Source organism: Salminus brasiliensis, chromosome 2 (assembly GCF_030463535.1).
Source record: "Salminus brasiliensis chromosome 2, fSalBra1.hap2, whole genome shotgun sequence".
In the NCBI taxonomy this organism is placed as follows: domain Eukaryota; kingdom Metazoa; phylum Chordata; class Actinopteri; order Characiformes; family Bryconidae; genus Salminus; species Salminus brasiliensis.
This window is the reverse complement of record NC_132879.1, coordinates 12,797,146-12,941,324: the sequence shown is the minus strand read 5'-3', so window position 1 is coordinate 12,941,324 and position 144,179 is coordinate 12,797,146. Positions and strand designations below refer to the sequence as shown.

Genomic DNA, 144,179 nt, shown 5'->3' with positions numbered 1-144,179 from the left:
TTATTCTATTGTTGTTTTTCCTGTTTTGCTTATTATTGTTCTATACCGTGTCGACCAGACGAGGATAGGTTTCCCTGTTTGAGTCTTGGTTCCTCGAGGTTTTTTCCTCTCGATCTGAAAGTTTTTCCTTGCCCCTGTTGCCTCTAACTTGCTCAGTAATCTCTGTAAAGCTACTTTGTGACATAATTTGTTGTGAAAAGTGCTATATAAATACATTTAAATTGAATTAAATTGAATTAAATTGAATAGTGGGGGCAGTGCACTGTGTGTTGCGAAAGAGTCCTGCTGTGACCATCATTGAACATTTCTGTGAATTCTGTCTGTTCAGCCCATAGGGGACAGCCTTCGCCCGATTCTCTGGGGCTCAAAACCCTGTCATCAATATGTGTTTTCTTCCTCCTCAGACTGCTGTCCAAAGATACTCCCCACTGCTGGCCAGGAGCCCTCCACAATGTTCTGACAAAATCTTCTGGCTATAAAAGACCATATGATTCTCGTCAAAGTGGCCATTTCTCCCACTTCCAACATGTCAACTACTAGAACTGACTCTTCAGTTACCATCTAACATTGAAATCCCACTAAAATAAAAATAAATACATGTAAAAACAAATAAACCGTAAATATTTTTCTCACAATCAAAAGCAATGATGTAATAATGCATGTTTAGGTTTACATAAAAATGAAAGTTGGAGACTAAGTATACACTCTCCCCAAGCTGTCTATGCTGCAGTAGACCTATTTCGCCACTAGGGTTCACTTTTCGTTACTTATTTGTGCATGCCTTATTCAGACCTTTTGACACAATCTGTAGGTGTTGCTCTCTGGTCATTACAGTCCATATTTGAACCTGTTTAACAACCTATTTAGTACCCAGCTGCTTTTCAAGAGAGAGTGCAGTTGGAATCCCAAAGTCTGATTTCGGCTGCTCCCCCTCTCTGAGTGGTGTCTGAGGCTGCTTTTTTCTCAGGCATTGTTTTATTCTGAGAATCAAAGCTGTCTGGGCGGAATAGACCCACTTTACCATCTTCAAAAGCAGCGTACATGCTCACATCAAAGCAAACTCTGCAGGAGAGCTCTCCCATCTATTAGCACAGCAAAGACAAAGCAAGGCATAATGTACGTGGCTGGGAACCGCCTATCAATCAGCGTAATCCTCATTGTTCACCAACAACAATGCAGAGTCCACTGATGCAGAGCAGACTTGGGGCTATTAAAGGATAGTTTAACATATAGTTTTGTTTTGCATGTTAACCAGGTTTATATTATGAACAAAGTATGTATTTCACTATAAGGTTATGGTATAAAATATACTTTTGATTAAAGGCCCCATATCCCATATTTTCTTTTTTTCTTTTGCTCTGAGCTCCAACATCTGAATAAAGACCTTAACTGAGTTCTTTACCAAAGGGCAATAATTCTATAAAAAGGGTGTTTCTACAGTAGATAGTGGCAATGGTTATTTTTTGGGTTAACTGACATAAAAAAACATTCTGTAGATGGTTCTATAAAGAACCTAGATCTATACACCAAACAAACAGTCATAATTCATTTTCACATAGCCATTTGTTCACATAAACCTTTGTTTATTAATCAGAATGGAACAGGCATATTACAAAGTAATTCTGGAAAGGGCTGCTGACAGATAGTCTTTCAGAATGAGAGTCAAAAGAGAGAGAGACTACTATTTTCTTTTGATAAATGAAATGTCAATTTCAAGGACAGTGTGACCTGCTTTTGGTGCCAAATATTGTATTTGCAGCCAAAGCAAGCATATCTTTTAGCAAATATATGAAAAAAATAGCCTAGTTCTCCAGAATATGGTGAGGTTTCGGCAATTACTTTTCTGTGGATGAAACAATACCTTGTGACAGAGTTTTATCAAGTGTTGGAAGTGCACCCCATGGTTTTGTGTTTATATGTAGCTGAAAGATAATCTCTCCATCATTTTAACAGACTTTAACAATCAGATCTAGAGTTTGACTATGTCTAATTTATATAGACATCAGTGTAAATGAATAGTTTGGTGAAATATTGAATGCACAATTCACACAATTTTTCCAATCACTCGGGGCAGACACACAGACTAGTCAGTGTGGTTTAGGGTGCAAAATGGCTTGCTGTAAGCTATAAAAATGAGAATGGTTTGTGTCATGGTATGGACATTGCAATTCGATGCACTTATGGTAGAGAAAACATTGTACGTTGCCATGCACAAAGCGTCCACATGGTAAACGAAGAATGATGAATGTAATGCGGAACCAGATTTCACAAGAGCGCATTCCACCTGGTAACCTTAGGCTGCAAGGCTATAGTTTGTATATGTATGCTATTGTGGGAATTGAAGTACATTTTAGGTAGGTCTGTTGTCTCTCCTGCCACCCTCTTCTCGTGCTCTCTTTCTCACTACCACATGTACATAACAGCTAACATACAGTATGCTCAGTTTTCTTTTCTCTACTCTCTCTATATCTCTCACTGTTCTGTTTGCAGTGAAATGACTGAAAATAAATTAAACCTTTTTACGTTTTCTTTGAATTCATGGAATCATGACGGATTGTATGAGCACGTGTATGTACGTTCTTAGACAGTTGTTGGTAGTCATGTGAGCGGAAACTCGTGGAACAAACAGCAACCTGTACAAGTGCAGATGAAAAGAAAGTTAGTCTTATGCCTTTCTCTCCTCCAAACTGTGGTGTGAACCGAACTGTGAGTTTTGTGTACTGATATTGTGGACCTAATAAAAATAAACAAAAGCCTGACAGTGTAGATGAATACTGGGGGAGGCCATTTTAGACAACAGGTGTTATGCTGAATTCTAACGCCCCTTCACATTCACATGTGTCACACTGGCATATGGACACTAGAACACTTCAAACAATGGAACTGTGCCTAAAGCCAAACACAGATCTGTAGTGTCCATATGGGTGTAGATGCACAATTGAGTCAGAATTCTGTCTGTTTTCTGAAGTGGCAACCCACAGCGTTCAGCTACACAGTGAAGTTCTAAATCACATCAGTAAGTCTGTATTCAGGATGTATGTGCATTGACACATTTGATTTTATATTTGATGTTTGCTGGGGTTTGTTAGCTACACTGGCCTGGTGGGTCCAGTTTAAAATAAATTAAGCAAATTTTGTCAATTTTGAAAACATGTTTTAGCTGATTGCACTGCAGTAAGGTCCAAACGTCTAAGACCACTAAGCATACATGATTTTTAATTTTAATTTTAAAACACTTTATGACAAAATTGTTTAGGATTCTACACTGCACTTCCCAACTACAATTGTTAATAAAATAACTTAATTACATACGGTCAGGCCCTCGTTATCGCGCCCTCCCCCCGATAAGGACTTCCACCTTGTTTCTGGTTAATTTGTGTTCGATTCATGTTCATGTGTTGCACCTGGGACTGGGAGCATTTAAGGAGCTTCCTGACTGTGACTTACTGCCGTGAATTGGTTCTCCACGTGTCGGTGGCATGTTCATGTTGGCTAGTGTTCTAATCTGGTTCTAATTATCTCCAAGTCTGGTTTTAGAGGCAAGCGCATTACGGCGCTTTCTACTCATGCTCCTTGGTGGCTCCAGCTCACGAGCCAACCACAGTAGTCAGTCAGCTGGTTCCCCAGCTACCCCTTTCGTTTGCTCAGAGCATGGCTCTAGTTTTCAGTTCTAGTCTCCCCTGCATCCCAAGCTAGGCTTGTGGGTTTCATTTGTCCCCTTCCCTCGTTTAGATCTAAGTTCATTCCTGCTCATCCCCTGTCACTCCCTGCTCCTCCCAGTCCCAGGTTTGTTGTGTTCACCATTTGGTTTGTCGCCTTCTGTTTGTGTTCTAGTTTTGACCATTAGTTTGCTGCACCTTGTTTTCTCTGCACCTTGTTTTGTAAGCCCTTTATGTTTAAATAAAACCTTGCTTAGTTCCATCTCTGAGAGTGCTCATCCCATCTTGTCTGGCCGCACACGCCACGACACATACATTTGGAATGATTTAAGCTGATAAATGAATGGATAGATAAAATACAAATATATTGCCATATTTTGATTTAGGGTAAATTGATGTAATTACACTAAGTAAACTGAGATGTTTCGGTGAAACATGGTGATCTGCAGGGTTCTCCTGGGACACTTTCAATCTCAAAACGTCTGAAGTACGTTTACCCTCATAAAGATGACTCCCATGTGAATCTGATCCGATCATTAGACGATTTTATGCTAACTAGTGCAACTTCAGTCCATGGCATCATTTACATTTACATTTACATTTATGGCATTTATCCAGAGCGACTTACAAAGTGCTTTGCTATTTACCCAAGAAAAACCTTAGCTAGTTAGAATAGACTAATAATTCAAAAGATACCTCTAAGCTTAGACATTACTAAACACAAGTCAATAAGGTGACCATAGTACTCTAATCGTCCAAGTACTCTCGGAAGAGGTGGGTCTTCAGTCTGCGCTTGAAGACAGCGAGCGACTCTGCCGTTCGGACACCCAGGGGAAGCTCGTTCCACCACTTTGGTGCCAGGACAGAAAAAAGTCTGGACGCTTGTCTTCCGCGGATTTTGAGGGATGGCGGGTCGAGCCGAGCCGTACTTGAAGCTCGAAGGGCTCTAGGTGCGGATCAGCTTTTGACCGATCAAAGAAATGGGGTAACACCACCAAATACAATGAAATTCTGAAATTCATGTTAAAATGTCTACACTAAGTATATAATTTGTAATGAAATTCTTGAATTAAACTCGAAAATTACAGCATTTTCACTCATGGTCTGATTTAGACCCCGCTGTACATCTGGACTGTTTAGCAAATTCAAGTTTTTTTTGCCATACCATTCCTCTAATATTAGGCCATATGGCTTTAACCAGCTACCATCAGACAGTCATTTATTTGTCTTGTCAGTCATTAAACAACCACAAGTAGCATCTCATACCACACCATGTGTATGACATCACCCTGAACTGCACTACTTCTTAGCCTGGCCCTCTGGTGCAGGTCTGAAGAGCATATTAAAGCTCTTAATGATAGCGACTGCCAAAGGGACATTTCCTTAATGAAGAAATGCCTCAGATGATCTATTTCCTCTTCTTTCCTTTGCAGAAACATCCCCTTAGTCACCATCTCCTCCAGTCCTGCAGTTCCCTGCGTCATCAGTAACCATGAGAGAGAGGGAAAAATGGGGCTTAATTTCTGCTGGCAGCCAGATCAGATTATGATGTGAAAAAACAGCTACAGTGATTTGCCCGTCTAATCAGTAACCTTATACTCCATTCTCTGCTCCAGACCCCCCCACCTCACCACCACAACCAATCACTGAGTAAATTCTGAATGAAAGCAACTGGTGAGCAGCTGAGGAAATGGATGTATTTGACTCAAATGAACTCCTGAGGGTAAGTAAACCAATTTCTGTTTTGAGATTTGTTGTGGTGTTTCCCTCCTGGTGGAATGATTTACGTCAATATCCAGTACATTTGAATAATGCACCACACACTACCCGTAGGCTGTGAACACTGATGGGAACTGAGGATCAAAACACAAAGGAGTTTGTTGCATTTTTTCAGTATTAGCCATGCGTGCTGTCCCTACAGCTGAGAAAGATTTGTTCAGCCTGCAAGAGATGTGACTATTGACTGCTTTCTAATAATGATCAGTGTCCTCTGTGGACAGACATGAGCAGGCAGTATCTAATTGAGGTGACAATAACAATGTGATTCACAGTCCCAGAGTTGCTTATCGTTCTTAAATGGCTTTCAGACCAGCTATTCCTTTTGTGCTCATATCAGAGTGCTGCCAGAACTGCCCTGCAGTGTTCTGTCAGTGAGAGCCTTTCAGGCCTTCATGAGAATCACCAAAACTGTACCTATTTTAGGTCTGGTGGAGGCGTGTCTGTTCATCAATATATGCTGCTTACTTATGGTTAAATTGCAGACTTCCCAGAACGTACATAGATCAAGTGCTCAACCCTGGTCATAATGATCTACACTCAAGACAAACTAAGTGATCTAAGTGACAGTTCTATTGAAGTTCTTTAAGTGTTATGCAGTGTCAGTATTATGCAAACTGTAGCAGGTTGGGCAGGATACAAATCCATTTTCACACTATTGCTCCTGGGTCAATATCTTACATTTTCTTGTATTGTTTTCTTGCATTGCTCAGTGTATACTGTTTGAATACACATTATTCTCGTGGAGGTTCTTTAGTACAAGACAGTTTAGACTTTCTGAAACAAAATACCAAACTGTCCCAGGGATAGCTCTTTTAGAAATACAACATGGTACTTAGCTGTGACACCTTAAGACTGAGGTAGCCTCCCCCTTTAACAACCCTAAGCTTATATCAGAGGCTGGATGATACCATGACAGCGACTCAAAACTCAAAACACCCCAAAACACCCACCCAACCACATCAGAACATCTCTTTGCAGCCAAAGCATTTCTCATTTCAGTCATTTTTAAAAACTCTATATAACAAATATTTTGGGACAATAGGGGGTTCTTTTGTTGGAGTAACTATCTCTACTGTCTCTACTGTGTTATTATCGGGGATCAGGTTGTTGGATATTCACCACCCCACCTCATTTGCAACTCCCCAGTTCTCCCCAAGAGTATTAGATGGAGCACCATCATTTCAGAGAACACAGCTCTACTGCTCCACAGCTCAACACTGGAGGGCTTTATACCCTTCTAGCCCACACCTGGCATTAGGCATGGTGACAATACATTCATGTTTATCTGCTATTCAGTCCTATTCTTTTGGCAATACTTCTCTACAGGGACTAGAGAAGCTGTGTGTGTGCATTTCCACATCCATGTCAAAAATGGGTACAACTTAAAGCAGCTGAATGCATTCATTAGAAAGGGTGTCCACAAACATTCTACTGTATCAAGCCTACTTTCTCACATCCTAAAATGTGACACTTTTGAAACACTGGACACCATCATGATTTACGATTTAACTAAACTCTGCAGGACTCCATGTTCTCCATGTCCATGCTACATTGTAACATTAGTGATGTCTAACACTGAACTAAGCATGTCATAACTTTTCATTCCACTGAAAAATGGAATATGAACTTAGTGAGGCTTCAGGGTATTTTTCTTTTTTGTCTTTTTCAGTTAGATTATAGAATACGTTTCTATACGTTTACAGGAGATACTAATCTTTCATTATACTTCTAGGTTGTATTTCATTATCGTTAATTGGCAGAAAGAAGAGACACATCCTCATTTGTACTAATCCATGTAATCAAAACCCTTAACTCCAGTAAGACAAGGACAGTTAACTGTTAACTAAGGTCGGATCTAAATCAGGAGATTAACCTTTACTCAAGAGAACCCACAAGGAAAATTCTGCAGTGGTTTATAGCTTTACATTACATTGTGCCTGCCAGGCTCCACCCCATCCCTTCTTGTTATGATCAACACATGTGACTAGTCTGTAGTCCTGCCTTTTAATTATTTTCTGCACCTGTGTCTTGTTTATCAGTCAGTCTGTGTGGTCCTTGTTTTGGCTTGTTGTTTTGTGTAGCATTGTTTGTTTGGCTTTTACTTGCAGATGCCTCCAGCTGTCACACCTGCGTCCTTCCCAAGGGAAAATTAGGCTAAATGTGTCTTTTCTGTGGTGATGTTCATTTCAAGTTATTTAGAACATTGAAGAGAAATAAAATGAATTAATTCCTCTATTCCTTTATTACCTTTAGTACTTTCTACTTTTTTTTTTATTTATCCCCTACCCTATTTATTGTTTAGTGTCATTTTCCTTTAGTTTAAGACTGTGTTCTGTGTTTCTTTGTTACTTGTCATGCGTGTTGCTCTCACCAAGACAAATTCCTTGTATGGGTAACATACTTGGTGAAATAAAGAGATTCTGATTCTGATTCTGATTCTCTGATCTGACATGTTTAGAAATGTCAAATCCTGAGTTTGGCACATAGCCTGGCATCTCCAGGCTCCAGTTTATACTGTATATTTGATGCAAAACTTACTCAGTTTCATATCTTGATATTACAGAATTACAGAACAGTATGTCTGTCCATAAAATAGAACAATTCATAGGTCTATGCTAATTTAGAGGCAGCTTTTTGATCTATTCTACTGCATCTAGCCTATTTTCTTACTTCCTAAAATGTAGTAAGAAAACACCTTTGAATCATTGGGCTAGAAAAGTCACCAGCGCACACTTTTCAGATAAAAATTAAAAAGTGCAAAACTGTCTTCATTTATTCAGTGTTTTGCCCATTTATGCACAACAATAAGACCAATTTAATCTTTATATGCAGAAGCAGAGATAAATTCACTGCCATAAATGTTTTTCAAACTGTTTAAAGACTACTGTTATGACAATACTGCAAGTCATAATTAACCGAGGGAGAAGACCCCCAGCCCGAACCAAAAACCTTTGACCATTTTAAAACTATAATGATGTAATGGGGCTTTAAATCATTTGCTAAATGTGACCTGGATTGAAGAGAAGGGCAGAGGAATCGAAGAGAGAAAAGGTGGAGAAAGGAACAGAAAGAACAAGCAATAATTGGGGAAATGGGACAGCTGAACCCTTTAAAATCTGATTTTGATTACTGATGAACTGAGCCTATTACAATGTTTGCTTTCATGACACCCCTAATACTCCCAATCAATACAGTGAACAAGAGAATCAGGCGGTTCTTTTTGCATGTTTTGATGGCAATGAATATCATCGCATACACTCTTGTGTCTGTTCACTTTCATGTGCATGCAGCGATGTGACTTCAGAATTTTTAGACGACTTCCTGGGTAGCATACCCTCCTGTATCCTCCGCTGGAAGCAGTTTCAGTGGGTATTTTATGTGGCTTCTTTCGTCTCCACCAGTAATTGGACAGGCGGCAAGATGGTGTCACAAATTCGGGTCACAGAGCAGAGGAGGAGGATCGCTAGGAAAAAGCAATAACTGTTTTGAATCAATTTAAAGCACCCATCATTGGAGTTAGGTTTATGTTCAGGATTATGATAGAGGAACAAATGCAGGATGCAGTAATAAAGTTGTCTCAGTTTAAAAATTAAAATTCTGATTTGTGGAACACCCCCAGACTTTGGTAAGAACTATACTTGTATACACTACAAGTCTTATTGTACACTAAGGTTTATTATTTTGTAACTACAAGGACTTCTGTGCAAACTGGTGGGGCGGTTCCTCTGTAATAGAACTTTTGGCCCCTCAGTGGGGCATTCACTGTGTAAGGGGTTAAATAAGGGAGCTATTCAGTGCAGATTGTCACCTTTAATTTGCGAGTATTTACATCTACACTAGGTGAACCGAATATACAGAATGATTCACAAGAGCACACAGACGCTGGGTAAATGAATTTCCCCTACTGGACTCCAGAGAATTTTATGTCTTGGACAATCTGGCTTGGTTTCATCATTTCAGATCAAGATGGAACATCTGAACTGATCTTTTAGCCATTCTATCACTTCTTCTGTTGAGTTTCCAATAAACTCTCTGTAGAGAATACTGAATGAGGTGATGAGTGAACTATCCCAAATTTTTCTTCCTCCATCCTAATTAAGTGAACACATTTTAATCTGCTCATTGTCAGTTGGGAAATTTGGAAACTGGGGTGAGGTTATTTCAAGAGTAAACTTTTAGGTTTTCTGCAAAAGCTCACACAGAAATGTGAGAAGGGCCAATTATGAGTAGCCTGTTTTGAGAATGATGGAGAAAATCAGATTTGCATTTTTTAGTTACTATTAATATATTTGATCTGTTGACATGCATTACATACTACGTTTAGTTTAGTTTTAAAATAGTAGCTACAAGGCTAACTTGGCTATTTGCTAATGGAAGCTTTTTGTTTAAAGTCAACTTAAAAAAAACAGACCTTTTAGAAAAAAAGAGAAAAAAAAGGGTTTAATAAAGTAAGTCTTGTGTTTACATCCAGTTTCCTCACAATAGCATGATGGGGGCATAGTTTGCCCTCAGGCCTCCTCCCTGGAAGTAATCAAATAGTGCACCTTTAACTTTAAACCAAAGAACTAAATCAGTCCCCAATAAATGTTTCTGTCATATTAGGAATGATTCCTGGGTGAATTACTGGGTAGATAACCTCTGGAAAAAGAAAACCGACTTTGCTAAGACACTGATTTTAACAGTAAGCTACAGGTTTATCACCTTTTGTATTTAATTAAACGTGCACTGGCAGTTTAATTAGCTTTTACACAAGCTCTTCAGCATTCAATGTCTATGTTGCCATTCACGTTTTCAAACATTATGATGCATAATAATTATATTGTGTGCATATAAAGCCCTGAAGCGTAAATATAAACAGATGCCATTATTAAAACACAGTACAATCAGAGGCCCAGAGTTGGATAAACTCTGGGCCTCAGTTTTACCTGTTTTAAAGAAGGAAATTAATTTAATCTATAATAATAATTATTATTAATATTATTGTTATAGCCACGTCTCTGCCCACAGATATTGCTAAATAACCTTGTCTGCTGAATGCCATTGATCAAATGGACTTTCCGCTCCTGTAGTATGTCTGAATATCCCCTGTCAGTTACAGCTATATTTTTTCTTGGCAAGGACGCACTGGACCTATTTCACAATGATAAGCCACCTGGTGCCACCCAGACATGCCAGTTTGGGCTGTAAACATCATGTATGCAAAGCTATTAGCACTCCAGTTGTGTCCATGCATCCTTTTCCTAATGCCAAATCATAAACTCCCTACTGAACACATGGAACACATTTACTTGCTGTGCAAGGCAGGGACCTTCATTTGGTCAAAATGGTCAAAAACATTATGAATTTATCATGGAAAACTTGGCTTTTTAAAGGAAAACTGAGAAACCCTGAGTCTGCTGTTAAACTACATAACTTTAGTTATGATTACTAATGTTATTTATTGAATAATATAAGAATTGTTTGATTTTATTGTACTGTTTAATGTTTACAACCTTTAGCTGCGGCAAAACCACTGTAATGACAGTATCTCTTAGTTTATTGTTCATTTAATGCACAGCGGAGGTGAATGGGAATTTGCACCTTATAATAAGGCCTAACCCTAGTTTCTTTTATACAAAACTGTAATACATTCATATTTAATTTATAGTATTGTAATATTGACATTTCCTTATGGATGAACTGTCCACTGCAACCACTCTCACACATTCAGGCTTTGTTTGCCATTACAGAGACTACTGATCAATATTCTGATATCAGTAGCCCTTTAGGATCATTATTCTGCATGAGTTCACAAAGGCTGCTGCTGCTCATGCTAGATTAAGACTCGATAGCTGTAACTTTGCAGTGTTTTTGAAGGGAAACATGAAAAATATGATTCCTTTTATTATTATTTAAACAAAACAATTGAGCAGTTATTCGGAAACCAGCTTTTCAGCATCATCTGAAAAACACAACAGTAGAAAGAAAACCATGCAAGATAATGTAAAGAGACTTGTTTGGACTAGTTCTGCTCATCATGAAATGTTCATACCATGTAAAGGACATGCACATGCAGTACATATATAATATATGCAGTTGTGCGCTGGTTCCCTGTGTTTGAAGTTATTGAATCTTCATGAATTGAAAGTGAGAATGACACTAGAATGAACTGTGTTGTTGGGTAGTTGAATAATTAGAGTTCAGTACAAGGAAATGACAGTGAATGTCAAACACTGTTGTGTCTTCTTTCAAAAGAAAATCTGGAGCAGAGCTGTATAACAGGTCCATTCCAAAACTGTTATGTAGCAGTCTTGACTCGTTATATTTACACTCCCAAAATGTACATACACCCAGCTAGTATAATGGTCTAACGTGATGTCATCTTCAGAAGAATGTGGTGGTGTTGATACTGGAGAGCCTCCAGACTCTGCTAGTTGTGGGATTGCTGGTTGCTGTGCTGAACAGACCTTGTGACTGCATCTTTTTCTGTGGCAGTGTCAGCAGAAGCAGAGCTCAAACATGGCAAGCATCAAGGCAAAAGCCAAGGGGATCAAACTGGAATCCATGCTAAGCTAAAAGCTAACACTAACCGATGTTGAGTTTCACAATCTTTGCTCTCCAATGTATGCTTCCTCAAACAAATGACTACCTGAACTGACAACTAAATATTCCTCAGACTTATTTTTGTGATGCTAATTGATGGGGACAAACCCAGGGAAGTGAGTGTGGGCAAGGCTAAAAGCTGACTGGCTACAATCTCTTTAGCTGGCAGTACAGTACATCACACTGAGAGGACCCAGCGAAAGAACAGCAACAGTATCTGGTAAGATTTGAGAATAATTACTGATTTCTTTTACAGTATTAAAACTGTGCTGCAATATGTGGCTTCTGAAAGCCAACATCCTGAACCACAAATACATACTATTTATGCATCAAACAACAACTTAAAATACTCAGTAAATGCATTATTTGGTGCCTTTAAGTTGAGATCAACACCTAAAAACTATTACAAATCTGAGTTTTGCTCTGACAGCTTCAATTTATTGTATTCTGTACTTGTGTCTGCATGTCTGCAGGTGTATATATATTCTGTTTCGACCTAGTGAGACGTTCTGACCTAGTGTGACAACTCTGAAGGGGCAACATCACTTTTTTTAAATCAAAAGTTCGTAAAAGTGTGAATCTCATTATCTAATAAATATGGTTGGTTGTTTCTTAAGTGACTAAGAAGTCAATTGCCTTTTTGTGATAAGTTTTTCTTAAATGTTAAATAATTTACTTTAATATGGAAATGTGTTTAAGGTTTTGTTTGTTTAATATTACGTTACATTTGAAACCATTTACTGTGGCAAATATGCAATAATGTACACAATAAGTGATATGCAATAAGTAACACACAAAGTGTGTTCTGTGCAAATGACAAATTTTTAAATCTTGATTGGTATTAAATAGTTAGTAAGATGATCTGCTTATCTCTGTGTAATGTATCTAAGCTGGAAATGTCCTACACTTTAAGGATAAAGATAAAAAAACATGGGTTGCCATAGAGCAATGGAATATAACAATGTTTAGTAACAGCAGACATGAGGGCTGTTTAGAAACCTGGATTTTAAGACTATAGAGTGTAGTGAAGCAAAGCAGAGAGGACACGCACACTCCCACAGCAGTATCTACTGAGGCAATGGAGAGATGGATTATCTCTGTGAGCACATTCCTCAGGCTTATTCATTCTGTGGAAGTGCTTCAGGTGGTGGGTCCAGTGATCAGTGATAAGGCCTTTACTTCTGATTCATTTCTATCGTGTCCTTGGGGTGGTATCGGGTGTAGGGGTATGCAGAAGTACTAACAGACTGTAGAAGTCCTAGGGGGGGTAATTGTAATGTGGTTGTGGGATGATTTTTGTTTTAGTAATTTATTCATTATATCAATATTTTTCTCAAATATTTAACATACTCTGGACTGGTGCAGTAGAGTAGGCATTCTGGAGCCCAGAGTGGCAATACCTACACCATTCTCCTAGTTAGAAGTCAATGTACCATCAAGATGATTTGGAAGATGTAATTTTATGCTTTAAAGGGAATAAATGTCAAATAATTGCCAGAAAATGTTTTGTATTATATTTGATACTTCAGAAAATGTATTGCTCACAGCAGTTCTTTTTTTTTAAAGAAACTACAATCAAGCTCTTTTTTAAACCCTTACTTCATAGTAGTAGCTTTTCAGCTTTTACTCAAGTCAGTTCTAACAAAGAAATCTGTATGTATTTTTTTGGTGCATGGAGTACACGGATAATCCTCCAGAAATATGATAATCCATCCCACAATCCCATCAAATTGCTCCCCCAAGGACATCTACAGTCTGTTAATTCTTCTGCTTATTCCCTACACTTTAAGGGCTAAAGTAAAATAAAGTAAAATGTCTACATAATGTTTCTTTAAGCGACATTACACTGTGCCTGATTTAATTGATGATTAATTTAATCACCTTAAATATTTTGTATTTATTTATTGTGGTATCCAGGAGTGGTCTGAGTGGACTCTATAGAGTGGTTACTTCTCTGGGAAGTGATGGGGGTATGCTTTAAAAAGGAAGTCTTAAATGTATGAATTAAGGAGTTCAGTGTTTAGGTCAGGACACTGGAACGAACCACTGAATACTTACTGTCTGAATACTTAACTGAAAGTTAAGTAGAGGAGAGTCATCTCCTAGAGTCTGTCTGATCTTGTAGCCATGTGGATCCATAAATTAGCTAGCTCTGTCAGTGTATTTACTAAGGGCATGAGGTACAAATCAGCAGAATCAAGAAGTGTGGACAGAAAAGGACAGTTCAGTAAACTGGATACAGATGCACACAAGCAAGTTTATGGTGAATATTGAGGCGGTGTATCTACTGGACTGAATTTAATACCCAAGTAATGTATAGGCTGTTCTTAACGTATTGCCTGTTTATTCCAGAGAAGGTGTTTGTATAGACACAGCATGAATGTGCGTATTGCTGGTCTTCTAGGATAACTGTTGATCAAATCCTTCTTTACTTGCACACGTTCCAAAATCTCTTGCAGTATTATTTTACGTTTTAATTGGATATATCTGCTGAAGGCCAATTAATTTTCCTAATGTGCACATCGGCCAGTTTGAAGTAATATCAAGGGGCTGTGTTAGTGTTCATTAGCCCAGCAGTTTCCTGCCCCTTGGGACCTCTGCATTATGCAATAGAATGTTGACTGTGGTCTAGACCACCTGAGTCAACTCATCAACTAATTACCAAACCCTTCATCAGCTAAATAAGGTATGTTGGAACACAATTACTGAGTGCAGGTCATGCTGAGAACCACTGTTCACCATTGCTGTTCATAATGAAGCAAAATAATCATCACATGTCCTACAACTAAAGAGATACCAATTAAAGAAATGACAAACATTCTAGTTTGTAAATTCAATTATTGAGAAAATGATCTTTAAAATATCTGCTGAAAAAAGCCTTGACTTCAGTAACGTGACACCCACAAAACACCTTAAACTCTGTGCTGTCTGGATTTGCTCTTTCTCTTTTCTTATATCTTTAAACACCATTTCTGTTGGGTTAATGTCTGGATACTGACTTGGCCATTTCCGAAATATTAATTTTTCTAGCTTTAACCATGTCCGTGTAGATTTGCCTAGGGTTGTTGTCTTGTAGCATGACCCACTTACACTATTAAGCATTAGTTCTCTTTATTCAGTTTTAGGGATTGAAAAATTATCACATTTGTCACCGTCACAAAATTCTTGTATTCTTTACAGGAGGAGGAAAACTTACTAACTTTCAATGGAAGTCAATAAAAAAACATTTATTCCAAGTCTATTGGTTATTTATTTATTTTATTTATTTTTTTCTGAAAATGAGACACAGTCTGAAGCACACCTGTTGGTTTAGACTATATCTAAGTGAAAAGCTGAACAAAAATAGAAATAAATTTTTTTGTGTTACCGCAACAATATATAATATGTAAAAATTAAACAAATACCCTTTTTTGCATCTACTTAGCTGAAAAGCATCAGGTTTACAGAGGGCTTTTGAACTTTTGAATCTTTTTTAACCGGCAATCAGTTTGTCTGGTGTGTTAAATATATATATGTATTTTATTTGAATGTTTGTTTGTTTGTTTCCGACTGTTTTACCTCAAACATGATCATTTGGAGCTTGTAAAACACAATCTATGTTTATTTGAACTTTTTTTATTTGAACTATTTGAAGATGACCGGTATATGACTAGTAACATTGTCTCAGAGCTACTGCTAAAACTACTGCTTCTGTTCAGCTGCACACCAAAATGCCTATAGTAGTGAATGTTTGCTGTGCTTGTATGTATAACTATATTTTTTGTTTTAATATCTAGACTTTCAAGTCTGTGCTCCCCTAAGAAAAGGCAGAACGTTGACCTGACAATACAAGCCTTTGTTAATCTTCCGTCTGAGATTAGCCAGAGCTCTATAAAGAGATTTACCAAAGAAGTACAAAGAATCCTGAGATGCCTCCAGGATCACTCCTTTCCACTGATATGAGCTGGCCATTCAGAGCTAACCCAAGGTTGACCTGAGCAGGCTGTTGAGTGGCAGCGCTGCCTGTAATGTCAATAGATTTCGGCTTATCCTATAGAGGATACTGACTCTTTGCTGAGGACAACGGCACTTATCTGAAGTGATGTGAGTCCAACTGCCTTGTAATCGAGGTTTGAAGTTGGAAAATAGCGGAAATGTAACTGGGGTAGTGTTACTGCATGGTTTATATGCAGTGGTCACCATATACAATTCATTCCTAGTCTTTCCAGTCTCGTATTGTGGGTAAAAGTCTTGTCTTTTTTAACATATATGGATGGACATTACATGGACATTACAACATATGGACATTGAGAGATGGAGGTAATATGACTAAATACACATAACTGAACAAATTACATAATGGGACTTACAGGTTGCTCCAGCCACAGTTGATGTCAACATACAGCATCTACCATCAGGAAGAGGCTACACATGCTTGATTTATATGGGAGGTATGCTGTAAAATATCCATCAGTACAAGACTAAAGCTTGCCTCCTAGACAAAGACCAGGACATCTGGAACAGTGTGCACTGGACAGATGGATTCAAAGTTGAATTATTTGGACACAGAGGAAATGTTTGGTGCAAACCAAACATGTCATTTGAGCCCTAGAACCTCATACCAACTGTTAAGCAAGAAGCTGGAAAGCTGGAAGGGGGGAGTTTGGGGCTGCTTTATTGTAGCAGGGCCTGGCAGTCTCTGCATCATAGAATCTACTATGAATTCTTCATTGTATCAGAGGAAGCTTGAGGAAAACATGAGACTATCTGTCTAAACACTGAAGCTGAAGCAGAGGTGAACCATGCAACATGATGATTACTAAAACATTACATTAAATCCACCAAGGAATGACTCAAAGGAAAGAACTGAGACTTGGAATGGCCTGGAACTCAAAGCGAGGATCTTAAACTTATTCCATGTATATGGGGTGATTTGAAATGAGCTTTGCATGCAAATAATACCTTAAACATCACAACTGAAACAGCATTTAGAGTAAAGGGTGTCCTTTTTTGTTATTTTTTCATCACAAATATATTTACTAATGATTTTAAAAGGCATTTCCTTAGTTGTGTGTATTTTGTTGCATTACATCCATCACTTAGTAGCATTCAAATGGAGATCAAATGTCTGTGTGTTTAATATGTTAAAAAAGACAAAGGTTTTAATTGGGTGTCCTGATCTAATGGGGACTGTAGAAGGGGCAAAAAGGTCAACACTTTTCTCTTAATGCTTAATTCAGGTTTGCTGCTGAAATTCTGTCCAGTCCCTGGGAGAGGGGAAAAAGTGGTCAGATATTAGAACGTGTAAGGCTATATTTGGGATAAGTCCCAATGATACCACAGAGCAGAGACCAAATTAATTTAGCTGTGTCCTTAGGCAAAGGCTGAAGTGTTCCATGAGGTTCTCTAAGGCTGATTTGGATGAATGTGGCTTCCATGTAGATTAACTAGATCGCTGATAACAGTTATTTTTTATTTGACTGCCACCATTTAGACATTATAGACTACAAAGAAACTCCCACCAGATCTGTCAGCTCACCCATTAGTGTGATAAGCTCGCTCAGATCAATTAAGAGCGTAGAGCTTGAAAAGATCTGTCACTGTCAACACTCAAGCACATGCGTCACTAAGGCCAAGAGTATTTTCCTTTCCCTTGACAAATCAGTCTCCTCCACTCCCTCCCTCCATCTCTCCCCTGATAGTGGAATAATTAAACACCGTGGCAACAGCCCGACCACCTTCCTGCCCATCATGCCTGTTTGTGCCATGGAAACCACCCATGGAGGACACAGCTGCATGCTGAGATTAGAGAAGAACATCAGGTGAAGAGTTGAACTGTTTCTCTGTGTGGTCATCGGATTCAGACTGCATCAGCACCGATATCTCCTGCAGTTCGTCTTGTTGTTTTGATGATGGTGCTGCAGTCTACGTCTTCTCCATGACTGTGGCTCAGTTTCAAAGTTTTTGAAGTAATTGTGCATGTTTTTATTGTTACTGATGTTACAATTTAAACAGTAGATAGATGCAGCTGCATCCTGTCAGCTGGACTACACACATTAGCTAAGTGAAGTTTGCTAGCTAGTATTAGGGTGACCATATATTGGTTTTTAATAAAGAGGACACTGGGGGTTAGGATGTTGTGGCCGGGGGTGCCTCAAGTAGGCCTATGTTGTAATACCATAGTGTGAAGAAAATAGTCATCTACATTCTTGGACCCTTTTCTGTCCTCTTGATCTATGCAACATTACATTACATTACATTATCTGCATTTATCTGACACTCTTATCCAGAGCAACTTACAAGGTAACTGGTATTACAGAATTGGGCCAATGTAGCGTTAGGAGTCTTGCCCAGGAACTCTTATTGGTGTAGCACAGCATAGTCACCCAGACTGGGAATCGAACCCCAGTCTCCCACATGGTGTGGTAGTTCAGTGGCAGGTAGTGGTGCTATCTGTTGCGCCACACCAAACACTAGAACCAGCTAGAGCTGTGTGTGACATTGCTCAGATTATTGATTTGGGCATTTCATTTTATGACTAGTTTGTGTATTTGGCTTCTGTTCTAAAACCTTGTCTTTGTGGTGTTTTAAACGTTTTCATTTTAATCTGGCAGTAGTTCTTTACACCGTGGTATAAGCTCACAATGAATGGACCAATAGAAATGCTCCAAAAGTACATGCAATTCAATCTTTTTACACTGACTTCCACTGAGAGTTAAAAAAGGTTTTTCCTTCACCTTTGAAGTTGCAAATTTAGAGATATCAGGTTTTTGCATTATTGACTATTTACATTGGTGTTTATGCATCTTTAGGCTGCAATTAGTCATTGCCTGTTGGGAGATTGGTGTGTTCTTCTTGAGTCATTGTGGATTTTCCTCTACCTCCAAAAATTGCTAAGTTGCCCTCCAGGTGTAAGTAAATGGGTGTGTGTGGTACCTTGCAATGTACTGGTGCCCTGTTCAGGTGGTATTCCTGCCTTCTGCTCAATGATTCCAGGTAGCTTTTGGACCCTGACTGGGAAAGGAAGAGGTGTAAAAGAAGATAAATGTATGTACCAAAAGTGGTTGGAATTGTATACTATCATTTTCCAGTGTCTTAGAAACAATCATTCCTGGCCAAAAAATACTGCATTGGACATGGTGATTCATTTCCTTCCCAGCAGTCAAGAACAGCTCACCTTTTAATCATTTTCCCCACAATTTTCACTCCAATAACTCAGCTACAGACTGCAGCAATTGACATTAACACTGGCTTCAGTACTGTAGGCTGAATGTGCCACAAATGTGCTGACGTCAAAATGGGCTGTTTTTCCAGAAGTTTCCAAAAATAAGGATGTAAATTGACATCTGTAATTAGTGTTGGAGTAGATGACTGTAATGGGATTACTTTACTTATTACGTCTAGAAAAAGTGATCTCACTGCTCAATACTTTACTCCTGCATCGCTTTCTAAAACCTACGTACATCTGTACCAGCTGGAAAATACCAGTGGAAATCCAGTCATCGTTTTGGGGCTTTATTTAGAAAGTAATGCCCAATCAGACAAAACATAATTTAAAAGGCTTGTACCTCTGCTTTGCTCTAAACACACAGCCATATCTGCTACATTATATGATGAATGAATTCATAAAACTGCTGGAAACAGTTCAAAGCAGCTGAACATCCAAATAAGATCCGAATAAGTAAAATGTAAAGCTACAGAGCTGTTCCTGAATGAGCATCAGGTGTGGTGAGGTTGAGCGTCTCTCTTCTTCAGCACAGATGTCTTTATCCATCAGTTTCATATTGGCGTTGGTCTGTATAGTTAAACAGATTGCTTGCCACGTTTACAACACTTCCTGCATTCACAATGCTCTAGTTGATAACTAGTCATTCTCTGCATTTACAGCAAACCATTGCGTAAGCTGGTCTGTCCCAACCCTCTGAGCTCCAAATATGCTTCTCTACTTGTCTCTTTAAAAATTGTACTTCACTTCCATGAAAAGCAACAGGAGATATCTTGCTTTTCTTGGAGATCTGTGTAGTTGGAAACAGTGTACCTGCCATCCTTTTGTTCATTTTCTTTTTATTCTGGTACTTTTACGTGCAGCTGTGGCAGGTGGACCGCACGCAGTGTTCCACATTGACGAGGCCGAGCTTCTGGACTGCTGTTCCGTTCGATTCTTTTAAAGCAACTGGGCAGCACTGTTCAACCTCCATTCGATACAGTGGGCCACTCTGACCGCACAAAGCCAGTATTTACCAACAGCTCGGCCCTCTATTCTTAGGCCTCCCATCAGGGAGCTTGTACCAATCACAGTAATGGAAAAGGATCCTCTGGAGACCGACTGTATGACATATTAGCTTTAATACATTTAGCCCCTTTGGGGGAGTACACTGAATTTCACACCTGAAGAGTTCACTCCAGTGCACAAAACACAGCTTTTTCAAATCTGGAAGCGTCCTGTGTAAATATGGAATCTGGAAACAACTGAAATTCAGTGATACATCAATCAATGTGCAGAGCACCACTGCCTACATAATGCAGAAGGTTTTTAGGTTTTAGGTTATGTTAAAAAAAAAATTTGGAAAAATTAGGCTCTTGCAAACCTAGGCGCTTCCATTAGTTCAAGGCGCTGCTACTGGTTTATATCCCAGGTCATGCTGCCTGCCATCAGCAGACGGAGTTTGAGAGAGGAAATTGGCTGTGCTCTCTGTGGGTGGGTAAATGGCTCTCTCTCCACATCACCTTAGTGTGATAGCCGATGCAACAGAGTTAGGTGCCCGGCGTTTCCCTCCAAGCACATTGCTTGCATGATAAGTGGGTTGGCAAAATTGAGTATAAATAAATAATCCATTAAAAGGCCTGTTCTTCTGCTCTACTCTGAACACACAGCTATATCTGCTGATATGATGAATGATGATATGATCATTTATAAAACTGATAGAAACAGTCCAAAACAGCTAAATGTCCAAATAAGACATCTCTCTTCTTCAGCACAGGGGTCTTTATCCACCAGTTTCATATTAGCATTGGTTTAGATGGTTACAAAGGTTGCTTGCCAAGTTTACAGCACTAAATAAATAATTACATCCATGTTATGGGTCAAATTGACCTACACAGTTTAAATACACAAAAAAGAGTCAAGTCTAAACTCGTAGACTTTCTTTTGTGATAGTTATTCATTCTCAGGAAATTCAGATGAGAGATGTATAAACCATATTAAACAACTATTTGATATGCATTTTCCTCACAATTTATTTAATTATTTTATTTAATTTTATGTTTTTTGTGAAAGTATGCTGTTGCAGTTGCTCTGATAATCCCCTCACATTGTCGATGCTCTCCACGTGATAAGCACAATGATAAGCACACAGAGTGTGTGCTTTCTGCAGATGCATTTCTCGCACTGGACACTTATGATGCTTATTTTACAATCTTGTTGAGAAGGGCAAACATGGCATCTTTTTATCATCTTGGCATCACCTGTGCCAGCTGGAATCACTGCTTGTTGATTGGCTGCAGGTGTGGACTGTTCTGAGTGTAGAGCTTCCAGCCTTTAGAACTTTACTAACAGTGGAACCCTAACAATAATTTGCAGAAAAAAGCAACTCCACCTTTACCTTGTGAAGTGAAGAACCTTTGAAGAATCTTTTTTGTTTAGCATATAAAAGTAAAAGTTATGACGGAAATGTTAAAGTTTTGATCTTGTCAAATCTGACATACTTAGACTACCCATTCCCATCACCCCTTTACCCCCTAAGATGCACACTCTTGCTGAGTTCCAGATGAGCTCTCCTGAGAAGCCTGAGGGAGGGCTTATTCCAGCGAGACAAAGTGATTGTGAAAAGGGCAGAATGAAAGCAGGTCTCCTCAGAAAGGATATCTGCAAACTCTCAAATACCAGCTCATGTATATATACACACAAACTAATATATATATATATATATATATATATATATATATATATATATATATATATTATGTGTATGTATACTTGAGCAGGAATTTAAAAGACCCCGAGGGTTCTTGTCACAGTGACTGACAACGTCAAGTAAATTTCAGGATGATAATATCAATTATAACAGCATGGATTATAACAGCAGCAGTTATACCAGCGTGAATTATTAGCATCATAATTATAGATTGTTTTAGTTCATTTCCTTCCTGCATTTGACTCAATCAGCAACATTTAAAAGCTCAGTTTGTTGTACTGTCAATAAAAAGCAACTTTTTATTATACTTATTATATTATAATACAGTGGTGGGTCTAGCTTGTCTGGTGCCCTGGGTGAGCCACTCATATTCACATAGGTTAACTACATATGTTTTGTCTACTAGCTTACATACATTGATACACTGAAGCCTTCCTGGGTGGCTGCTGATGTGACCCCTACCTAAATCCACCTCTGTTATTTTGTACAGTAAGCAGCCAACAGCCTATGCGGAGTCTGAAAGGATGCAACAAAAGCTTTTTGTATTCTGTCATGTAAGACACTCTCTCTAACTCTCTGTTTTTTTAATACTATTGATACACTGAGATGTGTTCATTGATTATTCTTACCCTCTACTATACCTTTAATTACTGTACCATCTGCCCATGCACTTTTTGTCAATTACTTTGCTGCGTCAACACAGCGAGTTGTCAATAGTCAATCAAATGTTCATGTGGAGTCATTGTGCTTTCAGTGACCTTACACCAATACTAACACTGGCTTAATAACACAAAGGAGCACTGTAGGATACAAAGTGATTGTTTGAATGATGAATTCTGTATCCTGAGCCAAACACTTGCAGATACTGCTATTAAGTAGATTTGTATTGATTGTACTAGGCCAATGAATATATACAGAATATATATGACATTATCAATTAGCATTATTTAATTTAGACGTGTAGACACCGCTACAAAGAATCCCACCAAATCCATCAGCAGCCCCATTAATGTGATCAGTTCTCTAATCAATTAACAGTGAACAGCTTGAAGATTACTGTCAAGACACAGGCTCTCTCTGTGAGTCTTTGTGTGTCTATTTGCCATTAAGGATTTTCGATGCCTTGTGGGGAGCAGCAAGCCTGGGGACATTTGGTTCCCCACAAACTCAGTGATGAGCCTGTATTTTATTTTATTTTATTAGAATTAAATTGACTCTCACACTGAGGGAAACTTCTTGTATAACCTGTACTTAACATCACTACCATGCTGATGTTCTATTCCATCCTATTATTTTATACATCCTGTTTTATTCTGTACTCTTCTATTCTGTTTAATACAATTATTTTCTATTCTATTCTTTACTGCTCCCTTCTGTTCGTTTCTTTTCTATTATATTCTTTACAATAATGTTCTGTTCTGTTGTTTTATTTTTTATTGTTTCACTTTATTTTATTTTGCTGTTCCATACAATTAAATTCATATCTACTCTATTCTCTATTCTATTCTCTATTCTATATAATAGTGTTTTATATAATTATATCCACTTTGTTCTTTTCTTTTCTATTCTATTTTGTTTGATACTGTTTCATTTTGTTCTATTCTGCACTGTTCCACTCTGTTATTTTTTTTTCTAACCTCTATTCTATTCTGTTTGTCACGGTTCCATACAATTCTATTTTATTCTCTCGCTACTGTTCTATACAGTTCCTTTATTTTCAGTTTCATACTTTCATGTAATACTATCCTATTATATTCTTTACTCTTCCACTCTGTTTTTTTGTTCTATTCTATTCTGTTTGATAATGTTTCATTCTGTTCTATAAGTTCCATTCTTTTCTTTTCTAACCTCTATTCTATTCTGTTTGTTACTGTTCCTAACATTCTATTCTTTTCTATTCTGTTTTTTTCTGTACCCACCATTCTATTCTATTCTATTCTATTCTATTATGTTTGTTACTGTTCCCTATAATTGTATTCTATTCTATTCTGTTTGTCACTGTTCCATACAATTCTATTCTACTCTATTCTACTCTATTCTATTATGTTTGTTACTGTTCCATACAATTCTGTTCTATTCTATTCTGTTTTTTACTGTTCCGTACTATGCTTTTATGCTTGTCTCTCTTCCTACAATTCTATTCTATCATGTTTGTAACTGTTCCTATAATTTTATTTTATCCTGTTCTGTTTGTTACTGTTCCATACAATTCTATTCTGTTCTGTTTAATGTTTCGTGCAGTCCTTCACTGTTCCACTCTTCTTTTTTGTTCTGTTCTTTTCATGTTTTATAATAATTGTGATTTTCTTTTGAGACCTCATCTTGAGAATGATGATGATGATGATGTCTGTTGGGATGATGAAGATGATGATGATGTCTGTGGGGATGATGGGAGACGAATGATGATTAATGAGCTCTAGTATGGTGATACTGCTGACTGATAAAACCTGGAGCATCAGAGACCCTGTTCTCCCCTCCCCTCTCCCATCTCTCTCTCTCTCTCTCTCTCTCTCTCTCTCTCTCCCGTGCGCGCTCCCATCGGGCACCTGCGGGACGCGCGCGCACCCGCTGAAGCAGAGAAGAGCGAGCAACCGCAGCAGCCGCGTGCATGTCCACGAGAAGCCGGGCATCCAGGTTCCAGAGAGGGGGGTCAGCGTCCGAGGGCGAAGATGAGCAGTGCTGGAAAGAGGAGAACGGCGGTGTGGATGCACATTACATGAAGAGCGGGAAAACTGCGGAAGACGCAGCGCGAGCCTACCGTTATAACATGTGAGTACCCATAGAGAGTCCTGACCCCCCCACAGACCCCTCAATACACACTTTAGGGGGCTTACGCACACTTTAGGGGGCTTCTGCACGCGAGGTGGAGCGTTTATGGGGAGTTTAATTATAGATGATGAACTGCTATGACTTTTAATAGACTCTGAACTGCCTCTGAACCTCACAGGATGACCAGTCTGACCAGCAGCTAATATTCAGCAGCTCTAGGTGGAGGATGGTGCCAGCATTGCTGGATGCAGTTGCATGATTTGTTCAGCATTTGTTTATGAAGGACATGGATGAATGTGAAGGTCTTGTTTGGATTAATTATTAAAAAGAACACCACTAATCTCCAGCCCTATACAAGGCACAGACCCTGTAGCGCCATCCAGTGGACATTCACTACATGCACTCTTGGCAAAATGGTTCTTTGTAGTACTGAGAATCGGTTCTTTTGGTTCTTCTTATTGTGGAAGACTTGTATAACCGTACTATGGACAATTATGTGTAAGTGGTTCTTCAAAAAACATTGACAGCAGGTTTCCATTATATTGAGGAACTATTTTAAACAGCCCAATGGTCGAGAGACCATATTGTATGTAGTCTAGAACCACAGACTGTAATGAAGAACCCTTAAAGAGCACCTTTTAAGTGTATTTCGATGTGTTTAGTGAAGTAAATACTTCTGACCTGCCTTGTCTGACCAGTTTAGGTAAGCACAGACATGACTTTTAGGCACAGTGCACATATTTTGCAAATGATTTAAGCAAGCTTTTTGAGAAGGCAATTTAGAAAAGCTTAATGTTAGCCTGCTTAGTCCATCCCACAACCACCTGGTTTTAACCATCTGGACAATAGTTTGAATTTATGCTGAAGAAGTTTGAGGCAGTCCGCCACCTTCTTCATTCCATCCACCTTGTGCAATGTACCAGTTCCACTGGAGCTAAACACAATGCTACCACCACCATTTTTTAAAGGTTGGTGCAGAGTTCTTGGGGTTGAATGTCTTAACTTCACTCCTCCAAATATACCACTGGTCATTGTGGATGAACTCTTTGTCTTGTCTGACCATAAAATATTTAATATTTTAATAGAAGGACTGTTCTGTGTTCTCATGGTTATCTGCAAACTTTAGTTGACCATGAAGGTGTTGTTAACATTGGCGCAGGGGCTTAACTTAACTAAGTTATCATACATTTAATTAAACCTGTTTCTGGTGAATGTTCTGTGAACTCTGTGGCTGCACACTGAGAGAGATGGAAGTGCCACTAACAAGGTCTAAGCTCACTATTGCTTACTGCCTGTGCCTTTTTTAATAAATAATTATAATGTGTAAAAGCCTCCACAGAAGATCAGCACAGTATGTCTTACTGAATTCTTTTAAGAGGTTTGCTGTAATTTCTCTCATCAGCAGATTAATTCAAGTTAGAAATTACATGATACCACTTCCTGTCCATTAATAGCAGCTCTTGAGCATATACTGAAGACTTGAGTATTAGTTAATCTCAATACTCAGGGATGTCAATAAGCCATTGTAGTGTATAAGTGTCCACAAGTTTCCTGAGAAGCCAATGGGTTTGTCCTCCTAACTTATATGCACAAAGTATTATTTATCCTTGTCTTGTTCAGGCTATTTTTGATTTTCCTCAAATACGTTAAGCAAATTCAGATTACTGTTATTTGAGTGTTCCACAACTGAGCAAATCAAATTGACAAAAACTGATTTATTATCACCTCAATCATGCTATCATTACCCTCTGATATGGTAATTTAGGCTATTAAAGTATCTAACACCGAGGGCCTTGTCTGAAAAATGATTAGGCTGTCTAAATATCCTACCTGCTGTTTTATTGCTGGGAGCATTTTCTCATTAGATTCAGAACAGCACTGATTCTAGCTTTTATGGCTCCCTGGGCGAACCACCTTTAGCAGCCCCGCCCCCTGCCGCCTTCCCCTCCGTTGCCTGGTGTCTAACTATCATCCTTCAGTCAAGGCTAGTGACGATTTCACTGATTGTGCAAATACTTTACAAAGTTACAGACGCAAAATTAAAATGATGTCACCCATCAACAACCTTGTCTCAGAGTAGCTCTTTCCAGTTATTTACTGGACTAACCAAAATAAAACTATTGAACTGGTAGAACAGATTGGCAATACTAATCAATATTATAATCAGTGTCAGATTTGTGCAGATGTCTTTAAATTCTTGTTGGGAGGGGGTGTGAGTGTGTTAAAAATGATCTGTCAGAACTGTTCATTACATTGAATAGCTAACACAATAATAACATTTTAAACCAAAGTCAGGCTTAATTTCTCTTGTCCATAGACTAATTATTTCTGAGTCTTATTGGATAGTTTTGCTGTCCTCTCTGGGTCCTCTCAGTGTCCAGCCTACACAGTGTGCGGTTAACTGGCTGAAGAATTAGTGATGTCTGGATATTGGATGATGGGATGTAAATATGAAGAGTCAAGAGTTTTGGGTTTAGTCCATTTTACAGCTCTGTTGGTTCTGCACAGTTTACCTTTTAGTCAAGAGACACTATGGAAACCACTAGGAAAACCACTTAATAAAGCTGTAACCAGGCAAAAAAACAAACAGTTTTTTGTCACAGTATTTTGTATACAGAACCTTATAGCCTTTACATAGCATTTTTTTTGCATTGTGATAAATTTAGTTATTGTGATACACAGTAAGATTTTATGAGTATAATGTTGATATTGTCAGTGTGTACAGAACACTGACTCACTGCATGTTTCAGTATAGAGAGTGTAATTAGTCCTGTTTAATTGGATAAAATTGGGAAAATATGGGAGAACCTGGGATAGATTTTTAAAATTTCCAGCTACTGGTGAGTTTTGTATGCATGATAAAAATATCATGCTTAATATTGTGTATCATTAAAAATGCTGATATAACATTTTAATAACATTTTGCCCAGCCCTACCTTGAAGAACCATTGTTTATAAAATGAGAAAAACAATGGTGTGTCCAACACAAGGTATTTACGTCTGTTGTCATCAGCTATGGAGCAGCAAAGCTAAAACAAGGCTGGCCGGCTGGCTGTTTCAGTAATATTGTTTACCTGTGAGCCTGTGTGTGATAAACATATGGGGGCATTGGAGACGCTGTAATACATCAAAACGACTGTTCGCATTAGTGCTACAGCTCACTTTCCTTCTGTAATGTGTGCGTGCTGTCCTGACAGAAATTGAAATAGATATTTGCGCAGACCGACATTATATTCTTCCTCTGTGAGTGGACATGTGGTCTGCATGATGATGGATTCCGCAGCAGAGATGTTTGTCTTCTGTGTGTTTGTGTTGAATGGATCATGAAGTGATGTGCAGCCAGATCTGGTCAAAAAAGCCACCTTCAGCTTCTCATGAGGAAACATAGTTGGGATTACAGTATGCAATAATTTAGCTGTAATAATGCTAGTAATAACAATAGGGATGTACTGGATCATGCAATTCACAGTTTGGAATGTTTTCGAGTCATCTTCAAAAAGGGAGGCAAATCTAACTTTGCCTTCCAGTAGGGATGCCCTGATACCATCCAGTGAATAAGGATCGGGGGCCAATCAAGGCATTTCTAATGGATTGTGGATCGGATTTTAAGGTTCCGATCCACTTCCGACCCTTGGATTTACTGTAGCAGAGTGCTGCCTGGTGTTCTCTAGACAACATTAATAAATATGATCCTTAGCTGCTGCAGAAGAACTTCTCTTTTTTCCCTAAATTTACCTAGACAGGGTTTTAATTTGTGGCATTAGCTAAACTAAACAGAGCCTTATTGTAACTGACAAGTGCAGCTTCTAATGCTAAATCTCTGTTCCACCTTAAATAGTGCTGCAGTTACATTGTGTACATTTCAACAACAGAACGTAACTGCTGCATTATTTAGGTGGTAATTAAGTTAGTTAATGTCAGAAGAGGAGCTTCCATAAAAAATTTGTCTATTTTCTGCAGCTTTTGTCCATGCTGCCAACACCACCCAGTAGTTTTAGTTGTGCAACAACAAAGATATTTTATTCCATTTGGTAAGATATAACTATTGTGGAAATGCTCTGTTCTACCAGTCAGAGAACCACACTAAGCTGTGAACGGTGCAGCTCCAGGGTTAAAAAACCTTGATCGAGACATCCCACGTCATGATATTAATAATGCACGCCAAATGTGAATTTCCTTTCTGTATTAAGCACCAAAGAATAATTCACAGCATGTCCTGTGCGGTGACTATGGCACATTCACACATAACAATGAACAATGACGATGCTGAACCAATATATATATAAATACTGTATGTCCAGAAGAACATTTTAACTTTATTTTAGGTGGTCCGGTAGATTTGTTAGATTTACTGTTGATCTGTTACATCAAGTAGACTTAATACATTACTTCCATTCAGCAAAACCTAACTAACTTTAGCCTCAACCCAAAACCTAAACCTAACCCTGGTACCAATTCTAACCCTAACCTCAACCCAAAACCTACTCCTAACCCTAACCTCAACCCAAAACGTAATCCTAACCCTCATCCTGGCCCTAATCATAACCCTAACTTCAATCCAAAACCTAATCCTAACCCCCATCCCAGCCCTAATGCTTACTGTAACCTCAACCTAAAACCTAAACCTGACCTTCATCCTGGCCCTAATCCCAATTTTATCCTTAATCCAAAACCAAATCTTAACCCTCATCCTGGCCCCAATCCTAACCTTAATTCCAACCCAAAACCTAATTCTAACCCTCATCCTGACTCTTATCCTAACCTTGACCTCAACTCAAAACCCAACTCTAACCATCACCTCAACCCAAACCCTAACCTTCAATTTCGTCCTGGCCCTAATACTAATCTTAACCTCAACCCAAAACCTAATCCTAAGCCTCAACCTGCTCCCTAAAGTTCAACCTAATCAAATTAGGCTCCAGTTCCAGACTAGTGTCAGCAGCAGGTCTATAAAAGCTGGTTGAGGGTATTAAGATGATCATTGATATCTCAGGTGAACATCAACAGATCTGAACTTGGACTCTCTAAAACATTTTAATGCATATTTATGCAGTTAAAATCTTTAATATCTTGTTGAAATTAATATTTTGCTAATGTCAATCACACACCACTCAAATACGCCTTTGTAGAACCTTTTGTAGAACTACTTTTTGTAACAAATATTGACAGCTTTAATGAGCCACAGCGATTGCCATCTCTTGTAGCAAGAGATTGGAGAAGTGTTTCTGTGCATAAGGACACAGACAGTCTTTTAGTTATTATAGTTGTGTCCCAGTGATGTGAATTAAATGGCAATTTCATCAAGAGAAAGGAAGCTGGGCCTTAACCCCTATCTAAGGCCTGAGAGTTGGTCTGATTATAGTTGTCATTGATTTTAGCAGGAAAGATTCCTAATAAAAGTTGATAAAAGTACTGTTTTGGATATTATTATTTTCTAATGTTAATATTGATTAAATGTATCAATATATGATTTAAAATAGACTAAGATCTTCTAACAAGGGCTAACAGTCAGTCTGATTCACAATCTTTTCCAGCCAGACATTATGAGCTACATCTCTTCAGCCTCTTGTTTTGGAGAGGATTTCTTGTTCATTTGCTTACTCCTCGCTCTGTGAGGGGAGAGGTTCTGCTTCAGAAAGTTCCTCACAGAAAGCTCATCTTTACTCCAAATGTGTTTTGAAATATCAACCATAATTTCAAATAAGAAGATTTGCTAAAATGCTTTACCCTCACCCAATTAAATTGGCCTCACTGTGATGATCATATTGAGCTATATTGAGACTGGTTCACTTAAGGAACAGACATAAGGAGCAATAATATAGGTCCTGTCGAGCATTGAAGATATTAGAATAAAGATCTGGCTCAGCGCCAAGTGCATCTCTCTGCTTAGCTGATGTAGTCTGGGGACTGAGGGTATAATTAAACACATGCCATTTTGCATTTGTTTACTCTTTCACCATCTCTGATCACTGGGGTAGGCAAAGGATAGATGGGTGTGCTGTGAGACATTCTGATATTCTGTATGAGCCTGGGAAAAACATTATTCATATTTTGAATATAAGAATATAAGAGTTTTCATGGTTATTGGAAGGCACCAAAGTAGGCTTTGAATAATGCAGGGTAATAAGGTAATACATTTGAAATGCATATGGAAATATAGGGATAACCAGGTTATCAGATGTCATTTAATAAACCGTTTATTTTGTCTTAGAATGAAAAAACAAACAATGCTGTTTTGTTTTTTTTTCGTAAAAGATGCCATAGCATCAGTAAAGTCTTACTGAATAGTGTAGCTAGTTCCTGATTGGTTCATCTGAGGTAGTCCAGTTTGTTTTTGGGGGAAGCAGATGATGGAGAGAAGTGATGGTAAAAAGCATCCAGCCATGATTTCTAAATTGTGTAAAATGTTCGGCTCTAGAAAAGTTACTTTTCTACACATTTTTAAATTTTATGCAAAAGTTTTTTTTACTTGTATTTTGTTTACAAAGTTAACAGAGTTCAAGTTTAGTGAGATTTACTGCTAAATAGATTATTAAGGCTATGTATTAGTGTTGGTAAACTATTGTTTATATTGTAATGTTCGTTTGCAAGCTCTTACACACAACCTTAAGAAGTCTTAAGTTGTAGCACTGTGACAGAGTCCCTCAACCACAACATCTTAATCCCAGTGGAAGTGTTACAGTGTTTGGGACTTAGAGACAGAGGCAGACGTACACACAGGTTTTTAATGAAGACAAAACTAAACCAAACAAACAGAACACAAAGAAATACAAACAAGGAAAGAAACCAGAGACTGGGAGTAATGCAAGAAAAAAAATACTGACCAGAACAGAACAAAACAAAACAGGCAGGTAAACACATGAACACATACCGACACAATCAAGACCAGACAAGGAAATGCTCAAACAAAGGGGTACTTATATAGAGAGACAATGAGGAACACCTGGGATTAACAAGGGGGCGTGGCTACAGAGGAGGCACAGGTGGGAACACTAAAGAACAGGAGGGGCTAGGACAGAAAAGACACAAACAGAGCCATTTGCTGGAGAGCACATGGTTACACAAAACAGAGGCAGGCAAGACAGAACAGGTGCAGGCATGACAGGAAAGCATTTTTTTTTTTTTTTACCAACATATGGTCAACCTAGCTGCTCTCCAGTATAAACAACACCATGCTCTCCCAAAGTTGCTGTTGCATTTAACCATTTCATCAAATAAATATGAGGAAAATATAAAGAGTCAAGGTTGTTTTAGGAGTATACAGTGTTCGAGGATCATGATTTGTCACCATGTGCCAAACTTTCAGTAATGGACTGTGCCACGGAAATTACAGTTTGACGTTCTTGGACCCTTTTATAGGCAAAGCTCATAGAATGGCATGAGTGCTGCTTTGTCATTTGCATGTGCTTTAATTGCATTTGTTTGCATTTCCTCTGTTTGTGGCTGTAGTTAATGTTGTTTAGTGGTGCAGTAATATGCTTGTCATAGTTTTATAGAATTTAATGCTGTCTCACTATAGATCATTTAAATGGTTGTGTTTCTGGACTCTGTGGTTGTTGGTTCACAAGTAAACATAAACAAAAATTCAGTTTAAACCACTACACTGATAGATGGCGCTACATTATCACTGTCAGTATATGGACACATGATGCATGTGATGTAGCTAGAAAACTGCAAATAAAAAATATACAGTTTATACAGTGGTCACCAACCATCATCTTGGGGATCTAGGTTTCTAAACCCCTTTAAAAGGGTCTTCGTGGTGTGTTATTAATAAGGGCAATGGTTCTGTAGAACCATGGAAACTCAAATAACTATGTGAATGCTAATGAATGCTTTGCAATGCAATGCTTTGCCTGATGTAAGTGTTCTTTATTTATATAGAAAACGTCCTGTAGGCAGGTTGGTTCTTTATAGAACTATTTAAAATGGTGCAGTGGAACCACAGGGTTTGACTATTGTTACGAGTCAAAGAACCATTTCAGTAGTACATTTTTCCTGGAATTGTACGCAATTGTGCCCACTGTACCTTGATGTACTGGATCAGGTATGTGATATCTTCCCTGACTCTCTGGTGGGCCAGTAGCTTAGATGTAGTAAGCCAGCAACCAGAGGGTTGTTGGTTCATGACCTGGTGAGGTAAACCAGCACCTAGAATGTTGTGGGTTCAAATCCTAAGAATTTGTTGAGGTGAGCCATTAATCATTCAATTTCAAAACTAAGGGTTGTGTGTTCAAGACCTTGTGAGGTGAGTCAGCAACCAGAAGGTGGTTGGGGTTCAATTACAAGACTTGGTGTGGTGAGTACACAGAAGCCTTTGTTGTTGGCCTTTAGTTTTAAGAATGTGCCCTGGTCAGATATGTGGGATTTTGGTGTAGTGAGCCAGCAAGCATAAGGTTGTTGGTTCAAAACCTTACACTTTCTGGTTATGTCCATTTTGACAAGGCCCAGAAGGCAGTACAGCATGACTAATTTTTGTTGTAAAATAGATCATAAAGTATCACTTCATGACATGCAGCTCGGTATATGGCCTAAATGGTGTGAGGTTCTGTGAAAGAATACGAAGGACTATGCATTTGTAGACTGCAGATCAGTGGTCACACACAAACTCACACCATTAGCACTTTTACCTATGAACTATGATTTCCTTCGAGCAATAGCATGTGTCTACAGTTCCTGTTGGGAAGCTATTTAAATGCACTTTACTTAGATTGTGCCATTACTACATGTTTTGCAGCAGTTTTACTAGAGGTGACTCCATCTATTATTGGCACTGAAGTGGATGTGATGAAGCATCAACCTGTAGTTTGACTGTGGCATCTGTTGTGTTTCATTAAAATGCTATTAAGGACAGAAGGTGTTTACAATGTCTGCAGGGTTCTGGCCCCGGTCTGCTGCTCATGTCCTGTCTCACACAGTTCTCCTGTGAGTTAATATCCCAAACCAAATATCCTGCTCAGGGGTGGCTACCTGTTGGTCTGGTGTCAAAGTGTAATATCATATTCAGCAACGGCAGCCAAGTCGACAGAGTCATTTCCACTTGGATGAGCTTGGATGGTCTGACGAGTTGTGTAGAATTGCTTATTGTTCGAGTGGCTTTTCTTTTAGAAGTGGACGAATCTGTACTCATAAGGTGTGATCTAGTGCTGTAAAATGCTTTCTTAATATTCGATTATTAAGCTTAAGGCTTATTATTAACTACTATGAAAGAATGTGATCCCACAGTTATGAGAGTGATGAATTGCATTGGGTTCTATTGCAGCTGGAGGTTAATGACCTGCTTCTTTTTCTTCTTCCAGGAAGACACTGGACACCTTCCCTGGACGGAGGATGACCCTGCAGCGGGAAAAAGGTCGCAGGCAGGCTGTCCGCGGTCCTGCCTTCATGTTTAACGCTCGCGGCAGCAGCCTGACTGCGGAAGAGGAGCGATTTCTAGATGCTGCAGAGTACGGCAACATCCCAGTGGTGCGCAAGATGCTGGAAGAGTCACAAACCCTCAACGTGAACTGTGTGGACTACATGGGCCAGAACGGACTGCAGCTTGCGGTGGGAAACGAGCACCTGGAGGTGACTGAGCTGCTCCTGCGGCGAGAGAACCTGGCGCGAGTGGGCGACGCCCTTCTGCTGGCCATCTCCAAGGGTTACATACGTATCGTAGAGGCCCTGCTGAGCCACCCGTCGCTGGCTGGTGGAGAGCGCCTCACCCGCAGTCCCTGTGAGCTGCAGGACGACGACTTCTACTCATACGACGAGGACGGCACACGCTTCTCCCCCGACATCACACCCATCATCCTGGCCGCCCACTGCCAGAAGTACGAGGTAGTGCACATGCTGCTGTTGAAGGGTGCGCGCATCGAGCGGCCACATGACTACTTCTGCAAGTGTGCCGACTGCACAGAGAAGCAGAGGAAAGACTCCTTCAGCCACTCCCGCTCCAGGATCAACGCTTACCGTGGCCTTGCCAGCCCTGCTTACCTCTCACTCTCCAGTGAAGACCCTGTTCTTACCGCTCTGGAGCTCAGCAATGAACTGGCAAAGCTGGCCAACATTGAGAAGGAGTTTAAGGTAGGATTGGCCTTGCTATTGGATTGCTATTGCTTCTTGCATGCTGGACACAATCAACCACCACTTTTAAGCAGAAGTTTAAGCAGAATCAAATGTACACATTTTCTCCTTACTTCAGGTGTAATGTCTTGGCTAATTTTGAAGGATATTTCTTAAGCCATATAGACTATAGTCTATTTGAGATCACTTCACAACTTCACATGATTTAAATTGGCACAGTTTTTCGAGGCCCAGAGAAAGTCTAAGCCTAGATTAAAACACCTACATAAACAGTTTACTACTACGACTATTATTTAGACTGCAACTTAGTACAAAACTAGGTTCAATCATTGTTCAGTAAACCTGCCCAATAATTTTTTTTTGCCATAAGATCAGTTTAGTATTGAATGTTGTGAATTTTATATTTGTTAAAACTAATTGTAATTGTAATATCATGACAATGCTTATTTCAGATAAGTGTGTGAAACAGTTTTCACAAGTTGGTGGGATCTAAGCGTCTGTTACTTTTTAAAAAGTTCTATTATGGCCAATTTCCCAGACCACATTAGGCCTGAGCCTAAACTAAACCTTTTACATAAAGAGTTAACTATGTAGACTGCACTTAAGTCCAAAACTAGACTTATTCAGTGCCCAAGAAACCTGCCATTTGTGTTTAATCCAAACTCGTGACAATGGGCTAAGGAGAAAATTGTGCATCTATAGCTGTCTACGCTCGCAGCATGCTTTTTTTCTTCTGAAGGCATGGTAGTGCAGTATTCATGTTCATGCATGGCAAGTTTGGTTTGAGGAATTTTGCAGATTCTTGCCTTATCCAAAGAGCCTCCTGTAGATTAATTGCCATTGCCAGAGATAGCAGATTGTCAGGAGACACCTATTAATCAAACTTCCACATAAATCAAGATCTCCCAGTGGGAAACTGATGAACTAGGACAGCGAGCTTTGGGGTTAGTAAGAGGAGAAGCAGAATCTCTGTCTTTCTTCGTAGCTCTCAGCAGCTGCAGTCGGCGACTGATACATTACAATTAGTCTTTTTCATAGTTTCTTTATTAACATAGCTCTAGACTATTTATACACCTTGAAGTTAATTCCTTATTTTCAGTTGAACTCTTATTCATCCATTTGTTTGTGTGTCTGTGTTGTGTTTTTTTGTGGGCCCTTGCTGGTGACAGGATAAAAAGAGGCATAAAAAAGAGACGACGCAGCACAATTGCTTCTCTCTGGTAAATATGTTTATAACTACCTAACATAATTCATTTAAGCAGAGTGTGTTTCAGCGCTTCATGGACTGGATGATCATATTGTGATGCTATAAGGTTTGGGAAAAGCAAAAAAGCAACTGTTGGCTCATGAACTGTTCCTAAATGCAGCTGCACTCTTAGAAATGAAGTGGTACAGGTGAGGGATCTTTGACCGGTGCCATAGAAGAACCACTTGTAGTTCTACAACAAGCCATGGGCCTCATTCACCAATACCCTGTTAAGAATTTTCTTTTGTTCTTGAGAAAGTTTGTAACAAAAAGTCTATGTCAGGATCATGATGTCTTTTAAAACCACAGAATTGTTCACAGCTCTGCTCTTGTGATGATGGCTCCAATTCTCCTCATAAAATGAACAAATCCCAAAAAGGAAAACATTGGTGAATGTCAGAATGAAATGAAAATGGGTTTTAAAAAGAAATTTCTTCTTATAAACAGTTGGTGAATAAGGGCTCTAAAAATGTGTAAGTGTAGAAAACCTGTTGTGGAGGAAAGCACAGTTTATCACCATTGCACAACATAATTCAACCTCTGCATTTAACCCCTCCATGACAGTGAACACACACTCACACAAGTGAATTTGGGGCAGTGAGCACAAATATGTGGAGTGGTGGGCCCCAAGCACCCCCACTACCTGCTGCTACTACCTTTGAAGCAGCTTCTTTAACAATTTAAAGATTCTTCACACTCACACTTCTATCTTACAAGCATGGTTCTTTATGTAACGAAACATAGTTCTTCAATGGGCTTTGTAGCATCTTTATTTTGCGTAGAGTGTAACTATCAGTCTGACAATGATTTGAAAGATTTAGAGGGGGGATTACGGTTTGATTTGCTTGGTCGGAGCGTATGAAACAATTCAAATGCTTATAACGTTACACTGTATTGTATTTTAAATCTTGCAATTGCAGTAGACCTTACATTATTTAAAAACTGTGATCTACAGTTCTCTGGACAGAAACAGAGACATTTTTTATATCTGTTCAAAGATTGTTCTGGATCATATGGAGACAGCACACCAGAGTAGACGTGTCCGAGAACCAGTGCTGACCTTTCTAGAAATGAGAAATGAAGGTCCTGCCTAATGATGTGTGTGAATTACTGCTTAGAATACTTACAGATTTGTCTATAGTAAACAAAACCCACTGCCAGATATACAGAAATATAATTTGAGCTTTGTTTAACATGTTTTTCATTTTGTTTTGGCCAATATTTTATATTTAAAAAGCCTAAGTCTGTGTGTGTGTGGGGGGGGGGGAACAAAGTAAAAGTACAATGTAAAGTTTATCAGATATGTCTCCAGCGTTACACACGTACACAGACAGGATTCTGTAGTATCATCTGCCATATGGACAGTGACGTTAGTCTTCCCATGCTGCAGTTGATCAGAAGAGGTGATAAGATCCTTGCTGAGAGCAATAAAGTTCAGCACAGCATGTGCTTGGCACAGGTACTCAGAAACAATGCATGCTGGGAGATTAGTGTGGTACCTGATCAGGTCTGGAAGGAGAAAAGAGCTGAGCTCACCTTTATTGCATTATAGAAACATTTGTTGGGAAAGTAAAAGTCAACTGTAAGCTCAAAGCCCGGGACCAGTAAAGGTTTAAGCATTGTGGGAGAACATCTTTATTAAGTGTCAAGACCCCAGGACCATGGAGAGTTCTTTCATTGTTAGCGTGCTGCCATGGAAGAACCAAAAGTGCACCAACAAACCACAATACATTTTCCTACAGCCCTAAATTCAAGCCAGTACAACTATACCAGTATATATTTTATAACAAAGATATTTTAGAAAATCTGAATTTATGTGTCATACTCAAAATGGAATAGACTTGCAATGAGGACAAAGCTGTTCATTTAATGAAACTAAGGCGTCTGCTGTTTTCCTGTCAGAGTTACATGTAGATTTTAACCTTAACATTAAATAAGACTGCATTTTTTCCAATTCATCTTCAATAGAATTACATATTAGTCTTTCCATTCATTGTTAATGTGAACTGTCTGCTGTTATTTGACCTGTTACATACATTTGCCTTCCACTCAGAAGCAGAGATTTGTGGTGTTTGTAAATGTTGTAAAATGTTTTTTGAATTTTGCTGCTCAGTAGGAATCTGCTGTGGGCAGAAACAGATCTGATTCAGCACCAAGTATTGTGGACAGCAACACTCGAAGCCCAGAGAGCAAACAAAGAAACACTAGGGGTGTCAGAACTAGGGCTGCCAGCATCAGGGCAACTAGCCAGAAATAGAAAACTGTCAGAAATAACTACCATATCTCCTAACTTATAAGACTGTTCTCGAAATACCATGCTAGCAGGGAGTGCAGTAGTTTATGAAATTGTGGCTCAGACACTGGATCTTTAGCTGCCTGTGGAAATCAAACCCTTTTACTAGCAACTAGGAACAAACTGCAAGTTTGACTGGTAACAATTTTTATATCTTCAAAATTAGTCACCTTACCAGGTTACGTTTCTGGTGATGTCACACATTCATCTGAGGTATTCTATTTCCCACCTCCACCCATTAGCTGACGTAACAGAATTGGCACTTCTTCTCTAAGTGTGTTGTCCATTTAGTAGGTTGTGTTATGAAATCACATAGTAATTTCACCTTCTGTAAAAACCATCCTTACCTTGCCCATGTGGTAGTCTTCACAACCATCCACCACCCTGTATCCTTCCCCTTTAACTGAGGGGGGGATGGCTTTCTACTACAAGCAGAAGCCACTTGAACTCCAGCCCAAGATTTGAGTTCTCTCTCCTCTCTTCAGTCTCTTCTCAAATCATCATATGCTGATGGCATGGTCTGAACAAGCACACGTTGCACTTTTTGGAAAGATGGTGCTTCATGTGACTGCATCAAAAGGCCAGAGGAAAGCACAGTCAGATTACAGTCTTTAGAAAGGTGGGAACCCGAGGAATTTGCTTACTAATATCAGTAGAGCTTGTAAGAGCAGGCACAACGAAAGTAAGTAGAAGTAGTAAAGAAAAACTGCTGATGTAAAACATTTGAAGCACCTGCAGAACTTTCCCATTGACTTCTATTATAGGTCTGCATGACTTGGTTCTGTCTGTGGTAACTGACTACATACTCCAGATGCTGTGGTTTGTTTTGGTTTGGTCATCCATAAAATTTCACCTGTTGATCTGTGTGTTCTCAGTATGGACGCAATGACATGTCTTTCATAAACATCGGGAAGCATCGGCTTAAACAAAGTGCTTAATGTTCCTGAGTGTTTGTGTTTCAGAGGAAAGAATCTCCAGAGTGGTTTTAATAGAAAACGTATGCTAATGCTAAACAGTATTTTTAGCTCCCTGCGCTGGCGCACACAAATGTGTTCCGAGGTGTTTCCCGGGGACGGATAAGACATTTAATTAGTGTTCCCCTGCTCCTCTCTGCAGATAGTGTTATCTCACTCTCTCACTGTATAATTACTATTTAGCGGCTGGTCTGGGCTGAGTCGGGCTGTTTTTGATGAGGTAAGAATGCAGAGGGCTGTCACTCGTTTCAAAAGCCTTTAAATGAGAAAGGCTCTGGAGGGCTCTCTTCATCCTGCAATGCTTAATTGAATTTGTCTCTTCACTCCGATTTGGACAACTCTGGAGGACAGGAGCAGAGCTGCGGTTTAGTCAGTGCTAACAGTAAAAGCCACCCACAGATCAGGACTTCTTCTGGGTGCTGTGTGTTAATTCTCCTTCACTCCATCATGAAGACTCTGCCCTGAGTCTCATTCAGGCCTGAGGCCCTGAATATACCCTCACTATCAGCATCCTACCCAAACAGCAGCCTTTCACTAGCTCTCTCTCCCTGTTTCTCTCTGTGTCTCCCGCTCTCTTTGTCTGTCCTTCTCTGTCTCAGCCTGTCACTCACTCACTGTCTTTCTCTGTCTGTCCATCTGTCTTCTCTTTCTCTGTGCCTGTGTGTCTGTCTCTCTTTCTTTCTCTCTCTCTCTCTTTGTCTTTGTCTCTCTCTGTCTGTCATTCACTTATTGTCTCTGTTTGTTTCGCTCTGTTTGTCCCTCTGTGTCTGCCCTTTCAGTCACTAACTGTCTCTGTATGTTTCTCTCTATCTATCTGTCTCTCTTTCTTTCTCTGTCTCTCTCTCTCTATATCTGTCTGTCTTTCGCTCTCTCTGTCCCTTTCTCTCTGTCTGTCCCTTTCTGTGGCTGTCTCTCTTCTCTCTCTCTGTGCCTCTGTATCTGTCTCTCTGTCTGTCTGTCTGTCGTTCTCCCTCTTACTGACTGTCTGTCTGCTCTGTCCTTCAGTCAGTTTAGCCTACAGTGATACACTGACACACTACAACCACATAGAGAGTGGCATTGGGTTTCTTATGCTGCTGTTGCTCTCTCTCTCTCTCTCTCTTTCTCCCTCTCTTTCTGCAGAATGACTACAGGAAGTTGTCGATGCAGTGTAAGGACTTTGTGGTGGGGGTGTTGGACCTGTGTAGAGACACAGAGGAGGTGGAGGCTATTCTGAATGGAGATGTATCAGCAGAGCTGGAAGAAGGTCAGCATCACCGCTCTCTGCTAAGCAGAGTCAAACTGGCCATCAAATACGAAGTCAAGAAGGCAAGTAGCTGACTGCTGTTAATTAACACCCTTCTCTTCTCATAACTCCACCTTCCCTGCTATACAACATGTGCAGTATGAGCTTCCCTTACACCTCCCTGTGCGGTTGCTGACAACTGACCAATCCATCCTCCGTCAGTAAATAGGTTCTTTTGTGTGTCTAGATTGAATGAGCTTCTCAAAATGTGGATAGCAATCCCATTTAACTGAGAAACGGAGGGTCTTTGATAGATTGTTATTATCTAGGGTGAACCTATTAAAATGATAAATAATTATGTAAGTAAAGGGTGGGGGTAAAATCAATTCTTAGCTGCATGTCTATGTGAATTCTATGTGATTCTAAATCAATGCATGTCAAACATTTTCAGTTTCACGTTCAGCTCGACCAGTGGCCTGTTTGGCCAGTTTGCATAATTTGTCTCTTTACATCCAGCTGCATAACATATTTAGGGGCAGCGTCAGCAAGCAAAAAACACTTATTAACACCATAGCATTAGGAATCAAATCACTAATCAAATCAGATGTATTTGCATAGCACCTTTTACAACTGATGTTGTAAAGCAGCTTTACAGAAATCCAGAAATTATACAAAAGATTAACAAAATAAAAAAAAAAAACCCAGTAAACAAGCCAAAGACAACAGTGTGCAGGAAAAACTCCCTCCAAGCTGGAGGAAGAAACCTTGGTCAAAACTACTTATAAATTATTGATATTATCTCACTGTACCACCACATAAGCCCATTCTACTGCTTAGTTGTGCTGATATAGTCAATAGTACTAATGGTCAGAATAATGAAAGTAATGAGGATGGTTAATGTGCCCATTTGTCATTCACAGTGCTCACTGTCTCTCATACAAATCCAAATTCCATCCAATCCAAAAGAGAAATCCAAAAAGACCAATACAGGTCAACACAAGGTAGACAAAGACATAATGCTTGGTATGTTAACAAACTGGATGGCCGTGTTTTGCAACAAGCCCTTGGGCGCATACTAATTAATATTGCTATCTAGTTTTTATAAGTAGTATAGATAAAATTTACAAGTTAAGTATACTTAATAATCCACAATGCACCAGTCAGTTTTCACTATTGTTTGATGGACTATATTGTCCCACAGTGCACTGGAAAAGCAGGAGCTTCTTTAAAAAATGTCTGACAATGATGCAGATGTGGTTATTACTGCTTTGTAGTTATTTGTAGATATGCTGCTCTGTTGCATTTTGCTCCCTTACTTTATATATGTATAGTAATTTATATTCTATTTTTATATACCACCCCCTTTTCCCTCATTTTGTGTATATATACATTCTATATATTTTGTTATTCACTAATGTGTCCTCCACATTTGACCCATCTGTGGTGAACACACACACACACACACACTAGTGAACTAGGGGCAGTGAGCACACACAGCGGTGGGCAGCCAAATCCAGTGCCCGGGGACCAGAGAGGATAAAGGGTCTTGCTCAAGGGCCCAGCAGTGGCAGCTTGCCGAGCCCGGGTATCAAACCCTTGATGACTGTCTCTAACCGCTGAGCCCCCACTGCCCCAATGTAGTTGCATGAGAGCAGGAAGCTGGGAAGCGAACTTCGAGTGGTCATTGTTGTTGCTAGCCAATGGAGTATATATTTTAGGCCACTGTCCAACAGGTTGACAACATTTGAGATCACTCTTAATTACATCCATGTGTCTCTTTAGAAACACAGCCTGAATAACATTGCTAAACATCCAGACTTATTCCAGCTCCACACTACAGTTTCTCATTAGGATGAAAGGGATTTTTGCCTGCATTCTGTAAAGCTTCTGTAACCTACCGTAGTAACAGTAGTTATAAAAGAACATGGGTGAAGTATAGACATGTCAACTGTGTCTGTGTAAACAGCTCTCTGTAAATGTCAGCAAAAGTTCTAGCTGAATTCAGAATGAAGAACACCCATCGGTCTGTAAATCATAACGTTAATGCATGTGTGTGCAGGAAATCCAGCTAATCTGCCGTGTTCACAGCTTTCATTTAATTACTGGACAGATGTTGTCTAACACAGTAGACACATGCACATACAGTTAGGCACCCACACCAACTTACACACATACAGGGTGAGGTTGGAGGAAGGGGTTAATCAAGCTAACAGCTTGAGCAGCTAAGTGCAATGAGCCAGACGTAAAGTGCAATTTCTAAATGAGCTTTGGAGAAGGGAGTGCCCCGGAGGAGCCCATAGGAGCCCGGCGACTGGGAGTGAAGAAATCAGCTTGCTACTTTATTGAGATTTAAGTGGTTGGCCATGTGTTGCAGTCATAAAGAGAGAAGTGTGGGCAGTAAATGTCTGACTTCACAATAATTCGTGTAGATTACGATTTGTTAGGACACCATTAAAAGCGCCATGACATCAAAAAAGTAGGACACCTTATGAAAATCTTTGTTTTTCTGAACGTATTTAAACATATTGGCAATTTGATCTTCACTTCAACAAAATTGAGAGTCAGAGGTAATATAACTAAACACATACAACTGAAGAAATTAATGACAATTTACAAAATCTTTAAATCAATCACAAATGCATTGAGTGGTAACAACAAGCGAGAAGCAAAGAGGTCCCAGAGATCTCTTTCTAAGGCCTTCAGACAGAAGATTGCAGATGCATAAGAGTCTGGGAAGGGATTTAAAAAGATCTCTAAACAATTAGACATCAACTGTTCCACTCCTCGGTAAATAAATTACAAGTGGAACAATTAGCAACATGGCCAGGTCAGGTCGTCCTAGCAAGTTCAGCCCAAGAGTAGACCTCAAATGCATAAAGGAGCCTCCAACATTCATCCAAGAAGTCATTCCTTTTGCTTTGTGGTTGTTGGTATTTGAAGATAGTTGCTATGTGATTTGTGTGGGTATGGTTGCTAAAGTGTTGCTTTTTGGAGTTTATATTTTACTTGGTTGCTAGGGTGTTAATATGTGGTTGCTATGGCATTTTACATTTTACATTTAAGTAACTGCATTACTTAAAATTGTGCAGCAATATTACATATGTCCAGATCCATCAGTATTAAAACCAAAAAACACAAACTATGTTTTCCTTACGTGTTATAACTAACTACATAACTACATAAGAGGTTTATAAAGCTGGATTGTTTACATGAACTGCTTGGGGATTGTTTCTAGAGAAATCAGAAAACACTGCAGCAGGCTTTGCAGTAGTGTTGGGGGAAGCTGTTTGCTGGTTGGCTTCTCCCTAGAGGAGTGTTACTCATCAGCAAAGAGCCAAAGCCCAAATACTGCTCTTCACACTCTGACGGATAACACATGGACTGGAACATCCAGCTCCCCCTTTTCACACAGCTTATTCACACACACACACATATACACACACACATACACAGTCATACAGTCATTACTCACGGAAAATCATGAAGGGAAACTCTGAAGGTAGTCTAATCTAATATGTATGTTGAAGTACTAGACTGTCCTGTTGTATGAAGGTAATCATTTCATATTAAATTCAATATGCATCAATTTGAATACACAAGTGCCAGGGAAAGCTTGGTATATCAGTTGTATTAATATTATGGAGAAATATTGATGAGCAGTGATGATATTTTTTTAGAACAATGATCAGCAGGACGCTGATTAAAGATGTATTCTTTTTATTAGTTTATTTTGTTTAAAAAGTGTGTCAATGGAGAACAGACACATACCTGTCAGCAATAAACTATTTAATGAAACAGTCAGACTATAAATTTCAAACATAGACTATAAATATTATATATAATACATATATAATATAATGAATTGGATGAATCATTTATATCATATATATATAAATATATAAATATATATATATTATTTATAGTTATATTCTTTGGAAAAATAGGCATTGTGTAACTTGTACACCACTTGCAAATGTTAGTTACACAAGAATTACATTACTCACAGGTACTATTATCAAATTGAGTGTGTACGTGTTTGTGTGTACAGTGCTATGTACACAAAGGCATGTCAGGGCATACAGCTATTTATTTTAGCTGTAAGCAACATTTTTTAAAACATTTTATAAAACAATAAAAAACACGACATTAAATACAAATAAACACCAAGTCAGTGGTCAGAATGTGCTGTTGGTCGGTTAAGTTGCTGAGATGTGGGTAGAAGAACACTGTTAAAAGATGGATTTGTGGAGTCCCACCAGCAGCTCACCTGATTTACTTTAATGAAGGACTGATTAATTAGGTTTAGATGTGAGCTGGAAACACTGGACTTCCTCAATTTCTAAAGAAGAGCTTTTGATAAGTTGAGACTAACACATTTGCTTAAAAGTGCAAGATATTATATATTCAGTTATTTATTCGTATGTTTTTGAAGTTAATTTAAAATGAATAAACTCTAACTGCTCAGATAACATAGCTTTACATGTCAAAGATGTATTATGAGTAGTGCTGTATCACACAGCTTCAGAACTTGTTCCAGCTGTGTGGGATTAGGATAAAACATCCACTACAGTTTTTACACTTTCACCCATTACTTACTTAACACCTGCCAGAGCGAGATTTAGCCGTCACTGTAATTTGCAGTCAAGTGTAACTAATGGCACTTGCCTGCTGGGAGTGAGGGGACAGTTTGAGTCATGATAGCTCTGACACAGTGGCCTGGACAATTCCCTGTGGTCCCATAGCCTTCTGCTCAGTGGCTGTAAAAAAAACAGTTTGTACAGAGGAGATTAAATCTCGGGTTGAAGATCGTAGTAACTTTTTGACACTACACTGTTAAATGAAGGCCAGGTTAGTCACCTGGTGGATTTTTTCTTTTGTGTATTAATGTAATGTGGTAATGACATGAATTGGAGACCATTTTTGGAGTAGGTTAATGAAATATTTAATGACATAATAAATAGGAGTTGAAATCTGTTGTGGCATAGTGTGAATATTATTTGCTACATAGAACTCTTTCAGCAAGAATCACAGCATTGTAGGTCAAACTAAATACCCTTTATCCTGCTCTGGTTATAAAGTAGTTATTCATAGATGTTCTACTCTCACCTGAATTCACATATTCTAGGATAATTAGACAGACTATTATGAAAGCACTGATGTATATCAAGCAGTGGGGTCTGCGTTATGTAGGGCAGAGTTTAACACCTGTTATTCCCATTTGACGCACACAATTAACCTACTACCTCAAATCAGAGCCATATGCGTTCCAGAGTCCTCTGAATAGGCAGTTTGCTTAGCCATGGCCCAGATATCCATCAGAGTGTACCGATACTCTCAGCTAACAATTTGATTTTCTGTATTGTTACATGAACTACTAATGAAACCAGAGCTGGGAGGCTGCACCTGGAAGTGTGTTGAATGATATTAAATGTGCTGGAGTGTTTTTAAGGTGGGAGTGTGTAATAAGTGCAGTTGACAAGCACAGTAGGCAAATGGTATTCAGGTTAATGGACCTGGCTGTAGGTCTTGGCTTGTGAGAGTACTTTTCCTGTAGCTGAAAAACCAAACAATCAGAGTTTTAGATATAGAAACAAAGAGAGAACATCATCCCTAAAAGAACTGCACTGGTTATCATTATAATTGAGGATGGAAGCAAGGAGAGTTTTGTCAAGATTCTTCGGATAAAGAGCCAAGAAAGAAAAAGAAAAAACCAGGTGTGCTGCAAAAATGTGTGATCAAATTGGTGTAATAAAAACCCATCATTGGCTGTTCTTCAACTGACCTTATTCCCCTTATTGAATCACAGACCTTTGTAATACCAGTTATAACTACTGGGTAGCAGTGTCATAAAAGGATATCGTTGTATGAAAGCCAAGAAAGAAACAGAAGTATGTTGGCGTGATGTGGCTCTTCAGAAGTTTACTTCAAGCTAAGCGAAGGAAGACAAATAAGGCTCAGCTATGATAGCTATAGAAAATTGCATGTTCTAAACCCGCTAACAATTATATTTTTTGTTGAATGGCAGAAACATGACACAAAAATGAGCCACAAAAGTGTCTAGCAGGGAGATTGGCGATGTGTTTTGCCATCAGATTTGGCATTTCTTTAAAGCCATTTACTCTTTACATAATAAGATATGAGCTATACGCCTCATTGTTTCTGCTATGGCTATCATAGCTGAGACTTATTGAAGAACACTGTGCATTGAATAGTTGTAGCTACAGTTATCTAATATGGGTGGACATATTTGCCCATGTTTTTGTCGACATAGAAAACCAGATTATGTTCGAATTTTATTGTTCATGTTCATGTCTAGAATTACTCTAACTGGGCAAGCAAACCGGCTGTTAACCTGCATATCCACTTCCTGAATGGGAAATTACTGAAAATTTACTAAATGAGGATCCAGGAACACAATTTTACCAATAAACAATTTTTTGCATTTTGTCCTTAACCCGGTCTCTGATTCTGTGATAGAATGAGCTGGTTTCTCATCCAAGAGCTCTCAGTCGAGACACCAAGCTCATTTTAAGGCATTGACCAGCAGTGGGTCAAGCACGCATCGAGCGTGCCAGTGCGGACACTGAGAACACACCCCAACCACCATTACCATCTTCTCTCTATTCCCCAGAGCCACAGTCTAATCCATCTGCTCAGAATCAGATCACGGCAGTTAATGGGATTAGCCCTACCGTTCTCTGTTTCTCTGACATACCCACTTAACATGCAAATGACCAGACATCCTTTCAGCCACTGTCTGCTGACCAAGCCAAACGCTTGAATGCACATGCGCTGCGTTCTTCTAGACCTTCTCCTGCCTTGGTGTTGTGTGTATGTAAACTCAGCAAGATATCATCTGCCGAGTTACTGCTGAGTGCACGACCGGGCCAACACATGTGAGATTATAAGGTGAAGCTTTCTTTGGTCTGCATCATTATGCTAATCGTTATTAACCCTTTTCACCTAATAGACCTCCAATTATGTACTTATAAATGTTGTTATGAATAAATCAGTGATAAGTGAATAAATCAGTCAAAAAAGTGTCTGAAAAAATGGTAATTATCTGGCAACAGGGGTTACTGTTTTTTTACAGCCCTTTTCTTTTTGTCAAAAAATAGAAAAGTACTGTCAGGTTTACATTAACTGTCATATGTGTTACAAAAATATTTTTTTTCATCCAAAAAGATTTATAAACATGAAAGCATTTACTTTTTTTCTTCAGATAAAGGTTAACCCTGCATTTACATCTGTGCTCTTCATAAATGTTTTTTGTATTTGGTCTTTAGTATCTTTAGTATCTTTAGTCACATTTTCTTGCAGTCATGTATGGTTGTGTGTATTTTATAATGATATATCAGCATAATAAAAGTAAATTTTTGTAAAATTACATCAATCATAGTAATCATCATAGTAATTTCTGGTACAGTTGCCATCTAAAATCTATTAACTAAATGATAATTAATGTATTCTATTAATACAGAAAAAATTGTAAAATCACATGACACATTTTAAAAAACAGTTAATTCTTGCATTATTAAAATGTCAAGGAAATTTTTTACAGGAAACATTTTTAAAATATTATTGAGGCAAACATTTTACAGTGCAGATAAGTATGAGTATGTGCAACAGTGATTGTGCAACAGCAATGCTGTACAAATACAGCAGGAATTAATTAGATGAGCAGATAATAAATGACAATAAATAAATAGTTTTACTTCATTTTGGTTTGGTTTGGTTTGGTTTGATATCCATCAATTCAACCAATTCAGCTAGACTGAATTGCTATACATAGAACAAGAACAACACAACCCCACATTTGTGTTCTTTATAATAAAGTGTTACCAGAATCTATGTGATTGGTCAGAGAGCTCACAGCACATAATATGTAATATTGTAAATAATTAATTATAGTATTATAGCAATTAACATACTTTAAAGGCTAAACGCTAAAGTGTTGAAATGTTGGCTAAATGGTGAAACCAGGAGCCTTGTTTTGATCACTGACAGCACTGAAAGAGAGTGAGGAGTTTATCAGCAGCTTTTCAATTTTGAAACACTGCATACAAAGATGTTCGGTTTGTTAAGTACTGTTCAGTACTGCATTGAAGTTGTTACACCTGTACAACAAAACACACAGCTAGTATTATAGTTATCAATATTCACCTGATAGCTGCCCTACATATAGTCATACTCTCATTATGCAGTTATGTAAAAAAATTGGGACACTCTATGAAAACCTCTTTAAACATATTTAAACATATAGAGATGTGATCTTCATGGGAACAGTACTGAGAGATGCAGGTAATAAAACCTAACATGTAAAACTAAAGAAAATTTAAAATGGCATTAGAAATGCCATTTTCCTGTGAGGAAACAAATAGAATACCCCCACATGTATTACTACTTAAAACTGTTACAATCAGGTGCAGCACATCAGCTGTGCTGTGCACACATGTATTAACAGCAAAACTCTCACTAATACCCACTTCTTCCCTATACAGTTTGTGGCCCATCCCAACTGCCAGCAGCAGCTGTTGACAATCTGGTATGAGAACCTGTCAGGCCTGCGGGAGCAGACCATCGCTGTGAAGTGTCTGGTGGTGTTGGTGGTAGCTCTAGGACTCCCCCTCCTAGCTGTGGGGTATTGGTTCGCTCCATGCAGCAAGGTAAGACATATGTGTCAAAGTAACACCCATTGGCTGCTTGCAGCTCTTAGCTTTTAGCAGAGTGCAAAGAGCTGTGGAGACCACTGCAAAGCTACATCTGAGCTTCAACTTTTAACAACAGTATCGGTTTAACTTTGTGTATCTCATTATTCAGACTTACTGTAGTCTCCGATCTCATCTGCATCAGGAAATGAGGAAATGATGATCTAAATAACATTATGTTGATGTAAATCCGCTACACCAATTATTGTTAGAGCAGCACTATAGATATACCCAATATTACAATGATCATCCTCCTCATTCAAGCAGCACTTAGACTCTTCTTTGCACCTGTTTTTTTTTTTTTACTACAGTTTACAGCTGTTCCCTGATCGCATTAACCTGTCGAATCTGTAGAGCTATAGCCCTCTCATTCAATAAGAGCTACAGAACAAACAGCAAACAGAACAATGATCCTCCATCTCTGCACAGACCCTATAAAATTCTGACTGATAGCTTAGTACAAATGGACACTATGAGCCAACAGCTAATGTTTTGTGAAAACGGCCGCACTTTTCCCACAGCTTTCTTACTTCATCTTTCTTCCTGCTGACCACAACTGCCCCTCCAAGTCAATTAGCATAAATAGCTTCAATACACAACGTCAGCAAGCATAGACGTGTAATTTATAAGTGTATGTATGTATTACTCAGTAACCATTTGGTTTATAGATCTGTTAAATTTGCACACACTACTGTCATTTAATGTAATTTACATTTTATGCAGACAGTATTATTTATATCCAGTGTTCCAAGTGAAGGAGTTATAACTCTTTATTACCCAGAGACTGTGGCAAGTAAAAAAAAATATGACTGAAGCAACCAACACCTTTGATTTTAAGGTTAGTCTCAAGATCAATATCAAAACAGGTCTTGGTCTTGATTGAGAGCTGACTTACCTTGTAACATGTGTCCTGGTTAATGATAGTTGGCAAGGCATAATTAGCGACACCCTTGATTGCTGGGACGATTATATCTGCTTGAGGCTAATTTAATATATAATTGGTTAAACATATGTAGGACACTGTCTACCACCTCTAGCTCAGGTCTATAGAGAGAATTCACCTGGAAAAATATTTTAAGGTTATTTTTTATGACCCTAAATGTTAGTATAATATAAGAACAAAAATTGTCCAAAGTTCCGTCCTTGGTCAGTGTTGGAGAATGTATGGTACTATGTCTGCCGGCCATTTCCATAATATTTTAAATGTCCTAAAATAATTCTTATTGGGTAAATGTGGTAAGAGTGATTAAATCACTCGATTTTAATATCAGTGTTATTTATTTGGGAAATGGATTTAAAAAATGGGTAATTAGCAAAGTTTGTTACAAATATTATTAGCAGCTAGTAAAAAAAACAGGAAATGGTTGAGCAAAGAACCTCCAACAAGTTCTGAATAGGTAGATATAGGTCAGAAAATTATATCATGAAACATCATGTTTTGTTTTGTTTTTTTCACTTTTTCACTCAAAAAGCTGTGAAAAATACTCAAACAACTGGAAATAATGAAGTAATAATGAAGTAATTTTTTTTTCGATTCCCCTTTTCTTCCTTTTACAACATACTTTGCTGTGCCTGAAATATTGTTTCCCTACTTCAAGACCAATGGAATCGGATTTTAGATAAAGGAGTGTTTCACCGCCTTATAACATCCAGGGCTTGTATAAACTTAAATGTTGGATTATGAAGTTCTGATGATTCCAAAGGACAATTATGGACAGAAACAAAAGCATAGAATGTAATCCAATTGCTTTTCAAATATTTACTCTTTATAATGTCAAGCATTTCACTTTCCTTAAGATGAGCCCTGCCTGTAGCCTTCTGATCTGCCCTGTTTTGTTTCATTATTGTTTATTGTTAAAATATATATTAAAAAGATTAGATCTGCCAGAGAACCTGTTAGTTACAATAAATGTTTTTTTTGTTTGTTTGTTTTTTTTACCAGGATTTGGAGGTTGAGAATTGAATATAATAATATATGCCAACATTCAACACAAACATTTTTGTATATTTGTGAAATATACATGTAAACTAGAAAAGTGAGAAGGGTTTCAAAACAATGCTTAAAAGAGCATGTCAATAAGATATGAATATAATAAGATATTAGCAATGTATTGTTCCTTACTTAGACAGTCTAACATTGCAGAGATTAACCAGCAGAGATCCTTTCATTTAGTATCTCTTTCAAGAAGTAGAAGCTTATAGAGAAATATAAATATGCAGGAAAAATGTAGAAGACCATTGAGGATCCAAGACGTGATATAAAACAAATGTAAGAAATAGTGTTAGAGTGGAGATGATTAGAGGCAAGACAGAGACCAGGGACTGGCCAATGAAGATTGAAAAACATACTGAGTATATTGTCAATGCTTAATGGACACTGATCAAGGCCATGTTTTAGTGTCTGTAATGCCCTGTTTAACTGGATGAAGTGTAGCACACTTTGAATAAAAATCACTGTACTAAGTATGGGAGAGTATTTGAATAGTAGTTTGGTGCTACTTATACATTTTGTCTGCAGTCATGTGTATCTGAAAATGTCTTTAAATATACTGATATATTTTACCATTTTGCCCACCCCTGTATATGTGCTAGGTACGTTACATTGCTATGTGCTAGGTATGTCGCGTACATTAATTAATTTCAAATGTTTAATAAATGAGTCTATTGATCTTGGTTTAACTCTGCATTTTGACTTTTGGAAGCCAGTTCTGTCCTCACTGATCAAATTGCTGAGATAAAAAAAACTCAAAAGCATGTATATCTGTGTTTTAGACTAAATTAGTTCAACTGGGCATCACTGAATATAATTGAGCAATTTAAATCAAGCTTGTTTTACACCAGAAGCCACACACCTTGGAATTATAGCACAGTAAAGGGTAGAAATCCTTCTGAGTTTTTTTGCACCAGCCAGTAGTTTACACCAGTTTGTTATGTGCTTTACTTTATGTAACTCTGCTCTCAGAAAAGGGTAATAAAAGATGCCTTGCTTTTGGCTGGTCTTGTGAAAAAGTCTTCCTTACCCCATGAGCATGACAAGACAAAATAGTCAAAATACTTTCAAGACTAAAACAGGACCAACACCAATCCTTTTAGGATTGATTAATGACGGTTGGCAAGGAATAATTAATACATCATTAGAACATTAGTCTCCTTTGCTGGGAATACTGGATCTGCCAGAGAACCTGTTAGTTATGCTGCAAATCTTCTAGACCACTTGACCAATTATCAGTTAGAGAAAGAAAGCTTTTTCCCCCCATGAATTTTCATTGAGTCTGCCCACTCCTCACCCTCAGCACACTTGTAGCTACACCCCTGTCCACAGTATTCACCTACTGTGAGATTCTACTGTTCCCAGAATGGCAGGTGAGCAAGCACTTCATATGTACTAATAAGACAAGGATGTTAACATCAGAGCAGGGAAGAGGAGAGGGGTGTGAGGGGGAACGCCTGCATGTGATGTTGAATAGCAGCAGATGGTCCATGCCAGCTCCTCTGGAAACTCTGTCACCAAAACTGCAGGGATGGCATATTAGACAAATGCTTATAACCATTCCTGTTTTGTCTCTAGCTCAATGGTGCGAGGATTGTGGATTGTAGTGCCAGATGCTCAGGAGTTTTATATTGAAACAAACAGAACATAAGAGTTGAAAAATGCAGCGTGATGTCATAAACCCTACATTAGATGAATTAGCCAAGACAATACGCACGTCTGAAATCTGCTGTGTTGGCACTTTCTTGTGAACAAGTGAAATGTTTCCAGACAAAACTCACTTCTTTTTTCACACGTAACTACATCATTAAATCAGTAGGAATTGTTTACAGTGGTGTTTATAGAAACCTGATATCTGAAGAGTGTAATGGCTCACAGGTTATTTCATTAAAGCAATAGCTCGCGAAAGGGAGTGTGTTATTGTGTCGTATTTCATCCCAGCCGTACTGTTATTTCACCACAACACACAACTTTGAGTGTTCTATTGCTTTAATACAACAGTTCGGAAATTAAATAAAAGTAAGTAATAGTAAGAAATAAAAAAATTTAGCTATAAATGTTGCATTTAATATTTGTAATAATATTATAGTAAATTATAGTTTAGGAAAAAGCAGCGTGTTGCTGTGTCACAGTAACGAACTCCACAGCCAGCAGTTCCTTCTACAACTCTATTTTCCACTCACTGTGTTTTTCTTTTCTGTTTGTTTGTTGTTATTTTGCATTCTTGTCTTAATTCTTTTAAGATTTATTTTAGGACATTTTTGTTTTCTTTAGCTGAAGACATTTCCGTTGCTTCTTGGTTCCTTATATGACTTATAGCAATGGTGTTCTGTGGAGTGATCTAGTGTTTGTAAAAAAAAAAGGTGTTTGAGAAGCATTGAGAAGCTAACCGAGCTGTTATTTCAGTTTGCTTGGCTGGATATAATCGTTGTGTGATCCTTATTACATTTCTATATAAAGAAATCTGACTCTCCACAATTAACCATTTTACACCAAGCTACTCTGAATGACAGCTCAGTGACTGAACTATGCAGCATTCTATTTTATTCTATTTAACATCGCTTTAAAAGCTGCCGTTAAAGAATGGATGAAATATCATTAAAGACCTGCAGCATGAGAGTAACAGCATGGTAGTGGTGAATGTTGGAGTAGTGATATTCTCTCATTTTAGTATAAGATAAAGACTACCTGAGTAAACACAACTAATAACAGGTTGCTCCATCCTTGGCAGTAACAACTGCAATCAAACTTGTGATAAGTCTTTTACATTGCTGTGAAGGAATTAATAACAAGTCATCCAGGTCTTGCAGAAGCAAAGCAGCCCCAGGCCATCGCACTACTACCAGCACCATGTTTGACTGCTGGTATCAGGTTCTTAAAGGTGCAAGTATTTGTCATTGTACTGTACATTTAACCCATCTGTGGTAGTGAACACACACACACACTAGTGAACTAGGGCCAGTGAGTACACACACACCCAGAGCGGTGGCAGGCAACTCCAGCGCCCGGGGAGCAGAGAGGGTAAAGGGCCTTGCTCAAGGGCCCAACAATGACAGCTTGCCGAGCCTGGAAATCGAACCGAACTCGATAGCCCGGCGCTCTAACCGCTGAGCCACCACTGCCCCAAAGTTGTGTTATATCAGAAATTGAGGGACCCATGTCTTCCAAAATGTTCCATCTTACTCATCAGTCCACAAAACATTATCTCAAATGTTTTGGGGGGGTCATCTAGATGTTTTTTTGGCAAATGTGAAACAAACATTTCTTTCAGTCAGCAGTGGTTTGTGCCTTGCAACCATGTTTGCCCAGTGTCTTTCTTATTGTGGAATTGTGTATATTGACCTTAACTGAGGCAAGTGGGGTCCACAGTTCCTTAGATGTTCATTTGGGTTCTGTAGTGAGCTGGATGAGCCGTTGCTCTCTTGGTGAGATTTTGGTAAGCCAGCCACTGCTGGAAAACTATAACACTGCACTCTCACTGTGGTTTGAGTCCCAGAGCCTTAGCAATGACTTTGTGAACCATTCCAGGTTTGATTGACTGTTTGTTTCAATAAATCTATATTTGAAACAGCACTTTAGAAAGTGGCAGCTGCTTTTTGAGTCTGCTTCTAGCCTGTTTCCCATTGCTGGAGAGGTTCTATTTAAGTGATGTTCAACAGGAATTCAACAGGTCTGGCAGTGATCATGCCTCAGTGGGCTAATGGAACTGAACCCAATCCTCAACTCATTTGGGTTAACTGGTTGATTGTTCGTAGCTAAGGAGGTATTTACTTTTTCACATGGATGATATACAGCAGATTTTTAATAAATCTTCATCTTCAATAAATCTAATGCTCTATATAAAAAGATATACATCTTATATTAAAATTAGTTGGATAATCTGAAACATGTAAATATGCAAACATAGAATAAATTGAAAATTCTTACACTAAGTTACTTACAATGCCTGCCACAACTGTACTACTGGCAGTTATGTGTAAAACATTAAATGTGTGAATATTTAATGGCTGCTGTCAGAACAAACTTGTATCTAACTGTGCTGTATGTCTGCTGTTTCTAGCTGGGGAAAGTCCTGCGCAGTCCCTTCATGAAGTTTGTGGCTCACGCTGCATCCTTCATCATCTTCCTTTGTCTGCTCGTCTTCAACGCGTCTGACCGCTTCGAGGGAATCACCACTCTGCCCAACGTCACGGTCACGGACCACCCGCTCCAGATCTTCAGGGTGAAGACCACTCGCTTCACATGGACTGAGATTCTCATCATGGTGTGGGTGGCAGGTAGGCCGCTGGGTACACTCTTGTTTTCTTCTCATGCCAAACAAGTTTGATATCATAGAGTTGCTTTATCTGCATAATCCTATCCCACACTCAACATGCATCATAGCTTTCAGTTAGTACCGCCATACCAGATTTCATTTCTAGACTGGATTTTGGAGGTGGTGTATTACATTTTAAAATTTCCATCCACTGTCTGAAGTACATAAAGAAGAGGTAGAGGGGGGCCTATTGACTGAAGTACTTAATGGACACAAAAGTGAGCACTGAAGAGATGCTCAAATACGCTGGAGAGCTATAAGAATAAACAGTGTAGATTATGGACGTCCCTGAGAGCTCCAAAAGCAGTACACTGTTAAAAAGCTTTTGGGGCTCTCAGGAACGTTAGAGCAAATGTCTGACGTTTCAGTCATTCAGGTCATTGATCTGTCTAACAGTATCTCAGTAAAGCAGCCAAACTTGAGTAGAGTCATGAAGATGTTTCGCCACAAAATACTAAGATCAAAAGTACATGCTAATTCTACTTAATATGGTTTCCTAAAATGCTGTAAATCATCTTATGATCTTACAATCAGTGCATCATGTTCATTGGTTAAAAAGTGCCCTAGAATCCTCAAGCGCTGTTGTCTCCTTGACCGAAAGCATATTCAGCATAACCCAAACTGAGTGATTAAACAGGCCAACTTACATTGAAGGTTGGTGAAATAACAGTACATTTGCACACATTCAGACTTTCAGCTTCAGCCTTTTGATGCTAAACGCAATCGCTATATCGGGAGAATATGGATGCAAGGCTAAAAAGGATATAAGTTAATGCTAGCCACCTGGGTGAACCACCGCTCAGAGAAGACCTGACTGGAAGAAGCACTGCTGCCGGTATCTGTACGAAGATCTGAGGAGCTGCAGGAAACCAGTGAAGTGAGCGGGTATCTGTGCTAGGCTAAAAGCTAACCCTAGCAGACTCTACTAAAATCTCTTCAACTGGCTAACAGTACATTGTGCTGACTGATCCCCTAAAGCACAACAACACTATCCAATGAATGCAATAATTACAAAAAATTGTTACAGTGCTAAAAACACAGCTATGGAAGGGGACGCAACACAATGCTATGTTATGCCATGCTTTGTAGCTACAGGGAGCCATTGAAGTGATGCAAATTAGCCAATAAAAAAAGAGCTCATCATTTTTATTCATCCATTAAAAGAAATGCTGCATGTTTTGCGTGTTTTTTGTGCTTTCAGATATTAACAGTGATCTTTGTGCTCCGAGATGAATCTGCCCTAACCAGAGCTGAACAAACGGCTATTTTAGGTTCCTCAGATGTTTTGAGAGCCTGATGCCTCAGTGCTTTGTGACTGGAAGTCATGTGATCTGAAGCGATGACGTGTTCATTCATCAACTGCGATTTCACAGCACTAAAACAGATATTAGATTGGAAAGCATTTCGCAGGCAAAGGCATTACAGAGTGACAACCTGACAAATTGGACTAGATTTTAAAGGCTTCTCCTTTGTGTTTCATGTTCAAAGGGGGTTAAATTGAATTCACTGAAGACACTAAAATCTTTGCAAATGAACTGCTGCTTTATTATGTATGAAGAGTAGACTAGTACCATAGTGGAGAGGCTGAAAACATATAAGCATATAAAAAAACAAAAACAGTAGGGGTAGAAATACTGCACAGGTCCTCCGTTTGCTTACTAAACAGTCCCATTATTTTTGTTTAAGATTCTGGTCCATGTTGGATTTGTCAGAAGCACTATCATGCTCTGAATCTCCCATTCTACCATATCCCAAAGGTGTTTTATTGGGTTGAGATTCTGAAGTCATCATCGTGTTCATGAAACCAGTTTGAGAGACTTTTGCTTTGTGGCATGGTGCATTATCATGCTGGAAGTAGCCCTTAGAAGATGGGTAAACTGTGTCCATGAAGGGATGAACATGGTCAGCAACAATACTCAAATAGGCTGTGCCATTCAAGCAAAGTCTCCTAGAGCCTGCACTATTGATACAAGGTAGGTGGAATCAATATATTTATGCTGGTGGTGCCCAATTCTGACCTTATCATCTGTGTGCCTCAGTAGAAATTGAGATTCATCAGATCAGGTCATGTTTCTTCAGCCACCTGCAGCCTCAGCTTTCTCATTGTGACTGACAGAAGTGTAACCTGATGCGGTCTTCAGCTGTTGTAGCCCATGCAACTAAAGGATGTGTTGTGCATTCTGAGAAACGTTTCTGTTCACCACAATTGTACAATTGAGTGGTTATCTGGTCTAGTTACTAGGGTCTTTCTGTCAACTCCAACCAGTCTGGCCATTCTCTGTTGAACTTTATTTTACTGTACATTTCAGGGCAAGGAAGTATGTTAGATCCTACATATCATTACAAAACCTCAACTCAGTTTGGGAAGGATACTAGAGGCATGTGCTGCAGTTCCCAGGATAATAGAAGTCATGTAAAATCATAGTGAGGACATCCCTACAGAAGCCCTGTAGTGCACTTGAAAGAGTCTCAGCATTTTATAAGATCCTATTCACTTACCAGTGGTCAGTCTCTTATTACTCTGTTCAATGTACTGTGACAAAGGAGTGCCCTCATGATATCTAGAAGGTTCTGCACAGTGTTGCAATGGTCAGCCATTACAGAACCCATCAGTTCATGCGACCTTACTGGTCAGAGTCCTGATTAACTCCATGTTCAGTAAGGCTGTGGTTGGCTCGCCCTTGTGCAGTTTGCGAACAAATGGGCTTTTTTCTATTATACGTATGTTGTGGCCCTGAAAGAGGTGAGCGGCTCTCTGCTCTATCATTGAAACGGTTACCTTGGCAGTCAGCCAACAGGCCCTTGGTATGTAATAAAAATCAAGCCACAAATAATTTAAGCGTGGTTCTCTCATGTATTAAATATATGAGAATAACAATACAATAGCCTGCAAATTAGATTAGATAAGATACTGTGTTCACAGATTTTCTTGCAATAAGTTAAATTAAATTTTAGCTTTGCAATAGCAAAACATTTTAATGTATTATTACACCTCTAATTAAACAATAAAAATCACAACCACAAAAAAGTTACAATAATTAATTGGAAAACAAATGTTAAGAGATGGAGATAATATAAATAAGCAAATAAAACCAAATAAATGTTGTTTTTTGTTCATTTAATCAAATCATAACATTTAATTAACAAAAATGTTGGTTTTGGTTAAAGCTCCCTCACATTTATGACTCCTTAAAATGTCTAACATTAGAATCAGGTGCAGCTGATTAGAACATGGTTCGAGAGGGTTCTGGAGGAGTCTGTCTTATTTATACCTCAGACATTTAGTTTGTTTTGCTCGTGATTGTTGAAGTGAGTGGTGAAGATCACCATGCTCAGATCCAAAGAGCTCTCTGAGGCCTTCAGAAAGAAAGTTGTAGAGTCTGAGAAGGCATTTAAAAAGATCCTATAACAACTGGGACACAACAACTCGTTCCACTGTCTGCTAAATAATTTACTAAATTACATAAGTAGGAAACGTTTAGACCCCAAAATGCAAAAAAAAGTCTCCAAAAATCCTAAATAATGCAAGACTTGGCAGCATCACACAGAACATGTTTAATATGTTGGCAGCTGATTTCAGTTCATTTGCACTATCACTGTTGTACACCATTATACATACAGTATTTGATCTGCTAGAAATATCTTGAACTGCACTTACAAACAAATAAAATTATGGTTTAATTATGAAATACAAAGTGTCTCTGTCACAAAAAACAGCTGGTTTTCACTTTTTAAAAATTATTTAAATTGGTGTAGTTGTTCTTTACACTATGTAATAAAGAATGGACCAATAGAAAAGCTAATAAACCTTTACTTCTACTCAAAGTTAAGATGGTTTCTTTCTTCTCTTGTAAAATTGCCATTTTAGAGATACAAGGTTTTGGGTGACAGTGGTGAAATATAGTTGTATTTATGGGAAATGAAAATGACTGAGTTCAGATAATACTGAGTATCCTAAGCTGTAAAATTCTGTTCAGACCTGCCCTACCTTGCATCATTCATCTTGTTGTCCTTTAGATTGAACATCATCATGTGGGTTTCTTCAGCATTAATCACAGCAATGATTTACAGCCACAGTCTGCCTGAGGAAGACATCAGGAGTGCACCCATGCATACCAGTCTCACTCAGGACTGCATGAAGGGCATAACCCAGTAAATTCAGCTCAAGAACAAGCGCATCGATTTTGTGTTATCTGCTCACTCCACAGAGAGGGACAGCATCAGCGATGAGAGTGAGATAGATGGAATAAAACAGTGAAACAGAACTCTCGAACTGTTGCACTTTATTTAAGTGGTGAGGAGTGAGTGTAGTAGACCACTGAGAGTAAAACTCCATGGTTTTCCTCCTGCTTCTGCAGGCATGATGTGGTCGGAGTGCAAAGAACTGTGGACGGAGGGACCCAGGGAGTACATCCTGCAGCTGTGGAACGTCCTGGATTTCGGCATGCTCTCCATCTTCATTGCGGCGTTTACCGCCCGTTTCCTCGCCTTCCTGCAGGCCATGAAGGCTCAGGAGTATGTGGATGAAAAAATCCACGCAGCCGATCTGTCTCTGGTCACACTGCCCCCCGACATCAAGTACTTTACGTACGGTGAGTGTGTGTGTGTGTGTGTGTGTGTGTGTGAGCCTTCATGCTCCACTACCCATGCTTCAAAGGGTGTTCACTTCCAACTCACACTCCTCAGTTCTGAGGAGGACACAAATTGCATTTCTTGCACTTTGGACAGTTTCTGCTCACAGCTTGCCAACCCCTTAAACACTGGGCTTACGATTCAGCAACTACTATAAATTAATCAGTAGCTGCTGTACATTATTTAGTAACTACAATAAATTATTCAGTAACTGAAAATGATTCAGTAATTACTCTGAATTATTCAGTAATTAATTATTCTGTAATTAATTCAGTAACTACAATTATTCAGTAACTACTATAACTGAGAATGATCCAATAATTATTAACTTATTCAGTAGATTTACTAGTAGCTTGCTAGAAATTACTGTAGCTTATTCAGTAGCTACTAATTATAATTTAGTACTTAACTTACATAAAACTGTCTATGAAAAATGTTGTTTACTGCAAGCATGCCATCTTCTTGAAAAATAATGTCTTTCAAAAAAACGTCAAATGTAATTTAAGAGCCAGGTTTGCAGCCCTAACTGACACTAGCAATGCGCTTCTCCTTAATTTTCTCTGTAATCGATGTGACTGAATGAAGAATTGCCCCATGCTGTCTTCTATTAGCTGAGGCGTGGATACATCAGAGTACATCCCATCAGAAGTTCAGCTGGTGAACCTTTAAACGTAATTTTCACATATTGACATGTGCTGGTGTCTGTCAGTGCTTTGTTCTCATTGAAATCATTGGAAAGAAGTGCCAGGTTTCGACAGAAATGTCCTTTAATGTGGCTTGAGGCCTGTTGGAAGAAGCTCTTAGACCAGAAACTTGTTCACTGCAAATATGTGAATGCTAACGCGTGACTCTCTCTAGCAAGGGATACATTGCTTCTGTCGGTACCTCAGCTGATCTCAGAGGGGTTGTAAAGAATTAAAGCAACATTATGTAACAATTTCATTTTAAAATAACATCTTCAGAATTAGGTTGATGCTCCACTGACTGTACCAGGGACAATGGCACCTCTGTCCACTCCAGTTGAGTAGCGCTGTGTAACTCAGGTCATATTTGTGTAAAATCCTGTAATATTACTCTATGGCCTAAGTACACATGATTCACTTATCTGTGTATATTCTTTAGCTTGTCAACAAATGTACAGATGCAAATACACAGCTGTCCATGGGTGGGTGGGGGGTTGCTAACTAACACTGGAATGATAATATTGTGCCACTCTCTTCCTCCAGCAAGAGATAAATGGCTTCCTTCAGACCCTCAGCTTATCTCCGAGGGGTTATACGCCATTGCTGTGGTCCTGAGCTTCTCTCGCATCGCCTACATCCTCCCAGCCAACGAAAGCTTCGGCCCGCTGCAGATTTCCCTGGGACGCACCGTTAAGGACATCTTCAAGTTCATGGTGCTCTTCATCATGGTCTTCCTGGCGTTCATGATTGGCATGTTCATCCTCTACTCCTATTATCTGGGGGCCAAGGTTAACCCCGCCTTCACCACGTGAGTGACAGGGGCTGAGCAATCAATCAGTCTTTCAATCAGTCTCAAACCTACACTTTTTTTTCTAATGCATGAAAAAACTGTGCCACTTGGTGTGGAGAGGGCATTAAGTACAGGATGAGGGCAGGAAAGTGTGAAGCATGGCATGCAAAGGCAATTAAGTCACACTAGAGCAGGGAAGCTTTGGGATAGGCTGTTAATTTGAACCCAGGGAAGTCAGGCACAGAGTGCAGTATAGGTTCTGTAAGCTCAACTCCAGCATCTACTTCCACACTGATTCAGATGGAACCAAGAGAGGCAGCGCTAAGCATGAGGCACTGAGCTAAGGAGCTAATTTCACACTGTAAATCCAAATTAAACTGATGAAGCAACTGATTACAGTGCACTTTTTAAAGTTAACTTAACTTTAATGAATCAAAAGGTGTAACAAAAATATCAATTTTTTACTACTGTAGTAAAATAATACATTTCTTTTTTATTTGAGGCTTAAAAACAATAAATGAGCTGCAGCTAAATATGATAGAATATTGTGTAAGAAAAGGCTTTTTGAAAATCGAGCGCTGAGCCCTTGAAGTTATGATCTCCTCACACTTGGTGAGCAGGCAGTTAAGGCTCAGTCACACTGGGTTTTTGTGGATTTTCCCAGGTGAAATTCTGTGATGGGAATTTTATGTACACGACTTTCGGGCAAATAAATTTCACCTACAAACCTTTGCACCGAGTTAAACTTTGGTGATCTTTGACATGCGAATTCGCATTCCAACCAATATTACTGCTGCTCTGGCTGTGTACTGCATACTGTACTGTCGCTGCTCTGTCTGAGCCAACATAGAGGAAGCCCTGATTGTTGCAGATTCAAAACATGACATTTTCATGCAGATAACAAAATACAGCAGCAGCATTGCACACAGTCAGTATGAAGGTGGGATTAGATGGTGATTATCTTTCCGTTAGGGTTTTTAGTAGTTTTGGTAGCACATTAGCGGATTCATGAAACTGAACCAAAATGGAGTACTGTTTACACTCACAGGCACACCCATTTTGGGAGACAACATGAAATGCAAAAAGCCAGTGCGGATGGATCTAGAGATGCAAAATTACACTCCAAAAAAACACAGTTCTGCGTAAACCTACCAGTAAGCTACCAGTAAACCAACTGTTTAAGGCGCAGTTGCCTGTTTGACAAGAGACAGGAGAGAATAGGAAGGCCTGTTTCCTATAGAATGAGCCCTAACTTGCAGATGTGAAAAAACAGTAAACTAATTGAGGGGAGGGAGTTTTAAAAGTTAAAGAACCACTTTTGTTTGACTAAAGAACCATTTTTGAAAAGTGTTTACATATTTTAATGGGTTCTTCCTAGGAGCTCTAGTTTAGGAGAAATTATTTATGCTTTAAAAGTTTTCTGCAAAGATTTTTCACATTCACAACTCATTATCAAAATCTAAAGAATATTTTTTTAGGAAACCAGGAGTGTTTCCTTTATGGGCTAGAAGCTTTTTTCAGTACCTTTATTAATAAGAGCATCTACCAAGTTAAAGGTTTGCATTATGTGTAAACTCTTTAAACTTTGAAATAGGTTATTTACATCCACACGTCTCAACATCTTTTCAAGCACCAAGGCTTTTTATTTTCACAAATGTATATTTCAGAAGCAAACAGTATCTTAATTTAGAAATTATATCTTATCTTATAGCATCTCATTTTAGGTCATTTCAAATCCTGAACTACTCAATCAAGGATGATCAATTGATCAATTGTTATATCTGTAACCAAGCAAGTGAGCTTCACATAAACACACTGAAGAAACTTAAACGTAAGCTATGATTTATGATGACCATTATAAAAATGTGGCCACTGGTAATTAACTGCTCAGTTCAGTCGGATAAACTACCAAACTGTGCAGGATTCCAGCCATCCTGGACCAGCGTTCACTACCACTGAAGAGTGGTCTCTGACCTTTGTTATTTATGTCATTACTGTCAGGCAAAATCTTGTATATCCATAATGACAACTTTACAGGAGAAGAAAAGAATGTTTAACTTTTAATGAAAGTTTTTTAGAGCATTTTCTCCAAAAATGGAGATACAAGGTTTTTTCTTTAACAGCTGTTATTTCATTCAGCTGGATTGTAAACCTGTTCCTCCAATTCTTTCTGATTTTCTTTCTCTTTTCGTTGTCCTCCATATGTCTCTGCAGCGTTGAGGAGAGTTTCAAGACTCTCTTTTGGTCCATATTCGGCCTGTCCGAAGTCTCCTCCGTGGTGCTAAAGTATGACCACAAGTTTATTGAGAACATTGGCTATGTTCTGTATGGGATCTATAACGTTACCATGGTCGTGGTTCTTCTCAACATGCTCATTGCTATGATCAACAGCTCCTACCAGGAGATAGAGGTGAGTCAACTTAAAGCTGACTGTTGAACGTTGATAGGGGTGTAACTATCTGTGTATTTGTACCGAACTGTTGCAGAACAGATGTTGTAGTTCGCTGCACATGGTCGTATGGAGAACACCCTCTTCGCGTAGACTGTAGATTGATGAAGGCTGTGCAGAACCAAGTGTCACAATTGCAAGTTCATAGTACATAGTATTACAGTCAGCTTAAATGTTGGGTATATAGCGTTTTATGTCAAGCTCATGTCAAGTTAGCATGAAGTTTGTGAATTCCTTAAGCTGTAAGCTGTTAGCAACTTACCAACATGCCATGCTAAGCTTATCTCAAGCTAATGCTGAACTTGTATTGAGCCATAATGTCCAGACAAAATGTGGTTTGAACTTTTTCCCTTTTTTATCCCAATTGGTACTGCAAGTGAACCTTCCCATTCGTAACTCTTCCTAGTACTAGCAATGCTTCCAACACTAGGAGGGTAAAGACTTAAAACATGTCTCTTCTGATACATGTGAAGCCAGTCACCGCCTCTTTCACCGCCTCACACCGTAACACCATTACCTGCCAATGAGCTGTCACACCACTCGATTCCTGGTCTGGGTGACTAGGATGTGCTGCACAAATAAGAGTCCTTGGGCAAGACTCCTAACATCACACTGGCCCACCTGTGTAATGTGAGTAATCCTGTAAATTGCTCTGGATTAGAGCAGCTCCACCGCACCAGCAAACAGACGCCTGTGCCGGCCAACATTGCTTTAAAACTAATAAGAGAAAGTGTCACCTACCCACTCAGAGAGAGCACAGCTAATGGTTCGGGATTTGAACTCACCATTAAACCATGACTTCTGTGTAACAGTTATGCCTCTTAAGGTTGTGTCAAGCCTACACCTGTAGAACAACCCAGGAATTTCCATTTTGATCGCTGAAAGCCATGGCAGTAAATTGTAAAAGAGCAAAAAAAAAAAGTTAAATGTTCACCCAATTAAAGAGGCGAGTAGACTGCGATCAGTTAGTGAGCGGTAAATGGAAGTTATGTAATTTATTGTTTTAACAGTTCTGTTATATGATTGTTAGAAAGGTGTGGGAGTTACCTTCATTTTGAACATCTCTTATCTCTCTGTTGTTGGTTCAGGGAGACTCTCAGGGAGACTCGATTCAATTAGCTCTAATCTCCGTTCATCATCAGTTAGGGTTGAGTAGACATCACTGTGTATTCCATAAATAGATAAATAATCCTCAAATATTATGCATATGCAGATTATCCTCTGTGTTAATCCTACACATAATCAGAGAAAGCTAGAGAGAAACGGGAGGAAGAGAGACCGGGATGAAGGATAGAAACCAGTACCTGTGTGAGACTATTAAAGACATTGGATTTCTACACTACTGTAATCTGACAGAGATTAATGGGCCTCACGTTTATTTGATGACAGCAACAGTTTGGGTTCAGAGGGCAAAACAGGAAGCTTCATTTATTGGTTAGTTGTCAGTTCAGATTAGTGCAATTATGGAAATGATGGCTTAGCTGTAAGACCTGGACAAGTTGTATCAGACATTAAACTTACAGAACATCCTGTAAGCAAAACAGCATGAGGAAGAACCAAGAAGGCTCAGATGAACTAAGCATTTTGTGCCAGGTTTTGCTCACAGCTATGAAGCACACAGGAATAACAGAATAGGAATCTGCAGTAGCATGACCGTTCTGGTTTAATAAGTTCTGTTTTTCAGGATGACGCGGATGTGGAGTGGAAGTTTGCCCGCTCTAAACTCTGGCTGTCATATTTTGATAACGGTAAAACGCTGCCGCCTCCCTTCAGCATCGTGCCCAGCCCAAAATCCTTCATCCACTGCATCAGCAAACTCATCAGCCTGCTGCGCTGCCGCCGCCGCCGACTCAACAAAGACGTGGAGCTCGGCATGGACAACTCCAAGTCTAGAGTACGTTCCTGAGCGTGAGAGAGAGAGAGTGAGAGAGAGAGAGACTGTGTTTGAATAATGCATAAATCCTGTTACTTTCCTCATCTGTGCAGTGCTTCTCTGTGTTCTGGACGGACACTGAGGTCCATAGTCAGAAAGAGTTCCAGTTCTTTGTCTCTGTCTGTCTCTCTCTATCTCTCTTCTTTCTCTTCTTATTCTCGCTCTCTCTGTCTCTTCTGTCTATTCTCTCTCCCTCTGTTTTTTTCTTTCTCTATCTTTTCTCTTCTTTTGCAGTTTCTCTCTCATCCTCTCTATCAGTTCTCTCCTTTCTCTCTCTCACTTCTCTTTTCATCTTCCTCTATTACTCTCTTTCTCTCTCTATTTCTCTCTTGTTTGTCTCCCTGTGTCTTTCATTTTTCTTGTCTTTCTATTGCTTCTCTCTTTTCTCTCATATCTCTCTTTCTCTCATTTCTCTCATTTCTCTCCTATCTCTTTTTCTCTCTTTCTCTCATTTCTCTCCTATCTCTATTTCTCTCACTTCTCTCATATCTCTCTTTCTCTCATTTCTCTCATATTTCTCTTTCTCTCATTTCTCTCCTATCTCTTTTTCTCTCTTTCTCTCATTTCTCTCCTATCTCTCTTTCTCTCACTTCTCTCATATCTCTCTTTCTCTCATTTCTCTCATATTTCTCTTTCTCTCATTTCTCTCATTTTTCTCTTTCTCTCATTTCTCTCCTATCTCTCTTTCTCTCATTTCTCTCATATCTCTCTTTCTCTCATTTCTCATTTTTCTCATATCTCTCTTTCTCTAATTCCTTTTCTATCTCTCTTTCTCTCATTTCTCTTCTATCTCTCTTTGTCTCATATCTCTCTCATTTCTCTCATATCTTTCTTTCTCTCATTTCTCTTCTTTCCCTTTTTTCTTTCACTCGCTCACTCTCTCTTATTTGTATGTCTGTTTTCTTTTTTTGCTCTTTCTCATTTCCTCTTTTGTTCCTCTTCCTCTCCTCTTTATCTATTTCTCGCTCTCTCATTTCTGTTTCTCTTTTCTCTCTCTCACTTTCTCTTTCTCTCTCTTTTCTCTTGTTTCCACCCCCCTCTATTTCTTTCTCTTTTTCGTTTTTCTGTATAGCATTTGTCTCTCCCTCATTTCTTTTTTCTCTTTGCCTCTTTTTCCTCTCATGAATCTTATCTTCTCTCTTATCTTTCTCCATTTCTCCTTCTCTACATCATTCACCTCTTTATATTTCTCTACATGTTTCCCCTCTCTCCCTCTCTCTCTATCTCTCTCCTTCCAGCTCTACCTATAATTGACTAAGTTGAAAAGTCAGCATTTCTAACTGCCTGGTAAAGTCTGGCTTGTCTGTGCATCTCTTTGTGTGAAAGTGTGTGTCTTTCAGTGATACAGAGCAGCTCTTTATCTCTCCAGTCGAGCCACATCAGCTCTCCATCCTATATCACAAAGTATCAGTGTTCCCCCAAGGACAGTATGTTGTTAACATTGGATAGAGACGAGACATATGGCTCTGCTCTCACTTAGCCTGCAGTGGGAATCAATGCTGCTGAGCAGTGAGCTGAGGTGAACAGGGGCAATCCCTGCTCATTATTGGGCCAGGGATCATTTATCCCTTAATAAAACATCAAGGAGACGTCGGCAGAATGCAGTGCATAAACCGTGTTACCAGGACATGTGTGCATATGTGAGTGTGGTGAGATCTTTGCTCTTTTGTACATTTCTAATTGAATCTAATTCAATTCAGAACTGACGGATCTTCTCCTCTAGGCTGTAAGTGAAATGCTGACAAGTCTAAGAGGGTTTGTCTCGCCTCGGCGGCTGCCTGTGCTTCTAGTCAGTGTTCATATTCAGCTTGAATTAATTGCGATTTCCCTTAATTTTTTGTACAACTTCATGGTTAAAACACCTGCTTGTGTCAGCAGTCAGGGGCTGGTTTGAACTCCAGTAAGGGAACTTCATAAATAAAAGGCCTACAGGACTTTAATTCATGTACCAGGCGAGGGGGAGAAGGAGTCTCAGAATGTGTTTACGCAACAAGGAGAAGGTTAAAGGTGTGTTTTACAGCTTTCAGTGGTCCAGTGTGCCACCTACTGGCTGAACAGTGCTCCTGCTCATCCAGCATTGGGGACAAACCATCCCGCTGCAGTAACAGCTTTCACACTGCTGTGAGGAGGATCTGATTGCTTTCAGACCCTCACAAGAGCATTAGTGAGGTCAGATCAGTTCTGATGTTGGATGATTAGTTCTAGCACTCCACCTCTCTTGCCAAATGTATTGTTTGGATCTCCATCGCTCCTGAGAACACAGTATTCTTCTCTAGCTGATGCTTGGCATTGGCATCGATCCCTAGCTCATATGTGGCTTCTACAGACTGTCACATTGGGTTAGCAGGGCTTTTGTATGGAGATTATGCGAGCTGTGTTTCAGTGTTTCAGCATTAGAATTGGCTACATTGGCTACATATGGTGTATGTTTATGTTTGTGTGAAAGTGGCCTATCCATGGTCCATCCCTGCAGTTTTGTAGTTTTATACATATCGTTGCTGTCCAATGAAAAGCATGTGTCTCCAACATGGCTCCAACGTGACTTTATATGAGAAGGTGACATTGATCTCACCTTTGAATGGAAGTCAATGTAAAAAAAGAGTTTCTAAGTAATCCAGAACTTCTTACACAGTGTACATGGCAGCTACAAGGTTCAAACGATGGAGAACACTATAAAATGACAAAAATGGAGGTGCATGCTTTTCACTGGACAGCAGCGATATGCACTCACTATCCACCATATTAAAATCACAAATTGACCTTGTGGTTCCGCTTACTAGCCACTTTATTAGAAATAAACTACTTTATAGGTCCACTGTGTGTAATCATGTGAAAAAATAGGACACCTTAATAAATATTTAGTTCCGTAAAACACTTTACTTGGATGGTCCATTGTAGATGCTGAATGTAAACGATTGTCTGTTGAACGTAACCCTACATCTAACCTTAACCCCTACCTTAGCCTTACACTTTTAGGGCTGGGTATAATGTTAGATTTAAGGTTTAGATTAAGGGCAGTGGTGGCTCAGCGGTTAGAGCGATAACAGGGTTGTGGGTTCGATTCCCAGGCTTGCAAGCTGCCACTGTTGGGCCCTTGAGCAAGGCCCTTTACCCTCTCTGCTCCCTGGGCACTGGAGTTGGCTGCCCACCGCTCTGGGTGTGTGTGTGTACTCACTGCCTCTAGTTCACTAGTGTGTGTGTTCACTACCACAGATGGGTTAAATGCGGACGACACATTTCGCTGTACAGTGACAAATACGTGCAGCTTTACCTTTAAGTTTAGGGTTAGGGTTTGGCTTTAGGGTAAGGTTGGGGTTAGGTGCAGGATTACAATTAATAGACAGTCATTTACATTCAGCTTGGAGTTCAGTTGTGTTTAATACGTATTCTGTTGAAAGTAAGGTGAGTATCTACGAGGCATCTATAATGAACCATCCAAGTGAAGGGATACCTTTTAATTCTTATTACAAAATATGGACTTATCAAATTTGATCTTTCAAATAAAATCTATAGATAGGTGGTGTAATTGCTTTCCCTTTACAACCCCCCCTTGGCTGAAATAACCTCAATTATTCTCTGTGCCCTTCTACAAGTCCCTGACATTGACTGGAAGAAAGTTTTCGTGTAGGTGTTCGTTGGTAGCCATGTCTTTTCCTGTGCATCTCCAATGAAAATCAAGCTTGTTTGATCTCTTTCTCTTTCATTTTAGGGTTGTACAGAATACAGAATTTCAGTTTCTAACCATAGGGACACTACTGTTGACCAGACATGATTTGGGTGGTGGTCCATTCTCAGAATAGCATTGTCAATAATTGAGCAGTGTATGTGGTGGTGAGACTGTGTGTATCAGGGCCAGTGTGTGAACCCTCACTCAAAAATATTTAGACTAGAAATGGCTGTAGGGGTTACAGTTAAAGGGCTGCAGTGTAACTGTACACCAGCCAGGTGGCGCAACAAGGTAAAGGTTTCTAATAAAGCAATGTACTGCTTGTGCACCTTCATTATATACAGTGCTGTTAAAAAGTATATGTTCCTACCCAGTTTTTCCTGTTTTTGCACATTTGTCACACTGAAATGTTTTAGATTAGCTAACTAATTTTAATATAAGACAACACACATAAACACACAATGCAGCTGTTAAATGATTTAAATTATTTTAATACATTCAGTTTATTCAAAGTGTTAAAGATTTATTAATAACTTACTGTATATCACCTATATGAAAAGTATTTGTTCCTCTAAACCTAATAACTGGCTGTGCCACCCTAAGCAGTAACAAACTGTGAAGGAAGCATATTCTTCCTTTGCTACATGGGAGAATGTTCAAGCATGAACTGCCTATTTTAGGTCGTGTCAAATTCTTTCAGTGGTATTCAAGTAAGAACTTTGACTTAGCCATTCCAGAACCATTATTTATAATAATATTGTTTGTTTTGAGCCATTCGAAGGTGGACTTGCTTGTGTGCTTTGGATCATTGTCCTGCTGCAGAACCCAGCTGAAATTAAGTTGAACCCAACTGCCTTAGGTTATGACCTGATGATCTGACATACTCCTTTGAGATTTTGTGGGTCATCTAGATGTTTTTTTGGCAAATGCAAGATGAGACTTTGTGGTTGTTTGGTTCAGCAGTGGTTTCTCCCACGCATGCCATGTTCTTATTGTAGAATGGTATACATTGACTATAACGGAGGCAAGGGGGGGCTGCAGATCTTTAGATGTTCACTTGGGTTCTTTTGAGAACTCCTGGATGAGTCTTTGATGCGCTTTTGGTGACATTTTGGTAGGCCGACCACTCCTAGGAAGCTTCCCCACTGTTCCATGTTTTCTACATTTGTGGATAATGGCTCCCACTGTGGGTCACTGAAGTCCCAGAGTCTTAGCGTGGTTGTGTAACCCTTTCTAGACTGCTAGACTGTAATCTCTTTAGAATGTGGTTTTCGATACCTTCTAGCCTGCTTACCATTGCTGAACAGGTTATGGCTTATGAAATTAAACCCTAGTTGCTATGGGTGCAATTATTTTGTACTGATGGGGAATATACAGAAGATTTTGAATAAATCTTTATCTTCATTTATCTGCATTCTGTGTTTACTCATATTGTGTTTACATTATATTAAAATTAGGTGGATTATCTGGCACATTTAAATGTGACAAACATGCAAAAATGGAAGGAAATGGGAAGGGGAAAAAAACTCTTATGCACTGATTTACTGTAAACCAGCTCACACCTTGACTCACCGCTGACCAGGATTTGGCTGTGTCTGACTGACTGTGTGTGTTTTTGTGTGTGTCTCACTGCTTACAGCTGAACCTCTTCACACAGTCCAATATGCGCATGACTGAGTCTCACAGCTTCAGCAGCATCCTCAACCAGCCCACACGCTACCAGGCAAGACCACTGCTCTCCCATTCACTCCTCCACTTTCTCGCTGCCTGTCCTTCCTCTGCCCTCTCTCTATTTTCTCCATCCTTTACAGTTTTCCTCTCTCCCTGCCACTCTCCCCCTCCTCAGCCTAATTCCTGAAAGTCCCCAGGTAGCAGATACGAGAGATTTGAGCATGTATCTGCTGCTTTAATCTCCTGCTGATCAATCTCCATTTATCTCTCCACAGCAAATCATGAAGCGGCTCATTAAGCGCTACGTCCTGAAAGCACAAGTGGACAAAGAGAATGATGAAGTCAATGAAGGTAAAGAAGTGATTCAGAAACAGATTCTGTTCACCTTCAGACCTTCAGAGAGTACAGAGCTGGAGGTGAACAGAACACAGCTCTCAGTGTTTCAGCAGAAATGAGGACGAGTTAATTAAAAAAATGTAAATATGATCGTTGGCATGTAATATCTGTGCACGTGTGTGTATATACATCGATAAGAACAAAACCCCCTGCTAAATATTGAGTATGTCCCCCTTGTGCTGCCAAAACAGCTCTGACTCAACTAGGCATGGACTCTCAAAATCTCTGAAGGTATCCTTATCCTGTAAGTTGTGAGGTGGGGCCTCCATGGATCACATTAATGAGCCTTAGGTGCCCACTGGTCACTGCATGACCTGGGAACACCTCACAAAATCTACCTGATGCTCTAAATTTGGAGATGCTCTGACCCATCACAATTTGTCTCTTGTCAAAGTGTCTCAGATTCTTATGCTTGTCTATTCTTCCTGCTTCCAACATATCACCTTCAAGAACTGACTGTTCCCTTGCTGTCTAATGTGTAGATCCAAGCTGAAATAATCACTTCAGCTGTCAGTGGTTTTAATGTTATGGCTGATTGTGGGTGTGTGCAATTCTGTGTGTAGGTGTGAGTATGTGATTGTGGGTGTGTTTCACCTATGTGTGTGTGTGTGTGTGTGTGTGTGTGTGTGCGTATGTGATTGTAAGCACGTTTCCTGTTTCATGTGTGTGTGTGTGTGTGTGTGTGTGTGTGTTCATGAACAGGTGAGCTGAAGGAGATAAAGCAGGATATCTCCAGTCTGCGTTACGAGCTGTTGGAGGAGAAGTCTCAGGCCACAGAGGAGCTCTCGATGCTCATCCAGAAACTCAGCGAAAAAGTCAACCTGGGTCCCGTCCATGCTCCATGAACTGACCCTGTTTCTCACACACACACTCACACAGATACATACACCTTGAGCGGCTCTTCACCATTAGCCTGGACCCGCAATTCAATGTTGTTTATTTCTCTACACTTGTACATGGTTAGGGTGGCAAAGTTTAACTTGCTCATCTGACAGCTGAGACTCCCAGCTGAACTTTCCTCTGCTCAGGAACATTGACTCCATCTAAGCCCTGCCCTTGTCTCACTGATGACAGCCCCGACCACATGTAAACCTCTTGGCAGTCAGTCTTGGCTCTCTCCACTTGTTGCAAATGGAAAGCAAATGCAGCTTCTGCTGCTCCAACGAGTCAAGGCGACCAATCAGGATGACGCTGCTGAATTACACCACCACATACACACTGTCTCACAATGGCAATTGACATTTACAACGTTATTGTTTAAATTGATGTTATGCGTCACATATTGTCATCAAATTACTTTGCCTGAAGCTTCTGAAAGCATCTATCTGGGGCAGGACTGGGATTTAATACTGAGTTCAAGTTCTTTATTCAAACAGGATAAAAGCAGTTCCCTTTGATGATCATTTACTGGTCTATTATGAAGAATCCACAAAGCAAGAGCAAGCGAGCTGAATCCCTTGACCCCTAGGTCATTTATTCAGCTGTTCATCTTAAGCATTAGAATTCAGTAATTGCTACACATTATTGGTTTGTGAGATAAGTCCCAGAGCACTCTGGTTCTCCCATCTCAATCAACATGCTCTACATAATGCCTGTAGACTAAAGAGCCATGGGACTTGTGGATAGACTGCTGAATCACCCACTAGTCACAGACATGATGTTCCGAATTTGAGATGAGCATGTTATTTCCCTGAACCAATAAATGACACAGCAGATGTAAACAGTGTGTAAATTCTGGAAAAGGTGGTAGGTTTATAATATACAAAGCTATATTTGTACTAATATTAATAATATATACTGGGTCATGCAACAGACTTTGGTCACATCTGCTGTAACTGTGAATAGGTAAGCAAGTAGACGATGGCCTGTTATCCAAAATACATCAAGTTGAAGATGACACTTTTTTAATATTTTAAGGAAGATTACTTTATGATTGTAATCTTTTACAGTTTTAAAATAGCAAAAATGAAAAAGGTCTGAAGCAAAAGTTTGGGCACTCTGCATGGTCAGTACTTAGTAACACTCTTTTTGTCACATTTGGGGGGTTTCTACTCTTTCTTTCCTGAACGCATTCTAGTTTTACCAGACAGAAATTGTAACAGTTTGATAGCTCGCAATAGCTGTAAGTTAAAGTCTTTAGTGTGGGCCCCATCACTAGCCCAGGTCTTGTAATTTCTTGAGAATTCATTGTGGATTTGAGGTGTAAATAGGATCATTACCATGCGGTTGAAGCAACCTCTGTTGATCTACAGCTTTTTTACTGACAGTGGGATGATTGCTTCCCGAATTTGATGGTATTTAAATCTCCCGTCTACCAGTAAAAGTATGGCTACAGTGATGCCATTGGCTGCAACACAAGCCCAAAGCATTATTGATCCACCCCCATGCTTAACAGTTGGAGAAGAGTTCTTTACATTAAATTTTTATATCACAGGTAAAACGTTTTTTAACTTTTTCAGTTCATAGAACTTCAGAATGCACCAGGTTATAGAGCTCAAGTCTCTTGGCGTGCCCAAGCATTTTTTGGTGCTCTGTTTCACCTTTAACTTTATGCCTTTGGGAGAACCATTCACACTCATTTAATCATTGCCATCTATTGTGTATATATATTGCTGAGTAATCAAGTAATTAAAGTAATCAAGTACAAAAACCTGATATGGAATGCACACTACTACACTGTAAACAATGATTGTAACACACAAGGATTTGTGGAAGTGCAAGTCATATAATGGGAGTCACGTAGAGTCCACCTAGAACAAGAAAACTCCCTCCAGCTACTGTGTGCTCTGGCCTGGAAGCGTCTTTTACAGATCTATGCTGTATATACACTGAAGAATGTGAAGTGAAGCCTGATTTCATTCAGAGTCATTAGAATGAATGAATGATTCAAACTGTGTGATAGGTAAAGAAAAAAATGGCTCTTTGAGTTCTCTGCTTATTTATCAAATATATTGATTTATTTGTGACTTGTGTGTTGTGTTGCATACCGTTGTCACCATGTATAACAGTGTAGAGTTATTTCACACATAGAAGGGATAGGTATAGGTACAGAAGACCACTAATGTGCTACCATTTTAGCCAAATAAAATCAAGCAGGGACTGGGTATCAAAATCCCATACAATATAACACTTTTATGGTACTACACAAATTTCTTTGATACTGGAATTTGAAATTTCTTTGGTATTTGAAAATCCATGTCATTTAGTACCAAATTTAAATACCTTCTTAGCATCTGTGAACCATTAAGCTTGTTCTAAAATCTAGACTGCCAGACTCCATATGGTCCGGCGACCTGAGGATCGCTGGTTTGAATCCCGGGTCATGCTGCCTGCCGTCAGCAGCCGTAGCCTGAGAGAGCACAATTGGCCTTGCTCTCTCTTTCTTCCCCCATCACGCCAGCATGATGCTACCTGGCACAGGTCTGTTAGCCAAGTGGCTGGGAACCCAGCACTGTCCTCCAGCTGAGTTGGTTGCTCAGATGACACTTCATCTGTGGCTAAAAAAGGCGAATGTGTCAGAAGCGGCATGTGTTAGTTCTCACTCTAATTGGGTAAAATCTAGGCTATTGTGCCAGGTCTAAAAAGCAGTCCAGATGGAAACACATCTTGTAACTACAGAATAAATTAGGGGGCTAAACGTCTGTAGGCTAAATGGACAGATACAAATGTGCTGGATTTTTTCAGTGTTGTCATTTCCAGCTCTCACCCACTAGCTAGATCACCATATCACAATGCAACCAGTGTGAGAGAAGGCTAGTACAGTACATACAGACTTCCTCCAAGATATGTAAAGCTAGCTAATCAAATCTCTTGAAACTGCAGCTAAAGGCCTCATTATACTTTTTGCATAAAGAGTGAACATTTACATTCACAGCATTTATCTAAAGTTCTTGTCCAGAGAGGCTTCCAGATGAAACAGGTAGGAGAATGTAGAGCAAAAAGTCTTGCCCAAGGACTTTTTGGTATTAAAAGTAATATTCAAGTCTATTACAATAGTTTATGCTGCTTTCATTGGAGTACCTGTCTCTATTGTCCAAGAAAGGCTTTCTACTAGACTTTGGACACATTCCCAACTCTGCAACTCATCCCAGAAGTATTGGATGTGGCACCATCAATCACTTCCACCGCTCCACAGTTTAATGCTAGGGGCTTTATACCCCTCTGGCCCACACTTTAAAAGTGTGTATTATAGTGGTTGGTGTAGTGTGGTGGGCAGCATCACTGTCCTTTCATTGGTAGACTAGGAATTGACCATACTACACCTTGGGCAAGACCTATAACTCTACATTCTCCTACCTGTGTAAAATAATTCACTATCGTCTTCTCCTTTGTCTTCAGCACATCTACCTCCAGCCACCCAGAGTTCGCAAAATATTGGATAGGGTGACTGAATATGGGTTTAGCAAGGTTTATAGTTGCTTATCTAGACAATAGTTATTCTGCATACAACAACAGCCATCAAGCACTTTAAAAACTCATTTTAAAGTCAAAACTGCAAAACTGATTGTGAAATTTACAGTAGCATACCCAGGGGTGTCGAACAGTGGGGAGGAGGGGTGAGGTAAGGACGAAGGGCATGTGACTGACAGGGGCTCTAAAAATGTATTAATTAAATATTTTTTGGGGCAACACCCCTGAGCATACCACATCGCAGCGTAATACATGGCTATTGTAATTCTATATATATATATATATATATATATATATATATATATATATATATATATATATATATATATATATGAATTCCAATAAAAGGCTACACCAACCACCAGTGTCAATTCTGAATGCTTGAATGATGACCACCATTAAATGCTAAAAGTACCTACAGTGCTTCAAACCTAACCCAGACCTGTAAATATTCAGTGGGTATTCAGTATTTCCCAAAACCAATAGCAACGTTCTTCTGTAACTGTATCCAAAAGGATATTTTACACCAGTATCATGGCCTGTAACCTACTTACTGGAGCTTGATGTATTAAAGGTGTGTTAGACTCTATAGTGTGATAGGACCTATAGACCTGTCAGTGCCTGTATGAGCAAGGCAGGAAAAACCAGTTTACGTAATCAGACAAATCTTTTCCAGAACAAAATGTCAAGTCCTGATGACAGTGCATAAAAGAGTTTAAGATGACCACTGTGAGGAACTGCTTAAAAACCACTGCAAAGAACTGCGCAATTCCCTGCCTTTCTCAACACTAGTTCCTCTTAAACATAAACTGATGGTAGAAGATTGAGTAATGTTAATCTTGTGTCAATCCACTGTGGATTTTTTCCTTTCAGCTTAGGGAGACTTGTGGTAGTTGCTCAGTGTGAAAAGGCACCAAAATAAGAGGAAGCAAACCACTCATGTTTTCCAGCACAGTTTGTTGGTTCCTCTGCTTGAACCAGGTGTGCTTGCGGAGCCAACCCAAAGCATCCTCGAATTACGCCACCAGGGGGTCCCCAAGAGAACCAAGATATCATGATAAAAAACACATAACATTTAAAAATAACATTAAATATTAAAATGAAATGGTATTACACAGGTAAAAGCGATTGTATATATATTTATTTTCATAGTTGGCACACCAATACTAGGTAATGAATTTCTGCTGCTGTTTCTGCAGCGTGTTGCACAAAATCGCTTTCCCTATGACATGATAAAGCATCTGGTGCTGAGGTAGTGGCATGGGGGGCCCTAAATGAATCTGCTTAGGGCCCCATAAAGGCTTGGGCCGGCCCTGTGTGCTTGTCCTGGAAAAGTGCAAAATAGAGCAGGACTTCAGCTCCAGCTCTCTGGGAGCGGAATTGCCCACCCCTGGTCTAAATAAGCTGCTTCCCAAATGCTCTTCACTACTGTCCTCCTGAAGTGGTTGGGTTTTTCTTCTCCACACATTTTCCAACACAGGCCCACCAGCAATGGGGCTTAAGTCTGGCGATAGTGTTCTTCATCTTATCACCTGAAGTTCTTCACTCTTCAACCCGCTCAATCACTTGACCAGCGTGGCCTCTTCCATTGTCTTTTTGGTAGATTTATGATGTATGTACATCTGAGCAAAGTTGACAAGTGCCTATATTCATGTATGTGTTGCTGCTGTCAAGATCCTTGTGCATTATTTTCCATGTTACATACTTTTATGAACCAATGAAACATCTCCAGTACGCAGGAATTCCCTGGATTTCTTCATTGATTACTAATAAGATGTGTTCTGATCATTATCTTACATACAATAGACAAACACAATCTAACTAAACTTATAACATAAAAAACACAGACAGTTGCACATTGAGTAAACATCCACAGTGCAGGCTAGAAAAGTGAACCTTTTTGATAATGATTTCTCCAATAGCTAATTGGCAAACAGTGTTTCAATGGGAGATGTTAGATTGAGAGTGTGGGTTTACCAAATCCTTGGTTAGACAAAATGTCGACAAATGCAGAAAATTCTGGACAGCCTCCTGTTAGGATCACATCAAGAGTAAACGCACATAGATTGTGAGGTTCACTTGCATGTTCAAGTGTGACTTTGGGTTTTTACTCTAAGCAGCATAGCACGCATACCTCCCTTATCCCCTCTTGTGAGAGATAAGCAGTAGTATTCACGCCTGTGTCTAGACCAGCCTCACAGCTACATCACATCTCATGTTTGAGAAGAACAGCAAGAGGTCAAGGACTAAACAACCAGCAAAAATCAAAACTAGGATAAACCTTTAAGGACTAACACAGCTCAACATGCTTAGATTTGCCACAGCTTCCCGGAAAGATCTGTGTACTTAAACAATTGCTGGCATTTCCTGTATAACCGCTACAGACGCTGGCAGGCCTATAGTGCACATATGTCTTGATGGTCTTGATAAGCCGAATCACTCAGCACTTGCATGATTCACTACTGATTTGTTTAGGTTTTTTGAAGGCTTATTTCATCATGTACTACCTAGCCTGTAATGAGGAATTTATCTATAGGGTGAGGCTGGCATATCCTCTTTTGGAAAGGCCTCCCCTAGGTTATGTTGCTATGCCAGCCATTGCTAAACCCATCTGAACTGGAGAGGAGATGTGGAATGTTATCACAAGGCATGTGAATATGCACCAAACTGAAATTAATAAAGGATAATTTCACAAATAATTTCACATAATTCAAAGAATGAAACTAGCCCCTATTAGCTTGACATTAGCAAAAAAAAAGTAAAAGGTTCATATTTAAATTAGAGAACACTAAACACACACACACACACAAACATGCTCTTTCTCATAACTCCAGAAAAAAGGGGTTTCCTGGAATGAGCTTACATTAAAGAAAGTCTATGCCGAGTCACTACACTTGCCTGAAGCCTAGGATAAGGTCATGTATTTGTACTGCACTTGTGACTGCTTCATGCAGTGTGTCTGTTGGCTCAAATAACTCCAAAAAAGAGACTTGTGTGTGTGTGTGTGTGTGTGTGTGTGTGTGTGGTTGTGTGTGTGTGTGTGTGTGTGTGTGTGTGTGTGTGTGTGTGTGTGTGTGTGTGTGTGTACTTTTGGGAATTGTGCTTTAAGGTCTCACTCAGCTGGGACAAAGATGCTCAATAACAAGCTCCATGGAGAGCTGATGTGAGCTATGTTGCTCTGTGGCACAAGAACAAGCCTGGATCTAGATCAGGCTTCATACAAAGGTATGTAGCCTTACAGTGTGCAACAGATGTTTACCACACCTTAACTGTATGGATTTAGTTTAAATGTTATTGTCAATATTTATAAAAAGTAGATTAAAATATTTGACTACAAATCACAAATATTAGGACTTCATTTAAACAGAATTGAGAGGTGGAGGTAATATAACTAAATACGTCATATAAATACGTCATATAACTAAATACGTCAATTATAAGAAATTTTGTTTTTATGTGAGGAAAAAATACATTAAACCTACAAAAACACTAGAAAAAATGTCTCATCTGTTTAAATGTTTAAAATTAGAATCAGGTGCAGCACATAAGCTGCAGATGATTAGAACATGGTTAGAGAGAATTCTGGAGGAGCCTGTCATATTTAAAGCTCAGACATTTAGTTTGGTTTGTTCTTGATAGTTGGAGTGAGTGGTGGAATCACCATGGCAGGATCCAAAGAGCTCTCAGAGGCCTTCAGTATGAAGAACAATCAGAAATCAGCCACCATCCACAATATAATGTATAAATGTAGAACAATTCTCAACACCTGTCATCATGGCCAGGTCAGGCTGTCCCAACAAGTTCAGGCCAGGAGCAGAACCGAAAGAAGACTCCAACAATCCTAAAATGTAATAACGGGACCAATAGGTAGCTTTTGCCACAGTTGATGTCAAAGTGCAGCATCTACCATCACAAAGAGACCACACAATTTTTTTAATGGGAGTTGCACAGCTCAGACATTGTTTTAATGAACAATCTAATGTAATTATGATGCTTTGTAAAAGTACTTATTGTCCATCCTGAGGAAAAGGATCCCCACAACATGATGCTGCCATCCCCAAGTTTTCACTGTAGGTGTGTTGGTTGAGGAACACCAGCGTTAGGTTTGTGCTACGGATAGTGTTTTAGTTTTGACCAAAAGGTTTTGGTATCTTCTTGTTTGATGTTTGGCAGACAATCGGCTGATAGTCGGATGATATACCGTCGGCATAACGCAAAAATAATGTGCATCTCCTTCTTTTGCAGTTATGCTTTACTCATACTTTACGACAGGCTCTGTTGTAAACACTTGGCAGATGAGGAATGGGGTGGAACTGTTTTTGAATGTTCTTGGGCACCATTGGTTCATAATTACATTCTGAAAATTGATAGTAACCAGAACTGGTTTTGGCACATGGAAAGTACACCATGCCCCTTGATAACACCTTAATCATACATCCATCTAAACCGAGAACAGTCAGTCTGAATATTGTACTTTTTGTCAACTGATTCTTATTGAAACAATGCATGTGCAAGACCCAGAAAACAGGATCTATTGTTTTGGGTAATGTGGGCTTGCCTAGTCTTGTGAACAAACTGGTGAACTTTTACTTCAGGACAATTCAGAGTCCAATAAAACGACTGTGCTGCAGTCTGTGCGGTCTCACTTAACCCTTTCCAAATGTATACAAACTCTAACCGATCTTTATCAAAATGGCTTACTCATAATATTATTACTATTATTATCATCTTAAGTGTACTTGTTGAGGAACATGGCATCACCAAGCACAAAGCCAAGCATCAGATGGAAAGCACACTGCCACTGGACTCTTTGGAGTGACGAATCACGCTTCTCTGCCTGGCCTGTCTGATGGATGGGTCTGGGTTTGGCGAATGCCAGGACAACATTACCTACCTGACAGGTGGGGGTTACTTGCTTAAGGCCACTTCAGTCATGTCCTGTCAGTTCAGGGGATCACATGGCTGTTTGTCTAACCTTCAGGACACAGTGGGTCTTCGGGAGGTAGGAGGAAACCAGAGTAGCAGGAGGAAATCCACAGGGAGAACACCAAACTTTTCACAAACAGAGGAATAAACCCCCTGGAGCAATGCAACACACACACACCACACACCTGTGGCGCCACTGTGCCATCCTGTTTTTGTTTGTTTGTTTTAATATAAGATTCCATCTATGAAAACTAATCTGCAAAAACAGACCATTAATTTACGGAATATCCAATCATTCACCCTACAGCAGCTTAGCGCCGGCCTTTCACAATAAACTTAACCACCTTATTTTCCTTTAAACAATGATGGGGGCCATCTTTGTTAACTTTGTGTTAGATCATGGTGCTACTTGCTCAGTTAGGAGGAGAATTCCACTTAAACAACACACGGTTATAAACACCGCCCTGCGTCTATGGTTTAAAATATGCACCCAAACATCCATATGCCCGCTCCTACCAATTTGTGGAGAGGATGCCACCACTAGAACATCCTTACCCAGAGAAATGCAGCATCAGGTGCTTGTGAGGCTCTTAGCTAGCTAGATTAGCTCAAAGGCAAAGTTTTACCCGATAGTCTCACAAGCACCCTACGCATCCGTTTACGAGCGCTTCATAACCGAGTTAACCCTCCACAAAATGATAGGAGTAGATGTATGGATGTTTGGGTGGGTGTTTTAACTTTAGCACCTTCAGTCATAGGCCTTCTTCTTATTGGGATATGGTGCCCCACAACACTCTGCTCTAGAGAATGCTCTAAACAGCTCTGAATAACATTAAATAGCCTGGGAATGTTGGAATGTTGAGTTAGCATAGCTAGCTTTATGACCAGTGTCCACATAGCGTGACCATAAACCATTTGATATGATATGATACCAGGAAATTCATAGACAAAGGCAAAAGAAACAAACTCTTGAAAGAGGGCATGACGTAATGAGGTGGATAAGGAACTGATTCAGCTGCTTTTGGAAAGTGAAACAATGCAGATCTGCTGATCAGAACAAATGGCCGTTTGTGGACCTCAGTTGAAAAGTAAAACACAAAAGAATTATAGGATATTGTCTCTTTAAACCCCTTTAAAAAGAAGTCCAAATAGGTGGGAGTGGAGGGAATTAAATGACAATTGGACAATAAAAAAATTCAAGATTTCCAGGGAAGGCAGGACCAGACCGCTTATCTGTAGATTCGGAGCTGAGTAATGATGAAACTAAACACTTGACTACTATATTGCATTACTGTTTATTTGAGGATCTCAGCCAGTGTTATATAGCACTCCAGTATTATCTGATGTTATAAAACATTAATAAAACAATATACTACACAATTACATCTGGGGAAAGTGCTTGAGCAGCAATCCAAAGCAATAAACGTTTATGGAAAACAAGCAATTTTGATTGATGTGTATCATTATGTGGGGTTCATAGTTGGGAAATATTCCTTTAAGGTAGAAATTCTTTGTAAATTAAGGATTTTGATGTAATGTGTAAACATGAATTAATCTCTACAGTCTATTTGGGGAAACTAAGCGGAAAACTAGCCTTAATGACAATGCAGTATTTTTATATACTACTTAGGGTTGTAATGTGTGGATTGGGACGCAGTATCAGAAACCCAACAGAGAAATCCCAGTCATTCAGAGTATATATATATATATATATATATATATATATATATATATATATATATATATAGCTGTGTAACATGTGGGTCAGATGTTGTTGCCAGAAGTGCTCCTGGATTTGGCCATATTGCCATACATGCTAGCTGGGTAATACAGTTATATTACTTTCGAAAAAAGTTCCTATGCAATGCAAAATCTGTCCTCAGTGAGCAATTCCCAATGCAAAGCATCAACTAAGAAAACTCCAGCAGGTTAGACCCCCTGTGTTCCCCACATGTGCTACACCCTTGCAGCATAAGGGCCCAGTTTGGCAGTAAGGCCACCACAGGATTATGTGAACATAGTATTATGTAGCGTATAGTAACGTGCCTTTATTGTACAGTACAAATCATATATCCCAGCCACAGTCACAGCACAGGGTCAGCCATGCTACAGAACGTCTGGAACAGAGAGGTTAAGGGACTGGCTCAAGGGCCCAACAGTGGCAGCTTAGTACACCTGGGTATTAAACCCACAACCCTGAGACCAATGATCTAGTCCTCTATCCACTGAGCCATCGCTGTCCTACTGTTTACATAGAAATCCTAGGACAGGGTAGGGGACAACGGCAGCCCTGCCTAATTGCTGTGGTTAATAATGTAATAGTAGGTAATAGCCTTCAGGTTATGTAGCTGACCCACATAAGAAGGCCTACCCTATTGCTCGAGCCTTCTAGTAGTGTGTCTACAGCTGTGAGATCGTCATGTTAAAATGATCTGATGCTGTCTTTGGCTTACTAAACTCTTGAGTGGGTGAAGTGGAGTGGAACAGGATATGGGGACTCCATAGACTCCATCTGACAGTGTGCAGGTAGCAGCTGCTGCTGTGTTTGCTGTGCAGGGCAGGGGCGGTTGTGTTGTTCCTACAGGAAGCCAGTTACCCGTGTCAACTCCACCACACACACACACACACACACACACACAGACACAGACAAGCCGAACCGCCATGACTCAGCAAGAAGCAGTAGGCGGTCACAAGCTATAAAAGGAGCTTCGCAGGCCATCTCCTGTGCTTCGACTCAAGACCCCAACGCGAACGTCGCTTCAGTCATCCAGCCTGAAACTCCCAGACAAGTGAGTAGCTCTCAATGCATTCTGCTTTCGCAGCTGTAGCACTGCTAACGTTACGTGCATGGGTTCAAATTTGCATTATGCATGAATAGAGAAACTATTTAGACAAATTAAGCAGCCGTTTATGTCTTTGCATGATAATGCGGGACTGAAATTTGCTTGCTCTTCGAAGTTCCCGGTCCACCTTAAATGCTACAGTAGAGTTACATTCAGAGCTTCGAACGGGCGCTACGTTAGAACTGCTGGAGCGGCTGCAGCATTTAAGGTCGAACGGAAAGTTGGCATAAGCGACCAACTTTAGCTTCGTGCATCCGCTCTGGACCAGCTAGAAATATCTTTTTATCGACGGTGCATGACGTCTCCTCGTTTAATAATGCTATCTAAGATCCTGTTGTTGTCCACAAGTGCACACTTGCCAAGTTCAAGGAAGTTCAAGGAAGCTAAGCAGCATGAAAGAAAGGGGAGGGAAGTGCCCTGGCTTGAAGCCAGGTTGCATAACATGAGATTTGTGCTGAAAGACACAGGTCAGTCTGAAGTAGAGTAAGCTGGAAGTTGCTTTACTATGCAAGGTCCAGCCGTGTATCTCCAAAAACATCAACTTTACAGGAGAAGGGGAAAAAAAACAGTGTAAAAATTTGGAGCATTTCTATTTGTGCATTCACCATTAAATACAATGCAAAGATCAACTGCCATATCCAAATTATGTGAAAAACTGCAAAAATGTAGATGCAAGGTTTTTGCAGGACCAGGACAAGATACACTGACCTTCATTATAAGTCAGTTAAGACACAAATTACAAAGTGGGTTCCATGTATGATTGATTAGGGTTCTTTGACTTGTGAACCCTTCAACCAGGCAAATACCTGTTTGAGCAATCAGGTGAGATGCCATGGTTCTGCATATTCAGCTGTGATCTACATTGTCAGGAAGTGAGAAACATGCATGCGGTTGGGTTTATGTAAGACGTGGGCATGAAAGGAATAGAATACTTTGGGCGGATGTATGTATGCCTGCAGATCTATCTGACCTGTGTTCCTTTCTCTTTCTCGTCCACTGCAGTGGCCCCCTACACCATCACTTACTTCGCTGTGAGAGGTATGTGAGACTCCTAATCTCCACCACAATCATGTGACTAAGCCCTGACCCTCTGGGCTTTATGAACAAAAGTTCTTAAGTGTTGTGTCTGTCGTCTGCCTTAGTGGTGGTGATGGTAAATATGACGCTGTAGTGGTTGGTGTAGCATAGTGGGTTCACCGTGGCAGGCTAGGGTTTGATTCTCTGGGCAAGCAAACCACACTATACCAGTAATACCAGAGTCCTTGGGCAAGATCCCAGAACTCTACATTCTCCTACCTGTGTACCATGATTCAAATATAAGCCACTCTGAGAGCTTCGGCCAAACACTGTGAGTGTAAATGCTATAAAGTAGTTAGACTTAGACTGCACCATACATATCATGCAGGGAACATGCACCAGATTATATGCTGGAGAGACTGGAAAGACAGAACTGGACTAGGAATTGGTCCTGTTCCAAAGCAAACTGACCAGTTTACTGTCTAAATAAAGGAGAGCCTTACATCACTTAACTATCCCGGACATATCTGGCATTGTCTTTTCCTACATTCTTTACAGTTCACCAACCAGGCCTCAGTTTTGAAACTGTGACCTATTTAAGGGACAAAGGTTAGCTCTGAGTTTTATGAGCCACATACGTGTGACTGAGGAACACTCATTCATACAAATCTGCAGATTCACAGCCCATGACTTCCATATTCAAAACCAAAACCACATTTCTGCATCACTCATATGCACTAATAGGTTATGAATATGCCCGTAGTCATAGATTGACAGATAGAAAAATAATGTGGAATGCCAGATTAACTTTTTTATAGATAATATTAACTATTAATTGATTAAAACTATTAATTAAAAATGAAACGTGTGGGTTTAATGAGCACGTGAGACACACTAGCAATTATCCAGTACTCTCTAAAAACATTGTAATGTACCGGTAATGTTCTCTTAACCCTTTACTGTGACTTTTATGTCTTTAATTTTAAAATCGTGAGACTGATGATGAAAATATGCCTAATATTGTCAGATATATGTAAAAAAAAAAAAAAGGAAAAACAGTGAACATGCATAACGTGGAAAGTTACAATTTCTTCTTTATAACGATTAGAATGTATTATGAAATAAATCTTATTATTATTATTATTATTATTATTAATAAGGAAATATATATGTATATAAAACTATTCAAATATTGTTGTTATGTGGACACAACATCTGAACACTGGGAGTAAATGGCTAAACTGCCACTGGACACCATGAGCACTGATATTGTTTTACATTTCAAGTTGACAGATTTGTAAATATAATTATTTGTCAAACATTTCTTCTAAGAACATTATTCATATTTGGCTGTCATGACCTTAATCGTTTATGTCTGGATGATATGTGGCTGTGTTTTTAGCAGTGTATTGTTTATGTTGCAGATTAGGCAATAAAACCATAAGGCAACAGCAACAGAAGTATCCAAATATCTTTCATATTGAATTTGATTACAGATGTTTTGGGTTTTTTTTTTGTTTTTTTTGTAATTAGCAGTATTTATGTACATATTTATTTAATAGGAAAATTAGTGTATTTCAGAATTCATGCAGTAAAGGATTAATACCTGTTAAAAAGAACGTGAACATTGAAAGTAAGAGGCAATTGCAACTCCAATCTGCCGGCATCATAATCATCATAAATTGGCTTATCTTCAGATCTTTAGTGACTCTGATTTATAATATACATCAAGGTTTAGCTAAACTATGTATGTCATGAAATGAGGGCTTCTGCGCTCAGGTAGTGCGTTATATGTCTAAAGCTGGTACTCTTCAATATTTAGTCCTCTAGGTGTAGAAGCTACAGCTTCATGATGCATGTATTTCACTACATGGGGACCTCCACACAGTAATGACCTTTTGACCTGGTGTCATGTGCTGTGATAGGGCGATGTGGTGCAACACGGATCATGCTGTCTGACCAGGGACAGGAGTGGAAGGAGATTGTGGTGTCCTTCGAGGACTGGATGAAGGGAGACCTGAAGAAAACTTGCGTGAGTGCATCACATAAGACTTCTGTTGATTTCAGATTATGGAGCTCTGATTTCTCTGACATTGCAGTATTCCAAATTCTAAACTCCTAAATTAATCTGCGGGTGGGCATGGCCTTAAATGCAGTGATCAGGGTTAATTTTTTGCACTCTTTGTCCCTTTTAAAAACCGGTTTGGTCTGAAACGAAATGCATCAGATTTTGTAGAACTGTAGGAATTTGTTAACTGGATGGTGACCATGGTGGTTCCTCCGGCCGAGCAGGTGCGCCTGTCTTCATAGATGTTATTCCATTGGTTGACACCAGTGACAAGTACTTACCAACAAGTTATCAAATATTTCTTATTTCAAGGCAAAACCTAATGCATACTTTAAGAGGTGGGTAATACTACAGTATTTCATCACATTGTGATACATTTTGTTAACGTGATGCGCTATGTTTTTTTGTCTAAGAACATAAATAGTCCTGTTTAATTGGTTGTAGTCCGTCAAATTTTAAATATTAATCCCTATACTATGTATGGGATAAATTTGCACTACTCTCATTTTCTGCATATCAAAATGGTGCAAAAAATAAAAATGCAGTGATATTTTTATCATATTGCCCAATTCTACTATACAGTGTATATACACAGTAGAAATTTCCAATTTTGGAAACCCCCAGTTATAAGAATTGTAATCAGTGCTGAATTGGACAGTCATATAAAAATGTAGTCAACTCTATAAGGCACTTTTGATTTGTGCACTAAAGCCTGAACCGAAAACTTTTCTCTGCTGTGTTTGTAGGTCTTTGGTCAGTTGCCCAAGTTCGAGGATGGTGACCTGGCCTTGTTTCAGTCGAATGCCATTTTGAGACATTTGGGCCGCAAACATGGTAATTATGTCATCACAGTGGAATCGCATCTGCATCAGTGTCAGAGTAGAAGTACATCCGTCATACGTTTGAGCACCCCAGGCAGAATACGTGTATTGTTGATTTTCTAAGCATTTTCTAAAAATAAGGGAACAGTCTCTATCCAGAAAACCCTTCTACACAGTTTAATAATCTACTTACTTTTCACCTGCTTATTGCACAACACTGGACTCTCCTGCACATCTGCACTTTATACTCAACATCATACCACATCCTCATTCTTCTTGCAACAGATTGCATAACATTTAAAGTACACATTAAAACTGTGCACTTTTGATTCTCAATCTCTTTCTATTCATTTCTGACACACAATGCATGCACAGCGTGTCTAGTCCCTGTAGAGGTGTATTGCCAATAGAATAGGACTCTCTGGAGCAGATAAACATGAGCCTATTGGCACCATGCCTAATGCAAGGCATTAAGCTGTGGTGCAGTGTTCTCTGGAATGATGTTGCTCCATCCAATACTTTTGGGGTGAGGTGGGGTGGTGATCATCCAACATCCAGACCTCACTAATGCTCTTGTTGCTGAATGCAATCAAATCCTTAAAGCAGTGCTCCAACATTTAGTAGAAAGTCTTCCCTGGACAAAAGCATTTTCTTCCTGGAAGAAACAATAAATGAGTAGGTGTCTCAATACTTTTAGAACATTATATATGAGTCGGTTAATAGCGTTGTACTGTGCTTGTGTCTTAAAATGGGCTGTTTTTCACTTCTGTTTGCAGGTGCCTATGGGAAGAACGACAAGGAAGCTGCCCAAATTGACATGTTTGCTGATGGAGTGGAAGATCTTCGCCTTAAATACATGAAACTGATCTATCAGGAATATGTAAGTCGAGTGTTTAGTCTCAAGCCTTACTTATAGTGTGCGTGTGTAATATATATATATATATATATATATATATATATATATATATATATATATATATATATTAATTATGTATGTATGTATACATATGATTAAAAGACTGAAAAAAGTCTGTGAGATGACTTCAGGTACCAGTAGTTGGATACAGAATATTAGCAGTTCTGCAGAAGCCTTGACAGTGATGGCTGCTAACACGTCCTTAAATATCCTTTATAGAGGTTTTGCAGGTATTTCTCTAATGTTTGACTAGTGCTTACTGACCCGATAGTCACCACAATCCTTAAAGTTAAGCTCCACAGCTCCAGCCTGAGAGTGGACAAAAACCAGTCAGTCTGAGTTAACCAAAAACACAGAGCATGTGCCTTTTAGCACGGTTACAGTTAACTGGCCTCAAGACACATCCTGCTGTATTTTTCTTTTTTTTTTTTTGCCATTTTCTGAAATTATATAATCTAGTTTTAGATCACCTGTAAAGAACTAGACCAATAAATGTGTGGATTTGAATACCAGCAGTAGCCTTCAGTTCTAACTACAATGTTGTGTTTCATTGGTTTTGTTCTTTAGGAAACTGGTAAGGAGGCATACATCAAAGACCTGCCAAACCACCTGTGCAGGTTTGAAGCTGTTCTGGCCAAGAACAAAAGTGGCTTCCTTGTTGGAGACTCGGTACGTTAAGGATAATGGTTAAAGTAGGTTAAAGGAGCCCAGATCTAAAACAGATTTGTTCATTTGAGGAAGTGTGAACATCAGAAAACCTGATTTGTACCAGACAAATAAGATGGAGAAGATAGAAAAGAGAGAGGTTGTATGTTGATGTGGCGACACCAGTGCCTGTGAATCACCCACACAGGTTATTCTAAATGTAAGCACAGGGTGTTCTGCCACAGTCTATTGAAACTGAAAGCCCTGTTAGTCCACACCACACACACACACACACCAAAATCATCGTCATTCTTCTTCACAGCAGGTAAACTAAAGAAACAACTAGACTACTATCAAATATAACAAAGCAGAAGAATCTGGGCATTTATTTGGATTTGGGAGGCTTTAGCCTGTTACAGCCTTTAGAACGACCCAGTGGAGTTTTTGTTAAATTTTTACATAACACTGCAAAAATTATGTGCTTTTATAATCTGACAGGCTAGCCAATATCCTAACCCTTTAAAGTCAAGTGTGTCATGAGTTTTAAACCCTCTGCACAGTCAGTGGGATAATTATAATAATTATATAAAATTCATTTAATAATAGTTGGATAAGAAAATAAAATCTGGTGGATTATCCATTCATTGCATTCACCAGAATAATGCATTCAGATTTCTAAGTTACCTGAAATTCTAATGCCAACTCTGAGCATAAGGGATTAAATAATTTTGTGAAATTGATGTTTTAGCAAACTGTTGTGAGCAGGAAATTCAAAATATGACACAAAAGTGCTTTGTTTTTTGTTACAAGTTCACCCCAGTACACTCCAGAATTGATCAGGCTTTTGAACTAATACATCAGCCATGAGCTAACTTGCATACAGATGATACAGTATGATACATTGCATTACAACACCATTCTGAAACTAAACTGAGTTTATTTACCAAGGACTTGTCTCTCTGTCCACAGGTCTCCTTTGCAGACTACAGCCTCTTTGAGGTCATGCTGAACCACCTGGTGCTGAGCCCCACTTGCCTAGACTCCTTCCCTGCCCTTAAGAGCTTTGTGGAGAAGTTCTCTGCTCGTCCCAAGATCAAGGCTTTCCTTGACTCCGATGACTACAAGAAACTGCCCATTAACGGCAACGGCAAGCAGTGATTCTGCTGGGGCTAAAGGGATGCGCACAAATCCGCTCTGAAGCCATTAAACCTAACCGTCCCTCAAATATGACTCTAATACTGATTAGTGAAGCATTACACTGTGTACTTTTTTTAACACTGTTTGATACTCTTTTTGACTAAGATGTACTTATGTATTGAAAAATAAAAGGTGGAAAAAAGACGTGTGTTTGTTAAGCATTTGGACTGTAGACCAACTGCCAGGTCTTGTCAAATGGAAATCACACTAGATGATCGATGAAAAACAAGCAGTTCTTTTTTTGCACTGCTGGCTAGGTGCATTTATGATTACATGAATTCTAGGAATAACCTTTAGAGTAACAGTTTTCCTTCCTTACCTGATTTAAGTAAATTTATATATTCAGTAATGCTCAAAACATTCATATTAGACTTACTAAATAGAATGTACTGTATAATGAAGTGCATATATTCCATCCGTTAGAAACTCCGCATTGAGCTGCATGGCTTGGAAAGACAAAAAATGTGGGAAATATTTGAGCATTCATAAGAATGACACCAAAACAAAGCTCTTGTTTTTCACATAAGCTAACTTTCTGAGAGATAGTACCCTTACCCTGTCAGTGGAGTTTCTGTGTCTCTCTGTTGATCGCAATGGTTTAAATATGTGATATCATCGCTCCACTATAATGACCTAAACACCTAGTTTCTGTTCCGAAGTCATGACTTGGATCAGTTATAACAGAACGTCCAGTGCTTCAGAACAACTGGTGCTGCTGTTTTCTAAAAACACATTTATGATTGTGTGCAGTATAGGAGTAACATTGAGTGTTCATTTCCTACTGACATTGTTACATTTTCTCAGTGTTAACCGAGCTAGCTAGTAATCTTTGGGATAATGATTAATCTTGCAATGATCTAAATTTGTGGTAATGTCACTGTACTATAATGATGGGAACTTGAGCAAGTGGAAATTTACTGTTCAGCATTGCAGTATGAAATTTCTCAAAGAGAGGGGGCACTATCAGCCCACAAGCTGCTTTTGTTTGCATTCTTTAAATGCCATGATGATCGGTTATCGTGGTTGTGCTGGTGGTCAGACTAGTGGGTGTCAACTGGTCTGACGCAGGAAGAGGGGACCGCAGTGGTCAGTCTTTCAGCAGGTCGGGCTGGATGAGTGGGCGACCATTTACTCAGAGAAGGTAAAGACACAGAGTTAGATCTGAATGGATTGTTTTAAGAGAGCAGAGAATGTTGAGCAGAATCAGAGATTATCTGACGACTCCGGCAGGTCTGACTATAACAGCCTAAAAAGCGAGAGCCAGAAGGTAACACAGACACAGGAGCACCCTGAAACGCTAGCATCCATCTGCTCCACCATCCACAAAGCTGAGTGATTATGTGCAAGCAGCGAGACGACTGCTCCAGCATCTCAGTGTACTACAATTCTCTGTGTCCGCGAACCCCTGGACCTACAACCTTTATCTAAGGGGAAACATTAATTACCAAAAGCTAAACTAAACTAAAGAGTTTTTAGCCTAGATTTAAAGATTGAGACTGTGTCTGAGTCCCGAACATTATCTGAAAGGTTATTCCAGAGTTGGGGTGGGTGGGCTTTATAAGAAAAGGCTCTACCCCCTGCTGAGGTTTACTAGCTTTTCTGCATCATGTAGAGATCTGAAAATGAGCCAAGTCTTACATTAAGTCATTTAAGTTTATTTAAGTTTTCTTTTTATGGTAGATTTGGATATTTATATGTCTACCTCCTGGAGAGTGTTGTTCACTTGGTTGGCTGTTGTGAAGGGGTTTCTCTTCACCATTGAAATTATTCTGCAACCATCCACCACTGTTGTCTTCTGTAGGGCATCCAGGTCTTTTTGCATTGATGGGTTCACCAGTGCTTTCTTTCTTTCTCAGGATGTACTAAACTGTAGATTTTGCCTCTCCTAATATTGTAGCAATTTCTCGGATGTATTTTTTTTTCAATCTTCGCAGCTTTAGAATGGCTTGTTCTACCTACATGGAGAACTCCTTTGACTGCATGTTTTCTTTACATCAAAATCTTACAAATGCAAGCACCATACCTCAAATCAACTCCAGGCCTTTTATCTGCTTAATTGTGAATTACATAACGAAGGGATTGCCCACACCTGCCCATGAAATAGCCTTTGAGTCAATTGTCCAATTACATTTGGCCCCTTTAAAAACAGGGTGGCACATGTTAAGGAACTGAAACTCTTAAACCCTTCATCCAATTTTAATGTGGATATTCTCAAATGAAAGCTGAAAGTCTGGACTTTATGTCGATGTCGATACAGTGAGTCCAAGAAGTATTTGATCCCTTGCTGATTTTCTTTGTTTGCCCACTAATAAAGACACTATCCTTCTGCACTTTTAATGGTAGATATATTCTAACATGGAGAGACAGAATATCAAGACAAAAATCCAGAATATAATTTTAAAGAATATATTTTAATTAATTTGTATTTCAATGAGGAAAATAAGTATTTGATCCCTCTTGCCAAACACACTCAATACTTAGTGGCAAAGCCTTTGTTTGCAAGCACAGCGGTGAGACGTTTGTTGTAGTTAACCACAAGTTTAGCACACACACCAGGGGGAATTTTGGCCCACTCTTCTTTGCAGATCCTCTCTAAATCATGAAGGTTGGTGGGCTGTCGCTTGGCAACTCTGACCTTCAGCTCCCTCCATAGATTTTCGATCGGATTGAGGTCTGGCGACTGGCTGGGCCACTCCATGACCTTAATGTGATTTTTCTTGAGCCAATCCTTTGTTGCCTTTGCTGTATGTTTAGGGTCGTTATCATGTTGGAAGACCCAACCACGGCCCATTTTCAGATCCCTGGCAGAGGGGAGGAGGTTGTCCCTCAGGATTGTGCGGTACATGGCTCCATCCATCTTCCCAGTGATGCGGTGAAGTAGCCCTGTACCCTTGGCAGAGAAACACCCCCAAAACATTATGCTTCCACCTCCATGCTTGACGGTGGGCACAGTGTTCTTGGGGTCATAGGCAGCATTTTTCTTCCTCCACACATGGCGGGTGGAGTTGAGGCCAAAAAGTTCAATTTTGGTCTCGTCTGACCACAAAACCTTCTCCCAATAACTTGGTTCATCTTTCAAATGATCATTGGCATACTTGAGGCGCGCCTCCACATGTGCTCTCTCCAGCAGGGGTACCTTTCGGGCACTGCAGGATGTGAATCCATTGTTGCGCAAAGTGTTGCCAATTGTTTCCTTGCAAACTGTGGTCCCAGCTGCCTTCAGGTCATTTGCTAACTCCTGCCGAGTGGTTGCAGGACGATTTCTGACTGTTCTCAGCATCATTGCCACCCCACGAGGCGAAATCTTCTTTGGAGCACCGGGCCGAGGTCTGTTGATTGTCATGTTATACTCTTTAAACTTTCTGATAATTGCACCAATAGTTGTTACTTTCACATCCAACACCTTACTAATCCTTTTGTAGCCCATTCCAGCTTTGTGAAGGTCAACAATTCTGACTCTGAGGTCCTGTGACAGCTCTTTGGTTTTACCCATGTTGGAGACTTGAAATCTGTGTGATCTGTCTGATTCTGTGGACAGGTGTTTTTCACACAAGTGATTAGTGAGAACAGGTGGCTTCAGGTCAGGTAACAAGTTGATTGGGAGTGTCTAACTGGTCTGTAAAAGCCAGAACTGCTAATGAATACTAAGGGATCAAATACTTATTTCACTCCATGAAATACAAATCAATTAATATATATTCCTTAGATTTATTTTCTGGATTTTCTTTTTAATATTCTGTCTCTCCATGTAAGAATACATCTACCATTAAAAGTATAGAATGATCATGTCTTTATTAGTGGGCCAACGAAGAAAATCAGCAAGGGATAAAATACTTCTTGGACTCACTGTATATACCTGAATATGTTTCAGTAAACAGGTAAAAAAACAAAATTTGTGTCAGTGTCCAAATATATGTGGACCTAACTGTATGTTCTAAATCAGCAACACCAGGTGACGGCCATGTTTGGAGAGTTGGATTTGTTGTCTAATGTTTTCTATTTTATTATTAAAATAGTCCATAAAAATATTACTGGTTAAAGAAGCTGGAATCTGGGGTTGAATATCTGCCTTTTAGTAAGTTTAGGGATTGTAAAAGACCCTGTATACACCGGGTCACTAGAGCATCCGAATTTTATCCAAACATAGCCAAACACATAAAAGTGTAAATGCAGCCACTTTTGCCCCATTCATGCACACTGAACTTCGATTAGTGTGGGTTTATATACCAAAGGACCATCTTCCAAACTCATTTGATCATTTTGAATTAAAGTTTTTGTTACTTTCTGCTTTTTACTACTTTTGCTATTTTATGTACCACACACACAGTTTAGTCACTTACTTTCTTGTTTTTCGCTGCATTTCTTAATTCACCCATGCAAACTATTGATTTTGTTCCATTCCCCCCCCCCCCCCCCTTTCTTAACTGATTTAAGTAAATAATTTTACAGGTAAAGTCAGTCATATTTAGTAATGCTTAAAACATTCATATTAGACATACTAAATTAAATCATTCATTAAAATTCAAATAACTGAATACATACATATGAATTGCACTTATTTCTCAGTGATCCACTTTGTTCCCCCTGTTTTTGAAGAGTCTGTTACAGACTGTTACAAAAATCAGTATTGGGTTGTCTTGTCATTACTAGGAAAGACTGAAAATGTGGGAACTATTTTAAGATTTTAAGATAACATAAGCTAGCTAAGAGACAGTAATCCTACCATGTCAATGGAGTTTCTGTATCTGTCCGCTGACCACTCAATGTCTGTGTTGACCTGGTTGACCTCAGTGGTTCGGCAGCTTTATAAGAGTGGCGCAGCGATGCCCTCAGAGCAGCATTTCTTTATACAAGCACAACACCTGTAAATCAATCTAGTACAGAGTCAGCAGTTACAGCATTTCAAACAAATATTATACTTGGCCTGACTCTTTTTAATAGTTTAAGTTGTTTAACTTGATCATTATTTCAAAGTAAAAGTCTGTGCATTTAAAAACTGTTCAGGCCTTAGGCACACTGTAACTGTCAGTTACAGTCAGTGTGGTGCTGACCATATCGAACCAGTGGGCTTGCTATCTGGCTTGGCATTTGTGCATGTGGTGTGTTCACACAAAATGAACTGGAAACGTATCAATGACAACAAATTACCCTGCAAATGTGATCAATTTATTTGATTCTCTCTCGCTCTCTGTCACTAGAGTGGCCCCCTTCACAATCACTTTGTTGTAAGAAGTGTGTGAGAACCTAATCTCCACCACATTCATATGACTGGTGTCATATGCTCTGACCCTCTGGGTATTATGGACAAAAACTGAGCTGCTTAAGTGCTGATAGTAAATGTGATGCCATAGAGTGGTTGAATAAGCCTGGGCATGCATAGTAAATGTATAGCCCAAAACATTCACCAAATACACTTTGGAAAATTGCCACTGTAAGAGCCAGAGCTGGACTAGAACCAGCATGCAAGGGTTTGATTCTGTTCCAAAACAAACCGACCAATTCAGCGTCTAAATAAAAGACAGCTTCACAACACTTGACTGCTCCTGACATATCCAGCATTTTCCTGTCCAACATTCATCACAGTTGACCAGTCAAGCCGAAAACTGAAACTGTGACCTAAATTAGCAACAAAGGTCCGCTATGAGTTGAAGGGGCCACATTAAAAGATTCACAGACCATGTCTGGCATGCTTTGCTCTTTTGATCTCCTTGTACAGGACATGTTTAGATCCGGGGGGGCTGTGAGGGCCATGGAAGAACCTTCAGCTTTTGTGGATTTTGAGGGGTGTTCAGGATCATTTTTTCATCTTTTGCTTTTTCACAAATGATGTTTGCAGTATTGGCTAGTATTTAACTGAATCCATTCTTCCCTCTACCAGTGAAACAGTGCCTGTGCCACTGGCTGCAAAACAAGCCAAAGTATGACTGATCCAATAGTTAAAGCAAAGATATGTAGCAATTTCTACCCAAAAATAGCTGCAAAATCATGTTAATTCTCCACTGACTTGTAATGGTGTCGCTGATGTTGCTACTCTGGGCTCGGCCTGTTGTCAACTATGTATCTATATATATTTGGAGTAGCAGCCAGAATAACACTCGCGAGAACTGTGTAACTGTGCGCAAGTCATATTTGTATAAAATCCTGTAAAATTATTCTACTGCTTCCATCTTTCAGCTCATTCAGACAAATGTGTCCATTGGTGGTGGAGGTTTCCTGACTATAGAGGGAGCCCAGGAGCAGAAATGCCCATTCTTCATAGTTTTGCTTTAACAACTGGAAGTGTGTTCTTTTTTTTAATGAATGTCTAAACCCTTTTTTCTCTCCAAACATACCTTTGCTTATTCCAGACACAATGTTCTATTTTAACTTCATTAAGCAAATGGACTTGTTCCCATGTTCCTCTAAATGCTGAAATGTTTAAATGTGGAAACAGATTTTTTTTACTGTAGTAATATTTTAATACAGTAACCCTACTTTCACTCGGGGCTGAGTCTCTCTGGATACAAGTTTGTATAATTATTCATTTAGGTCCTTTCATACTTTGTTTCATCAACTCAAACGCAGATCCAGTGTAAATAGCATCAGTAACTAGAACGTGACAAGACCCTGTCTAGGCTTTAGTGATTCAATGACTAAATATTCCCTATCCAGTACCTTCCTCATTTCATACACAGCTGAGAAACAGCCTGTAATTGCCTGTAAAATCGGAGACCTCAGGTACATTTAACGAGTGGAGTTCGTTAGACAAATCACTTGTGTTTTGGATATGTATTTGCCATCTTCATCATTATCAGAGTGACTCATCAAGAGTGTCAGATGTGTCATCACTAATCCCATCAATAATTATCATCATCATCATCATCATCATCTTTATTATTATCTGACATTCAGAGCTTTCTACACAGCATTAACAGTCTGAAACCCTGGTTTGCTGTTGTCTATGTAATTTGCTACAACCTCATCCATTTTCACTTTTATTAGATATAGAGGATTATGATAACGTCCAAAAGTGGAGTTTTCTCTGGACTCTTAAAATAAATTAGTTGCACAAGAAGGAAAAATGAAAAGAAACCGACTCTTTGCTGACACCTGCTGCTTCACCTGACTGTAGTGGACGCTCGTTCACCCAGGGGTCTAAAGCATCAAGTTAGATCTGCTTCTAACAAAGAAAGATGGGAGCAACATAATCTGCTTGAGATAAAGGTTTTATTGCCTTAACACTCAAAAGTCCCACACACATTCCTCAAACACCTCGCCTCTCTGAGGCCGTTTCAGATCACAGTGAAAAGTGGGTTATGGAAACCCAGCAGTCATACACACTCCCAGATCATCATCGCTCCTGTGTGTGAAGCAAAAAAGGAAACCAGTCTACGGTCCTGGCCACAGTGAGGCTGCATGTAAAGTGACCACTGAGGTCGACCTTCATTTAGTGTGAAGGTAAAGGATTTAAAGCAAATACTTGTGCTTACTTTGGAATTGCCACTTTCTCTAAACATATGTAATCATGTAATATCTGCTGATTGGGTCAGTCTACAGCAGAGATCTTCAAATCTGGACCTTCAATCCAGTTACCAGTCCTGGATTTTGTAATCGCTGGTAGATAGTAGATGGTAGATACACTTGTTGACCAGTTAGTCAATTAAATACTTATGATTGGACCTTGAATCCAGTTTCTGGATTTTCTAATCACAAGTAGTTGATTGACTGACCAGTAGTTCATGTGACGTATTGGATGACAAAATATATAATATTTTGTAGTAATATTTATAGTAATATTTACCAGCGATTACAAAATCCAGGACTGGAAAGCAGATTCAAGGTTTAGATTTACAGTCCCCTGGTCTACACTGGAAAAGAAAATACATTTTAGAAGAGTTCAGAAACTGCAGGGCAAAACAAAACATTTCCTATAAAAAGTGTTCCAGGTAAAGCCACTGTACAGCTGAAATTCTAGGGCTGTGATGCAAAATGACAGATCGCAAAAATAAGCTTTAACAGAATCTCAAGGGTACTTGCGTTTTTTTTTATTCCACATTTTTAATGAATCCATCAAAAGATTCAATTTTTGGTGTGAAATCAGAGCCAACCAGAACAAGGCACACAGGCAAATGACATAAATACACACATTACATGTATTCTGCTATAAAGCATTTGGCACACAATGATTAAATGCCTTCGAGCATTTCACGTGCTCATCGAGTTGTCCATAGTTTAGGGCAACTCATTTTCTGGACATCATGAAGAGAGAGGTTGCCCATCTGACAACCGTCTGCAATCCACAGGTATTAAAAACGACTGTAAAAGTGTTCCATTAAGAAAAACAGGACTACACTTTTCATAATCGGTCCAGAACTAGGTTTGTTTAAAACTTCTGCCATTTGTGTTCAAGCATGTGGAGAACTGAGACACAACCACCAATAAGAAATTAAATAATGAACTTAAATGCGATTATTAACTGTTCAACATAAAGCTTTTTCTTATCTAGTCACAGACAAATGTGACTTCGGGACAGAAATGGGAAAATAATATTGCAATAATAATGATAATAATGACAAGAAATGCGGAGGTCACTTAACTAACACTGTCGGGATGAATAAAATGGCTATGGTGAACGAAACGCAGAGAAAAACACTTCAGCGTCACGTCAGGAATTCTTATGGCAAGTGGGAACAGCAGCTTGGATAAAGACGTAGGTTATGGGATGATTCGAGCATTAGCGGCAAGTACACTTCGTAGCAATCATCTCCTCATATTCCTTGTAGGCAATGGATCCATCGTTCTCAATGGTCAGAACACTTAAGGGGTCGTATTCTGAAGGAACGCATGAAGGCCTGGGGATGGAGGAGTCCAGCTTTTCATAAATAATGTTCTGTACCATGGTGTGCACGGGCGAGCCGTAGATATAGCCCACCACCCTGGGGCAGATCCCCTTGCAGTACCTGGGGTTGTACTTGTGGGGAGCTATGATCCAGTGGTCCAGCTTGAGCTGGCTGAAGCTCACCCTGAAGTCGTACAGGTCGCATTCATCCGTAGGGAATTCGTAGCTGGGCATGTTGGTATCTGTGCTTGGTTTGGGCTCCTGAGTGCTGTTCAGAGTGCTCCTACGATCCCTCCACGTGTGCTGCGCCAATCCGGAATGGTGACCTTGCTGGAGGGGCTTTGCATCCCAGTGGTTTGTTCTGATGCTCCCGAACCTGCTATGCGCAGAGCTCCTGTGATGGGCCACCTCACTGGTGTCATTGAGGTAGAGGAGAAGAGATGGAGCCACGTGTGAAAGCTCTAGGGAGCTTCTGCCAGATCGCCCATGGAGCTCATCCTCCAGACAGGTGAGGTTGAGGAGCAGGTGGAGGTCCTTCTTGCGGCCCCGGATAAGAGGCTGGAGGAAAGGGGTCACGTCCACCTCCGCCCACTTGCGCCGGCCTGCTCTCTCAGCGCGGACGTGGAAGCTGACTGGCGTGGTCGAGCGGGAGGAGCCGTGGGAGTGTAGGCAGATGCGGTCGTCCGAGGGCACGTGCTCCTTCACATGCAGGTAGCAGATGGAGGCGAGGGAGGCTGCAAGGTTGTGGTTGACGGAGTAGAGCAGCACCGACTTGAGCAAGTGCTCCTGGGCTCTGACGCGGTCCAGGCTGTAGGAAATGTCCTGCATGAAATATTCTGCGAGAAATAAGACAATGTTGAGAGACAAGGTTCTTCTCCTGCCTAAATGTAAGGAGTTGAAAAAACAGCCCATATCCTAAAGCCTTCGACAAGTAACATGGGCTCACAGTAGGCCAGGAACATCCAATGATGAAGATAACGAATCAATGGCACTCTCTGGGGTTTTACACCCCGTTTACTCCTGATCACTTCATGTGACCAGTATCTGGATCGTATCCTGATAAGATTTTAGCCACATGCATTTACACTGGGCAGTCTAATGCGCCTCTGGTTAGTCAGACTGAAATAATAATAATAATAAGCAAATTTGCTCATGCAACAACTAATTTAATAATTTATCTCCTTAGCCTCTTCCTGTGCTGTGTTAAAGGTGGTTGCTTGTGAAACTCCAGATTCACAATTTTACATGCAGTCATCCTCCAGGCTTATCTTCCTCACAGACTGGAATCACATGCCCAGCGAAGTACCACATGGGGGGGTGTTTCAAATGCACAGGGAAGGGCTCTGGTTGTGGAATGCGCTTCCACTGCTATAACATGTGTCTCAAATGTGTCTCTGACCACCTCCAGAACTCTTGGGGGTGTTTACATTTGCTTTTTTATATGGCTTGGCCTTATTTCCAGATATAATAATGATGACACATGAAGTGACCAGGTGTCCACAGGGTCTCAGACACCACCCCAGCCTAAAACTAGCATTTAATGTGTGTTTTCTCAAGTTTCACGTAGTACGCTGTAATGCAGCGTTGCGTCCCTCAGACTTATTTGACTGACAGAATGTCCTGTTCATTTTGCAATTTAGTCCATCAATATTTTCTCACTTAAAGCATTTCACATTATGTTACAGTTATTAGGAATCCTCAATAAGGGGAAGATTTAATATTGGACTTCGTAGCAATAACATTAGCTATGTGGAGCAGTGGAGCAGTTGGGGATGAGGCGGGGTCATGATCATCAAACATCCTGACCTCACTAACGCTTGTCCTCACAGCAATGCTCCAAAATCTTGTAGAAAGCCCTCCCTGGACAGTGGAGACAGTTACTCCAACAAAAGCAGGACAAACTATTTTAATAGCCTTGATTTTGGAAGAAACAATGTATGAGCAGGTGTCCCAATACTTTTGTCTACATAGTGTGTGTTTACAAGTGATGAAATTTCATTTGGGCCAGAGCTGTATTTTAGAGGTTGTTCTATGAGCACGGGTACCAGTAGGGATGCCAGGAGGGGTATCTCCCACCCCTACAGTCCTATGCTGGTCACAGTGGTTTACCAGCTTGATGATGCTGGTCATTCTGGTCATCCACCATAGTCTAGCTTGGTCATATAGTCACTATCATGCAAAAAACTCACATCTCCAAAACGTCATTTCAGTGCATTTCATTTCTATTGGTCCATTCATCAAGACATTTTGACACAGTGTTAGGAATAACTGCCTGCCCTGCCCCCCTGCCCCCCCTCACCTCTGCTGTGACCCAGGCACTCCTGCCTCGGGGTGATGAGGCGCACGGTGTTGTACAGGTGGTCCGTCTCGTGGCTCCTCTCGGGTCTGGAGGACAGCTTGTAGAGTTTTTTCATGAAGCGGACATATCTGGAGTCCGGTCTGGTTCGTGGAACTGCCGCCCCCCACGGCTCCTGCTCGGACAGGGCTTTCAGCAGGGGGCTCAAAATGTTACCGTGATGAGCCAAGCTGTCCGGCTGCACACCATCAGTGAGGAAGGCCAAGCCTGACCCCACGACCACCGAGAGCACCACCGCCACCAGCAGCAGCCCTGCGATACAGCGATAAAGCAACACACTGAGCCGAGCCATCGTGGAGAAACACAGCTCACTTTAACAGCTCCTGGACCAACAGCGCAGCCTCCAGCCCCTCAACAGCACTTCCGCCGCCTTTACCCACACCTGTGTGCAATCATGTCGAGCCGTGACGTTAGTTTGGGGGCAGAAGGGTGAATTTAGTGGACATTTAAAAAATATATCTATGATTATTAATTCGTCACTGTGTGGAAAGGAAGGCCTTACCTGCCAAGACGAAGAGGAGAGGGGGGACGTAGCCTCTGTAGTTTACCCTGCTCTGCAGACATGACTCAAAATACCGTCGAATTAAAGACTTATTAGCATCTACAAAATATGAATATATGTTACATTAATTACTTATTTCCTCTCATTTTTTAAATTTAGCATCTACAAAATATGAATATATGTTACATTAATTACTTATTTCCTCTCATTTTTTAAATTTAGCATCTACAAAATATGACTATATGTTACATTAATTACTTATTTCCTCTCATTTTTTAAATTTAGCATCTACAAAATATGACTATATGTTACATTAATTACTTATTTCCTCTCATTTTTTAAATTTAGCATCTACAAAATATGACTATATGTTACATTAATTACTTATTTCCTCTCATTTTTTAAATTTAGCATCTACAAAATATGACTATATTTTGAATGAATAATTTATTTTCTCTACATTTTAATTTACCATATAGAAATAATCACTATCTGTTAAAATAATGATTTATTTTCTTTACATTTTAATTTAGCATATAGAAATATGACTATATGTTACATTAATTACTTAATTTCTCTACATTTTTATTTAGCATCTACAAAATATGACTATATGTTATATTAATTACTTATTTCCTCTCATTTTTTATTTAGCATGCACAAAATATGACTATATTTTGAATGAATAATTTATTTTCTCTACATTTTAATTTACCATATATAAATAATCACTATCTGTTAAAATAATGATTTATTCTCTTTACATTTTAATTTAGCATATATAAATAATCACTATATGTTACATTAATTACTTAATTTCTCTACATTTTTATTTAGCATCTACAAAATATGACTATATGTTACATTCATGATTTATTTTCTCCACATTTTAATTTAGCATCTAGAAATAATGACTTCTAATTCTGACTAGCATGTTAAAATAGAAATGTTGAAAGATATATATGTCAAAATAATTATTATTTCTCTAAATTCTGATTTAAAATCTAGAAATCATTTAATACATTTTTCTACATTCTGAAAGCATCTAGAAAATAAGATTATATTTCTAATTAATGAATTTTTCAATTTTCAAATTAGCATCTACAAATAATGCCTATGTTGAAATTAATATTAATAATTCTGACTTCACTTAGCATCCAGAAATAAAGACCATATGTTAATAAAAAAATGACAAATTTTCTCTAAAATCCCATTTAGCATCTAGAAATTCCCTGCTGAAAAATCCAGCTCAAGACCAGCTTGTACTGGTAGCTGGTTTATAGATGGTTTAAGCTGGTCATCAAGTGAAAAAACATGCTCCACGCTGGTAAGATAGCTGATTAACCAGCTGGTGACCAGCGTAGTGTATGTTGCATTTGATTTCGGTCATGCATGCTTATGCTGGTCACAGTGGTTTACCAGCTTGATGATGCTGGTCATTCTGGTCATCCACCATAGTCTAGCTTGGTCAGGTTGATCATGCTTGTAGACCAGCTAAACCATCACAAACTCATACTCATGGTCAACCCGCCTAACCAACTTGACCAGCTTGAGCTTTTTAACCAGCAGAATGACTTATTTTCTCCAAATTATGACTTAGCATCTACAACTGATACACCAGATTGATGACGTCTCTTAATTCTCACTTAGCAATTCTCACTTATTTTTATCCACATTCTGACTTAGCTTTAAAAAATAATAACTACATGTAAAATTAATGAATTATTTTCTCTAACATTTGACTTAGCATCTGGAAAATAGACTATGTTAAAATAATGACTTTTCTCTATATTCGGATTCAGCATATAGACATAATAGATATATAACGGTAATAAATAATAATAAAATAATAAATAATATATGTTGAATTATTGACTTATTGTCTCTACGTTCTGACTTTGCCTCTTAAGCTGTCTGACCAGATTAGCCCCTGACTAGCAAAGGGTATGAGCTTTATGGTTTAGCAGGTTTAGCAACAGAACCCATCTGACCACACTGGTCCAACAGTATTAGTATAGGCCAGTTTGACCAGACTACCCAACCAGTAGGACCAGCTTGGTAAACCATTACATTTAAATGAAAACTAGTCAGAGAGTTAAACTAGTCAACCAGTTTCACCAGCTTGCTTACCAGCACATTTTCCAGGGATGACCAGCTTTTCAACCCTCTTGACCATCAAGGATAACTCAGACCATTTGAAACTTGAGCTGGATTTTATGTATATGTCAAAATAATGACTTATTTTCTCAAGTTTGACTTCTTGAAATAAACACTTGCCAAATTATCACAAATTAAGACAGTTATAGAAAAGTTATATTGGTCTTGGTGTATTGTTACTGGTACAACTCAGAGAAGAACCAGTGGTGGTTTGTGCCATCTCTGCCATTAATGAAGTTTACTCACTATACTCGCTATGTCTCAACCAAGTGGTTTCGCTAATGTAGGCTTATTGGTTAGTTAAAAATAAAAGGGTCCAGTATAGACCTTAGGGGCGCTGTATATTACTGTAAATGCAATAATTAAAAAAAAGCAATGGCCTTATTCAACTTCAGACTAGCCATGTGGTTAGATGCCTATTTTCAGCTTTAACCATTATGTTCATGCAGACTTCACTGAGCTGGGTTAAATGAAGCGCAAGTGATGTTTCTGTTGTCTGTTTGAACCCACGTGCACACCATCTCTCTGTTTAAAGGACACCAGTCAGAGAGAGGCTGAAGCCCCTGAGAGTCAAGGGCACGTACACCAGGACACGCCACTGCACACAAGCCTCGGGGGGGGGGGTGCTGCACTGTGAAATTAGAGCTGCATCACTGACTGCAATGGCACAGGCACTGCAATGCTTACCATGCATTTATGAGCAGTACACTAAATCCTCTGTCTGCTATGTGGGATTTATGTGATATGTGATGGGATGTGTAACCTACTCATCTACTCATGGACATCAATAAAACCACAGAAATACCACAGAAATTACAGATCAGAACAATTTCCCAGATAAAGGAGCGGAAACAAGTGTGTCTGTGAGAAATTAACTCAAGACAACACTTCCTTTCACACTTAAAGAGCACTTCTTCTAGGGCTCTTCGGTAAGGACAACAGGTACACACATAAGGAAACCATATGGATGCTTAACAGGTTCTCTGCAGTAAAAAAACAAACAAAAAAAAAACATCAACTTTGTGAGAGGACTTGGCCCAATGACCCGAGGGCTCTTACAGATGGGGAACCAGTTCTATCCCTTGTCTTTTACCTGGTAGGTGGTGGTGTTACTCACTACACTACACCAGCTGCTGGTTCACTGTGATGAAACTGAGATGTCTTTAAAGTGGGTTTGATAGGACGCAGGGGTCATGATTATCTAACACAAATATAGCCAGCCATTATATTTACTATAGAAAATACCCAGTAAGCTACACTGCAGGTGTCTACTGCATGTATGTGAAATATTGATGATGGTAAAATGCCAGTAAATCTTTAAGTTATCTTTGGGACCATTCTACCATCAATGAATTTTCATATCACATTTTCAATATCAAAAACCTTTTATCTCCATGTTTGCTGTTTTTCACTTTTTGATGCAGTTTCCCAATTTCATGATGAACAGACCAATAGAAATACTCCACAAATGACTTGGAAGTCAATGTAAAAAGACTATAATCAATTGAAAGTTAATCAGGGTTTTCCCTTTACTTGTAAAATTCCACAAGGAAACCATATGGATGCTCTCAACTTTGTGAGAGGACTTGGCCCAATGACCCAAGGGCTTTTATAGACGGGAAACCAGTTCTATCCCTTGTCTTTTACCTGGTAGGTGGTGGTGTTACTCACTACACTACACCAGCTGCTACAGCTGCAAGATTACAAAGTTACGATGGTCAGTTATTGCTTTCTCTGCTACATTAACTATTATTTCTAGGGTCATTTGCTCTGGTCAAGGCATTTTCCCCTTGGTTTGTTTTTGCACAGGGAAAAATTCAAGTGCACCAAAAAGCCTCACAACAAACCACATGAGAACATTCTCTCCATTTATTGGCCACACCTGACGGAGGAGGAGAGTAAATACAGGAAGAAGGTCCTGGGTTTTGGAATGGTGCATATTTCTGTTGAATATGGACTTTAACATGGAGCAATGTCAGAGATGGCATATGTTCACAGCTGTAGTAAATATTCCCTTTAGCTCAAACTTCAGGTCTGACCTGCACCATAGTTGGGTTTGTTTGGGACCGGACCAAGACCACCTCCTCTCAAGTGCAGTTGTTTTGCTCTGCATCCGAGAGTGTGTACTGTATTCACATCTGCCCAAATGAATCCCACCATGGGTGAAAATGAACCTGAGAACAGACTACAAAGCTCGAGCTGAGAAATCCTGCTCATGTCCAGCTATTGCTGGTATCTGCTTCAGCTGGATTTAGCTGGTTGAGGTGGTTGAAAGGCTGGTCATTGGCCATTTGATTCTGGTGATGCTGGTCATGCTGTCAACCAGCTTGGTGATGCTGGTCATACTGGTGGTCAAGCTTGGTCAGGTTAATCATGCCTGTAGACCATCTTAACAATTAAACTCAAACGAAACATACCTTATACTGGTCAGGAGCCAAGGTGGTCAACCAGCTTAACCAGTTTTGTTTTTTTCTATAGAGACATTTAAAGAACCATTTTAAAATAGGTATTAATTTTGATCCCAGGGTTGTGAGTTCAATGCCCAAATCTGCTGAACTGCCACCGTTAGGCTGTTGAGCTGGGTCTTCATCCCACTGTGGTCCAGGGGTGCTGTAGCATGGCTGGACCTGCACTCTGACCTCAGTTTTCTAAACTGGAAACCACAACAGCAAGCAGGACTCCAGGACAAGAATTGAGTACCACCGTTTGCTGAGCTTCCTGGTCCAGGGGCTCTGTAACGTGCCTGACACTGCACTCTGAGGCCCGGCTTTCTGAACTGGGATATGAATATGATATAGTCAATAAAACTAATGAACTAATTAACAAGCTCGTCCTGAGGTGAACTGAGCAAACCGTCCTACAGCATGCAGCTGTCCTACAGCAGTCCTCCCGCACCAGGATTGAGTAGATTAGAAGGGGCCTTCTATCCATGTCACCATCAAGACATGTCTGGTGTCTGAAGAGGTTTGCTTCTTTCATTTTGGAGCTACAAGGTGAACTGAATGAACGTGACCTCTACATCCAAATGCTATTACATTCAGCATTGCATCTCCTTGCTGGTTGACCGGGCTTGGGCTTGATTATGTGCCTAAGATTTGCGGCAACGACACAATGGCTATTAAATAATCAGCATCGGCACAGAATGTATAAATATAATAAAACGCCAGTAAATTCAAGGTCAACATTCCGACTGCCCACGCAGAGCAGACCAACGATGCCCTTTTATTCTCACACACAGTCACTCAGTGTTTCTCAGGACACACACTCATACACACACAATCAGATATGGTAGGATTCAGCAAGTAGTCATTCACAGGGAACAGAAAAACATTGTTTCTACTGCACATGAGCTACAGCCAATCCTGTACTAGCAGCAGAACAGCAGAAGTGCTTTTATTAACTCTAATATTAGAATCTCATATTATAATCTAACAGACTTGTGCTTGTCTAACAATAATAATTATAGCTTATAAACAATGAGCAATAACTGCTGGTTCACTTTCAGGGGAACTCAAATTCCTACATTTCTGCAGAATTCAGTCGCTGTCAGTGTGGTCTGGAGCGAAATGGTTCACTGTGACGAAACGGAGATTTCTTTAAAGTGGGTTTGATAGGACACAGGGGTCATGATTATCTAACACAAATATAGCCAGCCATTATATTTACTATAGAAAATACCCAGTAAGCTACACTGCAGGTGTCTACTGCATGTATGTGAAATATTGATGATGGTAAAATGCCAGTAAATCTTTAAGTTATCTTTGGGGCCATTCTACCATCAATGGATTTTCATATCACATTTTCAATATCAAAAACCTTTTATCTCCATTTTTGCTGTTTCACTTTTTGATGCAGTTTCCCAATTTCATGATGAACAGACCAATAGAAATACTCCACAAATGACTTGGAGGTCAATGTAAAAATACTTGAATCCATTGAATGTTAAGCAGGTTTTTCCCTTTTTCTGTAAAATTGCCATTTTTGGAGATTATAATAGTATTTATATAGTGTTTGAGGGACAATAGCTAGGGCAGCAGAGGATGTATTCAGGCTTTATAGTTTTTAGAGATGGTTTGTTTGGTGATGAATGGGAGCAGATGTCTAAAGAATGTATTGCCTCTAAAAGCTACATCATATATAGTTAATTCAATGAAATGCTTAATATTAGTACACCATCTGAGGCTGGAGACACCATTTGTGATATATTTATCACAAGATTTTGGTCTAAATCATATTTTTAAAATGGAGAACTACATGTAGGCTGAGCTAAAGCAAAATAGACCTCAAAATTAATATTTCTGTTTTTCTCCAGATCTTTTTGGAGGGTAAATAAAATGGCTATATTTGTGATGTAGTCATGGTGGCCGCTGTTTTACCTTCACCACCACTGTAAAAATATCTTAGTAAGTCAACCATTCTTAAATCTTAAACTGTTTATATTTTAATGTGTTAATTATGCAGAAATATAGGCAAGTTTGTGGAATTCCCCTTAACCAATGCCTATAAGAGATTAAAAATATCTGTAGCTAATAATTACCTTATAATATTCAAACACAAAAGCCATTTCAGTGCTTTAGGACTAAATATTAGACAACTTTTAGATTTACTGACTGTGGTTAAAGACTGATGAGACTAACCTTGTCGACTTTCATAACCTGGCTAAAAGTCTACACATACACACTATCTGAAATTAAATTACACTATAAATAACACTAAATTAAAGAAGAAGAAGAATTTACAGAAAAGTCAAGTTCAAGTGCATCTACTGTAGCGGAGTGGTCAGTTCATTAGGTTTAGTGTAATGGCCTGCGGCTGAGGGTGGCACAGTCCCTCCTGTTCTCGTCTTGGTCATCGCTGATGAAATGGAAGCTCGGCCGATGTCTGGGCTTCTTTCTGTGCCCTGTGCTGGACTGGAATATCTTGCTGAACGTGTTGAAGCCTTTGGAGACATCTGAGAGTTGCTGATCATCAACTGAGCGCCTACGTCCCCCAGCCTGATGAGAAACGTGAGGATCTCCGAGCATCTCCCTCACCTCAGCTGACACATCTTTGGGCAGGTACTGATGGGGCTTTCTGCCACTGTTGTCACGGATGTTGCAGTTGGCTCCGTAGTTGTGCACCAGCACGTTCAGGACTGACACATGGCTGTGAATGGCAGCAACGTGCAGAGGTGTGTAGCCATCGTGGCTTTTGGCGTTCACGTCAACCTCCAGGCCGCCTTGCTTTGACAGGTCAAGGATCTGCCGCACCATTTTGCTGTTCCCCTTCTTGGCGGCCCAGTGAAGGACTGTAAAGCCCGAGACAAAGCTTCTCTTCTCCGCCAGATGGACGTCCTGCAGCAGTAGGCTGCACACCTGACCCCACCGTCCGGTGGCCGACTTCACAAGCCAGTCGTGCTCCCTCGGCTCTAGGGGAACTGGAGCTTGGTCCTTGGCATCAAACCCTGCTTTGGTGCCCCTTTTAGTTGCGGGCGAACTGGGTGTTAAAGAGGGTCTCCTTTTGCTTCTCAGCGATCGATACTGATATCCATCAGTTGGACATGATGAACCATTTCCAATTGGAATCGTTTTTTCAGCCAAGCGCTGGGATGGGATCTCCTGCTGAGGTGCATGGTCATCTCCTGGTGCTTTGTAGGTGGTCCGTGCCCTCTCACACCTTGAATGAGGTGGGGGTGGTGATTTTATTGCCACAACAGCAAAAACAGCCCCGGTTTTACCTAATTTCCCATTATTCGACACATTAAGCACTCGAGCAGAGAAGGAATCATCCAGACTGGTTGTGCTCTTTGCACTAGAGAAGATCACACCACCATCAGCACCTTCAGAGCTTCTCCTTTGATGGCCAAAACAGCAGCTAGGATCTGGGCTTATACAGAAATAGGAGCCATTACTGTTGTTATTTAAAGCATCTGCACTGCATTTAGCCTGGAACTCACGTTTGGAGAAGCTCCTCTGCCGGGTGGTGCTGCTTGCTGATGCTTCCAGAGAGGGTGAGGTGAAGCTATTCCCCTCTGAATCCACCTCCCCCCCACCCTTCACCAGTTCTTGGTACTTCTTCTTCACAACCACGTATTTCACATCGCCGATTTGCTTCACCACAGCCACGTTGTTGACGAAGTGCTTGAAGAGGTCTCGGTTCCTCCGCCTCTCCGCAGGTTCGCTGGAGCTGATGAAGTCTCTGAAAGCGTTCAGCAGCTCCGAGTTTCTCACTTTCCCCCCATGCTCCAGCAGAAACGTTAGGACCAGCCCCTGCGACACAGCCATGTTTCAGAAGTGCACTTGTTGCCCCAGAATCCGTGCAGCTACGACGCGTCCATCAGCAGAGCCAACTTCCCCCAGACCCCTTCACACCTCAGCCTGAGCACTAACGCGCAGTCCTGAGATGGGCTGTTTTTCTGCAGCCTGCTGCTTCCGGTGATCCCTCAAATTCAGACAAAGTTGCCTCCCCTCCTTCTAATCCCCCCTCAGTCCACGTGAACGCGCACTGCATTCAACTTGGACATGCGCGTCACCGACAAGCCGTTCTGTTTCCCACAGCTCACACAAGGGAGACAATAGAGATCCTCCACAAGAGCTAAACCCTAAACTGCCCAAAATGAGGAGTTCACCAACTGTTAGAAAACCGTGTGACTTCTTTGGAAACTTTATGGAAAATTATAAGTCATTAAAAAGTTTATTATTTTAAGCGATTAAAATAATAATAATAATAATAATAATAATAATAATAATATGTATAATCATTACAAAAGTAAATCATTTTTATATATATATATATATAAATAATATTATAATATATATATATATAATATTGTTTATTTAATTTTTATATATTAATAACTATAATAAAACTATAATACATAATAATGTATTTAATTGTAAGATAATTAAACAATCATAATAATAATAATAATTATTATTATTATTATATGTATAATCACTACAAATTTTAATATTTTTATTTATAAATCGTTAATTTAATATTTTTTATTCAGTATATATATATATATATATATATATATATATATATATATATAACTTTAATAAAACTATAATAAATAATAATTTATTTCATTGTAATATAATGGAAGAATTCAATAATAATAATACCATTTATAATACATAAAAAAAAAATGCAAATTAGCATGTTTTGTGCAGTAGTTCAGCACCATCCCATCTCTGCTCATCAGGACTCATATCTCATATCTCTCATAGCATTCCTCAAGCTTTATACTCCTGTTTATACACTCTAAAAAAGAAGGGTGTTTCAAAGGGTTCCTAAAGTGATACCATAAAAGAACCACTTTCGGTTCCTTGAAAGACTATCTGGGCAGTAAGTGGTGATCTACTCAGTAAAAATATTAAAATAAAACTAAATATTATAATGTAATATTTAATGTAATAATATTTAGAAAAATAAAAAGCAATGGTTTTCCATCACTGTGTTCATTGAGACATATCCAAAGCTCTCCTAATGGGAGTCTAGTATTATTTTTAGTTATTATCCAACACCTGGTTTGGTAAATCAGTGCTTGTAATGGTAGTGATGGTAAATCAGGTGAGCTGGTGGTGGAGTTGAACACATTCATGTGCTGGCTGGAGGCGTCCAGGAGAAATCTGGAACCAGCTCATAAGATCTCAGCTACTTTCTTCAACATGAGAAATTCTTGGTCATTTTTACTGTATTTATGTTTACATGCATCTGTTTTAACAGGAATTTTTACAATATGCAAATATTGTCTTGTAAAAAAATGTGATTTAGGTGCCTAAAACCCCTGTGTATGTACACACACACACAGAAAGAGAGCAGGTAGTATTTGGGTGGTGGATCATTCTCAGCACTGCAGTGACACCGACGTAGTAGTGGTGTGCTGCACTGGTACGACCGGACCAGACTTTAAACACAGTGTCCACTCTAGTAGACACTCTTACCTAGTTGATCCACCATGTAGATAAATCTCAGAGATAAAGTCAGAGACAGAAGCTCTCATGCTGCACAGTTTGTGTTGGTCATGCTCTAAATAACAACACTGTGTTGATTTTCTAAGTGTAAAAAAGGGAACAAATCATCCTTTAAATCCTGGATTTCAGGTTGTTTATATTTAACATACTGAAAATAAAAATTAAAGAGTGCCATTACTAGAAGGCTGTGTGTGAGAGACAAAATGAAATAGTCACATGTAAAAGATGCCTCTGTACCCAAGCTGTCACTGCCAATAGTTGGGAAAGATCTGTGTAATTAATTCAAATTGATTCCCTCTGTATTTATACTTGCCTTGGGCCAGGGCAAACTCAGAGGTAGTTCAACCGACAGGACATTTTTCCAGTGCACGTGTGCATTCTATGACTTAACATGCTGTGTATATAAATATGCTTTATTTTTAGATTATTTTTAGAAAAGGTATTTAAATTGCTAAAGATTTTATTGATAGTCATTATATTTCCACTGCATCAATGAAAATATATATTTATATGATCTTAATGAAAGATAAAAGCTAAAACTGCTGAAAGAACTTCAATATAAATGAAATATATATTTCTAATCAATAACAGCTGTTCACCAATAAACAGATGAAATGAAGCCAATAAGCAGCAATTTATTGAAAGATTGTTGCGTTACAACTATAAAACATGTCAGCAAACCCACATAACAAACACCACATTCACTCACAGCTTCAGTCAGACTCCAGCGTAAGAAAACAGACACATAGCAAGAAGAGCAATAAATAACAGCTGATGCAGTGAAGCCACTGTAGACTAACTAATGCACTGACTTTGCAGGAGACCTGCATCAGTAAAGCTGCTCCTCCCTGTGGCCTTCAAAATCCTTCAAAACAGTGAACATAAAAGAAAGGCACAGTAACACCGCTTCCCGTGTTCCAACCCCCCCCTCCTTTTCTCCCTCTTCACACAGGGTAATGTGAGAACACAGCGCTGTGAGGAGCGGCCACATTTCACGAGGTCATTGTTTTCGACAAAGGCACATGTCCCAAAGGAAACTCCGCAATCAATACTCATCTGTTTCTGAAGGATCCAGAAACAATGATGGAGCAGTTCGAATACGTACTGTAGGACTGAAAGACCTCGTAAAATAGATTCACCTTTAACTCTATGCAGCCAAGTTCTGGACTGTGGCCTCCAATAAAAGGAGAACATAGAGGAGCAGAGGAACGGCATGAAGGCTTGTACTGGACGTGTGTAGTCTCCAGGGTTTCTTCTGAAATCAGGGTTATTTAGAAGAGAGTTTGTAGACAGGCTAATCAAATCGAGCTGTCGATTTTGGAGTAGTGGTGCACTGTTCTACTGTGCAGAGACACCTGCAGACACATCACCTTCATGGAAAATTCATTAGAAGAAATCCCTTTACTGCGTCCTCACCAAACAAATTCAAAGGAACAGTGGACTGATGAGGTTTGCTGGAGTAACATCCTCTGCTCTTCTGCAAAGGCTTTTCACTAGATGATGAAAGATTGCTGTGAGGATTTGAATGCATTCAGCCACAAGAAGAGCATCACTGAGGGCAGGTACGTTAAATGATTAGTTCGGTCACTCCAGCCCATCCAACTCAAGGGTATTGGATGGAGCTTCATCACTCCAAAGAACACAGTTCCACTGTTCCACAGGCCAGTGCTCGAGGGCCTTTACACCACTCTAGACATGGTGGCCTTAGGCTCACATGTGCAAAGCTGCTCCAGAGAGTCACACTTTACTGGCTGTGCTGCAACTACGTGCCTTTAAACATGTGACAGCAATAGAGCAGCCCAATTCACCAATCAGAAGGTCTGTCTGGTTACGTTTGGACATAATGTGCACGAGAATCCTTCAAAATGTCCGTATGATCCATCAATTGTTCCTTTTTATCAAGTGTACTGTACTATGTAGAAATATATTCTGGCTCAGTGTACAAAAGCTGGCTTTGATGGACACTGTGAGCCTTCAGCCACAGCCATTATGAGCCTCTCAGACCTGTTTAGATAACAGACAGAAGGTTAATAGAAGGGTTCTTTTCCCTTGCCAGCTACTGGAACTGTTCCCTATATATATTAGTGAACTCTAAATGCATTCTGTACTATGTGGGGTGAAAAGGAACAGCTCGACTCAATATGCTAACTATGCTAATAATCGATCGAAGTCCAGGCTACTGAGTGACGCAACTGCCGAACAATGCTGTGCCTCATCAATGGAGAATCCCAGAGACCTATAAGTCCAGAGAGCACAACTTGCACAGCCCAGGTGCAGCCCACCTGCACCTGTTAGCCACTTGGACATTCACACAGATTTAGGAGCATGCATTCCCCAAGTTTATTCAACTCCACCATTTACTTACTTATGAAATACAGGGGGCTCCTAAATTAGCATAATATAAATCAAGCTACTAGTCATGCCAGCATTTTTGTTCGAGCTGTTCCTTTACAAGGCATTGAGGGCTTTTAGTGTTTGACACCACATCCTTTGTACCCCTAGTTTCTAGTTGCCAACACACGCGCACACACACGCACACACGCACAAAAATAGGTTTACAATTAGTTTCTGGCAACAACGTTCAATTTCCTTAGCAGCCGTCTTCCACAAGGCTCTCCATCAGCCACTTTAGTATGTGATTAACTACAAAGCCTGGTAGAAGTTGTTTCATCTCTTTTCCCTTCACGGTTTTGCTCTTGTTCTGCTCAAACAAAGAACAGGCGAAAATCTTTGGGTCAGGCTATTATTTAGCCTGACCCATTAGCGTATTCAGATGTGCTACAGAGCCAATACAGCCACCATAACAATGGCTGATATAATTGTCAGTTACAACTGAACTGGAAGGCAAAGCTGACAGAAATTCAGTAATTACCTGCCTTAAATGGATATATACACCAATCAGCCATAACATCAACACTACTGACAGGTGAAGTAAAAAAAAACAAAAAAAACATTGATTATCTTCATCTACAGTGGCATCGGTCAAGGGGTAGATACATTAGGCAGCACGTAAACAGTCAGTTCTTGAAGTTGATGTGTTAAAAGCATGGGGAATGGGCAAAGACAAGTTTCTGAGCCACTCTGACGAGGGACAATTTGTGATGGCTAGACAACTGGGTCACAACTCATCAGGAAGGTCTTATGGGGTTTCTCTGGTTTGCAGTGGTCAGTATCTTCCACAAATTATACAAAAAGAAACCAGCTCTGAACTAGTGACATCGTCATGGGCAACTAAGGCTCATTGATGCTCACTTCACCACCTACAGGACTTGGAATGAACCTGCTGCTAATGTCTTGGTGCCAGATACCACAGGCCACCTTCAGATATCTTGTGGAGTCCATGCCTCAAATGATCAGATGTGTTGTGGCTGCAAAAGGGGGACCTACTCAATATTAGGCAGGTGCAGCTAATGTTACGGCTGATCGATGCATCCACTTCTGCAATGGAGAGAATGTTTTCGGTCTTCTCCTGTACCAGCCAGCTCATTAGTGACCTGCTCAAGAGAGAACACTTGCAAGACTCAAGATGTTCTTTCCATGCTAATTATTTACTAAGTTATCTCAGTGTCCAGAGCTTCCTTCTTCCTCAGAGATGTGAGACAAGGTGATTTCTTTGGAATGTTTTTTTTTTTTTTTGTTTAGATAGTCTTACAAATAATTTAAGCCGCAAGCTGACAAGTTGAGATCATTCATTAAACAAGTCTCAATCGTGAATTAGCAAAAGACAGCACCAGATTGTGAAAACTGGCATTGGCAAGTGTAACTATTATGTGTTTTTTGCTCAAAAGCAAAACTATCTACTGTAGTATTTCTTGATTGGGGCCTGAAACCATTCTTTACTGTACAATATTACTCCCATTCAAGTATGGGAAGAAAGAAGTGGAAAATATTTGGATAAATAATAAAAATTATAATAATATCTCTAACATTCTTTGTTCCATTACTTACATGATAAAGTATAAATAAAGGATATTTTAAATATTCTTCCATTACAATCCTAAAACATAACAATAAACTAAATATTCTTCCTTTCCGCAGAAATAAAAGCCTAAAAGATTTCCATGTCTGCATGTGGCATATTCAAAGCTTTTTTGGTCGGCAGGTAGATTGTCAGTATAAAACAGCCACATGACCATTGCACATTCGCAGGTGTTCCCCTGACGTTTGAGCAACGTATAGAAATTAACTTGCACTGAGAAGACACTTGCAGCAGCCCAATTCCCGACTCTGTGGCTTCCTGCTGGCCTTGGGAGGGACTTGCGCACTGGCTGTGGAGATGACAAGCGTGCGGATGAGAACACTCTGGGGACTGAGCTTTGGTCTTTCCCCCGCAGGCACTGAGGTGTGAAAAGAAGCCATGCAGCTCCTGGTAATGCATCATTGGAGAACTGCTGCTCAGAGCCCTGCCCTCCTCAGACCATCTCCTCCTCACAGTGGGCTCCGCCTATGAGCAGAGAGTGTTTATCGGGCTCGCTCAGGGCCATGCTGTTGAGTGAGTGCTTGTCTGAGCGCATAGAGTTGATGGAGGCTCGGCTGTAGTTGACCAGACGGTCCAGCAGGCTTAGTTTGGGCGACGGGCGCCGCAGCTCCCCTATGCCAATGTGAACACTGACGTCCGATATACTGCCCTGTCTTTGCTGCCCAGCTAGCTGCTGCTCCAGCTTCTCTGGACTGGGTTTGTTGTAACTATTGAGACAAAAAAAGAGAGGAAATCACACATTTACTAGAAATGGGACAGTACTGTTTTGCTCCTTGTTAAATTAGACAGCATTTATAGTAGTTTTTTCAATAAACAATTGCTGGGCAATGAAAGAATTTGCAAATTTCATCCCACACAGCAATCGGAGACGTGTTTGACTACCCAGTGTAAATGCATGTGGCTTATATCTTATCTTATATTGCCATTAAAGAAAATGTGAGCTGTAATGTAAGACTCTGCACCACTCACACAGCATAACTAAATTTGGATCACAGTAATATGGTTTATATTAATATTTCTACAGACAATATTATTTCTAAATAGACATTATCAAACAAAATTAAGCTTGTTTTTTTTCTACCACTTCAAGGTTTAGGAGAGAGGCATGTAATAGTCACCCTGAAGCAAAAACCTTGCTTATGCATTTTCAAGGTTTTCCTGCGTTTATTACTTATCTTTTATAATTACTTATCTGACATAATGTGAATTTGACAATTGTTATTTACATTGTGTGAAAATATCAGGTAGAATGGACCAATATAAATACATACAAAAAAACATATTTTTACATTTATTTTTACATGTACATTTTTTTTTTACATATCTTTACATTTTCTTCTCCTGTAAAGTTGCCATTTTGGAGATCAGTGTGAATAGACAATAAATAGGAAAGAATTAAAAAAAAAATCAATGCCAACATCAAAGAACACCAGACAGGCACTGCTCTAATCAGAAGTGTTTCTGGCAGACTGTGTTCTTGCAGCGTGGGGAAGCTTAGATACACTTACCATTTTAGCAGAAGGGAGGAGAGGACCACAGAGACTGAAGAGGCTGCCATGGCAGCAGAGCCCATCCAGGGTTGCAGCACCAGACCTATTGGCATGAAAACACCTGCAAACAAAAGCAGCTATTAATACACCTGGATCACAGTACACAAGAGTTAGGTTACAGGGACTAATGAGAGCAGACTGTTCTTTACTCATATGAGCAGTCAAATAATAAACATACAATAATTACTTAGATAACCTGAGATAGTTCTCTGCACCCAGTGTTTAAAATACTTGTTTTACAAGATTTTAGATTTTGTACCCTAAGTCAATTAATTCATATCATCACACACTTCTACATATTTAGTGTTTATTTGATTAATTTAACAATGAAATACTTTGGATTTCAAAAATTAAACAAATATTCTGTCTAAAATGTGCAAATGTTTTAAAGAAATTCATGTTTGTTTACTGTAGATGACTTGTTCACATATTTACACTTAGACTATCAATAAAATGTGTAATTTAAACAGCGGTTGCCAAACTTTTGCTCAAGACAGTAACTTGCATTATAACACAAATTTACTTTATTACCCTAGATGCATATGTCATGCATACACTCACCAGCTGCAATAGGAATTCCCACAAGATTGTAGATTAGTGCAAATACAAAGTTAATACGGATCCTTTTGACAGTTTTCTTTGACAGGTCAATGCTCGCAACAACATCAAGAAGATCATTCTGTGAGGAAAGACCGATAATATCACACAATAAGAAAAATATAAATGACAAATACACACAATACAGCACTCAGCTGACAGTCATGTAGAGGTTTACCAAAAATGTTACACATTAGAGATGCCTCAATTAAAGCCATGAATTGCTCAGATCTTAGCATTCAGTCCAGTGGGTGTAACCCATGCTGGGTGCTCTCACCCTGATGAGCACCACATCTGCTGCTTCAATAGCAACATCAGTGCCCGTGCCGATGGCAATGCCCACGTCCGCCATCGCAAGTGCAGGAGAGTCGTTCACTCCATCGCCCACCATGGCCACCCGCTTACCGGCAAGCTGCAGCTGTTCTACTTTGGCTACCTTGTGAGAGGGCAGCACTTCTGCAAACACCTTCCTGATGCCAACCTGCACAGACAGCAGAAAAGATTTATCTAGTATATACAGAATTATGAAGACCAGTCCAGGTTCAATCTGATTGGACAGAGTCCAGGAAGGTTGTATAGGTATTTATGTTTACAAGTAAGTAACGTATTTAAAGACAAAGAAGATTTTACAGTATACAGATCAGTAGATGTAACTATTTGGGAGTTCAGAGCCAAACACGGTCGTGTGTGTATAAGTATATTAAAGTGAAGCTACAGAAATTCTGAGCTATAGCACCATCTGCTGGACAACAATTTAGTTGCACTGCTACCAACTGACTGAGGAACTGTGAAAGCACATAAGGGAGAGCCTGCCATAGAGGAGCTCTGTGTAAAGATGAGATGTGGAGGCACTTTCGAAAGACTCACATAAGCTTTATATTTATGCAAAACAAGTCTATAATAATGCCTACTAGCTACATACTACATACTAATCTACATGCTAAACAGCTGTCCAGTACAGTACCTGTGCAGCGATGGCCCGGGCTGTCTTGCTGTTGTCACCAGTCATCAGCACCACTTCCAGACCCATGGAGGTGAGAGTGTGAACAGCCAGCTCAGCCTCTGGCTTCACTGTGTCCGCTATGGCGACCATGGCACACAGCACACCTAAGAAAAGATAAACATGCCCAGGTTTTGGTTGAGAGGTGAGCATTATAATGGACTCACTCATACTCAGGATAAGGGAGTTTACACCAAAATCAAGTCATCAACCATTTTATTTAGTGCTGTTATCCACACACTCCATTAACCATTAAAAATACATGCAACAGAAACAACACAATAATGTAAATACTTTGCTAGGAATCTCTAAAATGCTGAAAGAGATGGGATGTATTACTGGTTTTGCACTAACCATCCACAGCAACAAGTACAGCAGTACGACCCCTCTTCTCATGTTCAGTCATTGCATCGTCTACATCAGGCCGAATGTGCAGACCATTGCGTTTCATCCATTCCCTGTTTCCGATCAGCACTGTGTAGGAGGCCGACTGAACCAAACCTAATAACAGATCAGGACAGCACAGGTTAGCGCACCTATCCTCACTATATATAAATATATATATAAACATACACAGTCATATCAAAATATTATAACCATTTTAAACACTGCATTCACTCACTGTCCACACTATTAGACACTCCTACCTAGATGATCCATTTTGTAGATGTAAAGTCAGAAATAGCAGCTTATCTGTTGCTGCACAGTTCGTGTTGGTCATCCTCTAGTCCTCCAGCCCATAGGACGCTGCTGGCTGGTGGACTGTTCTCAGTCCAGCAGAGATGCTGAGGTGTTTAAAAACTTCAGCAGAACAGCTGTGTCTGACTCACTCATAGCAGCACAACACACACTAACACACCACCAGTCAGTGTCCCTGCAGTGCTGAGAATGACCCACCACCGAAATCATACCTGCTCTGTGGTGGTACTGTGGGGTCCTGATTAATGAATAACAGAACAGGGGGAAATGAGGCTACCAAAGTATGCAGAGAAACAGATGGACTACTGTCTGTAATTGTAGAACTACAGCGTGCTCCTATATAATGGGCAGAGTTCATTTTAAACCAGGGGTGAAATAATATATAATATTCTGATATGACTGTGTACTTTTCTAATTTCTAATTTTTGTATTAAGAAATCTCAACGTAAACATACCTTCAGACAGTCACAAAAAGGTGGGGGAATACATATGTTTACAGTTTAATTAAACAATTTTGGTTTATTTTACACAGTTAATAATAAGTGTAAATGAGTGTCAGCTAACCACTTCTCAAAAGAACTGGAAAGGAAACCTCCTGACTAAAGTGTTAGAACAGTGTGAAAAGTAGATAACATACAATCACCATCAGGTACGACCCACCAAACCAACGTTTTGGTTGGTTCGGCTGGCTGCAAGAGGCCATGCTGTAAGACTCACTGAGAGGCTCTGGATCCATAATAAGCGGATGTGCACTGGAGCTGGCTCTGGGGTCGCTGATCTGCACCAGAATGGCATTGCGCTGGTTCTCCTCACCATCGCTGTCCTCTCTTTTTACCAGGTTCTCTGTGTTGCTCACATGACACTTGATGCCGCAGCCTGGGACTGCCTGGAAATCTGTGCAGGTGCCCAGCGACTCTGTGGCCAGCTCCTAAAAGCACAGATTACACTATAAAACAAAGCTCCACGCTCCACACAGCATGATCAGATACAGGCTACAGGTAGATATGGCTTGAACAGAAGCACAATAAACTTTATCAAATGGACAAACCTGTTTACAGAAGCGGGTAATTGCTGCCCCTAGTGGATGCTCGCTGTTGTTCTCTGCCGTGCCAACAATGGCCAGAAGTTTGGAGCGAGGCATTCGGTTGCCCTCCACCAGGATCTTCACCTGCACCACCTTGGGGGCTCCATACGTGATGGTGCCAGTTTTATCAAAAACCACAGACTGAATCTGAGAAAAGAGACTGCGGTCACATTTTTGGCAGAAAACAGATACAGCACATAAATTCCCTTAAAACAAATGAACAACAACAAAAAAATGCTTTTGAGTGAGAAATCAGCCGGTGTGAAAAACCCTCAGACAGAGATGGTGTCTAGCCCCCTCACCTTATGAGCCATTTCCAGAGGCTCCCCTCCTTTAATGAGAATTCCATTCTGAGCACCAACTCCTGTGCCCACCATCACTGCTGTAGGGGTCGCCAGACCCAGAGAGCAGGGGCAGGCGATGCACAGCACTGTAATGGAGGCCTGGAAGGCGAAGCGAATGATGGCCTCTGCCTGAGACACACTTTTATCATAGCCCTGCAGAAAGACACATTCTTCAGCACCGTGAAATTAACAGGCAGAGTTACGCAACCCAACAGTTTCCAGTCTAACCACCTCTCTGACATGGTTGAGTAAAAGTGTGCAAAGTGATACTAATTCAACCATATAGTGGCTGCAGCTCTTTGAGGTCAAGCCTAGATACATAATTAGCCATTTTGCATGTAAAAATGATCAAGCACTGAAGTGCAAAGGAATATACAAACAGACTAGAACGCATGAACTCCAGACTATTTGACTAAAATACTATATTACAGAAAACACAGGAATACGTTAGTTAGGACATGACCTGTATGCCAGCCAGTAAAGCAGACAAACAAGTCTGTAGCTGCTTGACTTAGAGTAGGGTGTGTTTTTGCACAAACAGCAGCTTAGAGCACTCACAGGGAAGTACTTTTCCACCACAGAGAAGTTTACAAATCCAATCGCAATCCAGGCGACAAGGGTGAAGACGGAGACTGCTACAATGAAGGGGACAAAGTATCCACTGATCTTATCTGCAAACTGCTGAATAGGAGCCTGTGGTGCAGAGCAAGAGGATGGGATCAGAACAAAGGCCAAACATTTGATTGCATTCATGGGAAGATTTATAGTTTTCAAATAACAAACAAAAAAAATAAGCAGATAAATATATACTGTAGGGCATGCATAACCCAAAATACACTTTCAAACCACTGAATGAACAAAGGACTCAGCGTTGTGTTTTGTTGTGAGAGTTTTATTCTGATAACAGTAATAATACAGCCCTTAGTATTGGTTATGAACCCCTGCTTCTTCTTTTCTCCTCATTCTCATACAAAGCAAAAGTTAAAAGGGAGAAGGCAGGAAAGAGGAGGAGACTTAATAGAGGAAAGGGGTATGGTATATAGTGATTAGCTACTATGTTGTTCTTAAAAGAAACTGGCGCTCTCTCTGGCGCGCTCTGATAAAATGGGAAGCATTTTGCACAAATAACTTTTCTACCTCACTGAACTCAATATTTATTGCACACTGCATAATTTGCACACTACCCCCATTTATTTATTATTCTCTGTCTATATTGTGTTGTATTGTCTATTTGCACTTGTATTGTGTTGCACTTGTGTTCTGTATGCACTGTGTCTATGTTGCACCAAAATGAAATGACAATAAAACCCACTTGACTTGACTTTATAATGAATGAATATCCCGAATGCCTCTTGAGGGAAAGAGATTATTATAGTACATGTATCCCAAAAATACATAGAATATTGACATAATATAAAAATATTTTTCTGTCTAGTTTATACTATTTACAACTTCATTACACAAATTAAAAACTGATGAAAGACAACTGATTCCAAACTTCTGAACAGTGGTGTAGATCCAAGAGGCTCACCTTCGAGGTCTGTGCCTCCTCCACCAGTTTGACAATCTGTGAGAGGGTAGTGTCTGTGCCCACGTGTGTGGCTCGGATGAGCAGAGATCCGTTCTGATTGATAGAACCGGCAATCACTGTACTCCCCACCTTCTTTGTCACAGGCATGGCTTCACCTGAAACAAGAAAATCAGCTAAAATTACACCACCAGGAGAGGAAAAAAAGTGTATGTCTAAATACCACAAATCTGTTCCAGTTTGAGCACATGAGGATAACAGCGATTACTTGGAAAACAAGGAGAGATTTTATATTCCGGAACTACTGTGCAGCAGTTTTTCACATTACCAGAAAAAAGTGGCAGCCTAACCTGTGATAAGCGACTCATCTGCCATCGAATGCCCTTCAACGACTCGCCCATCTACTGGGAACTTCCCTCCTGGAACCACTTTTATAATATCCCCCCTCTGTACCAGATCCACATCCACCTGCTCCTCACTGAGAGACAGAGAAAGACTTCTTAATAGGGATACATAGTTATCTGTGCCTCTTGGTGTGTCCGAAAGCAGATATGAGGAGGTACACAATCATCGATTGTTCTGATTTGTTAGTAGTAAGCAGCAATAAACTCAAAAACAGCAAGTTAATTGCCATCCTTTACTTCTTTATTGATACAAATAATAAGCTGTTGATGACTATAATAGTGTGTTCAGTCTCTGCAGCACAGAGCTGGACCTACAGCAGGAGAACAAGGGAAATTAAACTACCTTAATACAGTCATTGTATCTCCACTCAGGGTGACAACAGTAGCCTCAGTGGCCTGTAAGGACATCAACTTGGACAAAGCCTCAGAGGTCTTACTCTGTGGGTGGATCAGAGAGACAGGAACAGTGAGACAAAGGTTAACTGATTTACCTTTCAGTTACAACAGTAACTTTCCTCAATATATTGACATCTAAAAGTGTGCAAATGTACATTTTTGCAATCTGGCACACTTTTGGAGACAATCTGTGCATTTATTGTTGGACTTAAGTATACAGTATACAAACAAGAGTAGTTTTTCTTTTACTGCACACAAATGCTATGTGATTTCAGAGCCATGGTCATGCACCCATCACATGATTTGCTACAAAGCTGTAGAAAACGCTGGGGGGGAACACTAGGGGGGTGTTTGGCATAACTCAAATCCAATGTTCAGCTAAAACAACATGATTACAGTTAATATTTTTTAGTTATTGCCTAAACATGGTTTTATATTTGGCATGTCCACACTAATACTTATTTATTTTTATTACTTCTTATTTGACTTGTCCATATATAATTAGTTATTGTTATGGTTTATTTAACAATTTTTTTTTTTTTTTGTTATTTTATAGAGCTAAGAGCTCTATTTAAAGATAAAGTTGGCAGGGCTTATTAAAAGAAAAGGTTAAAATATGCAGACTTGGTGGCTGAGGTGAAAGGGTGTGGGTGGCAGGCATATATTAGACCTGCAGAGTTAAGTGTCAGGGGTTTTGTAGTCTGCCACGTTGTTGCTGGTTGAATTTGGATTTAGAGGACACATGCTGAAGGCAGTCAAGAAGTTGTCAGAAGTAGCTGAGCGATCTAGTCAGTGGATGTGGATAAGAAGGGCAAGGATTGTTTATTTATTTATTTTGTTTTAATTGTTTCATGTGTTTGTTGGCGGTCGAGACAATGGACCATAAACACAGTGTTGTGGCTTAACCCAGCAAAGCACTGACAAAGGGAAGTGCCTAGCTGATTACCCCAGTGAGGAGGTGTAACATGGTGAAGAGATTTATTTACATCAGTAACCCTCACATCAGTTCTCAGGGATTCTCAGACGGTGCAGGTTTTTGCTATAGTTGAAAAATCCTAATAAACACCCTCAGATGTTACGGGATTGTACCTTGGCTATCTGCTCCAGCCATCTGCCCAGTGAGATGAACACGAAGAGCATTGGAGGTGTATCAAAGAAGGTGATGGGGTTGACCTTAGCTTTCTCTATCATGGCGACTATTAAAATGACCAGAGAGTAGGTGAACGCTATCGAAGTGGCCAGGACTATCAGCACGTCCATATTGGCGGTCCAGTGCTTTAGAGCTTTGTATGCTTGGGTGTAGAAGTGACGGCCTCCAATGAACTGCAAAAAAAAAAAAAAAAGAAAAAAAAAAAAAAGTTAGTGTGATATTAACTGACTGGACAATCATAAATATCAACTGACTGGATCCACTATATATATATATATATATATATATATATATATATATATATATATATATATATATATATATATATATCAAGACAGTGCAGTGAACAGCTTGTTTACTGTAATGACCCAGCTGAGCTGCATTATAGGTTACATTACATATAACCATATAACAATTTAAAGCACATCAGTAGAGAGATATGAGAACCTATGGAATTACAACCCTAAGAATTTCCTTTTAAATCTGTATTGACTCACTAAATTAAATATTACAAAATTGATCAACATTATATTATTATTATATTATTGCAGCCTAGACCACTGTGTCAGCTCTGCAGCGTTGCTGTTTTAGTTTATGGGCTACATCAAGTGTATGAGAGCCCTATGACTCCTTTTGTTCAGCCAAGTCAAGTACAGTTGAAGAATAAAATCCATAAAATTATATTTTTAAATCTTACTTTCATATTTTTACTTTTACAACAGGTGCCCCTCACACTGCGCCTTGCACCTTACAAATACTAATGCTTTCCTTCTCCTATTTTATGGAGAATAGGATGTTTCATTACAACACAGACGATACACTTATCTGGGCTGTGAGGTACCTGAACAGGCACACAGAAGAGAAAGGAGAGCAGGTTCATGATGGACAGGCCAGGTAGAAGTTGCCTTTCCAGGAACATGTGGGAGTGGTACATTTGTCTGTCCTCTCGTGTGGCGTTGTGATGGTGCGTCATTACAATCATGTGGTCTACCACCATCATGTAGATCATCATTCCCATAACTGGAACGCAGAACACCAGGCTGATGAGGAAGGATTTCTTCCATCTGGGGGAAAACAGAAACAGATGTGGCACAGATACAAAAATAAAACACACAAAAAACAAATTCAAAAACAAGACCAAGCGGCTTCCTGAACCAATTACTGAAAGTCATGGAATATCACACCTTATGATTTGTTTAGGGGTGACCAATCCTGGTTCAGGACATCTACCATAAACCGGGCTTTAGACATATAGATTGCTCGAATACTGCTTGGTGGTCGATCACCAGAATCAGGGTTGAGCTACCCTAGGTGAGTGGCTCTACTGCTGCCCCGCTGTTGACACTAGAACGATCAAGATGGTCGCATTGATAAATAACGATCACCCTACCACATTTAGCAATTACTTCAGTTTTATATTATTAGCACAAATTTGATTGACATTATGCTAAAATTGCAAAAAAAAAATACATTTCTGATTATTTCTACCTGTAAAGACCATTGTGCATAAAAGCATACATTATACATAGACTCTCGCTTTCTATTGCCTGCTATTTGTAACTTCTCTTTCCAGCGTATCTGGCTTTACTTTGGCAAGGTCACTGCATCTAGTTTAAGAAAACATCTGAGGTTTAAAAAAAGACTGACACATAGGTACTGATTAACCAGCCAAAATCAGAGTAAAACACTATCAGAAAAAGCTAAATAAGATAAGACATACAAAAATATCATCATAAAAAAAGAAAAATGAGGTTTGAGAATTGGACTCTAAACAGCTAAATCTATGAAGAGGTTTTATTCTAAAATGAACAAAGAAACCTCCTAATTGTGAAACAAACAAAAGCAAAGGCTGCACAAACTGACGGCATGAAAGCCGGCTGATGATCTGCTGTTCAAGGCAACTGCAGCAGCAAATCATGAAAGAGGAAGTGAAAGAGTCAGTCCAGTCAATACACTGCCAGTAAAACAAAACTCAGGCTGTTTGTGACTATTGTCACATAGGAGTGTGTGGTAGCTGTACACTGAAGGTTAAAATCACACATTTTGCCAATTTGCATCATTTTATCAATCAATAATTGAAGTTAACTAGCTTTCCAACACAATGTGAAAATATTAAGAGTGCTGTGGGGCACCATATGAAAAAAGACCCGCATCTATTGTTGGAGGTGCTAAATATAAAACATCCACCCAATCATACATCTGCTCTTACCATTTTGTGGGGGGAAACTCGGTTATGAAGCTCTGGTGAAGAGGACATGACGGGTGTTTGTGAGGTTGTAAGGTGGGCCGTAAGCCTAAAAATCACCTAATGCGGCTGCTTCATCAGAACTTTAAACCTGAGTCATTTATCAGGTCAGGATGTCTTGGTTTTTGGTTTCTACTTCATGATAAGAACAGAAATATGGACAGTGCTTTTAAATTTAGCACCTGCAACTTCAACCATAGACACAGGTCCTCTACTTTGGAAGAAGGTGAACATAATGTGGTGCTCCTAACATGTTCATAACACTGTTGTTCAAGCGAAATACTCTTCTTCTAGTTATAGAGACACCCTCTAACAGAGCACATTATACTCCAAAGTTCACAAAGATGGCCACCCCCACTGCTTAATGCAAAATAAGGTGGGTAAATAGGGATTCAAATTTCAAACAGCCACACTAGTACTTATGAATCCTGGGCTTTCTAGTTTTAAAGAAACGCTCATATGACCTGCAATTAGTACAGTAAATGGTGAAATAATTACATCAGATATTTTACAGGCAAACAAAATTGAAGCCATCATAATTTAAGGAATGATTACATATAAAGACATATAGTAGCAATATGAAAAGGCCACTTAAAACATTACATAATATTTAAAATACAGCAATGTGTGTATCTGTGTGCTGACGAAAAGAATCAGAAAAACTGTTCACGTCTGTAACTGTAATCTCTTGCAATGAGAGCCTGTCTCAGTCAGTTTTCTCTGTACACCTACCTAAACCCTATCAATTGTCAAACATTGGGTCTTTAATTTAACATGGATATTTACTCTGGGATTTCCCTGCTTTTGCAATGCAAAACAAATACATGTGTAATTGTATGAATTGCATTAGTCACTGAAACAAACCACTTGTCCACTTACTGATGTATCTCTCTACTGTGATCCAGATGGCTTCCTGAACGATCCTTCTTCACCAACAAAGCTTCGAAACCTAAATTCTGTCAATCAAGAAGCATGTCACGTTCAACACAATCAAGCAGAACATATGCACAGCTCTTACACAGAGCTGATACCATACAAATGAGCTAAATCACTACATTAGCTGAAACATGACCAGCAGAAATCCATATGATGCAGAATGTGTTCCAGTAATCATAAGCATGGTAAGTAAGCTGCTAGTGGTGTGTTAATATTCAAGTGTCACAGTTCAGTTCACATCACAGTTTGGACCTCACGGTTCAGTACAAGTTTGGGACGACACCCCTTCCCCACCATCCGTACCCCAAAAGCATAACATCCAGGTCTCTTGTCAGTTATTTTGAGGACAGTCGTGCAAGTCTAGCAGTTACAATAGCTATAGTCTCTATTAAACAAAATGTTTCTGTATGAATACAGGTATGAATACCTCGATCAATCTGATTATGTCCCTTGGACCGGTCACCTCTGGGTCATATTTCACATGGGCTTTATTTGTGGCCAGGGCAACGGAGGCATAGACGATTCCCTTCTGTTTCATCAGGTTAGACTCAATTTTGTGGACACAGGAGGCACATGTCATCCCTCTGACCTGTTGAGCAAAGTCACAAAGCGGTCAGAACTTCCTCATCCAGATCTTTCCTTTTCATTATATAATGAAATGATCCAGCATAGATACGAACCACAAGTTCCAGAGTGCCATCAGAACCTTCATAATTCTCCATGACAGAGGCGGTGAAGCCCAGCTCTCTGACGCACTCCGCAATCCTTAGAGGGTCGATGACAGTAGGATTGTAACGCACCTCTGCTTTACTGGCCATTAACGCCACCAACACTGAGTAGATGCCTTCAAAGGAATCAGAAGAACTCTTCAATATTAAATCAGCAACTAAATCAGTCTGCAATGTTATTTCTGCTCACCATCACGGTAACACAAAAAACTTCCATCTCCAAAAAGGAAAAGAAGGAAAAGCCACCCTTTTCAATTTCACATTTATCAATTATAAATTTATCAATCAAATTTATCTACGTAAAAAGATATTATTCCAAGTCATTCAGCATTTCTATTTCTATGTATCATGATTTTTTGATGTAACGCAAAGAACTACATAATTATGTCAACAAATGGCAGAAAGTGCAAACATTAAGTTTTGTTAGTTAAGTGCATAGCTTATTAAATGTATTAAAATTATTAATTATTATTATTAATTAGTAATATTCACTATTAAAATACTATTCATTTATTTAAATACAACAAAACAAACAAAAAAACAACAAAATGCAGCCAACAGCCAGTGCAGCAAACAATGAATGAAAGGCTGTTGAGTCAAATTACCTTGATCTTATCTGCCTAATGCTAACTGGTCCCTTCTAGTTTATTTTTATTATAAGCAATTTTTATAAGCAAAGTTTAGCAAAAAAGGTAGCAGTGCTTTTGGGAAATGCCGCAGTGTCTCATCTGGCAGTGCTCATTGTGAAACAACTCTTCAAGTTCAGCTCACCATGCTCGTTTTTAAGATTCCTCTCAATGTTGGACACACAGGAGGCGCAGGTCATGCCCCCGATCTGGATGAAACATTTGGAATTTCTGTTCGTTGCTTGCTCTGAGTCACTCTCCACCTCCTTCTCTTTTATTGTGGACAGCGCAGGAGATGAGGGTGAGCTCCTTATAGACGGAGGACTTTTCACCAGAACCAGTGAATTTGTCTCTGTTTATCACATGTGAAAGAAATCAAAGAACATGTTGTGTTTAGATGCAGTGTAATGTCTCTATATAGCCATCTATTGACTCATCAATCCATCTGTCCATCTTCCACATGTCCATTCGGACAATGAATATACATATATTTAACAAATATAAGTAAATATCACAAGAATAAAGGTGCTTCATGTCACAGAACACACACATTTGGTTCCATTAAAACATATTTGTAAAAAATATGTATTAGTTAATGTATTTTAAAGGGCCAAAAGAGCCATCACCTGATTTAAATCAGATATGATTTATCTGGAACTCCAAATGATTACACACAATGATCCACAGACTAAAACATCTGCAAAATAGGCTACAAGAATTTCCTCTACATAAAATAACATGGTTTAAGAATATAATCGTTTCTGAACAAACAAACATTTTTTATATTTTATATTTTATATTAAACGAATAGCCTCAGTGTAAAAATGCAAAAAACAATAAGGCTATGCAGTGCACAATCATTAAACCTTAATAGGCTAACGACAATAACAATTTACATGGGAACAAAAACAAGATAACATTGGATTTTCTTTAAATAATAAAGGCCTATATAACAGCCTATTACACAAACTGTAGTCTAATCAAAACAAATTCAATAGGCTATACGCAGGTCACGTGTAAAGTGGAGGAGCTCAAGTGTGTGCACTTCATTCTAAATTGTGCATTTTTTACGATCACAATGGGATATGTTACTTTGCTATATAGGCCTAAGTCACAGACCTATTCTTGAGCACGACCAAATAAAGTGGTGGGAAATCTCGCCCCCACCCGGCCCGAGTTCGTGTTGGGCTTTGAGTCGGCTCGGGCAGAGAAGACTCTTTACGCTCACACATCTCTATGACAAACATTCCTTATGCAGCCAAAAGTGATTCCTCTGTGGCATCGCTCAAACAACCATTTGAAGCACCTTTATTTTTAGAAGTGTATAAGCCAAGTATGACAACTAGACTGTAGAGTACTGGCAGAGGTTCTAAGCAGGTCATTATCCAACATTAATGAATTCAAGTTGAACTAAAGCCTAATTCTGCACTAATTTTAGACAGCTTTCCGAGAACAAATGGATTGGAAAATGGAAAAATTGTTTTTTGTCCCCATGACCCTGGCATCAAGCAAGATTTTTTTTTTCTTCCAAATTTTACTTAAAATATTAAGTAAAATTAATGTTCTTACTCATCTGTATATTAATTCAAGAGAACATTTACTTTAAAATGATGACAATAGTCAAAAAAAGAGGTCAGCTCACCAGGCAGAAAAGCATCAAAACCCATTTCCTCAATGGCAGCCCGCAGTTCTTCTGGTGTGGTCACCAGCGAGTCATACTCAAATGTACCCTGGTGGTTGGCCAGGGACACCTGTGCAGATCTCACACCTTTCCTCTGAGAAATGGTACCCTCAATGGACAGAACACAGGAGTTGCAGGTCATGCCCTCTATGTGAATCTGCACTGTGGAAGCCAGCGGCTGCCAGAAGTCAGACTCCGAAGACAGTAGCAAGGATGGTTCAGAGGGAGAAGTGGGCAAGATGGCATCCTGGCTGTCTGACTGGGCCTTAAATTTCCCTGGAGGAAGAGCCTCAATAGCCCGCCGTAGCTCAGCCACAGTCACCACACTTGGGTTGTGCTGAATCACAGCCTGTCCTTTCTCTAATGAGACCTTTACTGAGCTGACCCCTGGCACTTTGCCTATATTGTCCTGGATGTTCACCACACAGGAGTTGCAGTGCATTCCTGACACGTTCATCAGGGTTGTAGTAGTAGTGGTGGTGGTGGTGGTGGCGGCGGCAGAGGAGTCTACGATCTGCTCAGAGGTCCTCTCCTCTGGTGAGGTGGGACTAGTTTGACGCGGGGCATTTAGCAGGCGCTCCACAGCGGACAGCTGCAGTTGGCGGGGTTTGGATTTTACAAAGGCATTGAAGCCTGCCACACCAATCTGGTTCACGATCTCCTCCACTGTGATGAGGTAAGGTAAATAGAGCACCGTGGCTTCCTGAGACTCAAGGCCAACTGAATAAAAATAAAAACAAAAACAAAACACATATATATTAAATATAAATCGAAATACTGTGCTCAAGTACTGTTCAGCTTCTGAGTTTACAGGAGAGTGTCATTCCAGCCAAAAGTATCTGCTCAAAGATGGTTCCCAATCCAGGTCCTGGATTTTTTTGGTTTACATTTGTACATAACTTAAATGTAAATTTTCAATTTTTACTTCTATTATTTTACTACATACATTCTTGTTATTAAACCTATTTTAATGTTTTGTCAATCACTCTGAATTTCAATCTGATTTAAGTGCTATTTAAATAAAGTTTGTCTGATTATTGTGTTATTGTGCTAAAATGGGCTTGTTGAAGCTAAGAAAACACCAAAGGGTGCACATGGTTTCTTCAGGAGCGGAGTTGGGAACCATAAAGCTTGACAAAACGTATACTAAACATAATGGAACACACTGAAAACACTAAGGAACACACTGAAAACACTAAGTCACCTTTAATCTTTTCCACCCCTTTTAACTTCCCGATCTTGCCCTCAATGGTCGTGGTGCAGGACAGGCAGACCATTCCATCAATGCGCATCTTCACTACCTCCACGCTTCCAGAGCTGCGGCCCACCGACCGCTCTGTAGTAGTCACAGGCTGCGGAACGAGGCAACTCACCGCCTCACGGACCCGCTCTGGACTTACCATTGCTGGAACAAAAGTGACAGCCAGGCCCTTGCCCTCAACACTTTCTTGGGTTTCCAGCACGCCCTTCAACTGGGCGAGCTGGGCGTGCGCTTGCCGCTGAGCCTCTTGGCTACAGCCAGCTGTGGGGTACACCCGGGTTTCTGTTGGAACAGCTGCGGTCGGGGAAGCATTAGCTGCGAGTGACTCAAAGCCCATGTCCTCAATGGCATCAGCTAAAGATTCCGGGCTGTGTTTGGCTGGGTCAAAAATCACTGTGGCATTCTTCTGTTCCAACGAAACCTGTAGAACGAGACGAGGAGAACAAGATGTACAGTGACTTCCACTTTAATTGGGTCCATTTTCAACAGCAGACTCTTTAGCCAGTTTAACTGCTCAACGAAAGCAGATAAAAGCTGTAAAATCTAGAGCAGGGATGACCCTGTGACCAGTGTTGAAACATGTATAATCGTGTGCTTTCACACACACGTCAATTCAGCATGCTTACTAAACTCAACGACCCCCCTGCACACGTACACACACACAAACTTGTGATTCACTGACAGTCACCTGACCCTCAAGCACAGGACTGCATGTGAGACACACAGCAACAAGTCAGCATGTTTAGGGGTGGAAGAAAAGCAGGGAATGGTTAAATGGGTCATGCTCTCTTCAGTTTAAAAGAATCTAAGCTTGTTATATTACCCCAAAAAATAACCCCCTTTTTGGTTTACAAACTGAGTGCAAGGAATCTAAAGAGCAGTGTTTAACATGTATGCTAAAAGATGAAGAACAACTGAGGTTCACATGCGTTTTTAGGGAGGCATGACGAGATAACACTCACACATAAGAATTGGCAACAGTACCAGTATACAGATGTTCAGATTTTATTTAATATTTGTTTGTAGAATTTTTTCTACCAATTTGGCACTATTTGGCACTATTTGGCAAGGACTCCAGCCACCGCCCCCTTTCGATCTGCCACCAATGTGGCATTACCATTGTCCCCAGCTCCACCACACCAACTCAGAGACTGTGCCGGCCAACATCTCTTTAAGAGTGATGAGGGGAGAGACACCCGGAGAGAGCACAGCCCCTTGTACTCCCTCAGATCCTCCTTTATGGTGATGGCAAAGAGGCATGGCTCAGTCATAACATTAAAACCACTGACAAGTGAAGTAATAACATTGATTATCTGGTTACAACTCAATCTGTAAAGGAGTGGGATCTACATAATTAGGCAGCAAGTGAACAGTCAGTTCTTAAAAGGTGAGGTGCTGGAAGCAGGGAAAAGTAGTTCAGGGAATCCGAGCCACTCTCACAGGGGCAAACTGTAAAGGCTAGACGACTGGGTAAGAGCATCTCCAAAACCACAGTGGGGTGTTCCCGGTATGCAGTGGTCAGTACCAACCAAAACTGCTCTAAAGAAAGATAACCGGTGAACTGGTGACAGGGCCATGGGCATGAAAGGCTCATTGATGCAAACCATGGAGGCCCCACCTCACAACTTACATGACTGAAAACATCTTGGTGACAGAAACCACAGGACACTTTCCAAGGTCTTGTGGAGTCCATGCCTCGACTGGTCCGAGTTGTTTTGGCTGCACAAATGTTAGGCAGGTAGTTATAACTCATGGCTGATTATTGTACTTCTGCGGTCAATTAATTTACTAATGGGAAAATGACTGACTTGCTGGTCCCCTCACTTCTTAAAACAAGAATAAGGGCTGCATAACAAAACTACCATAAAAAGGGATCTTAGATTTAAGATAATCAGTCTACCCGAGGCACTAACACAACTCCCAGGCTTAAAAGACAATAATAGTATTTGACATGTGACGTTATTGACCAGCAGTGACACAACCAGTTCCTGCCTCGCAAAGGGCAAAGCTCCCTCACACACGCTCATAAGAGCAAAGCCCTGTCTCTAACACTCACATAATTACATTATCTGCTTGTCTGACCCGTGCCTGCAGGGGAACAGAACAATAAAGGAAAAGGGCAGAACAAATTAACAACAATTTGTTCGTATCTCTGAGCCATACAGAGGAATGGCTTTCCTCAATTACATGACAGCACCCTGGGGGAAAAGACACTAGTAAATCCTATCACAACTCTTTTACTGCTGTTGAGCTGCCCATGTAGACCCCCCTGATACCAAGTACTACACCCATTACCTGATTCCTGGAAACTCTGGAGTGAGTTTACAACGTCTACGCAACATTGATAAAGGGTTTTATGATGGCGAAAAGGACATAGTATTGCTCATAGAATGTGCAAGCTTATTCGACTGCTTATTCCGGCTGTTGCACATGACATTTTCTGAGCTGCTGCAATTCTCCAAAACATCCGCAATGTAAAATCAAACAATCTGAAGAACATGTACCTCATCCACAATATAGGGAGGGGGAAAAAATGACACTAGGAATGTTTGCTGAGACACACTGAGCACAGAAAAGAAAGACCCCCCCCTCCCCAATGCTTAATTCTCCCAAAGCATTTAGGAGCATTAAGCATGCTTCCACTGATCTAAACTGCTTTGAGAGCATTAAGCATGTGTGCTGAGATCTTGTTTTTCTCGCAATAAGTCTTGGACGCCTACATACCCACACAACAAGCCTACAGATCCTAAACAGCAATCCTTCACCGCCCTGTTTTCAATAGTCAAAGATTTTACATTCCAAACTAGGACTGTCTCGCACCAAAAATAACTCCAATGAATTAGAAACGATTCACTGGAAATATGAATAATAATGCATCTTCTGAATTCTCATGCCAGCTTCACATGTTAATCACATCTAACACTGTTTAACAAAGAGCTTTTAATGTCAGCAGCGATAATGATTAAGGGGCAATTAGGTGCCCAAAGTAGTATCTGTCACTTCTCTAAAAGGTGAAGCATGTAATAGCAATAATATAAAAATAAAAAGGCAAATGAAACTGAAAATAAAAAGCCAGAATTTAACACAGCAGAATAGAGAGCAGGAAATAATGCACTTCCTAGAATTGTTTTTTAGAGGAGCCATTTTTGTCCTGACTGAGTGAGATCCTTGGTAATTTCATACACAAAAAGCACATAGGAAAATATTCAAAAATAGTTTGGAGAATAAAACTAGCAGTCGGATTGTCCACAGCAAGAAAAAGGAAAAATATGGACCATTTCTATTGGTCTGTTTGTCATGAAAAGCAGTTTCAGATTCCACAAAAAAAACTTCATTGCATTTCACTGATTTAAGTAATTTTTGGTCAAATTACTTATTTTGTCAGATATCTCTAACACCAGGCTAAACATGGTTTAGCACTGCAATAGCAAACATGCTTCAGAGGGGCATTTAAATCATGAGTTTCTGCAGCCAGCTACCAAATTACACGCAAATAAAATCCGGCCATCTTTTCCGTCTGACAGCAAGCCAGCAGTTTCCCCCACCATCAGGTTTTACATGACGGAAAGCCAATATTTTAACATGAACACCAAACAGACAGACACTGCTTAACACGCTTCACAAATCTTCATACATATCTGACGATGTCTTTCCGAGTGTCTTAATGTATTCTGACAGCTAAGTGATGCGTGTATGGCGGCTAGTTAAATGTTTACATACTGGGCACCTTTCCAACGTGTAAGCTGTACAAAAGCACAAGTGATTTATGCCTGAAAGTGGTCCAGAAAGAGAAAGTCACGTAACACAAAGATCTTTTTTTTAAGAACATGAGCAGAGTAGTTCAGGAGATTTTAGACGAAATGCAAGTCTTTTCAAAGTGGAAACAGATGACAAACTTCACTCTTCTAGTTTTTAATTGCAGGGACTATCAAACCGGACAAACATTTTTAATTCTGGGAATCAGATTCCTTACATGGGAAGAGAAAAAAAGAAAAGGTGTTTTTGGTTATTTATTGGTCCATTCATCATGAAACGTCTCACATCATATGGTGTTTACAATAGGTTAGAAACTTACTTATCGACCCCACAGAACCTTCTGATCAATATCCCAGCACTCTAACCACTGAGCCACCACACAAAATTTGATATGATTGAAATCATATTTAAAGATTCCTGAATTCCAGAGGGAATATTAATGAATGGGTATCAATGGATGCAGCTGCCGGGTTAATACCAGCAGAAACTATCAGAGAAGAAAAAAATTGCAGCCGATCCAATTTCGTAACGAATATAAACTTACAGCCACACACAGTGAAATCAGCATCATAGCTGTGTGCTTTCTCCTGCTGCAGAGTGAATAGTCTGCGCATATCTACTGTCAGAGGCTCCTATCAAAGGTGTCTGTTATAATCCATTATAGTGCTTGTATACTTTTAGCAATGCCATAGCAACCAGCAGTTAAAGTACAGCAAAACCTTAGCAACCACCAAACAACACCTTAACACCAAACCTATTAACATTGGCAACCACCAAGCAACATCCTAGCTGAAATACAGAAATTCCTTAGCAACCACCTTGCAACCAACAACTGTACCATAGCAACCATCACCTCTGATCACAGCAACACTGCTGAGCAACAAACACATTTGCAGTCTCTGCAGGAATTGCACTCTCTAGTTTTGCTCTTTAGTCTTGTCCTTTGATGTATAAATAATACATACGTGACTTCAATTAGGGTGAAATGCTTAGATGCAATTTTAGAGGCCAATTTACAACCCTGTTATTGTTATTGCCAAGGAAACATGCTGGTCTTATTTTTTTTGGTAGGCTCTAGTGAAATAATTATGAGTTCTGCTCTGATTGGCTGGTTTATGTCACCGCAAAGACTACTTGGAGTCACATAGCATAGCTTAGAGCTTTCACCTGTGGCCTGAGTTTAGGCAGATTTAAGGGGTCCAGCAATTTTCTAAAATCGACAACCAAATTCATTGGTATAATAGTCAATTAGTTGGTGACATCATGCAAGTTTCTCATTCTTACTAGGAACAGTTCAGGACATACTTAACCCATGGATAAATCACCAAAGTATAACCATAACAACGTGGAAAACAGTTTTACTGACACAGTTGCTTTTCACAGTTATAGCTTCATCAATCTGGATGCGGAGCTGCAGTGAAAACATATATACTGAGCATGTGAACAGAGTGTTTGGATAAAATGATTATGGTTTGGAAACACTGTGCCACAAGAGCCATAAAGCAACACATCAAGACTGGCCACACACATCTGCAGTGACATCACTCTAATGTGTGAGTGAAGAGCCAACAAAGAGGCAACAGTGTTTGAGATTCACAGTTTTTAATTTCTGTGTATTGAATTCTCATTTTTAATTAAACTACCATACAGTTTTCTATCTTAGGGCACCTTTAAGCACAATTTTAAAAGTTCATTTTAAAGCTCAGAAACTAAAAATAAAATATCAGATCTGTACTTGTTGATAATTAAGAATTCAAAAAAAAAAAAAAAAAAAACCCTAAATCATGACCCCAGAATTAAACATTAAATCTGTGTATCTTTACACACACAAATTAAAATTACCTCTATATGGAGAACTCCTGGCAGCCCCCCAATCTGCTGCTCTATGGTCTGGACACAGGAGCCACACGTCATGCCCTCCACAGCAAGGGTCACAGAGCACAGGCCGCCCCTCTGCGTCATGATTGACTCTGCAGACACACACACACACACACACACACACACACACACACACACAAACACACACACACACACACACACACACACACACACACACACACACACACACACAAACACACACACACACAAACACACACACAAACACACAAACACACACACACACAAACACAAACACACACACACACACACACACACACACACACACACACACACACACACACACACACACGAAAGTTTAAGGTAAAACAGATACAGGAACAAGTGTCAGCCAGTGTCTATAAACAGCTTTCTGTGTGACCTTGCAAAGCAAATATTAGAAATGGTGTTCCAGAATAAAGCCTTTCCACATTGTGGATTAACAATTCAGCAGCCAAATAACAGCTGACTAACTCAAACAAACTGGAAACCTGATCATATAAATACTCTGCCATGTAAAATAACAACAAAACAAAACAGCCAGCTTCAATAACATACAGTTGTGTGAAAATCAGGACATCTAATGAAAACTACTGTCTTTATAAACATATTTAGACAGACATTTAACAATATTGAGAGATGGAGGTAATATTACCAAACACATAAAACGGAAGAAATGCTGATCTCTAAGTGTTCTGGGATCTTTTCAAATCCATTCCCAGATTCATCTCCATCTGCAACCTTCGTTCTGAAGGCCTCAAAGAGCTCTTTGGATCCTGCCCAGACCAAAAGTCTGAGGTTTAAATAAGACAGACTTATCCAGAATCCTTTCTAACCATGTTTTAATCATCTGATGCTGATGTGCTGCACCTGATTCTAATGTTAGACATTTAAGGTAGTAATAAACGTAGGAATTATTTACCTTTTCCTCACAAGAAATGTACTTTTCTATTAATTACATTTTACAAATGATAAAAAAATATTTCTTCAGTTTTGTGTTCAGTTATATTACCTCCATCGTGCAGTACCATCCAAATATAAATATATAAAAAAAGAAACAAAAGGTTTTCACACGAATGTACAGAACAACCTGTGTCTGGTAGTGTCTGGTATAGAACAAATAGTGCAGACAATAATATGTGGGATTAGTCAGGGACAACACTGGTTAGTTACGCCATGTTTAGAAAATAAAGGTGTGCACAACATTACAAATAAAATTCTGAAGCATGCAACCAGTCGGGTTGATGAAAAAACACAACGCAGCTCTGAAAACGCATGGGAGGACTGGAGAGGAAGCTTTACAACATGCCAAACCCAAGCAAACAGATTAACTGAGTAATAAGCATGCCCACTTTTTCCAGAGATCTAATAACTATATGCGGGCATTAATCCTCCGTAAGTCTCTAATCCAGCAACAGACTGTATTATTCATTAGCTGTATTAGATCCCCACCACAAATACATGTTAAGATTTTTTTATGCATCAGCAGCCCTGATCTGTCACAACATTAAATATTGCTTAGGTGCCCCTCGGGCTGCCAAAACAGCTCTGACCCCTTGAGGCATGGACTCCACAAAACTGGCACCAAGACCAAAAAGCGCATCCTTGAAGTCATGCAAGTTGTGAGGTGCCTGGTTCACCACTTGGTCAGTACTGACCCACTGCAGACCTGTCCCCACAAGACCTGTGGTTTAAAAGAGAAGCTAGACAGTTGTCTAGTCAAAATCTGGCTCTTTTAAAAGTGGTTTAGATTCTTACACTGGACCATTTTTCCTGCCCCCAACACAAACCACATACGTCTATCTAATGTTCTGGCTGATCAGTGTATAGCTTGTTTATTAATCTTCGGTTAGTCCTGTATAGTTAACAGAACTGAAAGCCTAAAAACATGTACTAATGTAGCAGTGAAACTGGAGAATCACAAGACTGCTGTGTTGCTCAGAGGACCTGAATGTTTTAAAAAGGAAGGAAATGACCCAGAAACATTTATTTTTTCTAAAATGAGCGACGACAGCAGCGGACAGTTTGAAACCAGACACTGCAACCTAACCATGCGATTTGCAATCATTTCCACTAGATTTACTGACCTGAAATAAAAGCTACCTTATAAACGACATGAACTTTTACATGCAATCCTCTTTCATGTCATTTCTTCAATATTAGTTCTTTCTGCTAATCCAAGGGGTCTAAGATTAGCGGTCAGTAATGTTAATGATGCCTAATTTAACTCTAGATCATGTTCAGACAGTAAATGCTGTGTGTGCCAACAGTAAAACACAAAAGCGGCCAACATTATTATCAGCAGCTATACAATAGTGTACTTTTTTGGTTCAAATTCAACATAAATATTTAATATTTTAAAGACTGATTACATGCTTACAGTGTCAGTAATAACTCAAAAGAGGATCTTTATATTACTGAAATAAGTTTACCTGGTTCATTATAGCAGTTTGGTGCTTTTATAGAGCTACAGGAGCTTTCCCATCACAGAAGGGAACCATGTCACCAGGCAAATAACTAGCTAACTAACTTCACCTTAACATTCAGTGTTGGTTTTCTGAATTGTGAGGGATCTAGCTACCTAAAACTACACACAGAACCATTAGAACATACCAGAACATTGCCTTTACTAAATAATACAGACAAATCCCCTTTTAGGAGGAGTGTGAGCTTCCCTGGGGGTCCACAACACAGTCTACAGAACTGCTTCCAGCACTAACCTCAGTCCCGGCTATAGCTGTAGCTGACTACTGCAAGTGTTCCCCAACAGTTGTGTATCGACAACAGCTCAAAAAGCAGATTAATTAGCATGTTCACAAACTCTAACACTGCTCTAAAATAACATTTAGACGTTAAAGAAGCTGGAAAGTCAATAACAACATAAATAAGGGGGGTAAAAACCCCTCATTTTACCCCAAAATCAAATCCATGGCAACCGAAGCTGAGTTACAGCGAGTTCCGCTAAGCTAACTTAACGTAAACTTCACTTGCAGTCCAGAACAGCACTATTTACCCCCGACATAAACACCTTACCTTAATATACGTTATATAAGCCAGATGTTTTAATTAGTACCTTCGTGAGAGAGCCCTGTTCGAGGAGCCCCCGCTGCTGCTGTCGGCTGTAATGCCTCTCGGACAGTGTTAATGTGGAGTGAGCGCCACTCTCGGCATGCTAGCGAGACGCTCCGCTAAACAGTTAGCGCTAGCTTTCCTCTGCTAGCAGCTCTCAGGACCCTCCGAGCTCTCCCCTCCTCAGCGAAGACTGAAGGCGTGAACCACCACGACATCGGATAAAACATAACCCGTCTGTTTCAGGGTAGCTAGCTAGCTGTCACTGTTCGAGTCTGCTCTCACGACCGAGTCTCACCCGTGCCGCAGACCAGGACGCCTCGACTACACAGTCCTCATGAGAGTCAACAACCGCCACCAACTGCGCAGAGCAGCAGCGAGCAGCACGTGACTGAATCAGGCCTGACCAACGCAATAGCCCTGCACTGTTAGATCTGCTATCTGTGAGACTTGTTTGTGTACTTGTTGAGGTTTTATATATATATATATATATGTGCATAACAAATGTAGTAAGAAATTAGTTTTTGTTTATAATTTAATAAAAAAAATATTTGTAATAAATATATTTTATATTCATTACATGCTTTTTATTGAAAAGTAAAATATACAATATATCAAATTAAAAGAACTGGACTGTTGCTCAGTGGTCCAAGTATATTTGGCATTTTATGGGGAAATCAAGGTCCTAGAGTCTGGAGGAAGAGCGGAGTCTGAAGTCCAGTGTGAGGTTTCACAGTCTGTGATGGTTGGGTGCCACGTCCACTGTCTTTTATCAAGTCCAAAAATCCACTCAGCCGTCTACCAGAAGATTTTCAAGCACTTTCACTTTCACATTCATCCTTCAACTGACAAGCTTTATGGAGATGCCAATTTCCTGTCCAGGCCTTTTCACGTGCCCACAGTGTGGCTCAGTGGTTAGAGCGCCGGGCTATCAATAACAGGGTTGTGGGTTCGAAACCTGGGCTTGACAGGCTGCCACTGTTGGGCTCTTGAGCAAGGCCCTTTACCCTCTTTGCTCCCTGGGCGCTGGAGTTGGCTGCCCACTGCTCTGGGGGTGTGTGTACTCACTGCCCTTAGTTCACTTGTGTGTGTGTTCACTACCACAGATGGGTTAAATGCAGAGGACACATTTCGTTGTGCAGTATACAGTGACCAATACATGCACCTTTACCTTTTTAAAACTGCTACCAAATGGTTTGCTGATTATGATATTACAGTGGATATTAATGGCTAGCCAACTCTCCAGACCTGAACCCCATAGAGAATCTGAATATCTGATTTTTGTAAGCTATTACAATAGGCCATACTGATCAGATGAACTGCAATAAATATATAAGATATGGCAGTTTACCATTTTGAAATTAAATAATAAACAAAAAAAATCAATGAAAAGAAATATTCAAACAGTGTTTAACTACAGTGTATCTCTCAGTCCAGTGCAGCACACGCAACCACAATCGCAGGGATTGTGTGTGTGTGCTCTGCTGACTTAACAGCTGTCCAGAAGACAGCCATCAACGCCCTCGCACTCTGTTCAGATAGTGCTGTATCAAAGCATATTCATTGAAAGTTGTCTGGAAGAGAGGGATGTGGTAGGAAAAGGTGCACGAGCAACGCAGATGACTGTGGCCTTGTGAAGAAAGAAACGAGTGAAGAACTTGGACTGAGGCTGGTGTCTGTGTACTGAGAGCCACCATGCACAGACGTATCCAAGAAAGGGGCTACAACTGCCGCATTCCTAATATTATACCACTCCTGAGACAATGTGAGACTCCTTCCCTGAGCAAAGGAGAAAAAGAACTGGACTGTTGCTCAGTGGTCCAAGTAAATTTTGCATTTTATGGGGAAATCAAGGTCTGGAGTCTGGAGGAAGAGTGGAGAGCCACAGAATCCAAGGTGTCTGAAGTCCAGTGTGAGGTTTCACAGTCTGTGATGGTTGGGTGCCACGTCCACTGTCTTTTATCAAGTCCAAAAATCCACTCAGCCGTCTACCAGAAGATTTTCAAGCACTTTTACTTTCGCATTCATCCTTCAACTGACAAGCTTTATGGAGATGCCAATTTCCTGTTCCAGTAGGACGTTTCACCTGCCCACAGTGCCAGGACTGCTACCAAATGATTTGCTGATTATGATATTACTGTGGATATTAATGGCTAGCCAACTAGAGAATCTAAATATCTGATTTTTGTAAGCTATTACAATAGGCCATACTGATCAGATGAACTGCAATGAATATAAAAGATATGACAGCTTACCATTTTATCATTTCTTGATATTAAATAATAAACAAAAACATATTTTTCCTGTAAAATTGCCATTGTTTAGGTGTTTGTATATATATTAATAATTATTATAATAATTTTAATAAAAACTGAACCCACCGATCACCTAATCAGAAAGAAATTGACTCATTTTGTTGAGTAAAAGGATTTCTAAAGAGCTTTTGAAATCTCTGAGGCCTTCAGATTTCTAATATCCACAATTATTACTGGTACTGTCTGAATCTACTGGTCTGAATGAAAGGCCGACCCCTAGCTGTGAAGAAAAATATGGCATCCCATTTAAGTAACAGGCACTGACACGTCTAAAGCATAATTATAGAGCAGGCCATAGACTCTCTGTCTTTGGGTTTGTGTGTCTAAGTAACTTTCCAGCACACTCAAAAACAGGCTTTCACTGTAAACCTAGATAAAGCATTATTTGCAAACCGTAGAGCATCATTTCTGTTTATCTGACACATTAAAGCAACACGTGTCATGACCTACTGTCACTTTTAATATATATTTTAATATAATTAACTTTATATAGATGTTGTATACTTTTTTATTACAATATGTGGAATTAAGGAGCTATGCAACACAACTCCAGAGGCCTGAGGTTGTGGGTTCAGTGCTCACTCCGGTCCCTGTGAGGAGATC

At 39.7% G+C, this 144,179-nt stretch overlaps 5 protein-coding genes across 6 annotated transcripts; 2 read left to right on the top strand and 3 right to left on the bottom strand.

The window, feature by feature from the left end:
• Positions 1 to 24,450: 24,450 nt before the first annotated feature.
• trpc3 (transient receptor potential cation channel, subfamily C, member 3) lies at positions 24,451 to 74,878 on the top strand. Of its 2 annotated transcripts, XM_072668013.1 has the most exons (13): positions 24,451 to 24,682; positions 33,982 to 34,747; positions 35,917 to 35,967; positions 40,383 to 40,568; positions 48,987 to 49,151; positions 55,244 to 55,460; positions 59,857 to 60,090; positions 61,357 to 61,621; positions 63,818 to 64,013; positions 65,737 to 65,946; positions 71,292 to 71,375; positions 71,599 to 71,674; positions 72,422 to 74,878. In XM_072668013.1, exons 1-13 carry the CDS (start codon positions 24,522 to 24,524, stop codon positions 72,562 to 72,564), a joined length of 2,754 nt encoding a protein of 917 aa, XP_072524114.1. In that variant the 5' UTR covers positions 24,451 to 24,521; the 3' UTR covers positions 72,565 to 74,878. The 2 variants fall into 2 exon arrangements, with proteins under 2 accessions (XP_072524114.1, XP_072524124.1); XM_072668023.1 differs by lacking the exon at positions 35,917 to 35,967.
• Positions 74,879 to 83,759: 8,881 nt separating this feature from the next.
• On the top strand, positions 83,760 to 90,706 carry LOC140544467 (glutathione S-transferase P-like). Its single transcript, XM_072668001.1, has 7 exons — positions 83,760 to 83,844; positions 84,901 to 84,936; positions 86,841 to 86,947; positions 87,730 to 87,817; positions 88,581 to 88,684; positions 89,288 to 89,389; positions 90,335 to 90,706. Coding segments are annotated over exons 1-7 (627 nt in total). The 5' UTR covers positions 83,760 to 83,843; the 3' UTR covers positions 90,524 to 90,706.
• An 8,464-nt stretch (positions 90,707 to 99,170) lies between these two features.
• Positions 99,171 to 102,433, bottom strand: gdf9 (growth differentiation factor 9). The gene is made up of 3 exons (XM_072673559.1): positions 102,239 to 102,433; positions 101,680 to 102,118; positions 99,171 to 100,216 (listed from the first exon to the last, which is right to left on the bottom strand). The coding sequence occupies exons 2-3, from the start codon at positions 102,026 to 102,028 to the stop codon at positions 99,276 to 99,278; spliced, it is 1,290 nt and encodes a 429-aa protein (XP_072529660.1). The 5' UTR covers positions 102,029 to 102,118; positions 102,239 to 102,433; the 3' UTR covers positions 99,171 to 99,275.
• A 5,187-nt stretch (positions 102,434 to 107,620) lies between these two features.
• sowahab (sosondowah ankyrin repeat domain family member Ab) lies at positions 107,621 to 110,921 on the bottom strand. Its single transcript, XM_072673558.1, has one exon. The coding sequence runs from the start codon at positions 110,656 to 110,658 to the stop codon at positions 109,189 to 109,191; it is 1,470 nt and encodes a 489-aa protein (XP_072529659.1). The 5' UTR covers positions 110,659 to 110,921; the 3' UTR covers positions 107,621 to 109,188.
• Positions 110,922 to 112,972: 2,051 nt separating this feature from the next.
• On the bottom strand, positions 112,973 to 141,580 carry atp7a (ATPase copper transporting alpha). The gene is made up of 23 exons (XM_072667989.1): positions 141,266 to 141,580; positions 138,160 to 138,287; positions 132,505 to 132,982; positions 131,262 to 132,020; positions 129,765 to 129,971; positions 128,946 to 129,109; positions 128,693 to 128,854; positions 128,209 to 128,285; positions 125,926 to 126,148; positions 125,024 to 125,257; positions 123,882 to 123,976; positions 123,485 to 123,612; positions 123,138 to 123,292; positions 122,165 to 122,299; positions 121,565 to 121,759; positions 121,227 to 121,409; positions 120,896 to 121,106; positions 119,834 to 119,980; positions 119,444 to 119,586; positions 118,757 to 118,960; positions 118,444 to 118,561; positions 117,841 to 117,943; positions 112,973 to 117,039 (listed from the first exon to the last, which is right to left on the bottom strand). Exons 2-23 carry the CDS (start codon positions 138,277 to 138,279, stop codon positions 116,766 to 116,768), a joined length of 4,515 nt encoding a protein of 1,504 aa, XP_072524090.1. The 5' UTR covers positions 138,280 to 138,287; positions 141,266 to 141,580; the 3' UTR covers positions 112,973 to 116,765.
• Between the last annotated feature and the right edge of the window lie 2,599 nt (positions 141,581 to 144,179).

What these genes read in the sequence shown, in the direction of transcription:
- trpc3 (XM_072668013.1), top strand. Translation starts at nt 24,522, where the DNA reads ATGTCCACGAGAAGCCGGGCATCCAGGTTCCAGAGAGGGGGGTCAGCG. An exon ending in GGTTCGCTCCATGCAGCAAG is followed by an intron (nt 49,152 to 55,243) that starts GTAAGACATATG and finishes TGCTGTTTCTAG; the next exon opens with CTGGGGAAAGTCCTGCGCAG. An exon ending in TGGACAACTCCAAGTCTAGA is followed by an intron (nt 65,947 to 71,291) that starts GTACGTTCCTGA and finishes CACTGCTTACAG; the next exon opens with CTGAACCTCTTCACACAGTC.
- LOC140544467 (XM_072668001.1), top strand. An exon ending in ACATTTGGGCCGCAAACATG is followed by an intron (nt 87,818 to 88,580) that starts GTAATTATGTCA and finishes TTCTGTTTGCAG; the next exon opens with GTGCCTATGGGAAGAACGAC. An exon ending in GCTTCCTTGTTGGAGACTCG is followed by an intron (nt 89,390 to 90,334) that starts GTACGTTAAGGA and finishes CTCTGTCCACAG; the next exon opens with GTCTCCTTTGCAGACTACAG.
- gdf9 (XM_072673559.1), bottom strand. Translation starts at nt 102,028, where the DNA reads ATGGCTCGGCTCAGTGTGTTGCTTTATCGCTGTATCGCAGGGCTGCTG. An exon ending in GTGCCTGGGTCACAGCAGAG is followed by an intron (nt 100,217 to 101,679) that starts GTGAGGGGGGGC and finishes TATTTCTCGCAG; the next exon opens with AATATTTCATGCAGGACATT.
- sowahab (XM_072673558.1), bottom strand. Translation starts at nt 110,658, where the DNA reads ATGGCTGTGTCGCAGGGGCTGGTCCTAACGTTTCTGCTGGAGCATGGG.
- atp7a (XM_072667989.1), bottom strand. Translation starts at nt 138,279, where the DNA reads ATGACGCAGAGGGGCGGCCTGTGCTCTGTGACCCTTGCTGTGGAGGGC. An exon ending in TTTTGATGCTTTTCTGCCTG is followed by an intron (nt 129,972 to 131,261) that starts GTGAGCTGACCT and finishes TGTGATAAACAG; the next exon opens with AGACAAATTCACTGGTTCTG. An exon ending in CTCTGGAAATGGCTCATAAG is followed by an intron (nt 121,410 to 121,564) that starts GTGAGGGGGCTA and finishes CTCTTTTCTCAG; the next exon opens with ATTCAGTCTGTGGTTTTTGA.